General features: G+C 37.3%; 2 protein-coding genes across 39 annotated transcripts in view; both read left to right on the top strand.

Annotated features, from left to right (window-relative positions):
• The window catches only part of SYNCRIP (synaptotagmin binding cytoplasmic RNA interacting protein), a 35,988-nt gene extending 31,220 nt beyond the window's left edge, over positions 1–4,768 (top strand). For 3 of the 8 annotated variants that reach the window (XM_063666389.1, XM_054492884.2, XM_054492887.2), the window contains one exon: positions 181–4,768. In XM_063666389.1, coding sequence (XP_063522459.1) covers positions 181–222 — 42 coding nt within the window. In that variant the 3' untranslated portion in view covers positions 223–4,768. The other 5 variants (XM_063666388.1, XM_054492881.2, XM_054492886.2 and 2 more) reach the window with 2 other exon arrangements.
• A 13,773-nt stretch (positions 4,769–18,541) lies between these two features.
• On the top strand, positions 18,542–110,183 carry SNX14 (sorting nexin 14). 31 transcript variants are annotated; one of them, XM_054492858.2, is made up of 29 exons: positions 18,542–19,411; positions 38,521–38,641; positions 40,486–40,562; positions 40,644–40,722; positions 45,271–45,314; positions 47,431–47,518; positions 54,825–54,909; positions 62,928–63,084; positions 64,411–64,486; positions 65,241–65,285; positions 65,394–65,474; positions 65,565–65,679; positions 69,047–69,202; positions 69,498–69,622; positions 70,762–70,820; positions 74,316–74,342; positions 76,282–76,414; positions 79,393–79,594; positions 82,903–82,986; positions 84,795–84,895; positions 86,942–87,053; positions 95,084–95,124; positions 95,257–95,376; positions 100,831–100,954; positions 101,231–101,395; positions 101,571–101,666; positions 107,923–108,014; positions 108,690–108,746; positions 109,513–110,183. In XM_054492858.2, exons 1-29 carry the CDS (start codon positions 19,272–19,274, stop codon positions 109,585–109,587), a joined length of 2,877 nt encoding a protein of 958 aa, XP_054348833.2. In that variant the 5' UTR covers positions 18,542–19,271; the 3' UTR covers positions 109,588–110,183. The 31 variants fall into 31 exon arrangements, with proteins under 31 accessions (XP_054348833.2, XP_054348838.2, XP_054348840.2 ...); XM_054492863.2 differs by having other exon boundaries at positions 18,839–19,411; positions 109,973–110,183; XM_054492861.2 differs by having other exon boundaries at positions 19,046–19,411; positions 40,489–40,562; positions 109,973–110,183.
• The last annotated feature ends 8,836 nt before the right edge of the window (positions 110,184–119,019 follow it).

Genomic DNA, 119,019 nt, shown 5'->3' with positions numbered 1-119,019 from the left:
TCAAAGCAAGTAAAAAACAAGCAAAAAGAAGTTCATAGTTATTAAAGGCAACTTTTTTGGCTAGACAGTATATTTAGAATTACCATGTTAAGGCTTGTCTTTTTAATGTTATCATTATGTATGTACACATTATTAATTTAAGATGAATTATCTAACTGATTCCTTTTGTTACCTGGCTAGCAGGGAAAAGGGGTCGAGGCCGGTCCTGACCTGTTACAATGAAGACTGACTTGCTATGTGGGATTACACCAGAAGCTTGCAGTGGAGTAATGGTAAGGAAATCAAGCAACCTTAAATATCTCGGCTGTATAGGAGCATATTCTATTGCAGAAGACCTTCCTATGAAGATCATGGAATCAAATACGGGACATTGAACTAATACTTGGACTTTGATATGAATTTCTTTAACAATTTTCTCTGCAGTGCAAGTTATTAAACTAAAGCTACTCTATTTTCAAAATGTGTTCCAACAGAAATCCTTCATAACTCCTAGCATGGTATCTTAATAAAGAATAAAGTTCTTTTAAAAATCTGCTCTAAGTAGATTTTTCCCCTTTTTTAAATTAAGGATCCCAACAGTGGTATTTTGAAATATTCTCTTGAATTTGTGCATTTAAATTTTATTGCAGTGGTATAGATGAATGCCACTGATGGTATCCTTAAATTTTATTTCTGCTCACCAAGGTTAATCATGATTGTCTATATCTTTTTTATAGTGATCACTTTTGAATTGTGTTCAGATATGCAGTTTCAGGTGTAATCATCAGAGCTGGTTAGTCAGGCATTCCAGATAGTGGTTCTTTTCAGAACCTTTTTAAAAGGGTTGGTTAACTACCTCAGTAGCAGAGGATTGAACTATACCCTGTCTGTACTGTACATAGAAAATCTTTGTAGATAAAAGCAAGGCTTGTTAAATATGATATGAGGGTAAGATTTTAATATACCAAATGTAACATTCTTAGTTGCCTTTAGTTTCAGAGGCTTGTAAGACTTCCTCATGACCATCATAACAGGCCTTGCTTTTGTCGTATTTTGTGGCTGAAAAAGCAGCCTTGCTTCTTCAGATATTGTAGTTATTTGGATGTATAATAGTTTAGCAAGATGTTACTTTTGTAAGACATCAGATGTTCAAAAAAGTGCATCCGAACTTGTACTAAATACTGCAGTGTCCCTTTATAAAAAGTCAGACTAAAACTGACAATTGTACAGCGAAGCCTGACATTTGGATATTTTGAAGTTTTTTCATAAATCATAGAAATTAGTATATGGCTGTAGTTTAGCTTTTTAGGTAAAAGGTATGTTTCATTAGTGCATTTCTTACTGCTGATCACTGTAAACATGTGAATCAGCTTTCCATTTCTTATGCAGGTCATGATAACTTGTAGAGTAGAGTACAATCATTTGTGCTATGTTTTTAATTTTCTAAAGCACCTTGATGACAGTGAGTGTCCAGTGGTGAAGCATCCTCTATTGAACCACCCTCAAAAATTTTTTTGCCAAGTCCTAAGTTGATAGCTTAAAGTAAAAAGTGAAAATTATAGTTTCATTAGGACTTGGTGTAAAGAAATCCCCTCTCCCCTTCCCCAAAGGGATACTGCAGTTATATCACATACCCAATAGGCACCACGATGAAGATCAGAGCTTATACTTAATTAAGGTTTTATACACACCAGTTCCCCAGTAAATGCAAATTTAACAAGAAAATTAGACATGTCATATGTTCAAAATGCTCATGGCAAACAATCATTTTGCATTCCTGCAAATAAAATTGTTTTATACTGTAAGCTGGAGGCGAGTGTAACTTATTTTTGTAATAAAGTTTTTATTTTTTTTATGTGTCATTAATATAAATGTGTGTTAGTGTAGAAATCTTCTGGTTTAAAAACTTAGAATTGCACACATTTCAGTATGTTTATTTGTACTTACATAATTTTAGAATAGTGGTTGCCAATAGCCTGTATGTTTCACATTAATTGGTTTTTTGTTATCTAAATAAATCATTTTAGTATGTTGTATGTCAGTTACTGGGATAGCTGGGACATAGAGTGTAATTTAAAATTTGTCAATAAGTATTCATTGGAATATATGTAAATGTGCCTTGCCGGTTATTGAAACTTATCTACAAAATGAGTATGGGGTGACAAAAATTAGTTCCTGGTGCTTAATGAAACTTTCTGCCACTGATTTTATATATTACCCCGTGCTTTTTTAAAGTACATCTCTCTCAAAACTTAGTGTAAGTTTGAGGGCTACACAAAACATTTACATTTCATTCTAACATAATGAATATAATAGGTTGTGGAAAGTGGGTAAACTAAATGTAGCCTTCAGTAAAATTGAATCTCAGTGTAATCCTTGGTGCTGGCATTTCCCAGTTCCAAGGAGTTAAATGATCCCATCTAAGAGGTCATTGCCATGCCTATTGGCACTTTACTGTCATAGCATTTTTAAGGGACACTGTCAAGGTGTTTAAGTTCTCAGAATTACTTGTTGGGATTTTAGGACAGGTTTGTTTACTTAAAGTAAGAACTGCATTGTCAAAGTTGAAAGAGGAACACTTTTGTGAGTTCACAAATGTGTTCTTAAGAAAACATTAAAATATGGAGCTCTGGGTTTTCAAGACTATTTGGCATTCTTAGTTTGGGGACTTGGGAGGGAAACTGATAAAAAATTGTGAAGAATTGATGGTTATACTTAAAGAAGGGTAATGTAAACAGTGGTGATGAAATATATACACATCAAGTGAAATTACTTGACAGTGTTCATTTGAATGACTTTGAATTCAAGCCATTATAATTACTTTTAAAATTAAATATCATTTGCACTGTTCTGATAATGGGTGCAGTTTTTGAGCAATATAATCAGAGCTAAATATGCATGTAGTGATTAGTGATGTGAACAATTAACGTTCTGAGAAGAAATACTAACTGTGGTATTTTCAAACTTAAATTTCTGTAGTAAAATCAGTATCAAAGTCTTATCAGATCAAGGAAAAACAGGCAATGCATATAAACATACTTTTGAATGTTGTGTGGCCTATAAAGCAATAATGCAATTTATATGGAATGTCATGGGATATGAGAAATGGAAATGCAAAAATAACTAATCCTTTAGTAAAAATGTCAACATGTTAAAGGGGGAATGTTAACTAATGTAGGTTATTGCTATTTGTGATTTGTTTATGGGTTCTTGGCTTTGACAGCTTCAAAGAATGGACAGTGATAAGTTAAATTTTGTATATTGTCAAGGAAAGGGTCTTAAATCCGAGTCAAGTCCCTTCCTTGGGGTAAAAAATGTATTCTTAAAGCATTCTGATGTTAAAAAGAAAACCTAAGTTATCTAACCAAAACAGACGCAAGATTTTGTTTCTGCAGACTACTTGGCAATCAAAAGTGATCATAAATTTAGGTTATCAGTTTTCAGAAAGTTGCTTTGTGAGAAAATTTTGTTAGATATATTCTCCCAAGCATGCTTTTTGTGGAAGGTTTTCAGCCATTGCCACTGAATCAGATGTTAAAAATGAAGCGAAAATTGAGTGTGCAGACACAAAACTGTTGTACACTCATGATTGCAATTTTAGCTTAAGAAACTTTTCTACCAGTTACTGTGAATCTGACTTAAAATGTAAAGTTTCCTCATGATAAAATAGGAACAACATAGAAATGGATTGATGGGGTGATCTGAGTTATTGTATATAAAAGTTTTTAAAGAATAGAATGAACATCAAGCTAGATAGGCAAAAATTGACACATTCAGAACAGCTTTTTTGACTGCGAAGCCAAAAGTTGTCAGAAACATAGCAAAAGATCCCTTCTTATTACAGAGTATTTTACGTAGTCTCTATTTTAAGGGGAGAAATTAAATAGAAGGGCTTCATACATTTAGGAGAGGGTGCTAAAACTTCTCAAGTTCGTAAAACTTACAGGAATACCCACCATGATCATTTTCTCTCTAATTATGTATACCACAAAATTTTCATCTGGCCATAGGAATTTACTGGTGGGTGTAAAATTAATGACTAAAGAACTTAAGTGACAAATACATAAAAGAAACAGACTTGTGGGGATATTGTTTTAAGGTGTATTAATTACTCAGTGATCATACCACTCAATAGGGCATGCCACTACTTTTCTTAAGATGCTAATTATGAAGCAGTGCTCACAGGCATTTTTTAACTAGCAAATTAGTAGATGGACTTTTGGGGTCTGTCACTTTTTAAAAGTATTTAAGACTTAAATTCTATTAGCACCACAGTCTGCCTTCAGTAATACACCTAAAATATTTTTCAGGACCAGAAGCATTCAGTTTGAAAATTTTGCAGATGCAAACCAGTATTATTACTAACGCTCTGGGTCAAAGATTAGGTTTTTAATATTAACAGTAGTCTGGTAAATATTTAGAAGTCTGGCATTGAGAAACAAAAGCTTGTACCTGACTAGTATTTTTATTTAAAAAAATTAGTTCTGTTAGCTTATTTAAATTGTGTTTTATTTATCCATAGAATTTATATTTATTTCATTCCTTTCATCTCACTGAAAACTGTCTGCAGGCCCTTTGATTTGGATTAGATGTGTGAAGTACTGTCTTTTGCCAAAAACCTCAAATTACCTGTTCTTTTCAACGTAGTGGGTTTGTGCTTGTTTGGAGATCAGTTCAAAAACTATCTGTACTATCTGTACTGCCTCTGATGTTAAGATTTTATGTATAGCATAAGGAAGCTAGCTCTGACTATATTTTCCTAAGAATAAAGACCTATTTTTGTAGCATGTCTTAGGATCTCCAGGAGTCCAAGAATTATTGTGGGTGTCCTCCATTTCATCACTCTTCACTTAACAGCTTTTAAGTAGACACTTGGAATCTTTAGAGGTCTGTCGCCCTTTGATTATCCATACATTCGAAGTAACTAGCCAATGGTGAAAAATTCCTCAAGATATCCTCAGTTGCAATCACATTACTGGAAGATGAATAGAATAAATGTATTAGGCTGGTCTTAATTTTTGATGGAAACATTCTGTTGTCACGTACTTGCCATTGGATTTGATAAAGTTAGTAATTTGGAAAGAATCGGGGACTTGTCAATATATTTGTGGGTTTTAGCTTATACCCCTAGGATTTCTTGGTTGCGGGACAAGGAGTTTTGGCCACTTCCATCAGGACAAGACTTTTTAGGTCACTTAGTGCAGGGTTTAGTTTCTATTTTGGATTAACAACATTTATATTGATTATTGAAAACAAGCTTTCATCATTTCAGAACAGTCCTGGAAGTTTGACTTTGAGTGTGGGAGAAGTCCTAATAAACCATTTTGGAAATTAGTGTCTCCAAGTGTTATAGCTTCCTAAAATGGGTTTCTAACACTGGGATCAAAATAAGGTTATTTTAGGATAATATACTGTAAACTTAATTGACAGTCTGATTTTCTACTTTGTCTATAAAGTGGCTTACAACAAGTTCTAATCTAGAAAGGAGTTATAAAGGTTATCTGTAATGTTTATGAATTGTCATCTCTTGCCTTTTTTTAGGCTTTCAGCTGTATTCTGAAAAGGAGATTGTTGTGACAAACTCGTTTTGGAGAGAATTTTAGGAAACCTAAGGGATTTGGCGTTTTATATCATTTTTGATGTGCAGTTTTTGAGTTTTCAGGGCAGAAGGGCAAAAGTATTTGGTGTGGACAAGTTGTCACCACAGATTGAAGAATAAGACCAGGGCTTGCTGACAATAATAAATTTGTTAGAGTTTTGTAGGTTCCATATAGTAAGATTAGGTCTTGTAACTATAGAAACACTATGATACACAAGAAGAGTTCCAACATACATGTTATGGCTCATTAATGGTGTTAACTTTAAGTTGAAATTTGAATAACATGGAATTTGAGTACTGCATCATTTAAACACAAATTTGCTAAAGCTAGGTGCATCTGTATACTAAAACCCTTATGACATCATTTTTAAGAGAATATCTTTAATATGTCAGTATTTATGTTAATTGTTGCTTTAATTGGAAGACTCAGGAATTAGGCCTCCAGTTGGTTTAAGTTTAACACGTCATGAAAAATTAGAAAAGCATATGTACAAATTGTATTTCTCAGTTTTATTTAATATTTGGAATATACTTAGAGGAAAACCAGAAATAAACCATGTTAAAGGTCATCTATAAAAATGGCAGAATACACTTTTCATTTCCACTCTAGAGCCACATGTATACAGTGTAGTTTTGGCAAATTTCGTTCATACCTCTACCTCCTTTGCTTTTTTCCTTGAAATAGTAAAAATTCACATAAATTTGCAGAAATTAAGTTCCTAGGAGTTCTTCAACAGTACTAAAGACAGGTTCCGTTCCCTTTTGGTTTCCTGCCTAACTTCAGTACAGTTAAACATGGAATTAAAAGATGAACAGCCTTTATTGTAAAATTGTCATGTAACAGATCCTAGTTGATCTCTGGTTTCCTGGAGATTTACTTAGCATTTGGGAGAGGATCAACAAAGGGGCACAGCAAGCAGATACTGTAGTTAGTATTATTTTTCCCTTTTTTGCTTACTGTCTATTGATTAGTCTTTAAATTACTAGTACATTTTGTGGTAAATTTCTTTGATTTATTTTACCTCATTTTAGAATGGAAGCTCCTCGAAGGGCAGGGAAATCTGAGTAGGCAGGCATTTAAAAATATTTAAAATGTTGTTCAGTTGGGTGGAAGTTTAGTTTATTTGCCAAATTAGACTTGTGACATGAGAACTTGACAAAGGGAATCAAATATTTCGAACCACTTAATTTACAGCATGGAAAGCTTTTAAAAATGATCACAAAGTGCTAATGATTTAAGTAAATTAAGATGAAGATCCACATTTAAATCATCAACGTGACATTTTAAAAAATTATAAAATTGTCTTGAGGGAACAGTTGGCCTTGTGACTTGTAGATTTTTTTTATATGTTAAAATAACCGTATGTGTAAGTGACTGTTTTCCTTATTTGAAATTAAGAGGAAAAGGGTGCTCATAAATCATTTTTAGCAGTGAACTTAACAGAATCCAGTGCATCAGTTTTCCTTTATGCTGATGTGTAGTTTAATCTGTGCTGCTGAACAAGACAGTATCAATTTATAAGCCCCCTGTCTATGAATTCTTTATGAGGTGAGGAGGGGGTACTTCAAGATGGAACTGTTTTGCTAATGAGCGTCTGGTTGGTTTTGAGTCTAAAGTTTTTATGAGGTTCTTTTGCATAGCAATTTGAAGGTGAGGGAATAATGATACTTGAGAAAAAGCATGAAGCCTAGATAACTAAAAAAGGTGTTGAAAGCAGCTGTTTCCGAGGGTAGTGTATATTGCTTACTCTATCTTAAAATAACTTAGAGAAATGGTTACATACATATGAATAGCCTTATATTTACCTACCAATTGATAGGTAGCTGAAATTCAATAACCTGAATAGTGAGGCTCTGAATTTAAGGTATTATTTCACTATACTATATATACCTCCTAATATCAGTAGTGTGAGTAAAAGTGGTATTTATGTTTATGCTTAGTTGATGTTTTAACTTGATTTTTTAAAATCTAGAAGGACCTTTCCATGGAGTCCACTCCCAGATATCTCCTCTCTTTAGTTCTCTCTTAAAATTTATTTTATTTTTTTAAGAGATATGGTTGGCCGGGCATGGTGGCTCCTGCCTGTAATCCCAGCACTTTGGGAGGCCCAGGGAACAGATCACCTGAGGTCAGGAGTTTGAGACCAGCCTGGCGTCTGGCCAACATAGTGAAACCCTCTCTCTACTAAAAATAACAATAATAAAAAAGTCCGGAGAGTCAGGAGAATCGCTTGAACCTGGGAGGCGGAGGTTGCAGTGAGCCGAGATGGCGCCACTGCACTCCAGCCTGGGCAACAGAGTGAGACTCTGTCTCAAAAAAAAAAAAAAAGGTCTTGCTCTGTTATCCAGGCTGGAAATCTGTGGTGGCACTGTCATAGCTCACTGCAGCCTCGAACTCCTGGGCTCAAGCAGTCCTGCCTCAGCCTCCCAAAGTGCTAGGATTACAGGCATGAGCCACTGTGCCTGGTCTCTTGGTTACGTTTATTACTTGAAATACACTTAAGTCTCTACTTAAATGAATTGTAGCATCTCTGATTCTCATAAGATAAGGAAATAGTACACTGAGTAGTTTTCTTTTCCTTCATTTTCCACTTCCTGTTAGATATCCTTCCTTTCTTACTGTCAGGATTATAATACTTTACAACTGATTACCTTATACTTGCCTCTAGACTGAAGAGAGGCAAAACAACATATGTAATGTACTTGCCCATCCTTGTCCATCACAGCAGTTTATATATGCACAGTCTTGCTCACTCTTGAATGCTAAAAATTTTAAAAGTTACTAGTTTCTTATATGATGCATTGAAATATTAGTTCACATCAGTTTGCTCTTTGTGCTTCTGATTTCCTCGGACATTTGGTGATTCTTTATTCATATTTATCAAAGAAGGATATTAGGAAAACGTGTTGACTTGTCTACTGAGATGGCTTACTGCACGTTCTGTGTGTGTGAGAAAATGAGGACTAGTAGCCTTTATTTTTAGCTTTTGTGGGAGTAGTGAGGCAAGTAGGGTACCCTCTCCAGTGTCAGAAGAGTTTTCAATTGCAGGAGTTCTGACTGCTCTCAGGTTACTCACTTTGAGAGGGAGGTAGACCCTAAAAGCAATTTTACCACTGTCAAGTCTCAGCCCTTTCACTCCTACAAACTAGGAGGTCTTGCTTTTTCCTTCCCACTCATCCCTCCCATGGAAAGTGGCTCCTGTTGTTTGTAGCAAAATTAATATGAGCCTCATCATCTTTTGTATGAAGGAATATGAATTTATCTTTTGTATCTAAATTGTGCAACTTAGTATAAAAGGTGCTAGTTTTAAAATAGAACTGGTAGTAAAATACAGTAGCATGGTGCCACTTCCTGAATTAGGAGAAATCTTAATCTGTATGATCACTTCCATATCACTGCTCATTTAAAATATATTGTCTTGGAAAAGTGAGTAAGTCTTACTTGGAAAGAGAACAGGTACAAAGAGGACATTTTGTGACTAAGGATGCAAATTTAGTGACATTCTTAATTGGGAAAAGCATATTATTTTGGAAGACCTTTTTTTGTTTTGTTGTTTTTGAGACAGGGTCTCTGTTGCCCAGGAGGGCAGTGGTGCAATCATGGCTCACTGCAGCCTTAACCTCCCCGGCTCAAGCAATCCTTCCACTTCAGCCTCCTAATAGCTGGGACCATGGATGTGTGCCACCATGCCTGGCTAATTTTTATTTCTTTTGAGACGGAGTTTCGCTCGTTTCCTAGGCTGGAGTGCAATGGCGTGATCTCGGCTCACTGCAACCCCTGCCTCCTGGGTTCAAGTGATTCTCCCAACTCAGCCTCCTGAGGAGCTGGGATTACAGGCGCCCGCCAACCATGCCCAGCTAATTTTTGTATTTTTAGTAGAGATGGGGTTTCACCATGTTGGCCAAGCTGGTCAACTCCTGATCTCAGGTGATCCGCCTGCCTCTGCCTCCCAAAGTGCTGGGCTTATAGGTGTGAGCCACCATGCCCGGCCAATTTTTTTATTTTTTGGAGAGATGAGGTCTCCCTATGTTGCTGAGGCTGGTCTCAAACTGGGCTCAAGTGATCCTCCTGCCTTGCCTCCCAGTGTGTTGGGGTTACAGGTGTGAGCCACTGTACCTGGCCTGAAAGGCCTTTTTGGAAATAGGTTCAGAAAATGTTTTCACATTTAGTTTCTGAACATTTAAAACTAAACCATTGAGAATTTCTTTTTCCCCATTCTATTTTAACAGTTTGCCTTTCTGTCTTGTTATTTTCAGCAAGGCAAAATTTTTGGCAGGTAATGAAACTTCATTCCTTATTGTGGCAGGGATCTCAAACCTACTTTCCAGATTTGATGTTCTGGGGTTTGACGAAAATTCACGTTAATTTACTTCTGGAATATATTCTATACTTCTGTCAACTCTGGTGATTAGGGAGTCTGATTTTCTACATAAAGGCAAGTCAAACTTCTTGAGTCACTTTGGCTTCAAGCTATCAAAACAGTTCTTAATTAGGTTTTGTGATATTAAATATTGGCTGATACCAAGGAAGAAACTGACTTGAAAGGTTTCTGGTACCAACAATCTTGGCTAATTTTTTTTTTTTTTTTTTTTTTTTTTTGAGAAGGAGTCTTGCTCTGTCGACAGACTGGGGTGCAAATGGTGAGATCTCGGCTCATTGCAGCCTCTGCCTCCTGGGTTCAAGTGATTCTCATGCCTCAGCCTCCCAAGTAGCTGGACTACCGCTCAGCTAATTTTTGTATTTTTAGTAGAGATGGGGTTTCACCATGTTGGCCAGGCTGGTCTCAAACTCCTGACCTCCGGCCATCCGCCTGCCTCGGCCTTCCAAAGTGCTGGGATTACAAGCGTGAACCACTGTGCCCAGCCTAATTTTGGCTAATTTTTCAGTGGTAACAGTATCTGACTAGTCACACATACAAATGTACATACATTGATAGATATATACACACATAATAGGAAACTAAAGAGGGAAATAAATCTTTAATAGACCTAGATCTTTTAGTTAAAATTTATGGACATAAAATGCTCTTAATTTCTTACAGTCGGGTCATTTATTCATATGGCTTTCCCATTCTAACAAACCTGATCTGGCTTGTATATTTATTTTCCACATATACTTACAAAGGTATAGGTTGGTGAAGTAAAATGCTGTCTGTGCATTAATGTAGTTTTCTAATTTCAACGACTTAGGTAGTTTTTTCAGGAGTTCTGGATGAGACACTGAAAATCTGTTAGTCATTGGGCCATTTAATGGAAGCAGCTACGTATAAACATTTAACCTCTCTGAGCCTGAGTTTCCTTGTAAAAAGATATTTTTCCAGCTCTCAATTATATCCTATGAATACAGGATTTATAGGATCGTGTCTTTTTTTTTTTTTTGAAAATTCTGCCTAGAGGACTTTTGACGTTATTTCATTCATGCTTTTATGTGGAGATTTATTTTCACAAAAGAATAAATGTTGCATTAAAAAGTAGACAATTCACCCTGTAATACCTTACATATATGAACATTTGGTACATTATTTTTGTGATAGCTCTTTGAGGGAAAGACAGGGTAAATATGACTCTTGAAAGTTGAGGAAGCTAACACTGAAGCGTATATTTTCTTATATTCTGAGGAGGAAAACTATCAAGCTCTCAGTCCACAAAGCATTATTCCAAGTTATTCCCAAATTTCCCTAAATTACCATGTTAATGCATGAATTGGGAGTTAACCTGAACCATATAGATGTTAGCTTATACATGAATCTACTTTTGTGGGAGTAACTCCATTTTAAAAAGTTTTAGAATAGGTGTTCATTTATTCTAAGTTTCTTAGTTTTGAAATTCTAGTCAAAATTCTCAATGCTAATAGATGAATGAACCTGATAAGTAAATACAAAACAGTCTAACTGCTAAACCAACCTCCTAGATTTTATTTATGTTAATAATTGTTCTCTAACAATTACAGGGCCACCATATAGTCCAAAATAGCATCAGTGTTCTGATTACCAGTGACTCTCCCCAAGTAAACTGTCTTTAGGCTGAAAGTCCACATATTTAATTATCAGTAAAGCATTTTATTGCACCTTTTCTAGTGAGCTTGGTGGTTTTGGAATGATACCTCTTTTAAGTACAGTCTCTGTTGCACTCAGGCTGGAGTGCAGTGGCGCTATCTCGGCTCACTGCAACCTTCGCCTCCCGGTTTCAGGTGATTCTCCCACCTTAGTCTCCAAAGTAGCTGGGATTATAGCCACCATGCCTGGCTAATTTTTCGTATTTTAAATAGAAACTAGGTTTCACCATATTGGTCAGGCTGGTCTCAACTCCCGCCTCAGGTGATCACCTGCCCGCCTTGGCCTCCTAAAGTGCTGTGATTACAGGCATGAGCCACTGCGTCCGGCCTTCCCTCTCTTTTTAAGAGTTGTTCACAGGATACCAGTGTCCCCATATGAAAATTATATATTTTAAAGATGTAACCCTTAGGCATTTATTACATTAACCTTCTTTAAAAATCTTGGCACTTTGCCAGGTTATCTCATCTTCCATCCTTACCTGTTCTTATTTTCCTTTTTCCCTGTATACTTGCTTCCCTGATCACATCTACATTAGAGTCCCATATCACATCTGTGTGGACTCCTCTTTTAGTGTCAGGGCTTGCTTGATCTCTGTTACGTGCAGTTCTGCATTTCAGCTGTCTGCTGAACACATTCAAGTGCTCTTCTCCATCAGCAACTGTCTCATTAATTTCTCACTTCATATCCAGTCACATTTGATCATTTACTTGAAGAGGCCTGAAATGTCCTCTCTATCCAAGTACTACCAGTCCTCTAGGAAGTTCAGATCTGGCATAACTCCTTATAAATAAGTTAAACTACTAAGTGGCACATTTAATTTTGCTAGTTCTCTACATCTAGCTCCAGAGTCTACAACAGTATTGTCAAATAGAAATGAAATGCAAACCACATATGTAATTTTAAAGTTTTATAGTTTGGCCCCAGTTCATCTTTCTAGTTTAATTTTCCATTAATACTGTCTAAAGAAACTGCCTGCCTTGTGTTTCTTTGGCTCATCTCTCAGCTTCTGATGTCTGGAATTCTGCCCCATTTTCTTCAACCAAAATAGGTTAAAATCATTTTACTATAGGCACATTAGAACTACCAACATCATATCCCTGAGGAAAAAGTACAGTTTGGAGAACATTAAGATAAAAGTCTTGGCTTTGCCTTCTGGGGCAAATAAGGCTATTAGCTGATTTTTCTTTTCTTGGTTTTGTTTTTTTGAGACGGAGTCTGGCTCTGTCACCCAGACTGGAGTGCAATGGTGCAATCTCGGCTGACTGCAACCTCTACCTCCCGAGTTCAAGCGATTCTTCAGCCTCAGCCTCATGAGTAGCTGGGATTACAGGCACGTGCCACCACGCCCAGCTAATTTTTGTATTTTTTAGTAGAGACAGAGTTTTGCCATGTTGGCCAGGCTGGTCTCAAACTCCTCACTTCAAGTGATCCGCTCACCTCAGCCTTCCAAAGTGCTGTGAATACAGGCATGTGCCACTGTGTCCAGCCTTTATTGTGGTATAGGTTTGTGATACAAAAAATTTATCAGCCTCTGCTTAAAGGTAACTTCAGGAGCAAAAGTACACTTTTATTATTTTTTTTTGTCTTGCTCTGTTGCCCAGGCTGGGTTGAAGTGGCAGCATCTCGGCTCTCTGCAGCCTCGACCTCTGGGGCTCAAGGGATCCTCCCACCTCAGCCTGGGACCACAGGTGTTTGCCACTACACCCGGCTAATTTTTTTTGTTTTTTTGAGGCAGAGTCTTGCTCTGTCACCCAGGCTGAAGTGCAGTGGCATGATATCAGCTCACTGCAACCTCCACCTCCTGAGTTCAAGTGATTCTCCTGCCTCAGCCTCTCGAGTAGCTGGGAATATAGGCATGCACCACCATGCCTGGCTAATTTTTGTATTTTTAGGAAAGACGAGGTTTCACCATGTTGCCCAGGCTGGTCTGGAACTCCTGACCTCAAGTGATCTGCCTGTCTCTGCCTCCTAAAATGCTTAGATTACAGGCATGTGCCACTGTGCTTGGCCCCTAATTTTTGTTGTTGATTTTTTTCATGTAGAGAGGTTTCACCATGTTGCCTAGGCTGAAAGCCACAGTTTTAAAACATCTGATGTCACTTGAAAATCTGATATTTCTATGCTTTGCAATAGCAGGAACCTTCAGAATCGTTTAAATTATTACTGCTACCCTTACAATGTTTTTGGGAGTGTGCATCTGGTAATTACAATCTTCTTTCCTCCACCATGGTAAGTAATAGTTTCATATGTTGCTTTACATAGTAGAAACACGATGGAACTTGGCAGAGGCTGAAGAGTAAATAGATTTAAACCAATTTAAAAATAATTATGTTAACATTTGAAAACACAGTACTTGCAAGGGACTATCTAGATAGGGATATTTCTCCTAAGTGTCTTAACTCTGAAGCTACTTAAATGCCCCACAAAAATTGCTCTAGTTCTGCCATCAGTGTTTCTGTGAGCATTCCTAAAGCTTTCTTTTTAGCCACAAGAAATAACTGAAAGCTGATGTTTTTAACTATATATAAGCATTTTTTTGTTTTGTTTTTAACTAAAAATAGAAGTGATAGAACTGTTCTCTGAACATCTGGGGACAGCAGAGTTCTTAATCGTCTTGAGTACTTAAGGATATATCTTGAATTATTTCACAAAATTGACTATAGGACATAATGCTAAAAATTCAGACTGTTTTAGAATCTTGTGTTCATATGAGTTAAAGAAAAATTCAAATAGTAACTGTCTTTGACTATATAAGGAAAATTTTACAATAAAAATTTTCAAAATTATTATTCAAGATTTATATTTAGATATATTATGTTGAGTTTATTTTCTGGAATCAGCTTGCCAAAAGAGGAAAAGTTTATTTTTAGTGAAGGTAAAAACTGATTTTAATTATTTGGTAGCAACCCTTACTAGTAGAATAAGAGCTGAAGTACCAATATTAGTGATTTTCACAGTTCTGAAGGTTGCATGGTGGTTTTTAGGACAACAGTGAAGAGCTTTAATTTTTATGTTTTGGGAAATAGCTTGTGAGAGGTAAGGATTGCATAGTTTTTCCAAAATATTTTATGAAGTTAGTGAAGTCAGTTGAAATGTGTATTTAAACATTTGAAGGATATAGTTAACATTTTTTTTAATGAGAGGAAACCACTGTCTGTAGTTCAGAAATAAGATGGAGTGTTTTACTTATTTAAGGGGTAGTTTAAAAAGTAAACAAAAGCATTGGCCTACAAGAGAAAGGTGATGTTGGATTATAAGTGCTTTTTCTAATCGTTAATATTCATCAACAGGTGAGTATATTTTCAGTTTCCAAGCAGTTATTAATTTACATTTTCTCAAATTATAACTAGCTTCCTGCTTCTCCAAAAGTGAGGCTTAAGAGGATGGCTATTTCATCATAAATTAGAAAAACGACTACAAATATGAAATGGTTAATTTTTTGGTACTAAGATAATGAGACCATCCAGAATTTTATGATCAAAACATGTCTTTTACCCACGGAGTATCTGTAGTTGAGCCACTGGCTCTATAACATTGTTAGTTCTTTGTATCTTCCCAATGAAGGTTTTACCTCATGGCCATAAAAATAAAAGAGGGTTAAATGTGAAAATAACTGCATTTTGAACATCTCAGACCCTCCACTCGTAAAAATTACTTAATGTTCCTTTTCCTTGAATTACATATTTTCCATTGTAATAAGTTCTTGTTTTGAAAACCAAGGAAAGGAACATTTTTGGAAGAAAGCAGTTCAGTGGCCTCTTTAACAGGTGTTTTATCAAGAGGTTGATATGGAGGGATAGGTTGTGGGGGAGAAGAGGGTGTTATGAAATGTAAAATTAAGGCTGTAAAAATAACATTAGGAATGCCACAAAAGGTGAAATATAAACCATGATCATTTGAGACAAGGGAAAAACAGGGCTTTGAAAATGCCTGTCATGTGATAGGAGGCATCTGTAAGGGAGAGACTGAAATGGCTCCCGGGGTGTAGTATATCCATCCTCTTCCCGATATACCTGTGCCATACAAATAATGACCCTCAACACGTTAAAATGTGGTTTACATTCAGGGTCATCAGAGTTTAGGCCTAATTTCTGCAATTCAGGTATTCATCATTACCTTGCAAACTTACTTTACCAACATAAAAAGCATTTTGCTGGTGTGGTGGGGAGAATCAGGTTAAATTAAGTAGAAGCATTTTGGAAACTTTGCCTAGTACTTCATGAGTTTTGCAAATTATAAGTGAAAACAGAAAAGTCCTATTTGCTCACATTATTTCCCACAGGCCTTTCCAGATCTTTATAGCTAAAAATTTCCCTTTTGCCATTAACTGTCATTTAAAAAAAAAAAAGATTACAGTCTTTATGTATAAAACCGCTGCCCTTTATAACATTTTATGTGACTTGTTTGATTCACTAGATTGTAAGCCTTTGGAGGTCAGAAAAAAATGCATCTAAATTAATTGTATCTGCCACCACATCTAGCACAGTGCCTTACACTTATTTGCTATTCAATAAATATATTCATTAAAATAATGGACATATTACTGGATTGCAGTTTAATGTCTATGAGCTCTTTAAATGCATTATCAAAGTTTTAACTTTTTATAGTTTGTCAGTGTACACCTAGCATATATGTGACCTTTGTAGCATTTATAAAAAATTTACACATTTAATTGTACTGGCTCTCCACAGCTAGCAGAGTCTATAACAGTACTGTGTAGTAGAAATATAATGCAAGCTACATATGTAATTTTAAGGTTTCTAGCTACAGTAAAGTAAAAATTAGGCAGTTATTTCCAAAACATTTAATATGTAATTGCCTTAAAACTAATTTTAATTTACATTTAATACAGTTTTCATGGTTAAGTCTTTGAAATGTGATAGGTACTTTAAACATCACAACAAACCACATTTCAAGTGCTCAATGGCCACATGTGGCTACTGACTATTGTATTGGTGCAGATGTAGAAGTTTAGCGAAGGCAGCCAGCCTTTCTGGACCTTGGTTTTCCTAGAAATCAGGTATTTAATATGTCATTTTCATTTTAGGTTGTAATCCAAATAAAAGCTAATTGGTTTAGCTCATTATTGTCATGTTCATAAAGCCATAAAATTTGAAAAAATAATTTTGTGTTAAGCATTGTACAGAGATATTTAAGAGGTACTTTCCACCCATTTTTGCCCCCGCCCCCCACCTCAGTTTTGTGAAAATAGCTCTGTTTTAGAGTTGAGGTAGGAGTGAGATAGATGAAGTTAATCTTGCTAACATGTTGCTAGTAGGAGATAGAGCTAGTTTCAGAACCAGGGTTGATTGTGGATATTCCATATAACCTCTCAAAAGTTCAGAACTTAACAAGGTTGGGGAAAAAATTCCGAGCTCTGTGCGTGTAAAGGTGGATTCTAGACCATAGGCTAAAGACATTTAATGAAATAAAGGTTATTTCCTTAGATGAGGTCCGTAGTGACAGAAATTGAATTATGTTTCTTGCTTTAGGTGTGGAAATTCTCTGCCATAAACAATTTCCTTATGGCTGAAGTTTATTACATTTTTTTTCCTTTTCTAATCATAAGAGCAATTTGGAAATTTAAATTATCTATTGTCTAGTTAACTTATTCTAATTGCCTCTAAGAAATCAGATGGGAAAGAAGTCTTTTAATTGGATGTTGTAGTGATGTCTGATTTGAACAGAACTCAAAACATTTTGTCTTTAAAATATACTGGCTCTTGGTGAAAAGAGTAATTTCAAAATAAGGCTTTAAAAGGAAGCAAAAGTTTTAAACAAAATAAAAGGCAACATAATTTACCAGACAGGTTAATAACTTACATTATTTGTCATGGGATTAGTTTTTTAAAAAGTAATTTACAAAAGTGTAAAGCACTCAAGTCCATAGGAGGCACTTGATACATGTAGATCCACTCAACACCTATTTTAGTATAAACAGATAATTCAAAGACGCTTAAAAACTGCCAAAGTGAAATTAATAAATGTTTAAATATGTACCTAGAAACATTAAAAAGTGGTAAGCTTTCCAATGATGTTACACTGTAGTCTTTTAAATGGTTTAGTCACAAACAGAAAGGTATATTTGTGATGTTTAGACAATAATATCTAATCGTGAGGATCAGTGAAATTGTTTACTTTTATACACCACTGTGGAATTGGTACCACCATTCTACAAAGCAGTTTGACTGTATCAAGAATGTTTTTACCCTTTGACCCAGTAATTGTATTAAAGTTGATTCTAAATAATTAGAAATGTGCATAGGTTTATCATCAAGGATGGTAATATCAATGGACTTTAGTGGTTAGCAATAATGGAACAGGATGGTACATTATGATAAAGGATAATAATGCATCATTAAAAATGCATATTTTTGTAATACGGGAAAATACTCATGAAACTACATACACCATTAAAAAACATTTGTTTCCCCACTTTGAAGGATAAGATCCTAGGAAAGAGATGACAGGCGCAGGCTCTGTCTTTAGAACGTGTTCAAATCCCGGCTTTGTTAGTTTTATGATCCTAAGTTCCTTTCTGTCTCAGTAATTTGCCTGTATAATGATTGAAACTATAGTACTGTACCTACACCATGGGGTGAATGCATGAAGGTCAAATGAAAGTGCTTAGTGTCTGTACCGCGTAAGTAAATTTTAGCGATAATAGTCTTCCTGCATCTCTGATTGTAGCGGACAATACAGAAAAAAAAATTTGGAAATGTGATGAATTAGTAAAGGGAAAACCCCATGAGACTGTATAAAAGGGATTTTACCTAATCTGCCAACCTGCCTCTTCCAAGCACTTGGATTTTGGTTGGGCTCCCAGAGCCGGCGTGAATTGAGCTCTACCCTTGCCCATGAGCGCGCAAAACAGATTTTGTTGGTGGGGTGGCGGCCTGTTGAGTTGTAGTCTTTATTCTAGGGCTGTTTTACTCGCCACCCCCCCAGCTCCCAACACACCCCTTTTAAAATACCGACTCAAAGGCGTCCTCCTATCCCCCTCTCCCTTAGGCGTCACGCAAAGCTCGGACCTGCCCCCACCCGGAGCCGAGTGTACGGTGAGGCGCGGAGCGTTGCGGGGTCGGGAAAGCGCTACCACCCGCTCCATCCCTCTGCGGGTTCGTGTCACGAAGACTACAGTTCCCAGCAGGCTCCACGAGCTGCGGTTGCCCCTCAGGCAGCGCCCGGCGGCTACCGGGGTGCTGTAGTTTCTTCCGGGCTCCCTACAACCTTCTTCCCTCTCCTCCGCAATACAGGCAGTTACTGGGTGCTGGGGCTGTCCTTTGATTCCCGGAAATGGCCGGTCGCCAGTGTTGTCAGAGTTTCCACGGAAGACTGCGCGCTACTCCCGCCAGGAGGGCGGAGCGGCGAGACGCTAGAGGCTTTGAGCTGGGTGACGACTTCGGGCACGTTCTACGGCCGTTCCTCTTGTCGGCTGGGGACGCTGGCCGCGCACGCGCGGCGGGGGGCGTGGGGCTGGGCCCAGCCGGACGCGAGCGCAGCCTGCGGGGACTAACTGCCGGTAGGCGTCTGTGTGCGCCGCCAAGTCGGTGGGGCGGGGACGCGAGGTGTGGATGGGGGGTCGCCTTGACCTCTGTCTCAGCCAGTAGCGCAGTCTCGGCCTCGCAGTTACGGAGATGGTGCCCTGGGTGCGGACGATGGGGCAGAAGCTGAAGCAGCGGCTGCGACTGGACGTGGGACGCGAGATCTGCCGCCAGTACCCGCTGTTCTGCTTCCTGCTGCTCTGTCTCAGCGCCGCCTCCCTGCTTCTTAACAGGTAACGCCGCAGCGCGGAGCCTGGGCGGCGGCTTTTCTCCGAAGGTGCGGACGCCCGGCCCGTGCTGCTTAACCGTGTGGAGGCCGCGTAGCTGCGGGACTGGGGACCAGTGGGGAGAGCGAGCTCCGCAGAGGAGCGGCCTCCGAGAGCACGGCGGAGCGTCGGGGCCGGAAGCACAGGCCGGTGGGGTGGGGTTGATTGCCTCCTTTCTCGAGGCTTCGTCTCCTGAGCTACGTTTTTCTCATCCATTTCTCAAAACGAGTCCTTCATCTTCGTTGCTTTTCAAAAGTGAAATCCGTGTATCGGCTCAAATTGAAACTGTACAGAGGCAGTCAAGTCAGCTGACGGAGGAGTGTTCAAGGTCCAGTTCGTAGCCGCAATTTTAGGCAGAATCCGCACACCTCCAGCGCGTTCTTCCATCTCCCCACCCCCCACCCCCTCAGCTTGCAGCTGAAGCTTTTCCCGCAGTATTGTTGAATAAAACAGACGATCATAAAGATTTGTCGGACAGAAATCAGAAAGCAAAGTGGTACCCGTCCCAACATCCCTAGAATTTTTTTTTTTTTGAGACGGAGTCTCGCTCTGTCCCCCAGGCTGGAGTGCAGTGGTGCGGTCTCGGCTCACTGCAAGTTCCGCCTCCTGGGTTCACGCCATTATCCTGCCTCAGCCTCCCGAGTAGCTGGGGCTACAGGCGCCCGCCACCACGCTCGGCTAATTTTTTGTATTTTTTTTTTTTTTAGTAGAGACGGGGTTTCACCGTGTTAGCCAGGATGGTCTCGATTTTCTGACCTCGTGATCCGCCCGCTTCGGCCTCCCAAAGTGCTGGGATTACAGGTGTGAGCCACCGCGCCCAGCCACATCCCTAGAATATTCTTAAGAGGACTTGATGCCACCATCCCCAAAAAAACCTGAAATATTCCGAAAGGTTAAAGTTGGTAAATTCAATTGACATTTTGAAATCAGAAGATTCTGCCCCCGAAATAAACTTGTTTTGCTTCATTTTACTATTTCAAGAAATTGTTGCGATGCAATAGGTAGTAGAGGAGACTTTTCCATTAAAATTAACACCAGATTTGCTTTTGGTGGAAAGAAATCTGAGATAGTTGTCATTGACAGCATCCGCATGCTGTTTTCTCTGATGTTTTGAACAGGCAACCATTCTTAACTCTTTATTTTAAGGTAGTTGATTCCCAAGGATAGCAACAGGGAGGAATGCGCAAGGAATTTGGTAACTTCATTTTTCTCTGGCGTAACCATTATTTGTGACTATGTTGAAGTTAGATTTCTTCTCTAAAAGTGGCCTTGCTTTCTTGTTGATTCTTGGTTTAAATATTATTGAGCTTAAATAGTAGTTGATGTTTTACTGAGAAGTGTGCTTTGTGATGGTGAGATGTTTGAACTGTAGGAGTGTGGGAGAAGTGGGATCCTTAACAGAGGGAAAACTAATTATTATTTGCTTTCTGTCATCTGGAAGGTATTCCAAGCTAGACTAACAGGTTTAGTATGAAAGAAATGTAAGCTTCATATGATTTTTATTTTTATTATTTTTTTTGAGACGGAGTCTCACTCTCTTGCCCAGGCTGGAGTGCAGTGATGCGGTCTCGGCTCACTGTAACAGCCACCTCCCAGGTTCAAGTGATTCTCATGCCTCAGCCTCCAGAATAGCTGGGACTACAGGTGGGCACCACCATGCCTGGCTTTTTTTGTATTTTTAATAGAGACGGACGTTTCACCATGTTGGCCAGGCTGGTCTCGAACTCCTGATCTCAAGTGATCCACCTACCTCAGCCTCCCAAAGTGCTGGGATTACAGGCGTGAGCCGCCTCAGGCAGCCCATATTATTAACTTTTGTCCATGGATTCTTACCTACCTCTTTTGGGAACTGGGTCAGTTTAGGTTTCTAAGGTAGGAGAGCCATCTAGTAGGAGCAGGTTGAACTAGATTTCTGAGGTCATCTACTTATGGTCATAACATTTAGTGTTATGTGTTATTAAAAAGTCATAGGATGCCATCTGATTTGTATACCATCTAACCTGTACCCTGTATTCCTTTTATGCAGAGAAGTTAGGAAATACAGGTAAGTGTTACCTGAGTGGTTGGGTTTATGAGTGAAGCTGTTTTTGCATATGTTTTGGTGTTTTCCATTTGTTACTGCTGTAGTCAGCAAAAGTGATTTTAAACACTGTAGAACTGTCTTGAATAAAACAATGATTATGTATCCCTTTTCCAGGAAAAATCTTTTGGAAGGTGCCGGATGGTGTATGTAGCATGCTTTTCAGTGTATATATGTGATTAAAAAAAAAAAAAAAAAAAACTTATGTGTGTATTCATGTACACACACACACAACACAGATGATAAGAGTATCTCTGAAATGTTGTTATACAAGAAAACATGGGCCCTTCTGAGATGGGGTATACTAGGTACATCTATTCTGAAATAAAAAATAATTTTATATGAAGTTGATCCTTGAACAGTGCAGAGATTAGGGCCACTGACCCCTATGAGGTCAGAAATCGGAGTGGAATACCATGGGATCCATACAAAGTACCACTAATGATACTGGGAGTACTCCCAAGAAGCAGAGAAAAGTAATGACATTATAGAAAAAGTGAAATGCTTGGTAGGTACTATGGATTGAGGTTTGCAGCTGTGATTGCCTGCCATTTCAAGATAAATAAATAGAGTGTAAGGACCATTGTGAAAAAAGAAAAGGAAATTCATGAAGCTGTTGCTGCAGCTATGCCAGCAGGTGTGAAAACTTAGTACTTTTTGCAAAGTACCATTTCATGTTTTATTGAAAATTTAGCTTTTATGTGCGGGCAGAATTGCTATGAGAAAGACGTACATATAAACTAATGTATAAACTAATACTATTCAAAAACAAGTGAAGTCGTTGTATAACAGCTTAAAGCAAAAGGAAGGAGAAGGATCTAAAACTGGGTAATTTAATGCCAGCAAATGATAGTTTGATAATTTTAGGAAGAGGTCTGGCTTAAAAAATGTCAAGGGAACTGGAGAAAAATCCTCTGCTGACCAACAGGCAGCAGATGAGTTCCCAAACACCATTCAGAAAATCATTGAGGAGAAAGTATTAAATATATCTTCCTGAATGGGTGTTTTTTTGTAAAAGCAAGTTTATTAAGAAAGCAAAAGAATAAAAGAATGGCTACACTGTAGGCAGAGCAGCCCTGAACAGGCTTTTAATGCTGGTGAAAGTGACCTGTTTTGGAAAAAAATGTCACAAAGGACATTTATTAGTAAGGAAGAGAAATGAGCACCAGGATTTAAGGCAGGAAGGTATACGCAAATTCTTCTGTTTTATGGACATGCAGTTGGGTTCCTTGTCTATGAAGTGTCTAACCCCCGAGCTTTGAAGGAAAAAGATAAGTACCAGCTGCTAGTCTTGTGGTTGTATAAGGAGGCCTGGACAACAAGAATCGTTCTTTCTGGATTAATTTCATTGACGCTTTGTCCCTGAAGTCAGGAAGTACCTTGCCAGCAGGGATTGCCTTTAAAAATTCTTTTGATACTGGACTATGCCCCTGGCTACCCAGAACCCCATGAGTTCAACATCAAAGCCGTGGAAGTGGTCTACTTGTCCCCAGACATAATGTCTCTAATTTAGCCTCTAAATCCAGGGGGTCATAAAGACCTTTAAGGCATTACACGTGGTACTCTATGGAAAGGATTGTCAGTGCTGTGGAAGAGAACTCCAATAGAGAGAACATCATGAAAGTTTGGAAGGATTACACCATTGAAGATGCAGTCATTGTTACAGAAAAAGCCATAAAAGCCATCAGGCTTGAAACAATAAATTACTGGTGGAGAAACTACGCCCAGGTGTTGTGCGTGACCTCACAGGATTTACACCAGAGCCAATCAAGGAAATCATGAAAGAGATTGTGGATATGACAAAAAAGGTCTTTCAGCATAAGGATCTTACAGAAATTCAAGAGCCAGTAGACATCACACCAGAGGAATTAACAATATAACTTGATAAAGATGAGTGCTTTGGAACCAGTGCTAGACAGTGAGGAAGAAGACTTTGAAGAAACAGTGCCAGGGGCCAAATGCAGTGGCACATGCCTGTGACCCCAGCATTTTGGGAGGCCAAGGTGGATGGCTCACTTGAGCCCTGGAGTTCAAGCCTGGGTAACACGGTGAAACCCCGTCTCTACAAAAAATACAAAAAATGTAGCTGGATGTGGAGGTACACGTCTGTAGTCCCAGCTACATGGGTGGCAGAGGTGGGGAAGATCAGTTGAGCCTGGGATGCAGTGTGCGAGACCCTATCTCAAAAAAAAAAAAAAAAAAAAGTGGTGCCAGAACACAAATTGACAGTAGACAATATGGCAGAAGGTTTTCAATTATCAAGACTGCTTTTCACTTCTTTTATGACGTGGACCCTTCTTTGATACTGGCACTGAATCTAAAGCAAATGGTAGAAGAAAGATCAGTACTACATAAAAATGTTTTTAGAGAAATGAAACAGCAAAAAGTCTGGCAGAAATCATGATGTACTTCCATAAGGTCGAGTGTGCCTGCCACTTCTGCATCCCCTTCTACCTCTTTCACCCCTGCAATTCCTCCAACAGCAAGATCAACCCCTCCTCTTCAGCCTACCCAGTGTGAAGACAAGATGAAGACCTTTGTGATGATCCACTTCTACTTAATAGTAAATATGTTTTCTGTTCCTTATGATATTCTTAATAGCATATTGTTTTCTCTAGCTTACATCGTTGAAAGACTACGTATATAATACATATATAAAATAAGTACTAACCAACTATTACTGTGTTGGTAAGGCTTTTGGTCAACAGTAGACTATTAGGAGTTAAGTTTTGGGGGAGTAAAAAGTTGTATGTGGATTGTTGACTGCGGGGAGACCAATGTCTCTATATTGTCTTTATCTGACTTAGGAATTAAAATTATATTAGCCTATTTATTTATTTATTTATTTATTTATTTATTTATTTATTTATTTTGAGACGGAGTCTTGCTCTTTGCCCAGGCCAGACTGCAGTGGCGCTATCTTGGCTCACTGCAAGCTCCACCTCCCGGGTTCATGCCATTCTCCTGCCTCAGCCTCCCGAGTAGCTGGGACTGCAGGTGCCCACCACCACGCCCGGCTAATTTTTTTTTTGTATTTTTAGTAGAGATGGGGTTTCACTGTGTTAGCCAGGATGGTCTCGATCTCCTGACCTCGCGATCCACCCGCCTCGGCCTCCCAAAGTGCTAGGATTACAGGTGTGAGCCACCATGCCTGGCCTTATTTATTTTTTTGAGACAGTCTCAGTCCATCACCCAGGCTAGACAGTGGCATGATCTTGGCTCACTGCAACCTCTACCCCCTGGGCTCAAGCAGTCCTCCCACTTCAGCCTCCCAGTAGCTGGGACTATATATAGGCTGAGCTAATTTTTTAAGTTTTTTTGTGTACAGACGAGGTTTCACTATATTGCCCAGGCTGGTCTCAAACTCCTGACCTCAGGAGATCCCCTTGCCTCTGCCCCTCCCAAAGTGCTGGGATTACAGGAGTGAGCTGTCGTGCCTGGCCTAGCCCTTTAAATGAGCAGTTTCCACACCCACCCCACCCCCCGCTCCTCCCCCGCTGAAGCAGTTTGTATAAGGTATGTATCTGTTTCATGAAAGTTTGGTAAAACCATTTGGGTCAGGGGCCTTTTATTGGCAACCAGGATTCTAATTACTATTTTAATTTCTTTAATGATAATTGGTCTATTCAAATTCTCTAATTTTTCACTTACTAGTTGCTAGCATTTTTATCTTTTAAAAAATTTATTTAAGGCGGGGTGTGGTGGCTCATGCCTGTAATTCTAGCACTTTGGGAGGCCAAGGTGGGAGGATCACTTGAGCCCAGAAGTTCAAGACCAGCCTGGGCAACATGGCGAAACCCCGTCTCTCCAAACAAGTAGTTGGTCATGGTGGTGTGTGCCTGTAGTCCCAGCTACCCAGGAGGCTGAGGTGGGAGGATCACTTACTTGAGCCTAAGAGGTCGAGGCTGCAGTAAGCTCTGATCATGCTACTGCATTCCAGCCTGGGATGACAGAGCGAGACTCTGTCTCAAAAAAATTTTTGAAAAGTTATTTTATATGGGTTTTCCATGTATTAATATATAGTTGTTCATAGTCTTATTTTTTATTTCAGTATAGCTATGGTTACTTTTTTCATTCTGTGTTTTATATATTTGTATCCTTGATCTGTCTTGCTAGAGGTTTGTCTTTTTAATTAACTTTTGATATTGAAGATTTCCAAGCATACATAAGAGAGTGTAAAAAACTTGCAAGCACCCATTACTCAACTTTAACAACTATCCATATTTCGCCATATTTTTTTTTTTGCCTTATCTTTTTAAGAAATGTCTTGTAGAGTGGGTGAGGTGGCCCATGCCTGTAATTCTAGCTCTCTGGGAGGTGGAGGTGGGAGGATAACTTGAGGCCAGGAGTTGGAGATGAACCTGGGCAACATAGAAAAACTCTGTCTCTCTCTCTTTCTTTTTTTTGAGATGGAGTCTCACTTTGTCACCTAGGCTGGAGTGCAGTGGCATGATCTTGGCTCATTGCAATCTCCACTTCCTTGGTTCAAGGGATTCTTGTGCCTCAGCCTCCCAAGTAGCTGGGATTACAGGCATCCACCATCATGCCTGGCTAATTTTTGTGTTTTTAGTGGAGACCCCCAACATGGGGTTTTGCTGTGTTGGCCAGGCTGGTCTCAAACTCCTGACCTCAAGTGATCTGCCCACCTCGGCCTCCCAAAGTGCTGGAATTACGCACCTGGCCAGAAAGACCCTGTCTGTACCAAAAAAAGAAAAAAAATAGTGAGCCTATGGTCCTAGCTACTCGGGAGGCTGAGGTGGGAGGATTCCTGGAGCCAAGAGTTCAAGGCTACAGTGAAATATGATTGTGCCCCGACACTCCAGCCTGGGTGACAGAGCAAGACCCTGTCTCTATAAAAGATAGAAATAAAAAAAAATCACTTCTATACAAAACTATAATATTACAAAATTAACAATAATTGGTTAATATCATCTAATAACTACTCCATAATAAAATTTTCCCTATTGAGTAAAAATGTATAGTGCAATTGTTCTAATTGGTATCTAAACAAGTTCTCGTATTTGGTTGCTATGTCTCAAGCTTTTCTAAATGTCTTATAATCTAGAATAAGGGTTGACACATTTTTTTCTGTAAAGTGTTAGGTCGTAAATATTTTAGGCTTTGTATACCATGCTAGGTCTCTGTTGCTTATTCTTCTTTTTAAAAAACCCTTTAAAAATGTAAAACCTTTCTTAGTATGAGGGGCATACAAAAACAGGTATACTTTTGTCCACAGGCCATCATTTGTCAACTGCTGATCTGGAAGATCCCTCCTCACCATTTTTTTCTCCTTGCCATTGACTTGTTGAGGAAACTGGATCATTTGTTCACATTCTGGATTTTGTTGTGGTTTCCTTGTAGTGTCTTGTTTTTTAATCCTCACATTTGTGTTTTTGGTAGTCACGGTGTTTGATCTATAGGCTCAATTAGATTTAGTTGTTTTTTTTTTTTTTTTTTTCTGTTGGGGAGAGTGGTGCAAGAAGACTTTAGTGGTGCCATGTACATTCCATTGCATCACATCAGTGGATATGTAAGATGGGGTTGCTTCACTTTTAATGGATTCAGTTAATGTCCACCAATACTGTGTCCAACAAACTTACTCTTTGGTTTTACCATTTATTTATTTCCTGAATCAGTTACTGAATTATGGGTTACAACATGGTTATTCTCTAATTCTCTCATTTCTTCTGTATTTTTAAGTTTGATTCTTTTTTGTAGAATTGCTTTACTCTATCCATTAGGTCTATTTAGTTATTCTGATAGGTAGTTCAAATTGGAAAAGTAGGATAAATGCTTACTCTTTATCGATTTTTAGAGTAATAATTGGTACCCTAGTAACCTCCATTAGTATCCAGTTAGAAGTTTGGTTGTTTTATTAATTTTTCCAAAGAACTAGCTTATATTTTGTTAATTTGTCATTGTTGTCTATTTTGTTGATTTCTGCTCTTGACTATTTCCTTCCTTTTCATGTGTTTGGATTTATTGTTTTTCCCCCCAAGTTTCTGAATGCTTAGCTTATTGGTTTACAGTGTTTTTGTTGTTGTTGTTGTTTGTTTTTTTTTTAAATTATACTTTAAGTTCTGGGATACATGTGCAGAACATGCAGTTTTGTTACATAGGTATACATGTGCCATGGTGGTTTGCTGCACCCTCAATCCATCATCTACATTAGGTATTTCTCCTAATGCTATCCCTCCCCCAGTCCCCGCTCCCCAACAGGCCCTGGTTTGTGATATTCCCCTCCCCTGTGTCTATGTGTTCTCATTGTTCAACTCCCACTTAAGAGTGAGAACATGCAGTGTTTGGTTTTCTGTTCCTGTGTTAGTTTGCTGAAAATGATGGTTTCCAGCTTCATCCATGTTCATGAAAAGGACATGAACTCATCCTTTTTTATGGCTGCCTAGTATTTCATGGCGTATATGTGCCAATTTTCTTTATCCAGTCTGTCATTGATGGGAATTTGGGTTGGTTCCAAGTCTCTGGTATTGTGTATAGTGCTGCAATAAACAAATGTGTGCATGTGTCTTTATAGCAGAATGATTTATAATCCTTTGGGTATATACCCAGTAATGGGATGGCTGGGTCAAATGGTATTTCTGGTTCTAGATCCTTAAGGAATCACCACACTGTCTTCCACAATGGTTGAACTAATTTACACTCCCACCAACAGTGTAAAAGTGTTCCTGTTTCTCCACATCCTCTCCAGCACCTGTTGTTTCCTGACTTTTTAATGATCACCATTCTAACTGGCGTGAAATGGTATCTCATTGTGGTTTTGATTTGCATTTCTCTAATGACCCGTGATGATGAGCTTTTTTTCATATGTTTGTTGGCTGCATAAATGTCTTCTTTTGAGAAGTATCTGTTTATATCCTTCGCCCACTTTTTGATGGGGTTGTTTGTTTTTTTCTTGTAAATTTGTTTAATTTCCTTGTAGATTCTGGATATTAGCCCTTTCTCAGAAGGATAGATTGCAGAAATTTTCTCCCATGCTGTAGGTCGCCTGTTTCTCTGATGATAGTTTCTTTTGCTGTGCAGAAGCTCTTTAGTTTAACTAGATTCCATTTGTCAATTTTAGCTTTGTTGCCATTGCTTTTGGTGTTTTAGTCATGAAGTCTTTGCCCATGCCTATGTCCTAAATGGTATCGCCTAGGTTTTCTTCTCCGGTTTTTATGGTTTTAGGTCTTACGTTTAAGTGTTTAATCCATCTTTATTTGATTTTTGTATAAGGTGTAAGGAAGGGGTCCAGTTTCAGTTTTCTGCATATGGCTAGCCAGTTTTCCCAACACCATTTATTAAATAGGGAATCCTTTCCTCGTTGCTTGTTTTTATCAGGTTCGTCAAAGATCAGATGGTTGTAGATGTGTGGTGTTATTTCTGAGGCTTCTGTTCTGTTCCATTGGTCTATATATCTGTTTTGGTACCAGTACCATGCTGTTTTGGTTACTGTAGCCTTGTAGTATAGTTTGAAGTCAGGCAGTTTGATGCCTCCAACTGTGTTCTTTCAGCTTAGAATTGTCTGGCTATATAGGCTCTTTTTTGTTTCCATATGAAATTTAAAGTATTTTTTTTTCTAATTCTGTTAAGAAAGTCAATGGTAGCTTGATGGGGATAGGACTGAATCTATAAATTACTTTGGGCAGTATGGCCATTTTCACGATATTAATTCTTCCTATCCATGAGCATGGAATGTTTTTGCATTTGTTTGTGTCCTCTCGTATTTCCTTGAGCAGTGGTTTGTAGTTCTCCTTGAAGAGGTACTTCACATCCCTTGTAAATTGTATTCCTAGGTATTTTATTCTCTCTGTAGCAATTGTGAATGGGAGTTCACTCATGATTTGGCTGTTTGTCTATTATTCGTGTATAGTAGTGCTTGTGATTTTTGCACATTGATTTTGTATCCTGAGACTTTGCTGAAGTTGCTTATCAGCTTAAGTTGATTTTGGGCTGAGACGATGGGGTTTTCTAAGTATACAATCATGTCATCTGCAAACAGAGACAATTTGACTTCCTCTCTTCCTATTTGAATACCCTTTATTTCTTTCTTTTGCCTGATTGCCCTGGCCAGAACTTCCAATACTATGTTGAATAGGAGTGGTGAGAGAGGGGATCCTTGTGTTGTGCCAGTTTTCAAAGGGAATGCTTCCAGTTTTTGCCCATTCAGTATGATAATGGCTGTGGGTTTGTCATAAATAACTCTTATTATTTTGAGATAGATTCCATGAATACCTAGTTTATTGAGAGTTTTTAGCATGAAGGGGTATTGAATTTTATCGAAGGCCTTTTCTTGCATCTATTGAGATAATCATGTGGTTTTGGTGATTGGTTCTGTTTATGTGATGGATTATGTTTATTGATTTGTGTGTGTTGAACTAGCCTTGCATTCCAGGGATGAAACCAACTTGATCATGGTGGATGTGCTGGATTTGGTTTGCCAGTATTTTTTTGAGGATTTTCGCATCGATGTTCATCAGGGATATTTGCCTGAAATTTTCTTTTTTTGTTGTGTCTCTGCCAGGTTTTAGTGTCAGGATGATGCTGGACTCATAAAATGAGTTTGGGAGGAGTTCCTCTTTTTCTGTTGTTTGGAATAGTTTCAGAAGGAATGGTACCAGCTCCTCTTTGTACCTTTGGTAGAATTTGGCTGTGAATCCATCTGGTCCAGGGCTTTTTTTGGTTGATAGGCTATTAATTACTGCCTCAATTTCAGAACTTGTTATTGGCCTATTCAGGGATTCAGCTTCCTGGTTTAGTCTTGGGAGGATGTCCAGGAATTTATCCATTTCTTCTAGATTTTCTAGTTTATTTCAGTAGAGGTATTTATAGTATTCTCTGATAGTAGTTTGTGTTTTTGTGAGATCAGTGGTGATATCCCCTTTATCATTTTTTATTGTGTCTATTTGATTCTTCTCTCTCTTCTTTATTAGTCTGGCTAGTGGTCTATTTTGTTAATCTTTAAAAAAAAAAAAAACCAGCTCCTGGATCCATTGCTCTTTTTTTGAAGGTTTTTTTTGTGTGTGTCTCTATCTCCTTCAGTTATGGTTTTCAGTGTTCTTTATGTCTGATGAATATAGGGTTTTTCCTTTTTCTTTCAGATTGAAGAACTACCTTTAACATTTCTTGTAGAGTAGGTCTGGTGTTCATGAAATCCCTCAGCTTTTGTTTGCCTGGGAAAGTCCTTATTTCTCCTTCATGTTTGAAGGGTATTTTTGCTGGATATACTATTCTAGGGTGAAAGTTTTTTTCCTTCAGCACTTTAAATATGTCATGCGCTTTATGTCATATGTCTCTCTTGACCTGTAAGGTTTCCACTGAAAAATCTGGTGCCAGATGCATTGGAGCTCCATTGTATGTCATTTGTTTAGTTTTTCTTGGTGCTTTTAGGATCCTTTCTTTATCCTTGACCTTTGGGAGTTTAATTATTACATTTCTTCAGGTAGTCTTCCTTAGGTTAAATCTGCTTGGTGTTCCTAATCTTCTTGTACTTGAACATTGATACCTTTCTCTAGGTTTGGGATGTTCTCTGTTATTATCCCTTTGAATAAACATTCTACCCTGATCTGTCTCTCTGCCTCCTCTTTAAGGCCAGTAACTCTTAGATTTGCCCTTTCAAGGCTATTTTTTCAATCTTTTAGATGTGTTTTGTTATTTTGTTCTTTTGTCTTTTCTGTGTATTTTCAAATAGCCTGTCTTCAAGCTTAGTAATTCTTTCTACTACTTGATCACTTCTACTATTAAGAGACTCTCATGCAATCTTCTATATGTCAGTTGTGTTTTCGAACTCCAGAATTTCTGCTTAATTCTTCTAATTATTTCAATTTCTTTGTTAAATTTATCTGATAGGATTCTTTATTCCTTCTCTGTGTTATCTTGAATTTCTTTGAGTTTCCTTAATACAGCTATTTTGAATTCTCCATCTAAAAGGTCACATATCTTTGTTTCTCCAGGATTGGTCCCTCGTGCTTTATTTAGTTTGTTTGGTGGGCCATGTTTCCCCGCATGGTCTTGATGCTTGTGGATGTTTTTCAGTGTCTGGGTATTGAAGAGTTATTTATTGTAGTGATTGCATTCTGGGCTTGTTTGTATCCTGTCCTTGGGAAGCCTTTCCTGGTATTTGAAGGGATTTGGGTATCATCTACATTTTTGGTCAATGCAGCCATATTTGCATTAAGGGGTACTGCAAGCCTAGTAACGCTGTGGTTCATGCAGACTCACAGAGGTACCTCCTTGGTGGTCTTGGATAAGATCTGGAAGAGTACTCTGGATTACCAGGTAGAGTCTCCTGTTCTCTTCTCCCACTTTCCTCCAATCAAATGGAGTCTCTCTCTGTGCTGAGCTGCCTGGAGCTGGGGGAGGAGTGACACAAGTAACCCTTTGGCCACCAGGAGTAGGAGTGTGCTGAGTCAGACCTGAAGCCAGCACAGGCGCTGTGTCTCATCCAAGGCCCACTGTAACCACTATCTGGCTACTGACTATGTTAGGGCTCTATAATCAGCAGGTGGTGAAGCCAGCCAGGCTTGTGTCCTTCCCTTCAGGGTGGCAAGTTCCCCTGGATATGGGGAGGTTCCAGAGATGCCATCCAGGAGCCAGGACCAGGAATTGGAAACCTTAGAAATCTACCTGGTGTTTTATTCTACCGTGGCTGAGCTGGCACCTATACCACAATACAAAATCCTTACCACTCTTCCTTTTCCCCAGGCAAAAGAGTCTCTCCCCATGTCAACTACCACCATAAGCCCATGGGAGTGCTGCTAGACTCTATCAATCTAACTACTGCTGTCAATGTTTACTTAAGCCCAAGGCCTCCTTAGTCAGCTTGTGGTGAATGGTACCAGGCCTGCAACTCACCTTTCTGGGCAATGGACTCCCCTTTGGCCCAGGGTAGGTCTAGAAATGGCATCTAAGAGCCAAGGCCTGGAATTGGGGACCCCAAAAGCCCTCTTGGTCCTCTACCTCACTGGCCAAGCCAGTACCTGAGCTGCAAGATGACATCCCCTTTACCCTTTCTTCTGCTTTTTTGAAGCAGAAGAAGTCTCCTTTGTAGCCATCAGAGCAGTGAATGTGCTAGACACACCTGAGGCCGGCATATCTCAGTCTTACCCAAGACCTACTGTGTGACTACCTGGTTACTGCTGCTGTTTTATTCAGAGTCCAAAGTCTCTTTAGTCAGCAGACGATGAATCCTGCCAGGTTGGGTCCTTCCTTTAAAGGCAGTCAGTTTCCTTCTGGCCCAGGGTGTGTCTAGAAATGTCTGGGAGCTAGGGCCTGGAATGAGGGCCTCATTACTCTGCCCAGTTCCCTGTCTTCCTGTCTCTGAGATGATATCCAAGTTGAAAGACAGAGTTATCTTTACTTTCCCCTCTCCTCTCCTCAAGCAGTGGGAAAGGGTCTCTTTCGGACCTGCAAGCTGCACTGCCTGGGACTTGGAGAGGGGTTTCACAAGCCTTCCCTTAGCTGCCTTGGCTGATGTCTCACTAGTTTACATGCCCTCCAAGTCCACTGGCTTTGAGCCCCAGCACAGTAGTAGGACTTGCCTAGGCGTTACAGTCCTTGTGGCCTAGACTGCCTTTCAAGTTTACTTAAGACCTTTCAAGTTTATTTAAGAACTCAGAGCACTTGAACCTGTGGTGTCAAGGATTGCTGAAACTCAGGTTTGGACTATTGGGATAAGCGGTTGCCTTCTGGCCAGGACATGTGTAAATGACCCCTTTCTGGGCATCAGCTAAGTTCTTCCTGGTGTTGGCAGCACTGAGTTTCAGTGCAAATTCTCACAATCACTGTGTTGTCCTTCTTTCAAGCTGTGTGCTTTCCTTTGCCATGTGGCCATTTCTGGGGGCTGGAGAAGGGGTATTGGCAATTTCAGGGTTGCCTTTGCTACCCTCTTCCATGCCTCTTTCAGCAATATGAAGTTAAAATCATGTACTGTGATCAGTCACCTGGTTTTTGATTCTTATGAAGGTGTTTTTTTGTTTAGCTAGTTATTAAATTTGGTATTCCTGTAGGGAGGATGATGAGAGCCTTCTATTTGGCTATCTTGTTCTGCCTGTCTCTCTCCTTATGGTCCTTTTGTTTACTTTTTTTGCTTTTTGCTTGGCTGTCATTTCAGTTATCTCTGTAGTGAACAGGTATTTTTCTTGCCCATGCCCGGCACCTGGCTCTTGTCCTCTTTGGGGTTGGTCACTTGGGTGATGATGGCCAGGCCATCCGTAGGTATGTGGCATGCCAGCTGTTTACCTCTGAAATCTTTTTTTTTTTTTAGACGGAGTCCCATTCTGTCGCCCAGGCTGGAGTATAGTGGCTTGATTTCGGCTCACTGCAACTTCTGCCTGCCGGGTTCAAATGATTCTTCTGCCTCAGCCTCCTGAGTAGCTGGGATTACAGGCACACACCATCATGCCCGGCTAATTTTTTTGTACTTTTAGTAGAGACGTGGTTTCACCATGTTGGCCAGGCTGGTCTCGAACCCCTGAGCTCAGGTGATCCGCCCGCCTTGGTCTTCCAAAGTGCTAGGATTACAGGCGTGAGCCACTGCGCCTGGCTACCTCTGAAATCTTAAGAATCAAATATGTCACTTAATCACCAGTGTCAACTTCTTTCATTTAGTCAGTCACACTGTCCCTGCTTCTTGACATTTCAATCTCCTGACTCTGCTTTCTTTCTGTATGTTGTCCCTCTTCTGTTGTTAGTTACTTTCTGATGCAGTTTAGAGCCAGTCTAGCTTAAGACAGATAGCTTGGTCCATCAGTCACTTCATGCAGTCTATTTCTAGTATCCTTAACTCCATCCTTTCCATTCTACTCGCCTGTCAGAATCCAAATCTGGGATCAGTGATGCTGTTTGCTTTTTTTAGATTCATATTCTGAAAACTGAATGCTGCTGGAAAAGATCCCACAACTGAAAAGTTCATTGTCTTCAGCCTCAGTAATGTCCAGCAGTTCCCCAGGATACCCCCCTCTTCCCTTCTCTGTGGCAACTGTGTCAGAATTTCCCCAGTCTTCTAGAACCTTTGTTATTTACTCTCTGTCATGCTACCTTTGTCATTTACTCTCAGGATCTCCTGTTTTATATGAAAGCCATTATATGGCTTTCTTGTTACCAAATCTACAAATGTAACTGCATATTCATCCTTCTATGCATCCTGTGCGGTGTTGGGAAAGAGACATTTCTCTCATTTATAACTGTTCTTCCATTTAGATTCTGAATCCTAACAACTTCTACCTTCTGTAAGATAGTATTTACGCATTATTTCTTTTTTTCTACTTCTTTCCCTCTTGTCTCCTTTTCTCCTATATCGCCATTTAAATGTGATCAGGTTTTTAACCAAAAACCTTAACTTACTGTCCCCCTCCAGTTACTGTGTTAGCTCTTCTTTTATTTAGAAAGAGAATTATCTACATTTACCAATCCCACTTCCTCACCTCCATCTCACTCCTCAATCCGTTGTAGCCCTTTGCCATTCTAAAATTGTTTTTGCCTAGTTAATCAGTGCCTCTTTTATTGTAAAAACTAATGGACACCTCTCAATTTTTATTTTACAAACATTTGGTCATGTTGTCCACTTCATTTCTGTAGTTTTTTTTTTTTTCTGTTTGTTTGTTTGTTTTTGACCTTGCCAGTTTTTATGACTTGACCCTTGGTTTTCTTTCCAACTCTTCTAATTACTTGATTCCTTTATAGATTTCTTTTCCTCTGCCTAGTTCTTAAATATCTTATGCTCATTTCTTTTTTAACTCTGTAGATTCTCCCTGGGTCATGTCATTTATTCCTATGGCTTCAGTGATATTTATGTTGATAATTTCTAAACCTTTATCCTTAACCCATATTCTCTCCAGAGATTGAGACTACCCAATATTTAGGTGCTTGTGGAACATTTCTGTGTAGCATGTTTTAAAATACCTGACACTTAACATGCCCAAAGAGAACTGATTTTTTATTTTTCTTTTCTGCTTTTATTTATTTATTTATTTATTTAGACGGAGTCTTGCTCTGTCACCCAGCCGGAGTGCAGTGGCCCAATCTCGGCTTACTGCAGCCTCCACCTCCCAGGTTCAAGCGATTCTCCTGCCTCACCTTCCCTAGTAGCTGGGATTACAGGCATGCGCCACCATGCCCAGCTAATTTTTATTTTTAGTAGAGATGGGGTTTCACCATGTTGGCCAGGCTGGTCTCAAACTCCTGACCTCAAGTGATCTGCCTGCCTTGGCCTCCCAGAGTGTTAGGATTACAGGTATGAGCTACTGTACCTGGCTCCTTCTGCTCACATCTAATCAATTACTTAATCCTCTTAATTTTTCCTCCCAGTGTCTCACAAAATAATTCACTTTTTAAGATCTCTAAGTCTCTTCCCTAGTTTAGGCCATCACTGGCTCGTAGATTACTGCAACAGTTTTCTAACTAGGCTGTGTGTTTCCAGTCTAGGGCATTCTCCATATTTCATCCAGAATGGTCTTCCTATTATTTAATCTAATGATATCCTTCTGAAAACTCTTGAAAATTCTTTAAAATCTTCTTAAATCTCTTCATTGTCTCATAGGTATTACTCAGGACTCTTGATAGTAGATAACAGAAACTCAGCTCACACTAGGCTTAACAAAGGGCAAGCCTTGGAAGGTTTTGTAAGTGCAGAAATAACTGGAGTGTAGCTGGGCCCCAGAAACACATGGAAGCAGGATTTGGAATACTGCCAATACTTTCTTCCCCTTCCTTTTTCTCCTCCTCTCTGAATTCTGGCATCATTCTCTTGTCACTCCTCTTTCCTTTAAGTGACAAAGCATAGGCTGTCAGTTTTATTACAGCTTCACATTTCTACTATCATGAGATGAACGAGACTGGTTGGACCCCAGTTCATGCAGTTTACTCTGTCAGTTCATGCAATTTACTGTGTTTCAAATGCCTGTTACTCACTAGGTTGTCTCAGATGGTGTCCGTCCCTGAACCAGTCAGCTGTAGGTAGGGAAGAAGATGCTATGATTGGCTTATTTTGTTGTTGTTGTCGTTTTGCCTATTCTTAATCCAGTCTTGAGTGAGGGAGATAGACTCTTAAGGAGATAAAAACTCTTATTCCCATTTGAACTTCATGAATAGAGTGTAAAGAAAGAACACTTTGCAGAAGGGATTGTAGTCTCTACTGAGTCTACAAATTATTAGATCCCTACAGTGCATTTTCTTGTAAGATAATACGGGCAGTCCCTGCTTTGTCTGGTAGTGAGGGTCTGTAAAAATGATTGTGCAAGCAGAAACTGTGCAAAATGGTTTCAGTCAATGGGAAAATTATGACTGAGTTTTAAAAAATTTTGTCAAGACATTGAAAACTCTCATTGTCAGTTATAATAGTATAGGGAAATAAAAATAGTAAAGTGAGTAGTACACTGTAATTTTAAACATTAGAAACATTGAGAATTAAAGTGTTTTCTTTCTTTGTGAAAATATATTAAGAGTAACTTAAACAGTGTTTGTCCTCTTCTCATCCGATAACATGGGATATGGAGCGAATATCTTTTTCATGCATAGGTGAATTACCATACTCCTAAGTTTGGATCAACTTTCAGTGTTTTATCCAATGTTGTGAAATCTCCAAAAGTTCCTTTGCTGGTGTCACTTCTTCTGGGACATTTTCATCCTTGTGCCAGAACCACTCTTCTCATTGATGTCAATAAGTTCACTACCTTTCTCTGGCTGCATAGAATCTGTTGAACAGCAGCATTGTCATCATTCCCACAGTCAGCTATTTCTTCTGTAACTTCATTTACATTTGATTTGAATTTTACTTCTTGCATTATCACTGTTCATTTCTTTGTTTCTCTTTAATATTTGTGGGCCAAAGGCCATGTTTGTAAAATGTGTTGCAGATTTATTATTGGGAGACAAGGAGGTAACACAACTCCATGGTTTCCTGTCTGTGCATGCACTGAAGAACAACAATGTGCAGTGAGTGACCAGTCACTGACAGAACTGATGTGATTGGTCCCTGATCATGATGCACATCTGTTATTTATATAGTGATTTGTGGACTGATGAGTTAGCAGAGTTTGTACTTTATACAATTACTCACAGTTAATAAATAATACTGTGGTCATTGGCATTTGAACTGTGTTGTGGGAGATTGGTGTTATTTAGCACAATCATGGTATCTGAAATTTTTGCAAAGCAGAACTGTGCAATGTGAGGACTACCTGTATTAAGACACACATTGCCCATTATATGACACTATATTATTTGGCTTCTGCTTTTGCTTTTAGATTCATCTTAAGGCCTTCTTCCTTGGAAGTATGCTCACACAGACCTAAGCCCATGTGTTTCTCTCAAGCATGAATTCTCGTGCCTCTTCTCCAGTCTCCCATACCTCTATCCTATCCTCTTCTGTTTATTTGTTCCTACTTACCCTTTAAGTTTTTCTGTAGACATTGCTTTCTCTGATAAAACTTTTCTGTTGTTTTCAAATTTGGGTTAATCAGCCTGTGGTATTCCCATATCACACAGACTTTCTGTCGTAATATCACATGTGTGATCACATAGTATTGTGCTTATTTTTACCTACGCATCACCATGACTAGACAGTGTTTTCCATGCAGGTAGAGACTATGCAGTGCAGTTCCTTGCTGTATTCCCAGGGCCTACCTCTGTCTATAACAAAATAGGTACTTAGTAAAATTTTTTTTATGTAGTGAAAAATAATCAGAATTTTGTTGGGATATGAATACTACAATATCATCAGAAGGTATTCTGGAAGAATGTAGTATAGACTAGTTAAACATAGGTACCAATTATGAAATATTGATCATTTATGCTTCCTTATCCTTTAAATGAAATATGTATTTGATAGCATACATCTTATGATTCTTGTGTTTAATACATTACAAAAAATTAATCATAATTGGAAAAATTGCTTCAATCTGATATTGTAGGTGCTTAATGAATGCTTGTTAAATCAGTGAAGCAGTAACTTAGAATTAGGCATTTTATTTGGTTCTAATAATTATTTTCATTTATTTTTAAGGTATATTCATATTTTAATGATCTTCTGGTCATTTGTTGCTGGAGTTGTCACATTCTACTGCTCACTAGGACCCGATTCTCTCTTACCAAATATATTCTTCACAATAAAATACAAACCCAAGGTAAAATTATGTGTTCTTATTGTTAAGAATCAATGTGTATGAGCCTAAGCTGTTTATTATTTGAAAGCCTGCTAAAGCAGTGTATTTTTTTAATTTACAAAATTTGTTTTCTTTCAATTTCTTCTTTTTTTTTTTTTTTTTGGTACTGTGCTAAAAGCAGTGATTTAAAAAAATCCATCTAATTTTATTTAATAATGGAAGTCTATTAGAAAATTTTCAAAATAAGATTTGTATCTGTGTATGCTTTTAAGGTATACAATTCTCTTAGAGGAGCTATAAAAAGAAAATATGGTACAAAAGTTTCAGAAAGTTGGAATCCACAATTTTAGGGTGTCCTCTATTAACCATGAGGACAATAAATTAAATCAGAGGTTCCCAAAACTGGTTGTACAGTAGATCTCCTGGGGGATTAAAAAATACAGATTCCTGGGGTGTACTACCAGATTTTGATTGAATAGTTCTGGGTTAGAGCCTTGTAATCAGTACTTGTTAGAAGCTTTCCAGCTGATTCTGAGGCACAGACTCAGGAAATTCTGGGTTAAGTGATCTAATCCTATTAAATTCTTAAATGTTTGTGTGCTTCGTAGAAACAGAGATATAATTAGGCAGTTTGTATAACCAAAGTAATTTATTTCTGAAATTTAATGAAGGGTGGTAATGTGGTGAATCTATCTCTGTAAAGCAAGATTCTGGTCTGTAGATTAGGGTTTAGTGGGATATCTTTTCCTTTTCCTTTTTTTTTTGACATGGAGTCTTGCTCTGTCACCCAGGCTGGAGTGCGGTGGCGCCATTTTGGTTCACTGCAACCTCTGCCTCCCAGGTTCAAGTGATTCTTCTGCCTCAGCCTTCCATGTAACTGGGATTACAGGCACACGCCACCAAGCCCAGCTAATTTTTGTATTTTTAGTAGAGACGGGGTTTCGCCGTGTTGGCCAGGCTGGTCTCGAACTCCTGACCTCAGGTGATCTACTTGCCTCGGCCTACCAAAGTGTTAGGATTACAGGCATGAGTCATTGCGCCTGGCCTAGTGGGATATCTTTAAGTCTTAATAATTCTTTAAGTTGATGTAGTATCTTGTCTCGGGTTTGTTGGTATTTCTACTCAGAGGAAACACAACTGAAAGTGGTGCCCCATATTTGATCAGGAACTGTAGTAGTTACCTCGTACCTTTGTCATTGAATTCAAGATTTTGGAGAAAGAGAAAATAGTTTTTTCTTATTGTGCCTTTGCAGTAGAGTGTCATTTTCTTTTTTCTTCCTTTTTTTGAGACAGGCTAGAGTTGCACAGGCTAGAGTGCAGTGGCAGGATCACGGCTTACTGCAGCCTCAAACTCCTGAGCTCAGGTGATCCTCCCACCTCAGCCTCCTGGGTAGCTGGGACTATAGGCATGTGTCACCACACCTGTCTAATTTTTGAATTTTTTTTGTAGAGATAGGGTTTTACCATGTTTCCCAGGCTGGCCTCAAACTCCTGGGCTCAAGCCATCCACCCACCTCGGTCTCCCAGGGTGCTAGGATTATAGGTGTGAGCCACTGTGCCTGGCCAAGTTATCACTTTCAAATATAGACTGAATTTTTTTTAAGTGATCATAACAATTGATTTTAACTTTAAGCTTAGAAATTTGGCTTAGGTATTATAAGGCATTTCATCTGGTATTTTTTTCTCTGATGGTTTAGTTTAGCCAGTGTTATGTATTACAAAGAAAGGTTTCACTGTTAAAGTAGACAAAAAATGTTCTTTGAGTTTATACATTGATTTTAAAAACTTCTGAAAAGTTGATTCTTTTAAATAAAGATGATATGTAAAGATGGATCTCCCCACCACCTCTCATTTTCCTTTTTTAGCAGTTAGGACTTCAGGAATTATTTCCTCAAGGTCATAGCTGTGCTGTTTGTGGTAAAGTGAAATGTAAACGACATAGGTAAGTTAAATTTTTTTTATTTGTTGATCCTTCTAATTACATTTGGATTTCAAGTGATTTAGTTGTATAATTTTTCTTTAGGCCTTCTTTGCTACTTGAAAACTACCAGCCATGGCTAGACCTGAAAATTTCTTCCAAGGTTGATGCATCTCTCTCAGAGGTAACTGATTCAATTAATATTATTAACAGAGAATGTTAAATGCCTGTGGAAAAATTTTCCAGAATTTTTTATCAAAAAATTTAATTATGGAGCATCTTAATACATGTCACTTAAATCAGTTATGAGTTAGGCAGTTGGTTATTGCAGACTAAACAACTTGAGTAGTAAGCTAGAAATGTTTTTGAATCTCATGTTTAATTTAGACATTTTCAGCTAAGGAAAGCACTGGTTTACCTGAAACAGTCATAAAGATGAAAACAGTCATCTTTATGATAGCGCAGCAGAAATATCATTTTGTAATTCCAAAAGGAACCCTGGACTGCAAGAGCAAATCGATATATATCTTACTGAATTATGACCCCAGTTTTGACACTAACTGAAGAGTAGAGTAGGGAATGGGATATTTTTCAGTATTTCTGCATAATACAGGAATGGAAAGCATGTTCTCTTATCTTTGTTACAGTCAGATTTTATATGTATCTTTTTGGTAACATGTTTTAGTTGTTTTAAAGACTTGTCTTCTCAGTGGATTTGACAAAACACTCAAGTCCTTGAAGGCAAGGAATGGAGTCTCATTTGTTCCTAGCACCAAGTATCAGGTCACGTGTATTGTTGGTAGCTGATCAAAGTGTATTAAATCAAATTGGATGCTACTTAGTTGAAGAATAGCATCTGAATCCCGCTTAATTGTTCATTATCCCATTTTGTATCCTGCATAAAAACCCATTAAAATTTGGCATTTTTTTCTTTGCTTCTCTAAGGCCTTTTTTTTTTTTTGAGATGGAGTCTTGCTCTGCCACCCAGGCCGGAGTGCAGTGGCACGATCTCACCTCACTGCAACCTCTGCCTCCCGGGTTCAAGTGATTCTCCTGCCTCAGCCTCCCGAGTAGCTGGGACTACAGGCATGCACCACCACGCCTGGCTAATTTTTTTTCTTTTGTCTTTTTAGTAGAGACGGGGTTTCATGTGTTAGCCAGGATGTGGTCTCGATCTCCTGACCTTGTGATCCACCCACGTCGGCCTCCCAAAGTGCTGGATTTACAGGCGTGAGCCACTGTGCCGGGCCTCTAAGGCCTTTTTCATCTTCAAGATACTCTGATTTAAGACTTCTGTCTAATATGGTAGCTCCTAGCCACGTGTTAAGTATTAATAAACACTTGAAATGTGCTAGTCCAGGTTGACATGTGTTCTGTCTATAAAATAGTGGATTTTGAAGATTTCGTAAGAAGACTTAGTAAGAAAAGACTCAGAAAAAAGGAATGTAAAGTTTCTTTTTTTTTTGAGACGGAATCTCGCTCTGTCAACCAGGCTGGGGTGCAGTGGCATAATCTTGCGTCACTGCAACCTCCGCCTCTCGAGTTAAAACGATTCTCTTGCCTCAGCCTCCCAAGTAGCTGGGACTACAAGCACACACCACCACGCCCAGCTAATTTTTGTATTTTTAGTAGAGACAGGGTTTCACCATATTGGCCAGGCTGGTCTCGAACTCCTGACCTTGTGATCCACCTGCCTCGACCTCCCAAAGTGTTGGTAGTATGGGAGTCAGCCACTGCGCCTGGACAAGTATCTCATTTTTTATATTGATTACATGTTGAAATGATAATATTTTGGATGTGTTGGGTTAAATAAAATATAAAATTAATTTCACCTGTTTCTTTTTACGTTGTAAAAAATGTAGCTACTAGAAAATTTAAAATTAATGGGTGATTTACGTTATATTTCTGTTGGAGAGTGCGAAGTTGAGGTCTGTTGAAGAAAACTTCTAACAAGAGTATTATTTGTGTCTTTGACATGTCATTCATTCATAAAAATGAAAGAACTTGTATAAAACCCTTGGTCCAGTACCTGGCACATACTGGTGCTCAGTAAATATTAGCTGTCACATTTAAAAACATATTTTGATATCTTATAGGTAGGAACTGGGCTAGGCCGTAGTGATTAAAAGTGAAGATATGGTCCCTTTCTACCAGGAACTTTAGTCTAGAAGTGGAGGCAGGCATATAAACAGGTAATCACAATATAATTTAATGCAGGCAATAATGGAAAAAAATTAAGGTATATAGAATTAGTATAGAGGAGAAGTTCATAACTATTGAGAGGGCAATCAGATCGGAGAACTAGAGGTTTGCCAGACTAATAGTGTGTGAAAGGGTATTTCAGGATTTGAGTAGAGCTTTCAAAAGGAAAGAGAGGCTTGAAACAAGGTGGGATGTTCAGCAAACTGGAGAGTAAAATGTGAGGGAGGATGTGGGCAATGAGGAAACAATATTCTAGTAGCTAATATTTAATGATTTACTTACTGTATGTTAGGCATTGTGCTAAGCTCATTCTTTATTTCATGTTATCTACATATAACCTATGAAGTGGGTACTAGTATTGATAATTTTACCAAAGGTAAATGAAATTTAGAATTTTAATAATTTTCTCAAGTTTCATATTTGGTTGATTATAGAACTCAATAAAAAACTCAGGTCTGGTTAAGTTCTTAATCAGGATTTTATATGGTCCTTTAGAAATGAGACCTATCAAATGACTTTAAGGGCTATGCTGATGGAGCTTAGATTAATTGATTCTGGAAGTCAGTGATTTTCTTGAATTTTCAGATGTGACTTATAGGGTATACTGGGAGTGAAAAGGAAGTGATGTAGCTGCTGCATGCCAGCAGGTCCCCTTCAAAATCAGTGCAATTTATACCTTTCTTATTTTCATATATTCAGGTTTGATATATTGAGGATTTCATGCAAGAGGATGATGTGGTCAAATGTATGTTTTAGGTTACTTTGGCAACTCTATTTAGGATGGAGGGGAGTGAGCTTGGAGGCAGGGAGTTGAGAGGCCATTGATGCAATATAAGGGGTAAGAAAATGAGTACCAGCCGGGCGTGTTGGCTCACGCCTGTAATCCCAGCACTTTGGGAGGCCAAGGTGGGCAGATCACCTAAGGTCGGGAGTTCGAGACCAGCCTGACCAACATGGAGAAACCCCATCTCTAGTAAAAATGCAAAATTAGCCAGTCGTGGTGGCACATGCCTATAATCCCAGCTACTCGGGAGGCTGAGGCAGAATTGCTTGAACCCTGGAGGCGGAGGTTGAGGTGAGCCAAGATTGTGCTGTTGCACTCCAGCCTGGGCAACAAGAGCGAAACTCCACTTCAAAAAAAAAAAAAAAGAAAAGCACTACTTAGGATATAAAATCAGTAGGACTTGGTGATTGGCTGGATGTGGGAAATGAAGAACAAATGTTTAACGATAACTCGTTCTAGTCTGTTCTCTCTGTCCTATTCATTGTTATCCCTGTTTATATGTATTTTCATTTCCCAACACATATAAACAATGCTTAGTTTTTGTACTAAAACATCTAAATTATTGTTCCCTTAATATTTAAACTAGAGAATTCACAACCTTTGTTATTGCTGCCAGAGAAAATATATGATCTAATTTTGGAAGCATTAGATTAGATATGTCGTTTTGTTCCCTCCCTACTGCATTTGTAAGTTACTGCCCAATGTTGCAACTCCTTGTAAAAATTATGACATACTGCCACACCCAAATCCAAGAAATGGAAGATTTAACACCCAGGGTTTGTTTTATTTTGTTTTGTTACTTTTTCACTTAAATAACTTATGTACTGATTTGAGTGTACAGGTAAAATTTTCGCAAAGCGAACATATCTGTGTAACCAGCATTCAGATCAGGAAACAAAACATTACCAGCATCCCAGAACTCCCCTTTGTGTTCCCCTCTAGCCACTATACTCCCTTCAGAGGTAACCACTAACACCTAATTTTGACCCCTTACATAAATCTTAGCTGCTTATTTCTTCACTGTATTCTGAAAATAATGACTTATAAAGTTAGGAATGGAAAGGACTAACTTGCTCTGTTTCTTCTTTCCATAGCACGTTTTTGGTTCAGTTAAGCTTCAGAGTCAGAAACAATTTATTTAACTTTTTGTTTGATTATGGGAATATTTAGAAATATGTGTATGTCATTCTAATAATAACTTCTCCTATTTGTGGAATTTTTATGATTTTCCAAGTGTTTTCTCATATGTTTTCTTTGATCCTCATTCACATAAGGTTGAAATACACATTTTGTCATGTGAAAGTATTATATTACTGTCATTATTTGTTTTTTGTTTTTTTGAGACAGAGTCTCACTCTGTCGCCCAGGCTGGTGTGCAGTGGCAACATCTTGGCTCACTATAACCTCTGCCTCTCAGGCTCAAGCGATACTCCTGCCTCAGCCCCCCCAAATAGCTGGGACTACAGGTACATGCCACTACACCCAGCTTATTGTTGTGTTTTTTGTAGATAAAGGGTTTCATCATGTTACCCAGGCTGGTCTCAAACTCGTGAGCTCAAGCCATCCACCTGCCTTGACCTCCCAAAGTGCTGGGATTACAGGTGTGAGCCACTGCTCCCGGCCTACTGTCACTATTTGTGATAATAAAATTGTTTCTTGGTAGTGTTACATATTACCAAATAGTACCATTTATTTTCCAAAAACTAATTAATTTTATTTTTCTTTAAAAAATAATTGTTTATGCAGGTTCTTGAATTAGTGTTGGAAAACTTTGTTTATCCGTGGTACAGGTAGGTTCTTTCTGTAAGATCTTTTTTCTTTGATACAGTGAATACTATTAAGTTAAGCATGCTAATGACATGTTTTTCACGTAGACCAGGATTTCTCAACTTTGTCATTGTTGACCCTTTAGCCAAAATAATTATTTGTTGTGGGGGCAGTACTGTGCGTTACATGATAATTAGCACCCCTGACCTCTCCCATTAGATACTAGTAGCAGACATCTCTGCCACCAGTTGAGACCAATAAAAATGTCTTCAGAGGTTGCCAGATATGACCTGGAAGGCATAATGGGCCCTAGTTAAGAACCACTGATGTAGGCATCAGTCAATTAATAATTTGGTGATAGTAAAGAGGAAGAAAACTTAGGCTGTGTTTTGAAAGAAAAGTAACTTGTAGAATTCCTTATCACTCCTAAATGTAGTAATTTAATAATTTTGTATACAGGTTTCACATTTGAAAGAATTCTACCTTTTGGAGGGGAATCTGTATTCACATATTTCATTAAATTGAAAGATAGCTTCAGTCCTTTTCCTGGAGAATTAATGGTTTTTTTTCCCCAAGTACCTTTGTTTTTGGTGTATGCCATGTATGTACAAGAGCCTTGTGCTTTTGAAGATACAGAAAATACTTTAGATTTGACAGAAATCTATTTTGAAATTAGATCCAACTTATATCATTTAATAAATACATATTTTCTTAAATAAGCGTCATGTGTTTAATATATATTTGAACACTTGCACCTCCATGACTTATACATATGGTGTTTAATGACATCTACCCTGATTTTATATTGATTCAGTATATTTTGAATTTTCTTTTCTTTCTTTCTTTTTTTTTTTTTTCTTTGAGGTGGAGTCGTGCTCTGTTGCCTCGGCTGGAGTGCAGTGGCGCGACCTCAGCTCACTGCAACCTCCACCTCCCAGGTTCAAGCAATCCTCCCACCTCAGCCTCCCAAGAAGCTGGGATTACAGGTGTGCACCACTATGCTTGGCTAATTTTTGTATTTTTAGTAGAGATGGGGTTTCCCCATGTTGGTCAGGCTGGTCTCAAACTCCCGACTTCAAGTGATCCACCCACCTCGGCCTCCCAAAGTGTTGGGATTATAGGTGTGAGCCACCATGCCTGGCCGAATTTCTAATTAAAAAAAAAAAAATGCTACTGGTTGAATTCACCCAGAGTGTTTAAGACAAATTTAATATCGTTTCTATGCCATATTTTCCTGGAGAGCTGTGTAAATTTACATTTGATTCTGCCTTAAATATCTGGCATTTGCCATTTAATTAAAGCTCATGGTGAGGCCTTTTGTAAAATGAATTCTTTTGTGAAGACTCCCTTATCTTTTCCCATCTCTCATTACGACACTTTCGACATAAAATCTAGTTGTATTTCTAAGTGTGAAAGTATATTTTCTTCTCAGTTGTAGCTATTGATGCTGTAATATCCCCTTCTTTAGGGTTAACAGTGGGAAGCATGGTTGATAGAATTATCTTTCCTATTCTGCCAAGGAAGTTAACAATACCGTCTTTGAGTTCAAGATATCATCCTTCTTTCTTTTCTTGCCTTTAATTAGGGAAGTGTTCTAATTCTAGGGCCCTCCAAACATCAGGAAAATGAAAGTAACTCCTCAGTTGAAGGTTGTCAGAATTTCTGTATTACAAAATGTCTGAGTTTCAATTCATTCAATTTCTTTTTCAAATAGAGCACACCTTTTTTTGTTTTAACTTTTAGAATTTATTTTATAAGTATTTTAAATTATTTAAAAATTTTGTATTAATTCTGTTGCTTCTCCAAAATTATTCATTGTTTTATTTCTTTGAACTTTCTTTGATGTTGCTTAGAACATGATCTCAGTATTATAAAAATAAGACTATGTAGTCATGTATGTCTGCAAGGAAATATGTGTTACAATTTAGTTAATAGTGATTATGTCTTGATGCTAGAATTATGGTAGATGTTTGTTTTATTTTTTGTACATGTCTTTTGTTCTGCAATGAAATGTATTCTTTGTAAATGAAAAAAGAAAAGTAGCTTAAGTAAACAGAAAAGGAAAATTTTCCCTTGGATTGTAGAAGGTGAAACTGTATTTCTCTGAACTTCTGAATATTTGTTTTCTCCTTATTGAAGGGATGTGACAGATGATGAATCCTTTGTTGATGAACTGAGAATAACATTACGGTTTTTTGCTTCTGTCCTAATAAGAAGGATTCACAAGGTATATATTTTTAATGAGAAATTTGGGAATTTGGGGCTTTATCATTTAATGAAAGATTTAAAACAATTTTTTGTGAGTAGATGGAAAGTGTACATATTTGTGGGGTACATGAGATACTTTGATACAGGCATGTAGTAAGTAATAATCACATCATGGAAAATGGGGTATGTATCCCTCAAGCATTTATCATTTATGTTACAAACAGTCCAATTATACTCTTTTAGTTACTTTTAAATGTACAATTAAATTTTTGATTACACTCACCCTGCTCTATCAAATATTAGGTCTTATTCTTTCTAAGTGTATCTTTTAGGAGATTATTTTAAACATTATTTACTTATTTATTTTTTTTTTTTAGACAGAGTTTTGCTCTGTTGCCCAGGCTGGAGTGCAGTGGCATGATCTCGGCTCACTGCAACCTCCGCCTCCCAGGTTCAAGTGATTCTCCTGCCTCAGCCTCTCGAGTAGCTGGGACTACAGGAGCATGCCACCATGCCCGGCTAATTTTTTGTATTTTTAGTAGAGACAGGGTTTCACCATGTTAGCCAGGATGGTCTCGATCTCCTGACATTGTGATCCGCCCACCTCGGCCTCCCAAAGTGCTAGGATTACAGGTGTGAGCCACCGCACCCGGCCTTAAACCTTATTTTTACTTTCTCCTATACCGTGTGTATTTGTTTTGTCTTCATTTTTTTAGGTTAAAAAGTTAGTGAATAATTTTTGATCTGTTGATCAGTTTTGCTTTCTTTCATTTTAATGCTTAGTTATCTTGGTTTGTAGAAATTAGAAATGAAAAGACAGCTATAGAAAAAAGTCACGTTCTGGCCATCAGAGAAATGCAAATCAAAACCACAATGAGGTACCATCTCACACCAGTTAGAATGGCAGTCATTTTGTCAGGCAACAACAGGTGCTGGAGAGGATATGGAGAAATAGAAACACTTTTACACTGTTGGTGGGACTGTAAACTAGTTCAACCATTGTGGAAGACAGTGGCGATTCCTCAAGGATCTAGAACTAGAAATACCATTTCACACAGCCATCCCATTACTGGGCATATACCCAAAGGATTATAAATCATGCTGCTATAAAGACACATGCACACGTATGTTTATTGCGGCACTATTCACAATAGCAAAGACTTGGAACCAACCCAAATGTCCATCAATGATAGACTGGATTAAGAAAATGTGGCACATATACACCATGGAATACTATGCAGCCATAAAAAAGGATGAGTTCATGTCATTTGTAGGGACATGGATGAAGCTGGAAACCATCATTCTCAGCAAACTATCGCAAGAACAGATAACCAAACACCGCATGTTCTCACTCATAGGTGGGAATTGAAGAATGAGAACATTTGGACACAGGGTGGGGAACATCACACACTGGGACCTGTCATGGGGTGGGGGGAGTGGGGAGGGATAGTATTAGGAGATATACCTAATGTAAATGACGAGTTAATGAGTGCAGCACACCAACATGGCACATGTATACATATGTAACAAACCTGCACGTTGTGCACATGTACCCTAGAACTTAAAGTATAATAATAATTAAAAAAAAAAAGAAAAAAGTCATGTTCCGGTTAGATGGATTTATTGAGTAAACGGCAATGATTATGATCTACTTTAAAAAATATTTTTCTCAGCCAGGCGCGGTGGCTCATGCCTGTAATCCCGGCACTTTGAGAGGCCTAGGTGGGCGGACCACTTGAGGTCAGGAGTTCAAGACCAGCCTGGCCAACATGGTGAAACTCCGTCTCTACTAAAAACACAAAAAATTAGCCAGGCATGGGGGCGGGCATCTGTAATACCAGCTACTCAGGAGGCCGAGGCAGGAGAATTGCTTTAACCTGGGAGGTGGAGGTTGTAGTGAGCTGAGATTGTGCCATTGCATTCCAGCCTGGGCAACAAGAGCGAAACTCTATCTCAAAAAAGCAAAAAAACAAATATTTTCCTCGAGCTATATTTTGTGCATATTTGGATCATTGCCTATATATATTTGTAGTATATTGTCTGTAGACACACACACTTTTCTACTGCTTTGTCAGTTCAGTATTGACATATTGAACATATTGAGAATGTATTAATATATAATATCTCTGCCACTAGTAATAAAATAAAGATTAATCTTGTTAAATTACTCTATACCTATTTGAGAAATGAACAATATAGTCAACTGCTAGAGAAAAGATATGCAAAAAATGTACAGTAGTTCACAAAAGATACAAAATGACCAATGAACACTTGAAAGTATGTTGTCTCACAGCAAATAAATATGTTTTTAATGAGATATTATTCTTTTACTTATCAGACTGGGAAAGGTAAAAAAAGAGTGTTAATATCTAGTAATGGTTATGTATAGAAAACAAGTTCAAATTCAAATTGGTATAATTCTCACATCTGAGGGCAGTTTGGTAATCTTTATCAAGAGTTAAAAAAATCTATACTCCAGGCCGTGCGCTGTGGCTCATGCCTGTAATCCGAGGTGGCTGAGATGGGCGGATCACTGGAGGTCGGGAGTTTGAGATTAGCCTGGCCAACATGGTGAAACCTCATCTCTACTAAAAATACAAAGAAATTAGCCTGGCGTAATCGTGCGCACCTGTAATCCCAGCTACTTGAGAGGCTGAGGCAGGAGAATCGCTTGAACCTGGGCGGCGGAAATTGCAGTGAGCCAAGATCGCGCCACTGCACTTCAAGTGCTTGGGCAACAGAGTGAGACTCTATCTCAAAAAAAAAAAAAAAAAAAAAACAAAAAAAAAACCCAAAAAGTATGTTCAAAGATTTATTGCAGTATAATTTATAAAAAGTAAAACTGAAAAGAAAAATTGATGTCTACTAAGATTGTTAGTTGAGTAAATATAATACATCCTAATTATAGAATTCTACACGGCCATGAACAATCATTTTGTAGAATAATACTTATTTTCAAGGGAAAATATTTATCTTAAATAGTCAAGTAAAGGGGATGCTTATATGCTACTGGTGGGAATGCAAATGAGTTCAGCCACTGTGGAAAGCAGTTTGGAGATTTCTAAAAGAACTTAGAACAGAATTCAAAGGAATATAAATTGTAGACATGGAATAAACCTAGACACCCAGCAGTAGTGGACTGGATAAAGAAAATGTGGTACATGTACTCCATGTAATACCACACAGCCATAAAAAAGAATGAAATCATGTTCTTTGCAGCAACATGGATGTAGCTGGTCCTAAGTGAATTAACACAGGAACATAAAATCAAATATTGCATGTTCTCATTTATAAGTAGGAGCTAAACATTGGGTACACATGGACATAAAGAAGGAAGCAATAGACATGGTGACGTACTTGAGGGTGGAGAGTGGGAGGAGGATTAGGATCAAAAAACTACTTATGGGTACTGTGCTCATTACTTGGGTGATGAAATAATTTGTACACCAAACCCCCATGACATGCAATTTACTCATGTAATGAGCCTGCACATGTACTTCTGAACCTAACATAAAAGTTAGAAAGAAAAAGGAAAAAAAAAAAGAAAAACAGTCAAGTGAACAGGCTGGAAACTAATATGTGTGGTATTTTTCCACTTTGAAAACAAAGTTCATATATTAAAGCTTGTTAATACATATATTAAGGACATATACCTCCTTATCACTGTTAACTCTTAGTGTGGTGGTGGGCTGATGCTGATTTTTTTTTCCATGCACTTCTTTATATTTGTCTTTTTCTATTGCATGTAGCTTTTGTCACTTTTGAAAATAGTTGATAAACAGTCATCACATTGTTTAACAGACAGTCTAGGGTAATTGACTCATAATATTTAAGTGGAATGAAAGAGTAAGAAATATCAATTGGTTGATGACAAACCATTTAAATTATACTTTGGAATAAGTAAAAATTGATTTATCAAAGTTAATTTTGATTGCCATATTACGATTACGATTAGCTAATAAACGTTAGTTAATTGAACAATTCTTCTATGTTAAACTTTTCTTTTTTTTTTTTTTTTTTTTTTTTTTTGAGACAGGGTTTCACTTTATTGCCCAGACTGGAGTGCAGTGGTGTGATCTCAGCTCACTACAACCTCTGCCTTCCAGCCTCAAGCGATTCTCCTACCTCAGCCTCCCAAGTAGCTGGGATTACAGGCTTATAGGCATGTGCCACTACTGCCTCAACTAATTTTTTTTGTATTTTTAGTAGAGACGGGGTTTCACCATGTTGGCCAGGCTGGTCTCGAACTCCTGACCTCAAATGATTCACCTGCTTCAGCTTCCCAAAGTGCTGGGATTACAGATGTGAGCCACCGTGCCAGCCTTTTTTTTTTTTTTTTTTTTTTAAAAGATGGAGTCTCGCTGTGTCACCCAGGCTGGAGTGCAGTGGTGCCATCTTGGCTCACTGCAATCTCCACCTCCCAGGTTCAAGCGATTCTCCTGCCTCAGCCTCTGGAGTAGCTAGGATTACAGGTGCCCGCCACCATGCCTGGCTAATTTTTGTATTTTTAGTAGAGACAGAGTTTCACTATGTTGGCCAGCCTGGTCTCGAACTCCTGACTTCAAGTGATTCACCCGCCTCGGTCTCCCAAAGTGCTGGGATTACAGGTGTGAGCCACTGTGCCAGGCCTATGTTAGGCTTTGGACTAGCTTAGTGGATTCTAAATTAATAGCACCTCATACTTGGAGTGTTTTATAGCTATATATGTATTTTGTTAATAGTTTTATTGAGATATAATTTACATACCATGTAATTCACCCATTTGAAGTATATGATTTGATGGTTTTTAGCATATTCAGTTGTACAACCATCCCCATAGTCAATTTTAGAACATTTTCATCACCCAGAAAGAGACCTTGTACCCTCTAGCCATAAACATCATCTCTTCTCTCCCTTCATCCATAGCCAACCACAAATCTACTTTGTATATCTATGGATTTGGATGTCTATTCTGAACATTTCATATACATGGAATCATACAATATGTAGCCCTTTGTGACTGGCTTCTTTTACTCAGCATAATGTTCTCAAGGTTTATCCATGTTATGTTGTAGCATGTATCAATATTTCATTCTTTTTATGGCTAATATTCCATTGCGTGAATGTACTACATTTTGTTTATCCATTCATCAGTTGATGGATATTTGTATTGTTTCTACCTTTTGTCTGTTATGTACCTGTTAGCATTTGTATACAAGTTTTTTTTTGTCGGATATATATTTTCACTTATCTTGGATATGTACATAGGAGTACAATTGCTGGATCAAATGGTAACTCTATGTCTAACACTTTGAGTAACTGCCAGACTATTTTCCAAAGTGGCTCCACCATTTACATTCCCATCAGCAGTGTATGAGGATCTCAATTTCTCCACATCCTTGCCAGAACTATTTATAATCTCACTCTTTTATTCTAACCATCCTAGTATATGTGACATGATATTCCATGGTGGCTTTGAATTGCATATCCCTGATGCCAATAATGTTGAGAACTTTTATGCTTATTTGCCATTTGTCTGCCTTCTTTGAAGAAATGTCCGTTCAAATTCCTTACCTGCATTTTAACTGGGTTATTTTTTTATTACTGAGTTGTAAAAGTTACTTATGTGGATACACGTCCTTTATCAGATAAATGATTCGCAAAATATTTTCTTCAATTTTCTGAATTATACTATGGCTCCTATTTTATCTGCATCACTATCCTGGAAGATAAATGGGTCATTATTATATTCGTTTTATAGAAAGGTATTAACTTTGTCAAAGTGTTAGCAAATGTTAATGGGCAGAAGATTAGGCCTTGGTCATCTTATTCCTTCTACAATGTTCTGTTCATGATTCCGTTGCCTGCATAATGTAAATTGGAAGTTTGGGAATAATGAAAACAAAGAATCATTTAGGGTCTACAATTTTTTAAAAATCAAAGTTTAGTGACAAACCCATTATTTTACCATTTTAATTCTGACCTGAATTCCCTAAAGTGGAACTTAGAAATAAAAATCTTACTGAGTATTCTCAGAAGACAAGATTTTACAAAATGTTTGAAAACTATAACATCTTGTTTATTTGATAAATATGAGAGTAATTTATAAGCGAGTACCAAGTGGCCAAGGGCAAATGAAGAGTGATGTTATTTTCAATGAGGTATAATACTAGCAAAAATATCCCCTCTTGCTGAACGTGTTTGATCTGGGTTTTATCAGCAAATCATTAAAATTTGGGGGTTTATGATCCATCATACCTACTAGATTTATCACCCTGGGATTTTGTTCCCTTAATACAGAATTTAAAAAGAATTGAAAAATTAACACTGTTGTGATGGAATTTTCTCATGCCTTTGATAAAGGAAATAAATAATGTATTAAGTTTTATAGTGGAAGACAGGCCTGTTGAAGTCTAATAAATGTGCTTTTTGTTGATTTATTTATAATTTATTTTTAGGTTTTTTTTTTTTTCCTGTTTTCTGTGTGTGCATATAAGCCCTCAGCCCTCCCTCACTAACCTACCATGATCACTGCAGCTTCTAGCCTTTAGGTTGAAAAATCTTGGTGGGGAATGATGAAACTTAATTTTATTCTAAAATAGGGTGTTTCCATATATCTTGAAACCAGGATTCATGCTGGGCATGGTGGCTAATGCCTTTAATCCCAGCACTTGGGGAGGCTGTTGGGAGGCTATGGGTGGATTACTTGAGTCCAGGTGTTGGAGACCAGCCTGGGCAACATGGCGAAACCCCGTCTCTACTAAAAGCTACAAAAAAATTAGCTGGGCATGGTGGCATGCGCCTGTATTCCCAGCTACCCGGGAGGCTGAGGTGGGAGAATCACCTGAGCCCGGGAGACTGAGACTGCAGTGAGATGGTGCCGCTGCTCTCCAGCCTGGGCAGCCGCTGTGAGACCCTGTCTCAAAAAACAACAAAAACCCAAAAAACAAACCAGGATTTATCTTGTAAGCTGAATGAAGAAGTTCGTTTTCAACTAATTTCTTACTAATCACAAATGTACAGCATCAAAGGGATAATAAGTTACTGGAGTTTTCCTTGAATGCATTTAATACAAAGAACACATAAAGAAGCTAGGAGTAAAAATACTATTTTGTGGGAAAGATTTAGTATTTAAGGTATACATATTAAGATTAATTTTCAGTACTTTGGGTAAAAAAATTATCTAATGTTACAGTTAGTATGATGCAGGAATATAAAGTGTTATTTTTGAAAGATTCTGAATACTTCTAATTTTTAAGATATATTCCAATATCATAATTATAGTATACCTGCCATTGTAACTTAGTGATAATTATTTTAAAAGTTTTAATGTTGAATTTTTCTAGGTGGATATTCCATCTATTATAACCAAGAAACTATTAAAAGCAGCAATGAAGCATATAGAAGTGATAGTTAAAGCCAGACAGAAAGGTAATACAGTTTTCTACTATAGTTTGAGTAATTTTGATTTTATACACCAGTTTTCACCCGAAATATCTAAATATGAGTACTGATTAATTAACTTATATATTCACGGTTGATGTGAGAGTATTCTCTTAAACTGAAATCTCTTTCAGTAGTTTGTTAATAATGTGTGAAAACTTGAGAGCCTTTAAAAATTAAAATAAAAATTAACTTTACTGCTGACACCTCTTAATCAGTTTTGAATGATAATCTATTTCTCTGAAGTATCTTTCATTCACTCTTTCTCCTTAATGGTTTCAGTGGTTTTGACCTATTGTAGCCCATCCTTTATATTGCTACAAGGTTACTTTTATGATATGACAAGTCTCATGTTGTCTTTCTACTAAAAAAAACAAATTTAGTGACTGTCATAGCATCTAAACTGTGTATTTAAATCCTTTTCTATCTAGTCAGATATTAGATCTAGTCTTGTCTTTTACTATATTATGCTTTGGCCAGGATGACCTGCTTGCTGCTTCTCATGTATGTTCTGTCCTTTTTACTGTCATGATTTGCACATAGCATATGTTCATTAAATGTTTTCCCTTCTTTCCTTTCCTCCTTTCCTTCTTACCATATCCTGCAGGATCTTTTCTGAGTGAATGAGTGGAATCCTCATTTGAGACTTTGCATGCTCTAAGATCAAGGTCAAAAATGTTTCTTTTTAACAAAACTACTTCTATGCACTGTACTTAGTTCGTGAAACTGAGATTTTCCTTGTATTTGCATTTGGTATTCTTTTTTGTCAGTGGTTTCTGAAGTATGTTCTGCAGAATACCACTCTACATACATGACCATATGACCAGAAGAGGTTTCACGGTCATATTTTTTGTTTATTGTATTCCCCTTGTAGAAATTCCCATAGGTAGGAGTACACCAAAAGCTTTGGGTAGTCCTACAGCAGTGAAATAGCTTTAACTTTAACCTAGCATGTTCCAAATTCATTTGAGCATGGAACTATTTTTTCCTCCCACATAGTATCAATTATTTTAATCAAAAAACATTTTGGGAAATTATGCTATAGGTAGATTTGAAGTTAAATGAAATTATTAGTTTATTTGCCCTTTGATATGAATAGTTCCTCAGATATGAGAATTATTTTAAATTATGTATTTAAAAATTATTCTGTGTTCATCTTATAACAAGTAAAAATAATTTTACTTTAAACATAGTTTGAAAAAAGGATGAGGTTGGGCATGGTGGCTCATGCCTGTAATCCCAGCACTTTGGGAGGCTGAGGTGGGCAGCTCACTTGAGGTCAGGAGTTCGAGACCAGCCTGGCCAACATGGTGAAACCCATGTCTACTAAAAATACAAAAATTAGCCAGGTGTGGTGGTGCTACTCAGGAGGCTGAGGCTGGAGAATGACTTGAACCCAGGAGGCGGAGGTTGTGGTGGGCCAGAAATCGTGCCACTGCACTCCAGCCTGGGTGATAGAGCAAGACTCCATCTCAAAAAAAAAAAAAAAAAAAAGATGAATGTGAAAGAGTTTGAGTACGCATAACTTTCTTTTTAAATTAAAATTTTTTTTTTTCTTTCAGAGATGAGGTCTCACTATGTTGCTCAGGCTGGTCTCAACATCTTGGGCGCAAGCAGTCTGCCTACCTCGGCCTCCCAAAGTGCTGAGATTACAGGTGTGAGCCACTGTGCCTGGCCAAGTACACATAACTTAATTGTTGTGTTGTAAAGGCTACTTTACTGTCAGAAGAACGTATAGGAGAAGTATTTTTCTTTAAATCAGTAGATTTTATGTTTTAGAGCAATTTTGTATTCACAGAAGAATTATTGAGCAGAAAGTACAGTGAGTTCTCTTATACTCTCACCTTTTCCTAGTATTAACATCTTACATTACTTGATACATTTGTTATAATCAATGTACCAATATTGATACATCATTATTAACTAATGTCTGTAGTTTAGATTTTTGTTTTTTTTTTTGAGACGCAGTTTCGCTCTAGTTGCCCAGTCTGGAGACCAATGGCACAATCTCAGCTCACTGCAACCTCCACTTCCCGGGTTCAAGTGAGTCTCCTGCCTCAGCTTCCCGACTAGCTGGGATTACAGGCATGCACCACCACGCTTGGCTATTTTGTATTTTTAGTAGAGATGAGGTTTCACCATGTTGACCAGGCTGGTCTCGAATTCCTGACCTCAGCTGATCCACCCGCCTTGGCCTCCCAAAATGCTGAGATTATAGGCATGAGCCACCACGCCTGGCCTTATTAGGTTTTACTCTTTACATAGTGCATTCTGTGGATTTTGACAAATGTATAATCATGTATTCATCATTACAGTAGCATACTGAATAGTTTCACTGCCCTAAAAATCCAATCCCCCGTGCTTTCTCTGTTCATCCTTCTTTCCTCTGAGAATCCCTGGCAACCACTGATCTTTTTATTGTCTCTACAGTTTTGGCGTTTCCAGAATGTTATATAGTTGGAATCATACAATATGTTTCAGATGGATTTCTTTCACTTAGCAATATACATTTAACCTCTATCTTTTCATGGCTTGATAACCCATTTCTTTTTACTACTCAATTATATTCCATTGTACGGATATACCGCACTTTGTTTATCCATTCACCAGTTGAAGGACATCTTGATCCAATTTTTGGCAATTATAAATAATGCTGTTATAAGCATTTGTAGGTTTTTGTGTGGGGGAAGTATTTTTAATACAGTTTTAATTTTGTTCTAAAGACAAAGACAAGAAGCCTCTCAGACTTTGAACAAATGGAATCATCTTTTAACTTTCAGTAGAATTGATGAGTTCAGTAAAATCCCCAAATTGCTTTGTCTCTATGAGAGTGACGTTGTATATATATCACATTGGTAATCCCAGCACTTCGGAAGGCTGAAGCTGGAGGATCACTTGAGCCCAGGAGTTTGACACAAGCCTGGGCAACATAGTGAGACCCTGTCTCTACAAAAAAATAAAAAAATTAGCCGAGTGTGGTGGCATGTGCCTGTAAGTCCTAGCTACTTGGGAAGCTGAAGCAGGAGGATTTCTAGAGCCCAGGAGTTTGAGACTGCAGTGAGCTATAATCACCCAATTACACTCCAGCCTGGGCAACAGAGCAAGACCCTGTCTGAAAAAAAGAAGAAAGAAAAAAGGAGAGTGATACATATATAAACTAATTTGACTAAAATTTATCATTGAATTTTTGTGGGAGGGGTTGCTAATTTGCTACTATTCATGTAAAAAATTATCCGCAATTATAAAGTCACCCTAAAATGCTAGATTGCATTCATTAATAACATTGTAATCATCATAATTAATGAAGTCCATAGAAGTAAAGGCTCAGAGAATTAGGAGGGCTCTTATTTTATCCCAAGATCCCAGTGTTCTAAATATTATGATAGTAAATTAGACTTATAAAAAAAGTTTTCACATTTTTTATTTTTCATTTCTTTTAATGTATAAATTTGTTTTCTAAGTTCTTTGGCTCTACATGTGAGCATAATTCAGGAAGTAAAGTTTCATTTCTTCATCCATAGTTGTCTTTACTGTCTTGGCATTCTCTGCTTAATCTTCTTGAGAATAGGCATTATATAGAAGTTGTCTATGTAAGTACTTCCATGGCTCTTAGAAATGTTGAATATATATATGTGTGTATATATATACACACATATATGTGTATATATATACACACATATATGTGTATATGAAATATATGAATGTGTGTGTATATATACACATATATGTGTATATGAAATATATGTGTGTGTATATATACACATATGTGTATATGAAATATATGAATGTGTGTGTATATACACATATATGTGTATATGAAATATATGAATGTGTGTATATATATACACATATATGTGTATATGAAATATATGAATATATGTGTATATTCAACATTTATATACATATGTATAGCTATGTGTATGTGTGTGTATATATATATATATAACTTAAATTGGATAATGATTGTGTGGGACCTTACTCCAGACTTTCAACCTGAAGATATCTCTTTATCATGGATTTTGTGGACCTTTCCTTTTGTGGTCTGAAAACTGCCAACTGATTAGGCATTAAATATACTGGTGATCAGTGGAGATTAACCCATGCTCTGTATTCCAGCACTCTGTTTTGCTTATATTCCCAGTTAAGGTGTTTTCCCCCATTTTAAAATATTTTGCCTGATTCCTTTAATTTCTTATAACCTAGGATTATAAAAATCCCTTATGTCTGACAGGTGCTGAGTAGATTCCAATCTGGTGATTTAATTTATATATTATGTGTGAATGCTTAATCACACCAAATATTGTAATTACTTATCTATATTACATTATGACTTTTCAGTGTTAATAACTGTTTACTGATACAGATTCTTTTTTTGGAGACGGAGTCTTGCTCTGTCGCCCAGGCTGGAGTGCAGTGGCACGATTTCAGCTCACTGTAAGCTCCGCCTCCCGGGTTCACGCCATTCTCCTGCCTCAGCCTCCTGAGTAGCTGGGACTACAGGCGCCTGCCGTGACGCCCGGCTAATTTTTTTTGTATTTTTAGTAGAGACGGGGTTTCACCGTGTTAGCCAGGATGGTCTTGATCTCCTGACCTCATGATCCGCCCGCCTTGGCCTCCTAAAGTGCTGGGATTACAGGCGTGAGCCACGGGCGCCTGGCCTGATACAGATTCTAAGGCTCAAAGCGATTGTTTCATTTGTTCAAAATCTTATCAATAAAGAAGCAGAGCTGGGACTTAGCACAGCTTACTGTGCTAAGATACCATGCAGAGATTTCTGACTTTTATGCTCATGATACAAATTTCTAAAAGACCCAAGCCCCAAATTCTAATGAAAAAAAGCTTGGCAAATAATTTAAAATGCGTTTTTTATAAAAACTATGTCCTTTGCTAATCCTGCTTTAGACCCACAAATGTAGATAGCCTTGATTTACCTTCGTAGTACTGTTGCAAAACTGAACTCGGGTCTGCTTGCCCAGTGTGCAGAAAAAAAGCAAGCACTGACACTGGGATTTTCAGCAAGGGAACGTGAGGCATTTATTGCTAACAAGGAGAACAGGCAGCTAATGCTTACGACCTGAATTCCCCAGTGGCATACAAGCAAGGGTTTTTAGACTTGGGGTAAATTTCAAGAAAGCAAAAGTTACATGTAAAATTGTAAGTCTGTACATGAAGTTATACATGGGTTGACTCAGAAAGCGAGGATATCTTGAAGTGAGGGCTTACAAGTGACAGGTGGATTCAGAGAGTCTTTGGTTTGCATTGGTTAAGAAAGCAAGGCTTTGTCTAAAAACCTGAGGTTAGCAGAAAGGAATGTTAAGGCTTGGCCTGTGGGTGTAACTCTCTCCAGGCTCCTCAGGAAGAAATTTAGAACAAAGAACAGTGGTTAGAGTTCAGTCCTCAATTCCTCCTTGTCTGAGGTCTACATGACAGTGGTTGGCATTTTCTATCTAGTGGGGGTCCAGGTTTCTGAAAAATAATTCAAAGATATATGTTATAATTTTATCTTTAGTTTCTGTAGGGAACCAAACATCTTGTGACTCTGGCTTACTTGGGGGCCATTGTTTATGTTATTATTTTCTTGTTTAGCAGGTTATTCACTCACTTTCCTAATTGCTGGTTGTAGGGTTAGCTTAGGTGCCTGCAATTTCCCTTGGGACTCAAAAGTTTTTTATTTTCATGCTGGGGGTCCTGGCAGGCCCCTAAGAGGGATTGCCGCTCCATCTCAGTACTCACACTGTTGCAGTGCATATAATGCCTTTTTTGTGTGTATGAATATGCTTGCATTCTATTTCAATAAAAACAGAAGGAAATAGTTCTAAAATAAATGCTGTTGAATTAGGGTTAAGATTCCCAACACAGACTCCATGATTTGAAAACTCTGCACAGAGTGCAGAAAGGGAAAAGCATCACTTACTTGCCTTTCCACTTAGTCTTTTGAGGTCTATAAAAAGGAGACAATACTATTAATTTTACATTTGAAAATACTAGTTATTGCCAGGTCTAAAAAAAAACTTTGCTAACATAACTTTTGTCATCAGTATTTATTAAGAAATCTATCCTTTCATGGGTTTCTACTTTAAATAGTTTTATATTTCCTACGTCCTCTGCACGGGGCAGAAGATCCAGAGCTTAACCAATGAAGCCAGATTCTATTGTGAACACAAGTTCTCTGAAAAGGAATTTGAGAGTAAAGAGACTTTGTTTCAGGGAACAGTTTGCAAACCAGGAAAACATAGCCTTCAGTGTGAAACAAGGCTGCATTCCAGAGAACAAAGAGAGAGTTCTGGTTTTATAGCAAAAGTTCCTTCCCAGGTTCTCAATCAGGCCTCTTTATGCAGATGAAGGATTAAAATCTGATTGGTCAGTGCAGCTGAGTTCTAATTGGTTGATACAGCTGAATCCTGATTGGCTGGGACAGGTGAGCTTACATTGGTTGGTTCAGGTGAGCCCTGATTGATTGGTTTCCAGGCCCCAAACCAGGAATCTGACAGATGTTTCTTTGAAATGGCTTCTAGCCGGAGGGAGTTTCCAGCCACAGTTCATCTTGGCTCCCAACAGCAGGAACTGGTTTTGCTTGATTGTAGAAAGGGAGGTCGTATGAAAAAGTTTCATAGCATCTTTCTGAGAACACAGAGTATATAACTGCTTCCTCACGAGCTATGGTAGCCTGGATCTATTTTAGATTTCAGTTTCTCAGCTAGGGGGAGTCCATTTTGTCTGAGGGCTGAGGGCATATTTTGATAGTGTAAGTGCTTTAAAAGGTTACTTGGATGTGAAAACAGATGCAGTGAAAGAATTTTGAGGCCAGGCGCAGTGGCTCATGCCTGTAATCCCAGCACTTTGGGAGGCCGAGGTGGGTGGATCACATGAAGTCAGGAGTTCCAGACCAGCCTGGCCAACGTGGTGAAACCCCGTCTCTACAAAAAATATAAAAATTAGCTGGACGTGATGGCGGGTGCCTGTAATCCCAGCTACTCGGGAGGCTGAGGCAGAATTGCTTGAACCTGGGAAGTGGAGGTTGCAGTGAACCGAGATCATGTCATTGCACTCCAGCCTGGGGGATAAGAGCGAAACTCTGCCTTAAAAAAAAAAAAAAAAGAATTTTGAGGCCTATAATCCCGGCAATTTGGGAGGCCGAAGTGAGCAGATTGCTTCCGTTCAGAAGTTTGAGACCAGCCTGGGCAACATGACAAAACCCCATCTCCACAAAAAATACAAAAATTAGCTGGGCACAGGAGTACCCGCCTGTGGGCCCAGCTACTCTGGAGGCTCAAGTGGGAGGATCACTTGAGGCAAGGAGGTCCAGGCTACAGTGAGCCGAGATCACACCAGTGCATACCTCCAGCCTGGGTGACGGAGCGAGACCTTGTCTCAAAATAATAATGATAATAATTTTGAGTAGGATAGCTTTTGCTTTTGGAGAGGAGAAGGAAGATACAGGATTTGGCAACAAAAGCCTTAGGTGTGCTAGAAGTTGTAAAAGTTGTTTTCTCTAATTTTTTCCACTTAATCATTTGCTATTATTTTATATAACTTGTAGAGACGTAAGTTTAAATTCTTGTTTGCAAAGGGTCCATTTATCAACTTATTGCAAAATAAGCAGGCTTCTAATAAAGAATGCACGTTGAAAAGAGGCTAGGAAAGGAATGACTTGGTTACATATTTTTTTGGGACACATTTCCATTCACTGCAACCTTGCAACCTCCGCCTCCTGGGTTCAAGCAATTCTCCTGCCTCAGCCTCTTGAGTAGCTGGGACTACAGTCGTGTGTACCCATGCCTGGCTAATTTTACATTTTTTGTAGAGACGGGATTGTGCCATGTTGGCCAGGCTGGTCTCGAACTCCTGGCCTCAAGCGATTTGCCTGCCTCGGCCTCCCAAAGTGCTGGGATTACAGGCATGAGCCACCACACACCCAGCCCATGCTCTTCTATTTGTTAGTGGAAATGACCGAAATTATTTAATGTCACTTAACTTGTTTCAATATTTGTCTTTAATCTCTATAGTAAAAAACACAGAGTTTTTACAGCAAGCTGCTTTAGAAGAATATGGTCCAGAGCTTCATGTTGCTTTGAGAAGTCGAAGAGATGAATTGCACTATTTAAGGAAACTTACTGAACTGCTTTTTCCTTATATTTTGCCTCCTAAAGCAACAGACTGCAGGTATAAAAAGACTAGACAACATAATAGTATTTGCATAACATACCATATGTATATTGCTTTTTTTGGTTATGATAGGCGTACACTAAAATTTGAGGTTAGCCTATGAATAGCTTTTCATTTGAAAAAATTTATTAAATTATTAATATATAATTTATTAATTATCGTCTTAAAATGTCAATTTAAGTGCTGTTTGTGGTGTGTTGTGTAGCTTAGAATTTTTCTTTAAAACCGATCTTGGACATAAAATATAAATATGAATAAAATTAATTTTTTTATACCATTTTATTTCATTGGTGTTCCCCTTTAAAGACATGCACATTATAACTATAATAGGCAGAAACATTTGAACAAACTATATAGATGAGTTTATGTTTCAAGGTATCCAGCTGGGAAAAAGAATTGGAGGTCATCTAGTCTGTTCTCCCTTTTTCTGGCTGGAGCATGTTTAGATTATTCCATAAATTACCTTGTTACTCTTACCCTAATAACCCTTAGAGGAGTAACCATGGCTTATTTTTAGTGATATTTAAAGTGATGTACTTTCAATACTACTTTTTGTTTAAAATTTTTATGTGATTCTTAAAAGTATTTTAATATTTTGATTACATGATTTTTATACTAGTTTATAATAGTAAATATGATTATAAGGTAATTATATTAAACATTAATTTAAATATTAAACATTTAAGTATTCTTAGATAGAAAGTATTTTCTTTTTTTTTTTTTAATTTTTTTTGAGACGGAGTCTTGCTCTGTTGCCCAGGCTGGAGTTCAGTGGTGTGATCTCGGCTCACTGCAACCTCCGCCTCCCGGATTCAAGCGATTCTCCTGCATCAGCCTCCCCATTAGCTGGGATTACAGGCATGCACCATCATGCCCAGCTAATTTTTGTATTTTTAGTAGAGACGGGGTTTCATCATGTTGGCCAGGCTGGTCTCGAACTCTTGACCTTGTGATCCCCCTGCCTCGGCCACCCAAAGCTCTGGGATTACAGGCGTGAGCCACCCCACCTGGCCGAAAGAGAGTATTTCCTAATGTCCCCCAAGTTCCTCCTGTTAAGGGAATACTTTTTCTTCTCTTAAGTAATATTCTGTTTTAGCCAAGTAAGAACTCTAACTCTTTGCTGTTCAACGTGTGGTCTGCAAACCAGTAGCATGAACATTGGTTGAGAGTTTGTTAGAAATGCAGAATTTTAGGTCCTAACCAAGACCTACTGAATTATAGTCTCCATTTTAACGAGATCCTTAGGTAATTCATATGCACCTGAAAGTTAAGAACTAATATAAATCACTAAATATAAACAATTATTATTATTTCTTTTTCCAGATCTCTGACCTTACTTATAAGAGAGATTCTGTCTGGCTCTGTGTTCCTTCCATCTTTGGATTTCCTAGCTGATCCAGTAAGACTTAAAATTTTTTTTTAAATTGTTACAAATTACACTTAATATAACATTTAGTATCTTAAACATTTTTATGTATATAGTCAGTGATATTGAAAACATTCATATTGTTGTGCAACCATCCCCATTCCCCATCTCCAGAACTCTTCATCTTATGAAAGTGAAACTCTACATCTGTTAACAATAACTCCTCATTCCTTCCTCCCTCCAGCCCCCCTGGCAACCACCATTCTGCTTTCTGTCTCCATGAATTTGACTACTCTGGGTACCACATATAAGTGGAATCATAAGTATTAGTCTTTTTGTGACTGGCTTATTTCACTTAGCATAATGTCTTCAAGGTTCATCCATGTTGTAGCATGTGTCAGAATTTCCTTCCTTTTCAAGGCTGAGTAATATTTCATTGTATGTGTATGACATATTTTGCTTATCTGTTCATCCATTGATGGACACTTCGGATGCTTCTACCTTTGTTTGATCCAGTAAGATTTTGAAGAAACAAGAATGATTTAGAAATATTTTAAATGCCAAAGTCAGAATAGCTTTTATTTGCCCATTTTCACAAAGGTTAAGAACCTCTTTTGTAGATGTAAAAAAACTCCTGCTGTAATACATATGTGCAGATTTTTTTGCCACTGCTCCATTTATTTTTTCATTTTTCTAGAAACTTACATAATATGATACAAGTTATGAGAATTCTGGGGAGAATACAGTAGTGGAATTATTTTGACTTATGTTTATTATTTTCCACTAGGATACTGTGAATCATTTGCTTATCATCTTCATAGATGACAGTCCAGTGAGTATTGAATATATTAGAAAACACTTCAGATTGCATTGAATTTTGATTTTGTATGTCAAATCAAGTGGGAATTTTACTGAGTTAATAATTCTCTTTCTTTCAAAGCCCGAAAAAGCAACTGAACCGGCTTCTCCTTTGGTTCCATTCTTGCAGAAATTTGCAGAACCTAGAAATAAAAAGCCATCTGTAAGAATTTTCAGCAGTAACACCTTTTTGATATAAACAATTTTAGAACTCATTTATATAGCTTAAACTTAATCTTTCTCTTATATCAAGGTGCTGAAGTTAGAATTGAAGCAAATCAGAGAGCAACAAGATCTTTTATTTCGTTTTATGAACTTTCTGAAACAAGAAGGAGCAGTGCACGTGTTGCAGTTTTGTTTGACTGTGGGTGAGGCTTACTTGTGTATTTTACGAAAGTAATTTTTAAACCTTTTAATGTATTTGAATATTTTAAATCAGATCTGATGTTGTGGTACCCATCTATCATTGTACTAAATTTCATGTACTCGATTTCCTTTTTTTTTTTTTTTTTTTTGTTTGAGATGGAGTTTCACTCTCGTTGCCCAGGCTGGAGTGCAGTGGTGTGATCTCGGCTCACTGCAACCTCCGCCTCCCGGGTTCAAGCGATTCTCCTGCCTCAGTCTCCCGAGTAGCTGGGATTACAGGCATGTGCCACCACCCCAGCTAATTTTGTATTTTTAGTAGAGACGGGGTTTCTCCATGTTGGTCAGGCTGGTCTTGAATTCCCGACCTCAGGTGATCCACCCACCTCGGCCTCCCAAAGTGCTGGGGTTACAGGCGTGAGCCACCGCGCCCGGCCATATACTCGGTTTTCTAAGAGCATCTGTGAGTTTCTCTCAAGTGCTCACTCCTTTCCAGATTGGGAAATAATCTGTCACCAACTTCATTCAAATCCTAGTAGCAGAAAAAAAAAGCTACTAAAAGTACAGTATAATGAAAATATATTAAAGACCCAAACTGTAGCCCATGTCAATATCACTTTTCACAGTTTTTGTAAAGGATTGTTTTGATTAAATTATCAAATATAAGAATGCCTCATTTTGATTACAAGCTCTCTAGCATTATAGATTATTGGATTTACAAGAAACTTTACAGACTATGAAAATATTATTTTTAATGCATTTAATTTCTTTTTAAAATATAACTTTAAAAAATGAGGTATAATTTATATAGTGAAACACATAGAATTTAAATGTATGTATAGTTTGATCAGTTTTGCACATGTGTACATCCATGTAACCTGCATCTTTATCAAGATCTAGAACATTTATTTCCATCAGCCCAGAAAATTCCGTTAGGATCCTTCCCAAGAGATCCACTCTTTCCCCAACTCCTGCCAAAGCAATCGCTGGTCTCATTTCTCTCAGCACAGATTAGTTTTGCCTGTATAATTTTTTTATATAAATCGAATCACATAATATGTACTCCTTTGTGCCTAGCTTCCTTCACTCGGGATAATGCTTTTTAAAGTTCATCTATGTTTTTGTCTAAATAAGTAGTTTGGGCAAGGCGTGGTGCCTCATGCCTATAATCCCAGCAGTTCGGGAGGCTGAGGCAGGTGGATCACTTGAGGTCAGGAGTTCGAGACCAACCTGGGCAACATAGTGAAACCCTGTCTCGACAAAAATACAAAAATTAGCTGGGCATGTTGGCTCATGCCTGTAATCGCAGCTACTCAGGGGGCTGAGTCAGGAGAATTGTTTGAACTTGAGAGGTGGAGGTTGCAGTGAGCCGAGATCATGCCACTGCACTCCAGCCTGGGTGACAGAGTGAGACTCTGTCTCAAAAATAAATAAATAAATATGTAGTTTGTTCTTTGCTGAGTGGTATTCCATTGTATGAATACATATATCTTTTAAACTTTATTACTAGGTGCAGACACATTTAAGATTGTTATATCTTCTTAATGAACTTATCCTTTTATCATTATAAAATGCTCCTCTTTTATCTTTGGTAATTTTCAGTCTTGAAGTCTACTTTGTCTGATGTTAATATAGCCACATCATCTTTCTTTATATTTGAGTGTTCATTTGTATATCTTTTTCTGTCTGATTGAAATGTTTAATGTATTTCTAGTAAGCAGCATGTAGTTGCTCTCGCTTTAAAAAAAAAACTAATTTAGTAATCTTTGCTTTTTAATTGGTATCTGTAGTACATTTACACTTGATATATTTATTATGTGTTTATTGTTAGGCCTTACATCTTGGTGTTTGTTTTACATTAGTCCTGTATATTCTTTGCCTTTCTTTTTCTCCTTTGCTGCCTTTCTTGAGGTTGAGTATTTTTTAGTATTTTATTTTTCCTATTTTTTTGAGTGTGTTCTGTTACTTTTTTGATTGATCAGAGATTTTTTTTCATTTATCATAGTCCTAATTTAAAAATATTTTACTGCTTCAGGAGCAATGTAAGAACCTCAGTGTACCTCAGAGCATCCTCTCCTGCCTATTGTGCTCCTGTTGTTACATATTTTAATTCTGCATAGGCCATAAACCCACAGTACATGATTTCTTCACTAGTCATCAGGCTTCTACACATGTGTGGAATGCACACACACATTCGTTTTTAAAGGTTCTTACAATTATTGGCATATTTACTGTCCTGGTGCTCTTCATTTCTTTCTGCAGAACCAGGTTTCTAATATTGTTTCTTTCTGCTGAAAGAAATCATTTTCACAGTTCTTAAAATACAAATATGCTGGAGATAAATTTTCTTAGCTTTTGTGTGTCTGAAAAGATGGCATGATCATGGCTCACGAAATACAACCTCAACTTCCTGAGCTCAATCATCCTTTTGCCTCAGCCTCTGAAGTAGCTGGGACTACAGGTGAACACCACCATGCCTGGCTAATTTCTTTGTAGAGACTGAGTCTCACTATGTTGCCTAGGCTGGTCTTGAACTCCTGGGCTCAAGCGATCCTCCTGCCTCAGCCTCCCAAAGTGCTGGGATTACAGGCATGAGCCACCACACCTGACCTTTAATTAATTTTGAAAATTCCTGGCTGTCTTTTCAAATATTCTGCCCCATTTAATCTTCTTTAACAACTCCAGTTATATGCATGTTAACTCATACAGGAATGACAATTATATTCTATTGCCTCACAAATCTTATATCCTGTATTCCAGCTTTTTTTTTTTTAACTCCCTTTTTTCCCCTTTATGTTTCAGTTTGAATGATTAAGAAGTAAAAGGTAAACTCTTTATTAACACATCTTGAAATAAAAAGAAAAAGCAATTGGTATTTTGGCTATCATAATACTACCATCTTTTATTTTGGAATAAACATTCATTTGTTCAAACTCAGTTCTGCCACTAGCTTGCAGCGTTCATGATAGAGAGAAATATTGTTTAAAAACATTGATTGGGACTAAAAAAAGTCTTCATTTTTATTTTTATTTAGTAAATCAGATTTCAAAATAATAAAAGACTTGGTATAATAAATTCAATATTCTTTAAGGAAACTATTAGAAGTGTGTTTAGTGTTTTGAATTTTAGCAAAATTTGTATTGGTTTTTATGTATTTACATATTTTCTATTAGTGTATAAAAACTGGTTGATTGCATTTCTCTTTTATTGAGTAGTTATCTTATTCTCAAATATTTTTTAAAAACTTAGATGAATTAGATTGCTTCTAATTGCTGCTCTTAGTATTGGCTACAATTAGAATGGGACTATGAAGTTTTTATGAATAGTTTTATATTAAAATTATTTCTTCTTATTCATTCCCTCATTTGTTAGAGGAATTTAATGATAGAATTTTACGACCAGAATTATCAAATGATGAAATGCTGTCTCTTCATGAAGAGTTGCAGAAGATTTATAAAACATACTGTTTGGATGAAAGTATTGACAAAATTAGATTTGATCCCTTCATCGTAGAAGAGATTCAAAGAAGTAAGTCAAAGACGATAAGAATGACTTATTTAGCACTCGTACAGTTTTCCCATTTATTTTCTGTTTATTATTGCAGTGGCTATCTGCAGTACATGGGCAGCTATTCTGTTTTACTAATGAGATGGAAGCTTTAAAGAAAAAACTTATTTGTACTTTATGTATTTGTCAGAACTAGAGCTTGGTTGGTCTAATTTCTCAATCTAGTGTGTTTCAGTGGAGTTTCAGTAAAATGTTTTAGAACTGTATATATTTATGCTATTTATAAATAATTTCTACAATAGAATTTTTTTAATAGTTGCTGAAGGCCCATACATAGATGTTGTGAAACTTCAAACTATGAGATGTCTTTTTGAAGCATATGAACATGTTCTTTCCCTTTTGGAGAATGTATTTACTCCTATGTTCTGCCATAGTGATGAGGTAAGTCAAAATATTAACCTTGTTTGAGGATTTTTATACATAATTTAATAGTAGCTTTGATATCATTAGATGAGTGATTCAAATAACAAAATAAATAGAAAAATAAAACAAGATTGCTGGGCACAGTTGCTCACGCCTATAATCCCAGCACTTTGGAAGGCCGAGATGGGTGAATCACTTGAGTTCAGGCATTCAAGACCAACCTGGTCAACATGGTGAAACTCCATCTCTACTAAAAATAGAAAAAATTAGCTGGGTGTGGTGGCACATGCCTGTAATCTCAGTTACTCAGGAGGCTGAGGCAGGAGAATAGCTTGAACCCAGAAGGCCAAGGTTGCAGTGAGCTGAGATCACACCACTGCACTCAAGCCTGGGCGATAGAGCAAGACTCCGTCTCAGTAGAAAACAGAACAAAAAAACCAAGATTAAGAAAGTGAATATTCTTTTTCGCTATGTAATCAAGTGAAGATTAAAAAATAATTGCAAAGGCCGGGCACGGTGGCTCAGGCCTGTAATCCCAGCACTTTGGGAGGCCGAGGCGGGCGGATCACAAGTTCAGGAGATCGAGACTGTCCCGGCTAACACATTGAAACCCCCTCTCTACTAAAAATACAAAAAACTAGCTGAGCGTGGTGGCGGGCGCCTGTAGTCCCAGCTACTCGGGAGACTGAGGCAGGAGAATGGCATCAACCCAGGAGGCGGAGCTTGCAGTGAGCCAATATAGCACCACTGCACTCCAGCCTGGGCAACAAAGCGAGACTCTGTCTCAAAATAAATAAATAAATGAATAAATAAAATAATAATTGCAGAAACAATTATCAATACCAAAACCTGTTTATATTTATGTAAGTAGATAGATTGGGACCAAATAGTTCTGCCCAGTTTGCCATATGCCGGAGTGGCTTTGTAGTACTGCAGTGATGCAGAAATCTCACTGTATACACATTATTTACAAACCTGTGGAAATCATCTGCATTTGCAATATTTTCATCCTTACCCTAGTTGACCATGTCTGTATTCACTTGATTGAGATAGCTTTTTTTTTTTTTTCCAAAACTGGAAAGTAGTAAACTAAGGTAACATGTTTTAATGTTAATTGTAAGTGTAATAAATGATAATTATTATTTGTTATTTTAAAGTATTTCAGACAACTTTTAAGAGGTGCAGAATCACCAACACGCAATTCAAAATTGAACAGGTAGGTTGTATGTTTTGTTTTTGAACTTGCTGATGCCAGTCATTGTATGACAGCATCATTGTCTTTATTAGCTATTTTTCTGAATGAATATGTGGTTCCGTTGTTATATGAGTAGACAAGGCACTTTACTAGTGAATTGTACAACTGTATTCTATATGGTGATCTGAAAATGCCTGAAATTCTTTTAGAAAAATTTAACAAGATACATAATGTGGCCTTGTTAATCTCATAATGAATATATATTAGTTTTGATTACCAGCTTTATTGGAGACTAGGGACTGAATGCATAAGTGGCATCCACAGATAACTCAGAATTAAACGTTTTAGAGAAAACTTTTTTTTAAGAGTGCTTACTGGGTACAAAAGTGGAGGGATGTTTATTTCTTTCTTTTTTTGGCTCTGGAAGTCTAAGTGTACAGTTAAATGACCTAAAGAAAGGTAATAGAAGAGAAAAGCTTTATCCATTTATAAACTGGATAATTAATGTTCTGATTTGTGTTTGCAAGGTTACATGTACAAAATTGATACAGACATCAAATCTGTAAATCTATTCTGTAGATTTATAGATTTGCTCTCAACACCTTCCAATAATAAAATCTAGACATAAAATATATGAATAAATATATGTTTTAAGTCACTTAATAGCAAATCAACAAAGCTATTCTGAATTTCCAATGAAAGAATGTTAATGGCCGGGCACGGTGGCTCATGCCTGTAATCCCAGCACTTTGTGAGGCCGAGACGGGTGGATCACTTGAGGTCAGGAGTTTGAGACCAGTCTGGCCAATGTGGTGAAACCCCATCTCTACTAAAAATACAAAAATTAGCTGGGCATGGTGGCACATGCCTGTAATTCCAGCTACTTGGGAGGCGAAGCAGAAGAATTGTTCGAGCCCAGGAGGTGGAGGTTGCAATGAGCCAAAATCGTGCTACTGCACTCCAGCCTGGGTGACAGAGCCAGACTGTCTCAAAAAAAAAAAAAAAAGTTAAGAAACTCTTTTAACTTATTATATATAAGGTAAATGAATCATTTCATTTACCTTTCATTTTCATTTCTGATCATTTCATTTATCTAATATGTGTACAAAATTTGACACAAACGTCTCGACACCTTCCAGTTTGAGCAAGTATCTAATAAACATATAAATAAATTGGATATGTACTACAAAGAGAAAAGTAGATAAGTCAAGAAATGGGGCAGTGTTTTAGATAGTTAGTACAAGGAAAAATAAACATATAAATAAATTGGATATGTACTACAAAGAGAAAAGTAGATAAGTCAAGAAATGGGGCAGTGTTTTAGATAGTTAGTACAAGGAAAAATAAACATATAAATAAATTGGATATGTACTACAAAGAGAAAAGTAGATAAGTCAAGAAATGGGGCAGTGTTTTAGATAGTTAGTACAAGGAAAAATAAACATATAAATAAATTGGATATGTACTACAAAGAGAAAAGTAGATAAGTCAAGAAATGGGGCAGTGTTTTAGATAGTACAAGGAAAAATAAACATATAAATAAATTGGATATGTACTACAAAGAGAAAAGCAGATAAGTCAAGAAATGGGGCAGTGTTTTAGATAGTTAGTACAAGGAAAAATGTGAAAACCTTAGCCACCATGAGAATATATTGTATTTCTTGACATAACCAAGTGTTATGGGAATAGATGTTTTTTTTTGAATGTTGAATATTAATTCTGATTTAATGCCTCAGTAGAAGTAGTATACATGTAATAACTTTTCTGAAAGGTAGAAATACCTTTAGGATTATTTGCAAAAATACCACTTTTTAACTTTTTCCTAAAAATTTATATGTTACAGCCGTGAAACTTAGACTTTATTTAACAAAAATCATATTCATGCTATTTAAAATAGCATTCTTTGCCCAGGCCACATGCCTTTTCTCGCATTTGAATTATTTTCCAAGGAATTTCCTCAAATGTACTGGCATACTTGAGAAGCAGGTAGAATTTATCCTTGTTTATAGACGTGTTTGGAGTTTCATACCAGGATATGGAGCTAATGACATGCCCTTTTCTAGGACCATTTAAGGGGAAGTGGTTCTGTGACCTTAAAAGCCTGCTTTGGTAGATGGCCGGGTGTGGTGGTTCACGCCTGTAATCCCAACAATTTGGGAGGCCGAGGCAGGCAGATCACCTCAGGTCAGGAGTTCAACACCAGCCTGGCCAACATGGTGAAACCCCGTCTCTGCTAAAAATACAAAAATTAGTCGAGTGCGGTGGAACAGACCTGTGATCCCAGCTACTTGGGAGGCTGAGGCAGGAGAATCACTTGAACCCAGGAGGCAGAGGTTACAGTGAGCTGAGATTGCACCACTGCACTCCAGCCTGGGCAACTAAGACTCCGCCTCAATTAAAATAAAATAAAATAAATAAAATAAAATAATATAAAAAAAATAAAAATAAGCTTGCTTCGTGGTTAAATCTAAGTCAAGGTCATAACTTCAGAGATGGAAAGCTTTCTTGGCTACTTTTAGAACACTTGATTATTTTCAGCATATTAAAGTACTAATTTTGTTCGCTTTAAAATATTAAAAAGACAGGTTATATGGGTTCTTTTCATTCTGGATACTGATTATGACTTTTTAAAGTATGTTTTTCTTTATGGTGATCTGATTTTAATAGTTAACTATCAGTCTTGTCAGGACTCTGCTTCTGTGATACTTAATGATTTATTTACCTATATATAATAAGTTAAAAGAGTTTCTTAACATTCTTTCATTGGAAATTTAGGATAGCTTTGTTAATCTGCTATTACATGACTTAAATTACATAAAATATGTATTCATATATTTTATGTCTACATTTTATATTTTCAAAGTAAAATTCTAATGCATATTATTTATCATGTTCTCTGTTTCATTGTACACTTTAAGTACAACTTTTGTTTTTTAATATTTAGAGATCTTTTGTTAACTGTGCTTCTTAGCTTAAAACATATTTTTTTACTCAAGCTAAAAACATGTGAAGCATAAATGATTCTGTCTAACATGAACACAAATTTAATGTTGGAAAATATGGGTTTGTTTTTTGTGCCAGGTTTTTGGTGGCTCAGTCTCTGCATACTTTCCACTGCATGAAAGAAGTGGTATGCCTAAGGACAAAGAAAAGACAGAATTATTTCTGGATATTTAATTTCTAAGAACCTTTTTTATATTATGTAGAAAAAAGTCAGTTATTTCCTGATATATTTAATTTTTTTCCATGTCACCCAAGAGAAAACATATTTAATTTTTAAGAACCGTTTTTAGTAATGTAGACTTCATCCAAACACAAAAGACAGCTATGTGCGTTTATCTTACCTTTATCACCTTATTCATGAGGATTTCTTCCCTTTGCAAAAATGAATGTTATACACCTGTGTAACTTCTGAAGCTTTTAAATTTTGTTTTGTGTTCTAAAATGAAGTTTATATAATATCTGGGCTTTCTTTCTTTCCTCTCCTTATATAATTTCACATACCTGTTATTGCAGAGGTAGCCTAAGTTTGGATGATTTTCGGTAAGTCTTGAGCATGTGATTCTTTTCAGTATTAAATGTTTTTAGAAAGTACATTGTGAACAACCTAATACAAATAAAAAGGAAAAAAATGGAACACTGTGGTATTAACTACCATTATATCCTAGTTATTTAGGATAATCTTTTGAAATGAATACCTACTTTTATTCTAGATATCTCCTTTTTGAAATAGCATGATATGTCATCATAAAATAAAAATGTCCTGATGCTTTAAAGATATTTTCATTATTTAATTTGTCAGTATCTTGTATTTTAAGGCTGTTGACTCATTTTTGTTCTTGTTGATTTTGCTAAATTAATTTTAGAATTATGTTTAAAGAATTTTTTTTTTAAATAAGTATGATGTTTCTGTATTTCTGGGCATAATCACAAGTGAGAGTTTTTAAATTTCATATTTCAACAACCCCCATTGTTTTGTAGTATCCATGTTGTAGAGACTAGAATAAACTATCTAGAGTCTAGAGATTTTAAAAATATTTTGTTAACATTTTTATGTCTTGGGAAATTTTTTTTAAAAATCAAGGACAATTATGTCTACAATTCTGGATTAAAAATAAAACCTAATTGTATGTTTGTTTAGATAAAATAATCTAGTTTAAGTACCCCTTTTACTGCTTACTACTTATTATTAGTGTTTTTCCAGAAGTTTGATTTACTTCTTGGATGTGTGTTAGGACACATTACTACATATTGGTGTATTTGAAACTTGATTAATTTTCTTTCTGTAATTGTATTATTTCAGTAGATAACTTAATTTTCCTCATAGGAGTAATAGCTATACACTTGAGCATTCAAAACAAACTTTCTCAGATTTTAAAGTAGTCATTTTTATTTGGATATCTGTTGTAAGAGCAGTATTACATAGTGAATGTGACTTTATTTTATTTTGTATATATTTTCTTTATGGAGCCTCACTCTGTCGCCCAGGCTGGAGTGCAGTGGCGCGATCTTGGCTCACTGCAACCTCTGCCTTGCGGGTCCAAGTGATTCTTCTGCGTCAGCCTTCCTAGTAGCTAGGATTACAGGTGCCTGCCACCTCGCCTGGCTAATTTTTGTATTTTTAGTACAGACGCAGTTTTGCCATGTTGGCCAGGCTGGTCTCGAACTCCTGACCTCAGGTGATCTGCCTGCCTTGGCCTCCCAAAGTGCTGGGATTACAAGTGTGAGCCACTGTGCCTGGCCTTGAGCATGACTTTTCAATTGGATAAAAGTTACGGTTTTAATTGCTGAAACATTGGGTAGTAGGCTAACGGACATTTTTGCTACTTTTAGCTTATTTGTTTTGTTGCTTTTCAGCTATTTCTGCTTTCAGAAATTCAACTTACAAAAATGGCAAAACCAACATTTAATATTTATGGCAGAGCAGACTGCTTCCTCGGGCTACATTTGCTTTTATCCCTATGCTCATTGCTAACCATTCCCTTTGGCACTGTTCTTTTTCTTAAAGTTCCATCTGAAAATGAAGTACTGAGAAAGTAATAGTTTAATGTTTTTTTTCTGTTGCATAATTTTAGTCCAGTTACTCTAAAGGGATGTTTTTGGTTTTGAACAGATCTTAAGCATTTTTTTTATCTATTTCAAAATATTGCAATAAGAACTATATTCCACTAGGGGGCTCTCATCTTTTAACAATTCTAATCCTGTTAATATTTTGAAGTTAATACTAGGTAAATTTTGAGTGTTTATAAATAAATATTGTCCCATTTTTTCATCCACCAAATTTAAACTTTAAATACTGTGTCATTTTTGACTTCTGAGATGTTGATATTTAATCCGTGTATGAAAACTCCAAAAGTTGTTAGCTATACCTTTAGTTTATCATTTTCAAAACTGTTTTTCTTTTTTTTAATAATGGTTTTCAATAAACTAGACTGTTGTGATAATTTGCTATGTACTTGATACATTTTTGTTTAATATTCAGGAACACACAGAAAAGGGGAGAATCATTTGGAATCAGCAGAATAGGTAGCAAAATTAAAGGAGTATTCAAAAGTACCACAATGGAGGGAGCTATGTTGCCTAATTATGGTGTAGCTGAAGGTGAAGATGATTTTGTAAGTAAAATGTATCAATTTGATTTATTTATAACTTCAGACTTACTATAACATAAAAATTAGATATACTTATTATTTTCCTTTTTTTGGAGAATCTGTATTCTGTTTAATACTTTACCTTTATCTTCTTACTTCAGACTTCCTTTGTATTTCTCATTCTTTCATTAGTTGTGATAGTTTCATGACGTGAATCTAATTTTTAAAATTCCTGAGAACTGTGTTATTGCTTATTAAGGCAGAATGGTTTCTGTTAAGCTGAGATACTTCTAATAGTTTACTGTCTTTTGGTTAAGCTTCAAATTCTGATGTTACCTTTTTCCCACCATGTGCTCCAGGTATACAGAGTTGCTAATAGATGCTCTAACTCCTTGCTTACTTAAACTACGGTCTGTTGACAAGCAGCATTGGCATTACCTGGGAGCTTGTATAAATACAGACTCTCAGACACTATCCTAGACTTACTGAATCAATTTGCATTTTAACAAGATTTCCAGTTGACTTATATAAACATTTTACTTACCATCCTATTTTATTTCTCTGTATCTTTGTCCTGCTTGAAATGCCCTTCATTTGTGTATTGACCTAGAAAATTCATATGCATCCTTCAAAATGCAACTGTTCCCCATAAACCTTTACCCAAATCCCCAAGTTGAACTGAACATTTCCTCCTTTTGTGTCACTATTATATCGTATGTTAAAGCTTATACCGTAATGTATTTCAAGTTATATGTTATGATTGTCTTTCCTATCACATAGCCCCATAAAGGCAAGTATTGTCTCATTTGTACTTTTTATTTTTATTGAATAGAGATCTTAGATTCTCATTTTGCCTTTTAATGACCCTGGGCACTGGGGATGAAAAGATGATTAAGACGTAGACCTTGGCTTTAAGAAATTCACTAACTTGGGTATAAAAAGTGTGGTTAGTACTGATTGGATTGATGGTGACCAAGGAGGAGGAAAGGTGGGGAGACAGAAGTAAACCCTTTTCTTTACCCCTTCCTTTTGACCTTTGTCCCATTGCCTTGATGTAAGGGTCACTGATTCTTCATAATAATTTAAATGGAATAAAATCTTATTTAAACCTTTTTTTATTCAAATAAAGCAGTTTTTTTATGCCTTTATTTTTTCCCTGTAAGTGTGGGTAGTATTTTTTTTTTTTTTTTTTTTTTTTTTGAGACGGAGTCTTGCTCTGTCACCCAGGCTGGAGTGCAATGGCACGATCTCAGCTGACTGCAACCTCCGCCTCCCGGGCTCCTGCCTCAGCCTCCTGAGTAGCTGGAATTACAGGCGCCCGCCACCACGCCCAGCTAATTTTTGTATTTTTTTTGGTAAGGATGGGGTTTCACCAGGTTGGCCAGGCTGGTCTTGAACTCCTGACCTCATGATCCACCCACCTGTAGTCCCAAAGTGTTGAGACTACAGGCGTGAACCACTGCACCCAGCCTTGGTGTGGGTAGTATTTTTATGCTGGGTGTGGTGGCTCATATTTGTAATCTCAGTACTTTGGGAAGCTGAGGCAGGAGGATTGCTTGAGCCAAGGAGTTCAAGACCAGCCTGGGCAACATGGTGAGACCCTGTCTTTACAAAAATTAAAAAATTAGCTGGGTGTGATGGTGTGCAACTGTAGTCGTAGCTACTTTGGAGAATCACTTGAGTTCAGGAGGTCAAGGCTGCAGTGAGCCATATTTGTGTCACTGTACTCCAGCCTGGGTAACAGAATAAAAGCCCGTCTCAAAAAAAAAAAAAAAAAAAAGTGTGGATAGAAGAAAGTAGATCAGAGAAAGTCTTTTTCAAAATAATGTTTTTTTTCTAATTTTAAGCATATTCTCAGTTTTTTAATAATATAGAACAGTGGAAAAAATTTAAATGCCATGTACGTGCATAATCTACCACCCAGTAACCACTTCTATTAATAGTTTGGTGATTTTCTTTAAAAAAAAAAACCTTTCCCTTTTCACCCATGTAGACTACATTTTATATATAGTTTTGCTATCTTTTCTCTATTCGATATTATAACAAAAGTATTTAACTGTGTTATTATGAACTTTTAAAACATAATCTTTTGTGGAAGAAGATGTATTTTTTATTTTTGCCTTCCCAATTGCTTGATACACAAGCTGTACTTTAGCTTCAGGAATAGGAGGCTATCTTTAAAAAGCTGAGAGAGTTTGCTTTGTTTTGTAGTGACCCAAGGAAGAAGGAAATTCTTGATTGGGATTAAAGATAGTAGTAACAGAAAGTTGGAGAAGCAGGCAAACTGATGTTTAATACTATCAAGGGAAAACTCAGGGACAGTGAGGTGCTAACGCAGACTAAGATGATGCCATTTAGGATTTAGAAGACACTGTGCTAGTTCTAAGCTGTGGGACCTTAGGGAATCCTCTTTGTCTTGTTTAGGAAGTTGAGGGAAAAGAGAAGTTTCCAGTTTCACTGCCGGGTGATCCTAAATTGGTTTGTGATCCTAAGATGGACATTTAGGATGTCTCATTTGAGACTTAGGAGACATTATCTCAAACTCCTGACCTCAGGTGATCCACCCATCTTGGCCTCCCAAAGTGCTGGGATTACAGGTGAAAGCCAACACGCCCAGCCTGACACTATCTTTCAGAACCCTTGTTGTGATCATTTGGCAGCAGTGCCTACTTGCTCTGTGTTTCCCAGGCTAGTCTCAAACTCCTGGGCCCAAGCAATCCTCCCACCTCAGCCTCTGAAAGTGTTGAGATTATAGGTGCTGTCCCCGGCCTATTATATTTTCATATACAGATGATGTAAGAAAACTTGGAGTTGATGCTAGTAACTTGTTAGTTTTTAACTTTTTACCTTTACTTTTTCAGTAGAAAATTTAATATCACCTAGCTTTCAGGGTCTTAAAAATTATCAGTTGATATGGGCATATTACTTTATACTTGTATCTCATATGCTATAGTTCTAAAGGTATTGGGAATATTAAATTCATCCTGGTAATTTTTTTCCAGATTGAAGAAGGTATTGTTGTAATGGAAGATGATTCTCCAGTGGAGGCTGTGAGCACACCTAATACTCCCCGAAACCTTGCTGCATGGAAAATTAGCATTCCATATGTAGACTTTTTTGAGGATCCCTCCTCTGAAAGGAAGGAGAAAAAAGAAAGAATTCCTGTGTTTTGTATTGATGTTGAAAGAAATGATAGAAGAGCAGGTAGGAAGCTTTCTGAGCACCTTTCTTAAAAGATGCCCATGAATGAGTCTGTTGTTATCAGGTATGATAAACATTTTGCCACTTCTAACTAACAAATATGGCTGCATATCCAAAAGAGAAGTGTCCAGAACAGAAAATTGAAAGAAAGCTTAGGATGTCCTACGTTATCTTCATAGCAGTAACTAATTAACTAATTCAATCAACACTTATCAAGTGATGCCTGCTAGACACCTGACAATCCATGAGGCATTCAATGTAATGTTCTTTTAATGGTTTTGTTGCCATCATTAGCCATTGTACTTAATTATCGTTAATCCATATAGCACTATATCAGGTATTCTAGTTTAATTAAGACAGCATTTTCTCTCACTCATTTTATGGGCTAATTAGAATTGATGAAAATATGGCCAGGCATGGTGGCTCACGCCTGTAATCGCAGTACTTTGGGAGGCCAAGGCAGGTGGATTACCTGAGGTCAGGAGTTTGAGACCCACCTGGCCCACATCGCGAAACCCTATATCTACTAAAAATACAAAAATTAGCCATGCGTGGTGGTGCGTGCCTGTAGTCCAGGCTACTCTGGAGGCTGAGGCATGAAGATCGCTTCAACCTGGGAGGCGGAGGTTGCAGTGAGTCGAGATTGTGTGACTGCACTCCAGCCTGGGAGAAAGAGTGAAACCCTGTCTCCAAAAAAAAAAAACTGATGAAAATATGGTTAAAACTTTACAAGTCTTCTTCATGTTTTGCCATATTTTTTCTTTCGGTTATTTCAGGTATAGACTGTAATAGAGACCAGGGTTAACAGCATCTGTAGCAGGATAAACAGTCACCACTTTAAAGTCCTACTTGTAACTTGATAAAAAGAAATCGAATTAAAAAATAAAATAGTCACCACTTTGCACTTTTTCCAAGAAGTGGGGCAGTGAGTGTAACGAAAAGCACCACATTTTGAGAATGATGAGCAGAAAATAAAGTTGAGCTCAGGAAGAGGGAGTTTTGAGGAAAGAAGGAAAAAAAGTGGCAGTGTTGGAAAGTGGTTTTGAGAGGGATAACTAAGTAGTAGTGTGAAGATCAGTGCTAATTATTCTTACTTATTTTTCAAAAAGTATTAGGTTTTCTGATTTTCCTCAGAAGTTGATACTGTTTCAAGAACATGAGACATAGGAATTGGGAGGGAAGAATGCCCAGAGTAGCTAGTTATAATTTTTCCTATCATAACTAAATATCAGGCAGCATCTTATTCTGTCCAGGTCTTAGATCATACTGCCTGATTTTGCTGGAGTTGCTGTTCAGTCTTAGTAGTTGCTGTTCTTTCAGCATTCTGACAGGTGGACAGCTAAACCATTGTCAATAATAGAGTCAGATTTCCATTTCAAACTTAGTTTTGTTTGGAATATACTTTTGTTTTTGCTTTAGGACAACTATTTTTAATTTTTATGCTTTATCTTAAAAGGTTAATCATTTAACATAAATTATAATAATTCATGGCTCAGTAATTCAAAAATAAAAACCAAAAAATCTTAAAATTTTTATTTTATTTTTTAATTTAATTTTTTTTTTCTTTTTGAGAGAGGGTCTTGCTTTGTTGCCCAAGCTGTTGTGCAGTGGCATGACTGTGGCTCACTACAGCCTCAACTTCCCGGGTTCAAGCGATCCTCCCACCTCAGCCTCCTGAGTAGCTGAGACTATAGGTGCATGTCACCACGCCCAGCTAATTTTAAAATTTTTTTGTAGAGAAAGAGTCTCACTATGTTGCTGAGGCTGGTCTCAAACTCCTGGGCTCAAAGCATTCTTCCTGCTTTGGCCTCCCAGAGTACTGGGATTACAGGTGTGAGCCACTGTGCTGGGCCAAAAGCTTGTATTTTAAAGATAATTTTTGTCAACAGTGCTGCAGACTTCTACTGTCAATGTAATGTGCTCTTAGAAACCATGATCTATGAGGGAGAAAAAAGTATATCATTTAGTATATTGATTTTATAGGGTAACAAAATAACAATTTCAGCATTAAAAACCTAGCCTAAATATACTATGGATCTTTTAAGACCAGTGTTGAAGAAGAAAACTACGATTTGCTTTATATGTTGTGATCAGGTTGGTGTTTTCTAAATAGAAGTGTTGTTTTGGATGATTGTGGTATTGGTTCGCTTGATCTACTGCATTCTCAAATCTATGGTAGACTGATGTTAGATGTTAACAATAACAGTTAACATTTATGAGGTATTTACTCTGTGCTATGCACTGTACAGAAGTGCTTTATGTGGATTATTTTATGTGATAGACACAATTATTGTTATTCTACATCTAAGCACTGTAAGGTACAGTGGTGGTATTTGTTCAAGTCCACATGGTAAATGGGGGCAGGGTTAACTGGGATTAGAATAGGCAGTCTGATTCCAGACTTACTCTTTAAACCATTACTGTGTGCTGCCCAATTTAGTAGCCACTAGCTGCATGTGGTAATTAAAATCAAATTAAATTGTATTAAAATTTCAGTTCTTTAGTTGCATTAGCTGCCTCTCAAGTACTCAGCGGCAACAGGTGGCTAGTAGCTACTATATTAATGCAGATCCATGGAGCATCTTTGTAACTGCAGAAAGTTCTATTGGATAGTACTGCTCTATACTATATTAAATTAGGACAATATGGTAAATATTTGAGAAACCCCAAATCAATAAAAAAACTCTTATGAAATACATCATTTTGGTGATATTTTTAAAATAATCATAATTGCATGATATTTTAAAGTTTCTGTCAGCTCTGATTCTGTTATAGAAAAAGTATATTTGAGATAACTTCATAAATAGATGAAATTTATCAGTCACTTCTAGGTAACTAAAATATGGGATAAAATGTGTTAATAATGTTATGCCAAAAATAACAAATTACGACTGTGGAATAATGTCCAGCTTTCTATTGTTTTTTTTTTTTTTTTTTTTTTGAGACAGAGTCTCGCTCTGTTGCCCAGGCTGGAGTGCAATGGCGCAATCTCGGCTCACTGCAACCTCTGCCTCTTGGGTTCAAGGGATTCTCCTGCCTCAGCCTCCTGAGTAGCTGGGACTACAGACACCCGCCACCACACCTGGCTATTTTTTGTATTTTTAGTAGAAGCGGGGTTTCACCATGTTGGCAAGACTGGCCTCGAACTCCTGACCTCAAATGATCCACCCACCTTGGCGTCCCAAAGTGCTGGGATTATAGGCATGAGCCACCGTGTCTAGCCAGCTCTGTATTCTTAATGTTTTAAATATGGTGTTCTTTTAGGGTTTTGAAATTATTTGTTACTCAGTGTGTGTGTACTCAATTTACAGTTGGACACGAGCCTGAACATTGGTCTGTCTATAGAAGATATCTTGAATTCTATGTACTTGAATCAAAACTAACAGAATTTCATGGTATGTTATTCTTTTTGGATAAAACATTACATTTCAGCATTAGCATTCTTTAAAACTATGACACCAGATTAATTTTTTTATTTTAAGTAATTGAAATACAAGAAATACAACATTGATGCTTGTGTACACTTTTATTGATAACGGAAATGTACTGTTTATCTTCTTATTTTTATTTGTATATTTAAAGTTTTTGCAATGTACATTTATGCTTTTTTTAATAAAATCAAAATTTAAAAATAGCTATTTTAAAACTATATTTTAGAAAGGGTTCTCTATTTACTCTTTTTTGTTCTTCCTGTCTCATCAATGTATTTATTTTGGTTAATATCAGGGATATAGTTATAAAGAATTTCCAGCTTTTTTTTTTTTGTATTTAGCTTGGTGAATTTTATTTGTGTGTTCTAAATCTTTTTATTTTAGAAAAGCTCTATAGAGTGTCCCCTGATCCAAATTCAGGTTGGTTTTTATTGAGAAGGGTAAGGAACGTTCCTTTCCCTGCTGTAAGAGCAAAGCCTGTGATAAGGATGATTATTATAGGACGATAAAGAATACAAGGTCCCACTCCATATTTTTGCCTAGATTTTGAGTTTGTACTTGTGTTCAAATGGTTTTATCTTTCTCTTTACCAATCTGGTGCAGTACCATCCTCATTCTTTCTCTGAAAACTACTTTTTTTGTTTAAGGCTGAGAGAAGACAATTTATCTCCATACTTTTCTTTTTTGATGCTAAAATTTCTAAAGCCAGCCCTATCTGAGAAAGCACATTCATGCTTCCTTCCTTCCTTCCTTTCCTTGTTTCCTTCCCTTGTTTCCTTCCTTCATTTCCTTGTTTCCTTCCTTCCTTTCTTCCTTTGTTTCCTTGTTTCCTTCCTTCCTTCGTTTCCTTGTTTCCTTCCTTCCTTCATTTCCTTGTTTCCCTCTTGTTGCTCAGGCTGGAGTGCAGTGGCACGATCTTGGCTCACCACAACCTCTGCCTCCTGGGTTCAAGTGATTCTCCTGCCTCAGACTCCCGAGTAGCTGGAATTACAGGCATGTGCCACCACACCCAGCTAATTTTGTATTTTTAGTAGAGATAGGGGTTTCACCATGTTGGTGGCCTTTTTTTTTTTTTTTTTTTTTTTTTTGAGATGAGTCTCGCTCTGTCACCCAGACTGGAGTGCAGCAGTACGCTCTCAACTCACAGCAACCTCCGCCTCCCAGGTTCCAGCGATTCTCCTGCCTCAGCCTCCTAAGTAGCTGGGATTACAGGCATTTACCACCACGCCTGGCTAATTTTTTTGTATTTTTAGTAGAGATGGGATTTTATCACGTTGGTCTTGAACTTCTGACCTCAAGTGATCTGCTCGCTGTGGCCTCAAAGTGCTGGGATTACAGGTGTGAACCACTGCACCCAGCCTACATTGTGATTTTAAGCCATTTATATAGCATTGACAAAATGCTATCTTTTTTCCCTGTGAGAAATTAGTTATTTCTTTAGTAAGGTTTTGTCTAATAGAATCTTACCAATTTCAAAAAAATCTCATAATAATTTTTTGAAGCTGTTTTACTAGGATAGAAAGCTAAAAAATCTATGTCTAACAGTGATTGTTACAAGAGTAATATTTTGTTTATGAGTAGACTCAAGTTCTTTGGTCTGGACTTCTGACTTGAAGCTCTCTGGTTTTGTGAAGATTTTCAAAGAGTAATGTCACATCTATACAAGGCAGTATTGCTAATCTGAATGTGCCATAGTAAATTTTAAAACCTAATTTAAGGTTTTAAAAATAGTAGCAGAACACAGTAATAACTATAATATATACTAATTTCAGGTACATTTCCTGATGCCCAGCTTCCTTCTAAGAGGATCATTGGTCCCAAAAATTATGAATTCTTAAAGTCAAAGAGGGAAGAGTTCCAAGAATATCTACAGGTATAGCATCAACTGTATTAATTCCAAATGTTGCTAATCATAGCATTCTCTAATTTGTCTCTTTTTCTCTTGTACATATGTTGTTTGGTTTATAAATACCTGTCCATGTGGATTTTAATTTAAAAAACATTTTTCCTTGTGAATTTTAGAATGAATTTTTGTCAAAAGTATATTACTTACCCCCCTCTCCAAATTGAATGAAATGCAAGATATTTTCTTAGGGGAAGAAAAATCTTTACTTAGTTTTAGGCTAGTTAAAACTTTGTATAGGACATTAAAAAAAGGAACTTGGTGTAAAAGATTAGATGCATTTGAAGAATACTGGCTAGTATTCTTAGAATATTTGTTACTGTTTGTTCTATTTTCTGTTTGATTTTTGTGTTTAGCTTTTTCTGAACTTTGGAGTCTTCTCTCCTGTGTTATTCCTCAGTCCCTTTTCTTTTGGGTTCATAGATATTTTTCCAATTTCCTGGGATCACCTCTACTATTTGCTACGTGGAGTTGAATTCCATTTTTCTCAGTGTGTGCATGTTACATTATGTTAAAATGTATGGGCACATTATTTAAATACATGGTACAGTCATCATAAAAGTTACTTGAGACATCAGGCTCTCCAAGATTAATAAACATCTTTCTTTATCAAGTGCTTACAAGGGAGAATACTTTCAATTTGTTAAAAAAATACTTTATTTGGGCATGGAATTTTATATTTTAAAAAAATTTTTGATTCAGTTAAATTTGGATGCTTCCTAGCCAAAAAGAAAAACTTTTAAATTAAAAATACTCAGCAGTGTAAAGGATTATTTACACTTTATTTCCTATCTCTGAACTGTTGAATGCTTTCAACTCCAAGTTGAAAAATATGTATATATATATAGGTATCTTCTATATAAATTTTTGGTGATGTGAAAATTGAAATATGAAATAATAATTAACTACTGCAAGGATGTTTGGATAAAACACAAAGCTATGTTTTTGTTGATACTATTAACTCATTATTTGAACCAGCTAATTATTTCTACAAACTAGAGTACTTCACTCTGGAAGAAATATTTTCTCGTAATATGGATTTAAATTAGAGATAGCCGTACTGGTTTTTTTAATGTAGGTTACTGCTTATAAAGTTTTGTAACTGTTTCATAGTTAGGAAACTATTAGATAAGACTGGGTTAATTTTGGCTTTTAAAAGTCTTTTTTTTTTTTTGGAGATAGAGTTTTGCTCTTGTCATCCAGGCTGGAGCGCAATGGCGCGATCTCGGCTCACTGCAACTTCCACCTCCGGAGTTCAACCGATTCTCCAGCCTCGGCCTCCCAAGTAGCTGGGATTACAGGCACCCACCACCACTCCTGGCTAATTTTTGTATTTTTAGTACAGACGGAGTTTTGCCATGTTGGCTAGGCTGGTCTCGAACTCCTGACCTCAGGTGATCCACCTGTGTCAGCTTCCCAAAGTGCTGGGATTACAGGCATGAGCCACTGCGCCAAGCCCATGTTATCTTATTAGAAAATAGTGTTGCAGGAAGAACAGACAACAGATTTTTCAAGTTATTTCACATTTGCACATCTAGTTTTCTGCAAAACCCTTTATGCCGACTTTTAAAAATTTATCAGGACAGCTGTATCATGCTATCATTTTTTTCTATGGTTGAGAAACTGGGAAATAATAGTAGCTAATGTTTAGTTTTACTTCCCGTGTGTCAGATACTGTGCTAAATGCTTTATATAACAATACTATAAAGTAGGTAGTGTCATTATTCTCATTTTATAAGTTAGGAAACTGACTCTTGGGCAATTTAGGAACTTTTCTAGTGTCACTAAGCTAACATGTGGAAGAGCCAGAATTCGAACCCATTCATATCTGACTATAAAGGCCAAGGTCTTACCTACTATCCTGTATTCTTCCCTCTAAAAATGCAGTTGCTTTGTTATTATTTTAAATATAAAGTAGCTTTTGGGGATTTAAAATTTAAAAAAATTAAAATACAGTTTTGATTACTCCTCTAGATTTCTAAACTGTGTTTTCCCTTTTTTTTTTGTTCATTCAAGAAACTTCTGCAGCATCCAGAACTGAGTAATAGTCAACTTCTGGCAGACTTTCTTTCCCCTAATGGTGGGGAAACACAATTTCTTGATAAGATACTACCAGATGTAAATCTTGGTAAGTCAATTTAAAGAATCATTATAAGATAATAAGCTGAAAAGAATTAGCATTTTCAGATTAATTTAGAAAAATATATAGTATAGCCTATGGTAAACTCCAAGGGCCCTTATTTCTGCATTTAGAGATAAATTGTCAGATGCTGACCTTAATCTGTCCATTTTGAGTTCTGATTATTTAAGCAGTCACTTCTAGCCATTTGTCATCACAGAAAATTACATTAGTCAATGTACTTATAAATTTATTTTCTTAGATTTAAATATAAGAAAAGTAGAGATGGTATTCAGTGTTTTCATCATACAGTATATGAATAGCTGTGGTATTTGAAATTTCTCATTAAATATCTCAAAAAGACTAGATCTGTTAACATTTAACTTAGTTTAAGACAGTTGCATTTTTCCACATCTTTAAGTTATATCATGCCCTTCCTCATTTTATATTATAAAGCATTATAAATATTCCTTAAAACCTAATTTTTGGGTCACTTATAGTAGTAATTTAGTTAAGTAAACTTTGTATAAACTAACTTTTAATTAACTTGATTAATCTGTCATTCTGAGCAAATTTCATTTCATGGTACTTCTGTACATGAATTTTATTTAAGGTTTAATTGTTGGCTATAAAACTGGCATGGAATATACACATGAGATTGTGGAAATATTTCTGCTTTGAATATCATTGTTGTTAATTTGTTTTGAATTTTTCATTAGTAACTTAGAAAAATAATTTAGTTTCTTGATCTTTAATTTCAAAGTAACTTTGTAATTAGTAAAACCATTTTGCAGTTAGTAGATTGCCTTATTTCTACTAGTACTATTGTAAAGGAAATTAAGATGTGTCAGAAAGCTTATATTTGCTCTATTTTTTAAAAATATTAATTTTTATTATGACAGATATAGAATCTGTAGTCAAAGCACAGTCTGCTGGGATACTGAAGACATTATTATATTTTTATTATTAGAGATTGAAGTTAGTATTTCCTGAAGATCATGTTTCAGAAAGTGTTTTTGTGTTGTAATACTTGAGCACTTAATTTCAGCTGTCGCTTTTGGATGAATTATTTATTATAGTTTGTCTAAATAGCAACAAGTTCAGCAGAAATCCAGATAGATCATTTTGTCTAACCACTAATATAGTACGTACATTATAAGTACATGTATAAAAAATAGAAATATAACAAAGGATTCAATTAAATAAATGGTAGTCTGAAATTTTCCAAAGAATCATCACATAAACCCCTGGCATGCCTCCATTCTGTTTTAAAAACTGTTCCTTAATTACTGTTCCACCTGCTGGTTATCAGTGACTGGATTTTTTTTTTTTTTCTGTGATGGAGTCTTGCTCTGTCACCCAGGCTGGAGTGCAGTGGTGTGATTTTGGCTCACTGCAGCCTCCACCTCTCAGGTTCAAGCAATTCTCCTGCCTCAGCCTCCCAAGTAGCTGGGATTACAGGTGCCCACCACGACACCCAACTAATTTTTTGTAGTTTTAGTAGAGACGGGGTTTCGCCACATTGGCCAGGCTGTTCTCGAGCTCCTGACCTCAGGTGATCCATCTGCCTTGGCCTCCCAAAGTGCTGAGATTACAGGCGTGAGTGAGCACCAGGCCTGGCCAGTGATCTCATTGTTAACAGAGACCTCTTCTCACTCCTCAGTCTTCTTGACCTCCTCTGCAGCATTCTTTCCTTTAGAAATTCTTTGCCTTTGGCATTCATTATTGCATATTATTCTCTTAACTGTTTCAGTCCTATCACTACATTTCCATCCTACACAATCCTCCTTTATCTCTATACACATAAATATAGGTGTTTTCTAAGCTCTGTCCTCAATTTTCCTCTTGCCAGTCTCCACAGAACCTATTATTTTAATTTTTACCTATATGTAAATGTTTCTTTTTTTTTCTTTCTTTCTTTCTTTTTTGAGACGGAGTCTTGGTCTGTTGCTGTCACCCAGGCTGGAGTGCAGTGGCGCCATCTTGGCTCACTGCAACCTCCGCCTCCCGGGTTCAAGCAATTCTCCTGCCTCAGCTTCTCTAGTAGCTGGGACTACAGGTGCACACCAACTAGCCCAGCTAGTTTTTGTATTTTTAGTAGAGATGGGTTTCACCATGTTGGCCAGGATGGTCTCGATCTCTTGACCTCGTGATCTGCCTGCCTAAATGTAGTCTGACCTTCAGTTGTACCTTTCTAATATCCAGTTGGACGTCACCATCTGATCTATCATCTTTTCAGAACCAACGTGTAATTCTGTTAATGATACTACAGTCATTTCAGTCATGCTTGAAATTTTACCATTACCTCTTGGATTTTCTCTCCCATGCTCTCACTACACATCTTTTTTTTTTTGGAGATGGAGTCTCTCTGTCACCCAGGCTGGAGTGTGGTGGCGTGATTTCAGCTCACTGCAACTTCTGCCTCTTGGGCTCAGGCGTTCCTCCCACCTCAGCCTCCTGAGAACTACAGGTGTGCACCACCACACCCAGATAATTTTTGTATTTTTAGTAGAGATGGGGTTTCACCATGTTGCTCATGCTGGTCTTGAACTTCTAAGTTCAAGTGATCCATCTGCCTCAGCCTCCCAAAGTGCTGGGATTACAGGTGTGAGTCACCATGCCCTGCCTTACACATCTTTTTAGTTCCCAGATTCTGTAAGTTTTTCCTCTTTGGTGTCTAACTCATGTCTTCCTCTTCATTCCCTTTACTCTTTCATTAGTTCAGTTTTCATTACCTCTTATTTGAACTGTACTAAGTTTCCTATCTAGTCTCCTGGATTCCCATCCTCCTCCTGCTCTTTATCAGTTTATCTTACATAACACAGCCACATTAATCTTCCTAAAGGACACGTTTGACCATATCTAAAATCCTTTGGTTTTTCTGTCTTTGTTAACTGAGGAAATCTTCATTGTTTAATATGGAACCCTCTGAAAATCACTGTGTGCTTTGATACCAATATATCTTACCAGTATTATTTCTTACTACTTCCTTTCATACTTTAGCAAAATTGAATCCCCTATATTCTTTTGCTCCAGTGCCTTTGTTTATACTCTTCTACTTCAAATGCTCTTCCTTATTACCCATCTTTGAAGATCCAGCTGAAAGAAAGGGATGGCTGGTTCTTCTTAGAGAAACAGGGAAGCCTTTCTTAGGAAGGTATCATTTGTCTAATCTTGAAAGATTAATAGAAATCAGCAGGAGATAAGGAGATCATTCCAGTTGGAGGGACTGGCATGTACAAGAGGCATGAAAGAGGGAATCAGCTGGTAATGTTTGGAGTATCTTGAAGGTAGAGTACATGCAAGAGAGTGAGACTAGAAAGATAAGTTATGGCCAAATGTGTCATGATAAGGAATTTGGACTTGATCATCTAAGCAGGGGGAAAGAGACACTGATAGATTTTAAACAATGAAACCTAATCAGATTTAGGTTTCAGAAATCCAACTCTGGCAGCAGTTTAAAGGATGATACTAAAGGTACTTAGAATCAGTATCTGGGAATACACCTAGTAGAGTATGTGTATGCATGACCATTATAGAGAAAATTGTAAACTTTTATTGAGAGATATTAAGGAAGACCCAAGAAAATAGAAATCGTATTCATTGTTTAGAAACCGCAATATTGTAAAGATGTAAATTTATCCCCAAGTTGATTTCTAGCTATAATACAGTCCCAATCCAAATCAACAGGTTGTATATGTGTGTATACCTTGAAACTGAATCTGTAATTTATATAAACATGCATAGGACCAAGTAGGTAACACACTTTAGAAGAACAAGGTTGGAGAGCTCTATCATATGTCTTGACTTATAACACTAAATCAGTAGACCCATGGAACAGAACAGAGATCCCCAAACCGATCTATATGTCTGTGGACACTTGATTTGTGAGCATGGCTCTGCAGAATGGGGAAGAAGTCAGCTTTTCAAGAAATGCTACTGGGACATTGGGTATACATTTGAACTCTTACGAAGTAGCCACATTTAAGTAGACTAGAGTCCTATATAGAAACCTGTAAAGGTATTAGAAGATAGCAGAGATAAATCCATATACTTATAGTCAACTAAATTTGACAGAGGTGTCAAGAACCTACATGGGGGAATGGATACCCTTTTCAATAAATAGTACTGGGAAAACTGGATATCCATATGCAGAAGAATGAAACTAGACCACTATCAATCACATAATAAAAAAGTCAAACTCAAAGTGGATTAAAGACTTAAATGTAAGACCCCAAATTATAAAACTACTAGAAGAAAATGTGGGGAGGATGCTTCTCGACTTTAGGCAAAGATCTTATGGCTAAGACTTCAAAAGCATAGGCAACAAAACAAAAATAGACAAATGGGGCTAGATTAAACTATTAGGTTGGTGCAAAAGTAATTGCGGCTTTTGCCTTTTTTTTTTTTCTTTTAAACAGCAAAAATCTCACTTTTGCACCAACCTAATAAAAGGCTTCTACACAGCAAAGGAAACAAGCAGCAGAGTGAAGAGACAACCAGTAGAATGGGAGGAGATATTTATGGATATTTTACCTGTATGTTTTGCAACTATTTAACCTGTACAATGGGAGAAAATATCTGCAAATATTGCAAATTCAGTTAGAAGACAATACAGTAGAAAAATGGACAGAAGAAAAATAATTTCACCAACCTGGGCAACGTAAGTGAGACTCTGTCTCTACAAAAAAAAACAACAAAAAATTAGCTGGATATGGTGGTGTGCATGTGTAATCCTGGCTGTTCCAGAAGCTGAGGCGGGAGGATCACTTGAGCCCAGAAAGTTCGAGGTTACAGTGAGCTATGAGCACACCACTGCGCTCCAGCCTGAGTGACAGAGTGAGACCCTTTCTCTAAAAACAAAAGAAAAAACACTTCACAAAAGAGGAAATCAGATGGTCAATAAATATATGGAAAGGTGCCTAATTTCATTAATAGGGAAACTCAAATTAGAATCATGTTTGGGAAACACCGCATTCACCAAAGTTTTTAAAGTCTGATTATACTAAGTGCTAAGTATCGGTGCAGATGTAAAGCAACACGAACTCTTACACACTGTTACTAGGACTATAAATTGAAGAACTACTTGGAAAAATTGTTTGGTATAAAAACTGAAGGACCCAGCAGTTCCTCTCTCAGATATATACTTTGGAGAATCTATCCATGTTTAAGAACGTTCATAGTAGAATTCTTTGTATAGCCCAAACTAGAAACAGCACAAATGTTCATCAGCAATTGAATGGACAGATAAACTGTGGTAAAGTCATAACGTTGAAAACCCATATCATGAGGCTACTAGCAACAATGTGGATGAACTTTTAAAAATGTTGAATGAAAGAAACAAAACATGAAAGAATATATACAGTCTGATTCTTTTTACATAAACATCAAAACAGACCAAACTAATATAAGCTGGAAAAGTTTGAATAAAATTGTTAAAAAATCGTTGGGCGTGGTGGCTCACACCTGTAGTCCCAGCACTTTGGGAGGCTGAGGCAGATGGATCACTTGAACTTAGAAGTTCAAGACCAGCGTGAGCAACATGGTGAAACCCTGTCTCTACTAAAAACACAAAATTAGCTGGGCATGGTGGTGGGCGCCTGTAGTCCCAGCTACTCAAGAGGCTGAAGCAGGAGAATTGCTTGAACCTGGGAAGTGGAGGTTACAGTAAGCCGAGATCACACCACTGCACTCCAGCCTGGGCAACAGAGCAAAACTCCATCTAAAAAAAAAAAAAAAAAGTTAAAAAATAATATAGCATTGACTAGGTGCAGTGGCTCACACCTGTAATCCCAACATTTTAGGAGGCTGAGGTGGGTGGATCACTTGAGGTCAGGAGTTCAAGATCAGCCTGGCCAACATGGTGAATCCTTGCCTCTACTAAAATTACAAAAATTAGCTGGGCGTGGTGGTGTGCACCTATAATCCCAGCTACTTGGGTGGCCTAGGCAGGAGAATTGCTTCAAACTGGCAAGTGGAGGGAGCCAAGATCATGCCACTGCACTCCAGCCTGGGCGACAGAGTGAGACTACATCTCTACTGCTACTATTACTACTACTACTACTACTACTACTACTGTATAAAAGCAATATTTCTAAATATATTTTATTTTTTATTCATTTGTATTCATTATGGTTTTTAGAGACAGAGTCTCACACTGTTGCCCAGGCTGGAGTGCAGTGGCACAATCATAGGTTTTTTTTTTTTTTTTTTTTTTTGAGACGGAGTCTTGCTCTGTCACCCAGCTGGAGTTCAGTGGCACGATGTCAGTTCACTGCAACCTCCATCTCCCAGGTTCAAGCGATTCTCCTGCCTTGGCCTCCTGAGTAGCTGGGATAACAGGCGTGCACCACCACGCCCGGCTAATTTTTGTATTTTTAGTAGAGACGGGGTTTCACCATGTTGGTCAGGCTGGTCTCAAACTCCTGACCTCATGATCCGCCTGCCTCAGCCTCCCAAAGTGCTGGGATTACAGGCATGAGCCACTGCGCCCAGCCGGCACAATCATAGTTTACTGCAGCCTCAAATCCTGGGCTCAAGTGATCCTTCCTGCCTCAGCCTCCCAAAGTAGCTAAGACTACAGGTACACACCAGCACACCTGGCTAATTTTTAAATATCTGTAGAGATGGGATCTCGCTGTGTTGCTGGTCTTGAACTCTTCTCCTCAATTGATCCTCCCACCTTAGCTTCCCAAATTGCTGGGCTTACAGGCGTGAAGCCACCCTGCCTAGCCTCTAAATATATTTTATATGATGTAATCTGAAGTAATGTATGTGGAACTAAATCAGTGAGTTAAATAATGCAAGTGGACATTTGGCTTCTGTCTATACACACACCCACACCCAAATCAATACATTTATTTGAGTCAAAATATTTAGTGTGTGTGTATCTTTTTATTGGGGGAAAAAAGTGAGGACAAAATATTTGGTTATATATGGCGTTTAGGAGATTGGGTATTCCTGGTTACTGACTAGGTTTGATTGAAGAAGAAATGATCAAGGATGATCCAAGTTTCTGTTTAAATAACGGGATGAATGCGTTACTTGTTGGAATAGGGGATACATTAAGAGCAGTTTTGAACTTACTGAGTTTATAGAATCCAGTTGAAGTTTTATAAAGCGGGAGAGTCCAGGAGACAGGCAGGGATTAGAGATTTGAATTTTATTTGAAATCAGATTGAGCAAATAATTTGGCTCAGTAAGAACACATAGAAGACAGAAAAGCATAGGATGAAACCATATAATTTAAGGAACTTGGGAACATTCTAAGGAGGGGGTGTTATGAGAACGAGAAATACCAGAAATAGCCAAGTGGGAAGGTTGGGTGGTTTGCCTGTCACAAAACAGTATTTTTATTCGTTATTATTAATGTCCCCTTCTATTGCCATAAATCTACTTTTTTTCTGATTCGTTCAGAAAGCAGTTTAAGTTGTACTTATCAATTTTGATTCATTTTTAAGTCATTTCTAAATGCTGGAGAACTAATCTCAAGATGTTTGATGTTTTACAATAAGGGAAACTGGAGATCAAGAAGTAATTTTGGCAAACATAGGATTTAGAATAGAAATTCTTAATCTAAAATTCAGAATATAAACTACTGAAATAGTTTTAAATATTGAGGCAGGTCTTAAAACTTTTTTTTGACTGGCCTTTGCATATCTTTAGATACCATTATATATTCACTGTTACTGAAAATCCTTTGAAAATATTTCTTATGGAAATTTTCACAAAAGTAGACAAAATTATGTAATAAACTTCTTACTCAACTTTGTTATCAACCCTTGGCTTGTTCCATCCCTTCTCCCACCACTTACCTCACTGGATTTTTTTAAAGTAAATCCCAAATATTGTATCTATAAATATTTCAGAATACCATATTTATTGAAAATTTCCATGGAGTGTGAAATGGTCAATCATAAATACTTTTTACAGTTTTAACTTGGCTATTTCGTATTTAAAATTACCTGGTTAAGTATTCATGTGAGCAATTATGAAGAGTTTTATGCCTTCCTAAAATGATGTTTTACTTTTAATTGCAGGGAAAATTATAAAATCTGTTCCTGGAAAACTAATGAAAGAGGTGAATAACTGATTTATGTGTGTTCTGTAACATGATAATCATAAACATATTTAAATATTGATAAATTTTGCTGGATTATGTACTAAAAATTACCTTTATTTTTTATTTTCTTACAATAATCTATCACCACAGAAAGGTCAGCATTTGGAACCTTTTATCATGAATTTCATTAATTCTTGTGAATCTCCAAAGCCTAAACCAAGTAGACCAGAACTGACCATTCTCAGCCCTACTTCAGAAAACAACAAGAAGGTACTGCACATTGCATTAAAGAAATATTAAGTTTTAAGTTTCCCTACTTGAGATGACTTTTTCATTGTCGAGAGAATGAATACTTTGTTAATGAAATGGATTGAGCTATACATTTCCTTTATGTGGAAATCAGTTGAACAGTATACAGAGGGTATTGTGTGTAATTACTTGGTTCTTTGCTTTAATGTGGTAAATGTTTCTCTGGATACTATATTTGCAAACTTATGCCACTTCTGTATTTGGGGATTTTTAAAAGTGGTTTTCTTAGGTTACATGTCACCAACTTTCAATAATAAGAAATTAATTGCTATACTGTGTTTATGTTTATTGGATGGCATTACCTAATTTTCATGGCTTGTAAACTATTTTATCCAGTCATTAAACAAACATTTTATTACATGCCTACGATTGAGTGCTAGGCACTGGGAATATAAGGATAAATTCCTTGTCCTCAAGAAGCTGTTTAGTGCCAAGGTGTAGTGCCCAGCATGGGGAGCTATGGGAGCTCAGAGGACCTCTATCTTTATTTTTGTTAATACTCTGAATAGTATCTTTAATATTATTAATATTTTCATTTTATAACTTTATTGTATATATAGATAGAAAATTTTTATTTAGTCATCTTGCTAGACTTAACATTAGTTTTAGTAATATCTGGTAATTCTTTTATATTGACACAGTTGTCCCAAATGATTGCAGTTTTGTTTTATTCCTGACTAGGACTGCTATATACAAAGGAAATTGTTTAATTGTTTCACCATCGAATAGTATAGTGTAGCTCTTTTTGCATTAATAGATAACCTTTATAAGATTAAGGAAGTTGCCAGGTGTGGTGGCTCACACCTGTAATCCCAGCACTTCGGGAGGCCAAGGTGGATGGATCACTTGAGGTCAGGAGTTCGAGACCAGCCTGGCCACCTTGGTGAAACCCTGCCTCTACTGAAAATACAAAAATTAGCCAGGTGTGGTGGTGGGTGCCTGTAATCCTAGCTACTCGGGAGGCCGAGGCAGGAGAGTCGCTTGAACCTGGGAGGTGGAAGTTGCAGTGAGCCAAGATCGCGCCACTGCACTTCAGCCTGGGGGACAGGGCAAGACTCTGTCTCCAAAAAAAAAAAAAAAAAAGATTAAGGAAGTTTACATTCATGTTTATGGGTAGAAATAGCCTATAATTTTTCTTTCTTATTCTGTCCTTGTTAGGTTTTGGTATCAGTTTTATTAGCATTTTTTATTTTTGGTAGACTTTTTATAAATATTTGATAGAGTTGGTAAAATCATCTAGGCCTCCAGTTTTCTTTGTAGGAAGACTTTTTATAACCAATTTAATTTCTTTAACAATTATAAAATTCTCCAGGTTTATTACTTCATGAGTCAGTTTCAATAGGTTATATTTTTTGACAAATTTTGTACTTTATCTAAGTTTGTGAGGTTATTGGTGTGAAGTTGTCAATAATTTTGTCTTTTCATTGTTCCTGATGTCTGTAGCTATGTCTGTTTACTCTTGACATTGTTTACGTCTTCTTTTTCTTTTTTTTTTTTAATTTGATCAATCTTGAAAAGATTCTGCTATTTTATCTTTTGGCTTTGTTGAGTTTTTCTGTCAGACTTTTAAAATTCCCTTTATTTCTGTTATTTTGAAAAATTCTTTGTATTTCTTTGGGCTTTTGTTTGTATTATAGTTTTAACTTCCTGTGGTGGAACTAATGCTTAACTTAGTCTTTCTTTTCTAATATAAGCATTAAAATGTATACATTTTTCTTTAAATCTGTTTTAACACTGGCTTGTAAATTTCAATATGTGGTATTTTTGTTATTCAGTTCAGAATTTTTTATTATTATTCCCTCTTTGACCTCTGGGTTATTTATAATTTTTTTTTTAAGTTTACAAACATTCTTGAATTTTCAGATTGTTCCTTTATTGTTGTTATTGATCCTAGTTTAATTACATTGTGGTCAAAGAATACATTCCATGTGATGTAAGTTTTCCATTTCCAAGAACAGCTACCTCATTGCTTTCTGACTTGACTAACAGCTTGTCATTTTTTTCCAAGTTTTACTGCAGACTCCTGCCATTTTTCCAGCCTCCACCTACCTCTAGCTTCCAAAGCTAATACCATGTATTTTAGGTTTATGTTATGGCAACACCCTACTTTTAGGTACAAATCACTTAAACATTGTTGTGTTACAAACCACTCCAAAAGTGAATGGTTTCAAACGACTCTCTTATTTGCTCATGATTCTGTGGGTCAGCAATTTGGACTTGGCTTAGCTGCATTGTACTTCTAGTCTCACTTGGGCTGCAGTCTTAGAGCTTCTTGAATTGGAATATGGCCAAAGGTGGCCTCATTCACATGTCTGACTGTGTATGTTTCTGGTTGGCTGGGCCATGTGTCTTCAGCAAGCAATTCTGGGCTCTCATGGTACCAGCATTCTAAGAGGGCTTAGCCCAACACACAACTTTCCAGGACTCTGTTGAACATTTTGCCTTACATTTGTCCCAAAGCAAGTCATGTAGCCAAGCCCAGAGTTGATTTGGGAGGGGACTGTACAAGAGTGTGGCTGTAGAGAAGCATGATCACTGGGGGCTGTTACTTTAACAGTCTACTTCAGTTTACCAGTTTTGAAAAATTCTCAGCTATTGTTCTTTAGATATTGCCTTCTCTCTATTCCCTCTCTTATCTCCTTCTGGAATACAGATTTAATTATCATTCTGTTTTCCATATCTCTTAAGCCTTCCTCCATATTTTCTGTCTTCATTTTTGCTACTTTTTGGTGGTATATGTTTACTTTTTCTGATCTGTCTTCCAGCTCTGCCTCTTCAGTGTTGTCTGATCTTCTGTATAAACATAACTAAACTTAAAAAAAATTGTTACTGTGTTTTTTATTTTTAGAATTTGTTTGATATTCCCTCCAGGTCTACTATCATTTTAAATAATGGTTTACTATTAGCTGCAGATGTTTTCCAGCAAAACAGATTTATTGCATTATAAAACCCTCGTTGGTACTTAAGATTCTTGAATAGTAAATGCACACACAGGTCGGGAAGAACAGGAGAAGATAACCTATCTAGTGCTCTGAAGAATATAGTGGCTGAAAACTTGGCTTACGTTATTTTGTTTGTGATTTGTCAGTATTAATGCACATTTTGCTTTCCTTGATCCTTATGTTTATCTTTATTGAACATGAAAATTCCATTAAACATCATTATAAAATAAAAATGTTAAAATATTCAAGAGGAGAAATTGAGATATAGGCCCTAACTCCTCTCCTCTGCTCAGGCATCTTAAGTGTCTCTTAGAGTAAGTCTTCAGCCCTCCTCAGTAATAGCTCTGTCTCCTAAGAAACAGACATAGTGTAGTTCATCAATCAGTCTTAGTAATATTTGTCTTCTCCCTCAGGATTATTGAGATTGATATTCAAAACTGCTTGAAAAGATGTGAGAGATTCTTATGAAATTCTTTTCTTGGTGGCCTTCACTATATATGCATACTTTTGTGAATGATGAAATATGAAAGGCCTAATGGGTATGATTTCAGAGGATTAACCAGGCTAAACATAGGGAAAGAAGAATTATACTGGTGTGTGAATTTTAGTACATAGGGAATGTGTTTGCAAAATAATTTATGAAAGTTTGGTCAAACTGGATATTTACTTTCCTGGTGACTAATAAATGGGCCCAACCTTTTGGGAAATAAATGGATACTGTGTAACAAAATAAATCAGATGTTTATGCTCTTTGACCTCCTGACCTGAATGCTAGGAATTTGTCAGGGAGAAAAATAAGAGAAGAGCTTATAACATGTAAAGGTGTTTATTAAAATATTGTTTACATAAGTGAAAAATTGGAAACAACATGAAATTCTAACATTGTAGGAATGATTATTTTAAGGAACATCTATTCAAGGAGTGTTTTGCAGCAGATGAAATTGTGCTTATGAAAACTGTAAAGCAACATAAAGATATTTGATACGGTGCTAAATGAAAAAGTAGGATGTGATGTTTTTTGAACCTCATTGATTTGTGGCTATGTGTATAGAGACTACAAGTTAATATACAAAAGTTTAATAGTAACGCTGTTAGGTGGTTGAGTTTTAATTTAAAAGTTTAAATGCTCCTTTGCTCTGTGTCACTTTATTTAGCCTTAGTGGTTATTGTCACTAAGATGTAATAAACTGTGTATCTCTTTATTATTCCAACTTTTATTTTAGATTTCTGTTTAAAAATAATGCAAACCGTGCTGAAAATACAGAGGGAAAACAAAATTGAGTTGTTTTTCCCCTGTTTTCCAGACTTACTATATAGTATCACTGTTTTTTAGTGAAAAAAAAAAATTACACTGAAAATTTAAAAGAGTAGAGGGAATAGTATATCAGAAGGGAGAGCCCTTTTCCTATTTTTTGGGTTGGGGAAAAATGTTTTAAGTTTATGCATCTGCGTTAATAATATCTGACATAAGAGCCAATAGAATATATGGTCTTTGTTCTCAGGATACTTTTCTAGGAGGCTTTTAAAAAATTCATCTTCAGATAAAATTGAATACACTTTCCTCCACAGTCTCCTTACTTCTCTTCCCTCTCCCCTCTCCTCTTTCTCCCTTTTCACAGAGTCTCACTCTGTCACCCAGGCTGGAGTGCAGTGGTGCAATCTCTGGCTCACTGCAACCATTAATTCGTAATATCTTGTTTTAGTTCCCCCCCGCCCCCACACTGATTAGGCCTTTGTGGGCCTTGAATATTGTCCAAATAAATTTCACCTAAAGCTGGATTTTTACCTCTACTTATAGTGATTTATAATCTTTAAATCATGTTAGTGTTTTTTTTTTTTTGACAGTCTTGCTCTGTCACCCAGGCTGGAGTGCAGTGGCACGATTTCGGCTTACTGTTACCTCTGCCTCCCAGGTTCAAACTATTCCCCTGCCTTAGCCTCCCAAGTATCTGGGACTACAGGCGCACATCACTACACCTGGCTAATTTTTTTGTATTTTTAGTAGAGATGAGGTTTCACCATGTTGGACAAGCCAATTTCAAACTTGCGACCTCAGGTGATCTGCCTGCCTCCGTCTTCCAAAGTGCTGAGATTACAGGCATGAGCCACTGCACCTGGCCTAAATCATGTTAGTTTTAAAGTTAGCTATCAATAATATATTTGTACATCTTTTTATGTTACTTTGCTTTTGTGGTATATAAAAACAAAGGGGTCTTTAATGGATAATGAATTATCTACTGTAACTAAAATGAATATTTTAGTTTTTATGTAATATTTTTGGGGAACATGTATTTTTTATTGCAATTTGGGGCATAAATGGAGAATTTTAGAAGCATATATTAACCTATCTAATATTCTGTTTTGATTGGAAAAAGTTTAAATGCCTTTGCTGTGTGACACTTAATCCTTATTGATTATCGTCAGCAGATGTAATAAACTATGTATCTCTTTATTATTCCAACTTTTATTTTAGCTTTTCAATGATCTGTTTAAAAATAATGCAAACCGTGCTGAAAATACAGAGAGAAAGCAAAATCAGAATTATTTTATGGAGGTGATGACTGTAGAAGGAGTCTATGATTACCTGATGTATGTAGGTAAGATCTAAGTGGTTTATTTTAAGACTTGTTTTTCATTCATCTTACTTCTTCTGTGATGCAAATAATGATCTTGAGTATTGCCCCATCATAACTGTTTTTTTAATTGAAGATACCTTTTATAATAATTCAATACAATTGGCCTTGATCATATTAAAGTTGCTAGTGTTTACAAATAAAATATTGACCATGGTCATTTGTGTTTTCTACATTGGCAAATTTCAAAAATACCAATTCATCTGGAACAATGAGGTATCCCATTTGATCCTTTCTCAGGACGGGTCGTTTTCCAGGTTCCTGACTGGCTTCATCATCTCTTAATGGGAACTCGAATCCTCTTTAAAAACACCCTGGAAATGTATACTGATTACTATCTTCAGTGTAAACTAAAACAGCTATTTCAGGAGCACCGTTTGGTCTCACTCATAACACTTCTCAGAGGTTTGTATTTTCTAATGTGTTTGTTTCATATTTTGTGTACTCTATGATTTTAACTGAATCTAAAAGAGGAAGAAATCTTGTTTTGCTTTGGTTTATTAGTATTTCTACTATGAGGAAATCCTTTGTGTATAAATAGATGAAAATTCCAGAAATATTTCTTTTTACTCTTTTTTAGATGCTATATTCTGTGAAAACACTGAACCTCGCTCTCTCCAAGATAAGCAAAAAGGAGCAAAACAGACATTTGAAGAAATGATGAATTACATTCCAGGTGTAATATTTAAGAAATAACTTAATTTCATATAGATTAGCAGTCCGTTGAGGTCACAATGTATAGTAATTATTGAAGCTAATTTTTACTGTGAGTTTTCATTTTACAAATAGTTGCAAAGATCAGTTAAAATTAACACAGTAATTAAATAATTCTTTCAGATGTTAGCACTAAGACTAAGATATTAGGACTTTAAGGCAAGGCTGTTTCTACTCACATAATAGCCAGATTCATTCAAAAATAACTTATAGTCAGACTGGTCAAAGTGACGTGGGACAATTGAAGGCCTGTGTCAACGACACCATAAGAATAGCTCACTAGTGTGTGTGATAAAAGATCAGAATTCATTCATTCCAAATTTATTGAGCACCTTCCATATTCCAGGCACTATGCAAAATGCAAGGCATATAAAAAATGGACTTGAGTAGGTCAGTCTAGCAGGAAGACAGGCATATAGACAAAACATACATGTGATAATAGAGGCATTTTCAAGTTACAGAGATATCACAGAGGAGGAGGATGGTCACCTCTTCTGTAAAGTTGGTAGGTTTGGGCCACTAAGGAAATGAGTGGTAGTAACCTCTTACTGTGATGGGAAATAACAAGGAAGAAATGTCAAGGGGTCAAAGCAGATGATTCTTAGTTTAGAACATTTTGAATGAGAAGTGCCTATAAATTACTCAGGAGGAAGTGTCTGTTAAACACTTAGACATCGAGGTTCAAAAGAGGGATGGAGAAAAGGTGGTATAGGATAGATTAGTAGAGAAATGGGAGCCATGTGTGAGTAGATACTCACACATATCTCACACATAGGGAGTAGATACTCACACATAGGGAGAAAGTATGGAGTAAGAAGAGAAAAGGGTGACTTCCAGTTTCTGGTCTGGCACATAAGAACCTGGCCATCATCACTCCATCCTGGTAACAGGCAAAAAGCTGAATGAACTAAAAAAACTAAACAACTCTTAGATTCACCAGAGAGTGAGGTCATACGGCAAGCCACTGCCCCCCAGGTTGGAGAGAATCATAGCTAGCTGCAGCAGAAACCCGTGAACCCAGAACCCCTGGAGAAGCCAGTGCTGAGCTAGGGAAACCTGAACTATAACTGACAAATTGCTACAGCCTTTTAAATCCTTTTTAAGAGATTAAAAACTCCAGGGGAACCAAGTCATGGGGTTACCCATCCACATTTTTTTTTTTGAGATGGGGCCCCACTGTGTCGCCAAGGCTGGAGTGAAGTGGCACAATCTCGGCTCACTGCAACCTCTGCCTCCTGGGTTCAAGCAATTCTCCTGTCTCACCCTCCTGAGTGGCTGGGACTACAATCCTGCACCACCACGCCTGGCTAATTTTTGTATTTTTAGTAGAGATGGGGTTTCACCTTGTTGATCAGGCTGGTCTCGAACTCCTGACCTCAGGTAATCCACCCACCTCGGCCTTCAAAAGTGCTGGGGTTACAGGCGTGAGCCACCGTGCCCAGCCCATCCACACTTTGTGAGTTTTACCTCCAGGGCCTTGACCAAGATCCCACAGTGAATATTGGAGAAAAATCTCCATGTGCTTCTGGCAGGGGGGCCAGAAGGGAACCATTTTGAAATACATCAGTCAGGGCATTCTGTTCTTGACAAGGCCCTACCCTCAGTAGAAACTATTTAACCAGAGCCTGACTGACCTGATGGAAGGGAAAGAACCAACTCTAGCCAGCCCTGGCCTTCCACATGGAAGAAGGGAAATACCCAACTCCAATCCACTCTAGCCATCTTGTCCTATGCAAGGGGGTCAGGGGGGCGTGAGAAGCATGTGTGAAGTTCACAGTTCAGTGGTACAAGCTCACTAAAAGATTGAGACCCCCTCCTAGGACTATAGAACCCTTCCTCTCCCTCCATATTTTATCACCACATTACTAAAGGCCTGTTTGCAGCACTTCCTCTTAACTTGTGCGTCATGTCCAGCTATCAAGAAAAAAATTACAAGACATATTAAAGGCAAGAAAAAACACTTTGACGAGAAAGAGCAAGTATCAGAACCAGAGTCAGATATGGCAGGGATGTTAGAATTATACACCAAGTGGGATTTATCCCAGGTATTCAAGGCTGGTTCAGCATTCATTGAAAAGTCAATTAAGGTAGTCCATCATCACATCAGCAGGCTAAAGAAGAAAAATCATGATCATAACAGTAGATGCAGAAAAAGCATTTGACGAAATCTAACACCCACTTATGATCTCAGCAAACTAGGAAGAGAGGGGAACATCCTCAACTTGATAAAGAATATCTACAAAAACACCTATAGCTGACATCACACTTGATGAAAAACTTAAAAGCTATCCCACTAAGATGAGGAACAAGGCATGCTCTCACTACTGCTTTCAACATTGTACTGGAAGTCCTAGTTAGTGCAGTAAGACAAGAAAAGGAAATAAAGAGCATACTGATTGGGAAGAAAGAAATAAAACTGTCTTTGTTCACAGATGACATGATTGTAGAATATCCAAAAATTGACAAAAACGCTCCTGGAAATAATAAGCAATTTTAGCAGGGTTGTAGGATATAAGGTTAATACACAAAATTCAGTTACTTTTCTTGTATATCATCAGTGAGCAAGTGGTATTTGAAATTAAAAAAAATACCGTTTGCATTAGCACCCCCAAAAGTGGAATACTTGGGTAGTAATCTAACAAAACATGCACAAGATTTATATAAGAAAAATTGTAAAACTTTAATTAAAGAAATCAAAGAACTAAATGAGAGAGATTTTATGTTTGTGGATAGGAATACTCTGTTTCCAAGATGTCCGTTCTTCTGAACTTCATCTATAGATTCAATGCAGTCCCAATCCAAATCCCAGTAAGTTGTTTTGTGGGTATTGACAAACATTTTGAAGTTTATATGGAGAGGCAAAAAGACCCAGAATAGCCAACTCAATATTGATTGAGAACAACAAAGTCACAGGATTGACACTACTTTTCTTCAAGGCATACTATGAAGCTACAGTAATCAAGAAAGTGTGATATTAGCAAAAGAACAGACAAATGGATGGATGGAACTGAATAGAGAGCCCAAATATAGACCCACATAAATAATGTTAACTGATCTTTGACAAAGTTGCAAAGGCAATACAATGAAGAAAAGATAGTCTTTTCAACAGATAGTGCTGGAACAACTGGACATCCACATGCAAAAAAAAAAAAAAAAAAAAAATCTAAACGCAGACCTTACACTCTTCACAAAAACTAAACTCAAAATCAATTATAGACTGGGCACGGTGGCTCACACCTGTAATCCCAGCACTTTGGGAGGCTGAGGTGTGCGGATCACCTGAGGTCAGGAGTTCGAGACCAGCCTGGCCAAGATGGTGAAACCCCATCTCTACTAAAACTACAAAAATTAGCCAGGCATGGTGGCAGGCACCTGTAATCCCATCCACTTGGGAAGCTGAGGCAGGAGAATTGCTTGAACTTGGGAGGCAGAGGTTGTAGTGAGCTGAGATAGCACCATTGCACTCCAGCCTGGGTGACAGCATAACTCCATCTCAAAAACAAAAAAGAAATCAATTTTAGACCTAACTGTAGAAAGCAAAACTGTAAAACTTAGAGGATAACATGGGAGAAAATGTAGATGACCTTCTGTTTGGCGATGACTTCTTAGTTGCAACACCAAAGGCATGAACAATGGAAGAAATAATTGATAATCTTTACTTCATTAAAATTAAAAATTTTGCTTTGTGAAAGACACTATAAAGAATGAAAAGAGAAACCACAGACTGGGAGAAAATATTTGCAAGACATATCAGATAAAGGACTGTTACCAAAAACATACAAAGAAATCCTGAAACTCAACAATAAGAACACAAACAACCTGATTTTAAAATTGGCCAAATATCTTGACACCTCTCCAAAGAAGATTACACATAAGCATGTGAAAAGATGTTCTACATCATATGTCATCAAGGAAATGCACATTTAAAACAATGAGATACCATCACACACCTGTTAGAATGGCCCAGATCCAGAACACCAACACCACCATTTGCTGATGAACATGTGGAATTCTCATTCGTTGCTGGTGGGCATGCAAAATGGTACAGCCACTTTGGAAGACAGGTGAGCAGTTTCTTACAAAACTAAGCACACTCTTACCATGAGATCTGGCAATTATGTTTCTTGGTATTTACCCAAAGCAATTGAAAACATGTCCACCCAGCAACCTGCACATGAATGTTTATAGCAACTTCAGAATTGCCAAAACTCGGAAGCAACCAAGGTGTTCTTTATTTAGGTGAGTGGATAAATCAACTCATACTTCTAGACAATGGGATATTATTCAGTGCTATAAAGAAATGAGCTGTCACATCATGAAAAGTCATGGAGGAGCTTGAAATTCATCTTACTAAGAGAAAGAAGCCAATCTGAAAATACTGCATACTGTATATTTTCAACTATCTGATGTTTTGGAAAAGGCAAAACTAAGAAGACAGTGGATTGGAGGGGAGGGCGGGATGAATAGGCAGAGAAGAGAGGAGGATTTTTTGGGGCAATGAAACTACTCTATAATGATGGTTACATATCATCCCTATTTGTCCAAACCCACAGAATGTACAACACCAAGAACGAACTCCAGTGTAAATTATGGACTCTGGGTAATAATGATGTACCAATGTGTGTTCATCAGTTGTAACAAATGTACACTCTTGTTGGGGATGTTGATAGTGGGGGAGACGAGACAAGGGAACATATGCGAAATCTCTTCCTTCTCAGTTTCATTGTGAACACAAAACTACTTTAAAAAATAAAGTCTATTTTAAAAAGAGAAGAGGTCTTAGGACAGAACCTTAGATAATTCTTAATATTGAGGAACTAGCTTTAGAATAGTTCTGCTGTTCCTTGTGAAAATAATAACTTAAATATCTGCTCTGAATATAAAACTGAACATAAGCTGTTTTTGAGTAAATTTTCTGTAGGCAAATGATGAAATAATTTTTTTTACCTGTTTTCTGATATAATGACCCTTAGCATTCATACTTTTCAACAGTCTCAGCTTTGATACTCAGAAACAACATGGAGAGCCAGAGAATATAGTAATTTGTTATTTTGCTGAGGCACAAATTGAAACCACATTCATTTTAAGACTCCCGTTTGGGAGAGTAACTTAGCTCTTGAGTAAGCTTACCATTCCTTTCTGCTATCCTCTGCTCCTCATCTCTTAGTGACACCTGAAGGATCTGAAAGAATTACGTATATTTGTTCATTAGTTTCATGCATATTAATTGGGAAATTCCATGTAGTATTGGTGAGTTTGAGGATTAACAAAGATTTGTATTGGACCACATATCTTGAAAATACCAAGGATGTACTATGCCTATTGTAAATTAAATTTGGCCTTGTCTCCTAGCATTAGAATTTTTTTATGACTAACACTAGGAGTTTAGTTATGATAGGGGAAAAAGGATAAATATTTGAGTACCTTGTTTATATAAGAATAACTTCTTTTTTGTCTGCTTGGGGAAGCATTCAGTGGAGATCTTAATAAGGATTTACTTTTCTTGGTAACAGAATTGATATCAGTGGTACATGACATCTACGCAGCCAGACACAAATCTGAACTCGTTGGACCCTAAATAAGTGTTTAGATATTTGTTATATTTCCCAAAATGATTGGTTTGTAAGATGGTTAATAGTAACTTATGCAAAAGTCCAGAAATTAGGTGTTCTTATTCACTGAGAAAAGTCTGCCTTAAAAATTAAACTTTTTTTTTCTGATATTAAGAGCACTATGAAAATATATAGAATAAAAAGTAGAAGCTATCTTCTGCCCACTGTATAGAAGTCGACTTATCCTACATTGGGTGTTAATCCTTACATTTTTCCATGCATTTCTATACATGTATGTACAGATGTGCAAACATCATTTTAGGGTTTAATTTGTTTTGTTTTCCCTTAGTGGGGTAATACAATAAGTATTATTTTCCAACTAGCAGATTTTTTTTTTTTTTTTTTACTGCAGCATTTCTCAGAGTTTGCGTTATGGCTTGTCCATTGTGAATCTCCAAAAGTGGGATACATGATACTGCATTCGTCAACTTGACCATAGAAACCTCTTGTCCAGGAGCCTTTTATAGAAACACTGGTTTGGGGAGTACTGATTTGCAGTTTTTGTCTAATATCTGGGAAACAGGGTGGTGATTTTGCTTTATGATCCGGTTAATGGTGAGTCACTTTATAATATAAAATTATTTCACATTTGGCCTTTTTGTTTAGATCTGTTAGTCAAGTGTATTGGTGAAGAAACGAAGTATGAAAGCATCAGACTTCTGTTTGATGGCTTACAACAACCAGTACTCAACAAGCAGGTAAAGCTCATTAAAGCTGGTAAACTCACGTTGGCTAAGTTTGGTGAATGACGTAGTAAGGTGTCTGGTAACTCATTAGTTGTATAAATGACACTATACTAAACCAAGGCAATACAATTTTAAACATTCAGATAGAAAAAAAGTTTTATTTGAGTTACTTTTTGTTTCAGTTTTTTCTAAATAAGATGAATTATTTTGATTTAAAATTAATATATAGTAATTGTAGAAAATTTGAAATAGAAAATTGATTAAATACAGTAAAAAATTAAAAATGGATAATTCCATTATTCAAGTCACATAGAATAACCAGTTAACATTTTTATGTTTATGGTTTATGTAAACTATATATAAGCTTTATATATTCTGTTGAGATCTCAATACAGTTGTGATTTTGTGTTCTTGTTTTTCTAAAAATTAAAATATTTAACATAAAAATGAATTAATGAGGCATAATGAAGTGTCCTCATGCAAACACATGTGTACTTATTACCTATTTTGAGAATAGAACATTATTGATACTACTGAGGCTACTTTTGTGCTTGTTTTATATTATCAGTCCCATTCCCTGCCTTCCCACTTAGAGGTAACCACAATCTTTAATTTTGTGTTTATCATTTTTATGGTTTTTATGTTTAGTGCCTTAACATTTATTATTATTATTTTTTGGTGCTTTAGCTGACTTATGTTTTATTGGACATTGTGATACAGGAACTGTTTCCAGAGCTCAATAAGGTAACTGAAAAGCAGTAATTTTATTCATTATTTTCTTAATGGTATGCTGACATTTATTTTAATTAGGGACAAATGTAAGAAAACCCTTGTCTCTGTTCTCTGTGGTTCTTTAAAAAATTAACCTCAGCAAATTGCCTTTTTTATTTTCTTTATTAAACATGCCCAAACAATTCTGGGGGACAGCTATTGAATAGCTTCTGCTTTGACTTCATCCCTTTTTAATTACAAGCAGATAGGGGCCCTATATAGTCTTTCCAGGGGAAGAAGTGAGTGTAAGTCCTAGCACTAGCATAGGCCAAGCTCAGTGTTATCATCTGCACCATTGTATGCTGTGTAATTCAGAAACTAGAGTATTTTTGAAGCAAGTTTTATATAAACCCAAGCACAAAATGAACTAAAATTAGAGCATGGTCATATTATTATTATGTTGAATCTTGAGGATTTTGAGTTTTGAGCAAAGGTTTAAGTCATTATTTTCTGTCTTATTTTTTGACTAATCCTTTTGGTTGGATGAAACAACTATTGTTCAGTGCTGTGGTATTGCAATGAAGTGTGACTTTAGTAGAGTAGAGGAAACCAGATTTGGGCTATTTACTTATTATAAACTTTCAAGTTGACTGGGCACGGTGGGTCACACCTGTAATCCCAGCACTTTGGGAGGCCGAGGCGGGGGGATCATGAGGTCAGGGGATCAAGACTATCCTAGCTAACATGGTGAAACCCCGTCTCTACTAAAAATAAAAAAATTATCTGGGCGTGGTGGCAGGTGCCTGTAATCCCACCTACTTGGGAGGCTGACACAGGAGAATCGCTTGAACCTGGGAGGCGGAGGTTGCAGTGAGCCGAGATCGCGCCATTAGACTCCAGCCTGGGTGACAGAGTGAGACTCCATCTCAAAAAAAAAAAAACTTTGAAGTTATTGTGATATTAAGTCCATATTAAAACAGGGTGGCAGTTACAGACTTTGTATCTTTAATTTTCATGGGAATCAACAATAGGAAACCTTTAGCTCTGTTTGAGACTTCATAAGGTCTGTCATTAAATGTTGCCTTTTTTCTCATATCTAGAACATAGATATTACTTGCTCCATATGCCAGCCAATTTATTTTGGTTTACAATATATATATGTCTTAGGTTAGAATTTTAATACACTAGAGCTGTTAGGCAATTTACAAATGAACCTGTGTCTTCTTGTCTTCTATTAAATGGATTTATTTTTACTTTAGGTACAAAAGGAAGTTACCTCTGTGACATCTTGGATGTAAACACTTGGATTTGGTATAGAATAACCCATTGAAATTTCTGCTGTGCTAGGGTGGTAGAAATTTACTTTTTTGGGTATATTCTTATACATATTATGTACATCGCTGTCTGAAATTTTAATTATTTTTTGTTTTTAATAAAGACTAACACAAACTTAATAATGATTAAAAGTGATTGAGTCTCATAGTCTTTCATTTGCTAGCTGTGATCCAAATTTTATTAGAACATACATCACTTGTTATTGCCACTTTTAAAAGAGAAAATTCATAATGATGTTATGGCAAACAGATAAGACTGATAAACTTCGTATTGTATAGCTTTGAAAATAATTATGCCTAGTATGGAGAAACAGGAATAAGATCTGATTTTCTTATTTAGAGTTAATATATTTTAGTAGATTGGTTTTCCTTTTTTTTATTTTGTACATAGTTAACTGTGTATCTATAAATAAAACATCCTATATGAGTTTTTAATAATAAACAAGGGATTTCTCCTTACTCTTTCTGGGTGTCTGACAGGTTGTAGCCCTGTTCAGTTTGAAAACTGAATACTTACAGATACTCGTGATTGTGTGGTTGCCTCTAAGTTTCACTGAATTGTCTGTAACTATCAATATATTCCCAAAGCTCATATAAACAATTTAGGCAAGTAGATTTTTGGTTTATGTTGTCTGTTATCTCTTCAAAAGAAAAATGTAGAATTACTTATACTTCTTGAAAGTTAACTTAAAAGATTATTTTTAAAGAATCAGTGTTTCAAAATTTTTGCAATTCCTTACCATGTCGTGCAGTTATCCTTGAAACAAGTTTGTCAAGATTGAGCATTTTGCATTAGGTTATTGGCTGTAGTGTTTATTCAGAGTATTTATTGAGCTTCATCCATGTATTAGACACTAAGCTGGGTAATGTGAGAACACTGAATATAATTTATAAAACTAACAAATTTAATTATACCATTCATTAATTTTTCTCAAGATTTCAAAAAATGATTGTTAGGTGTTACAAATTTTTTAAAAGGTTTTCTTAGCAGTTCTATTATATTTTTAAATACTTGAAAGTTCTAGGATATGTATGAGTTTCCGTGAATCAGTGATTTAATACCAAGCCCTAATAAACAGTTACTGATTTCTCAGGGGCAGGTGGGAAATTGATCAAACTATTCACATTTAAATCCATAGCATTTTGAATATTATTATTTAAAATGTTATAGGTAAACTGGAAAAATAAAATATTTTACAGCCTTTTTTATGTCATCCTTACCTATTCTTCTTTAAATTGTGATATTCTCTTTATTAAGATAAGAAAAAATTTGTGTGTGTATCATGTCTACTCGAGTTGCCATAACAAAACACTAGACAATGGGTGGCTTACACCACAGAAATGTGCTTCTCACAGTTACGGAGGCTGGGAAGTCTAAGATCAAGGTGCCAGCAAATTAGGTTCCATACTGGGCCTGTTCTCGGCTTGTAGGTGGCTGGCTTCTCGATATGTGCTCACATGACCTCTTGTGCACATGTGGAGAGGTAAAAATAAATCTCATTCTTTCTTCCTCTTCTTAAAAGGCCACCAATCCTGTTGAATTACGGTCTGACTCTTCGGACTTCATTTAACCTAAATTACCTCCTAAAGGCTCTATCTTCAAATATAGTCATATTGGGATTTATGGTTTCAGCATATGAATTTTAGGAGGATATAGTTCATAACAATAGGTGAGCTCTATTTAAAGAAGATGTTATGTATAAAAGACTGAATGAAGAAACAAATGAGTCTGTACATATAAAATTAATAAATCACATTGTGAAAGGGGAAAGGAACTAAAATACAATCCCTATTTAATTTGCCAGGCATTTTATATATATCATCACAGCAACTCTGAGGTGGTGTTTCTTCTGTTTTATAGGTGAGGATATGGGGGCTTGAAAGAGTGGTAAAATTAGAAATTGAACTTAATATCTCTAGTCTGCATGTTCTTGTCAGTGTTGCACCATGAAAGGAGCTTGTTTTCAGATGTAGTCACTCTCTGGATCCCTTTAAAAAGTATGCTTCCTGATTTATTTAAAAAATTTACTTTGCACATTCCTTTCTATTCATTTTTGTGTGTGTCCTCTAGTGTGAACTTCATGAAGAACACATTTTTAAATGTGTTTACATAAACAGAGCTGTCAGTTTTTCTGGTTAGGGGAGATACAATGCAGTTAAATATATGCGAAAACACTTTGAAATTTATAAAGAATATTGTAAGATTGTGTTAAAAGTATTAAATTTTTTTCTTCAACTTTTAAGTTCCAGGGTACATGTGCAGGATGTGTGGATTTGTTACATAGATAAACGTGTGCCATGGTGGTGTGTGGCACAGATCAACCCATCACCTATGTATTAAGCCCAGCATCCATTAGCTATTCTTCCTGATGCTCTCCCTTCCCCTGCCACCTCCTGGCCCCCCACCACAGGCCCCAGTGTGTGTTTTCCCCGCCATGTGTCCATGTGTTTTCCTTGTTCAGCTCCCACTTGTGAGAACATGCAGTATTTGGTTTTTTCTTCCTGTGTTAGTTTGCTGAGGGTAATAGTTGCATATTAGAAGATTCTGTGAAATGATTGAAAGCATTTAAATTAACCATTTATTGACTTCCTAAAAAATGTTATAGTTTTACAATAGAAGTATAAACAGAAGTCTAATTTGCCCACTGTTGTTCTTAGCAGACTGTATAATGACATATATACCAGCTATAATTTCGGATACAATCAACATGAGAGTAAAAAATGACTGACTGAAGAAATAAATGAGTATGTCTTCTTAGTCCACTGTACAATAGTACTCCTTTGTTTTTCCTGATGCTCTCCCTCCCCCTGCAGTTTTGCTTTCCAAGGTTTCGGTTACCCAAGGTCAACCAAGGTCTGAAAATAGGTGAGTACGGTATAAGATATTTTGAAAGACCACACTCACATAACTTTTGTTACAGTATGTCATTGTAATCATTCTATTTTGTTAATCTCTTACTGTGCCTAATTTTACATGAAATTTTATAGGTACGTATGTATAGGAAAAAACAGTATAGTCATGCGCTTCATAATGATGTTTTAGTCAATGATGGATTGCATATATGACAGTGGCCCCATAAGATTGTAATGGAGCTGAAAAATTCCTGTCATTTGGTGATGTAGCCAACTTAATGTCGTAGCACAACATTTGTGGTGATGCTAGTGCAAACTAAACCTACTGTATTTCCAGTCACATAAAATTGATAATAAATCACTATGTTACTGGCTTATATATTTACTGTACTTTTTAGTATTACTTTAGGGTGTACTCCTTCTGCTTATAAAAAAAGAGTTGACTATAAAACAGCTCCAGATAGGTTTTTCAGGAGGAATTCCAGAAGAAAGCATTGTTATCTTAAGAGAGGACAGCCCCATGCACGTTACTGCCCCTGAATACCTTCAGTGGCATAAGATGTGGAGGTGGAAGACAGTAATATTGATGATCCTGTCCCTTTGCAGGCTTACGCTAGTGTGTATGTGTCTTAGTTTTTTGTTTTTTAAACTTTTATGAGAAGGGGTCTCACTTTGTTATCCAGGTTGGAGTGCAGAGGCGTGATTGCAGCTCACTGCAGCCTCAAACTCCTGGGCTGAAGGGATCTTCCTGCCTCAACCTCCCAAGTAGGCAGATTCCCAGGTGTGAGGCTGAGGTGGGAGGATCCCTTGAACCCAGGAGTTTGAGACCAGCCTGGGAAACACAGTGACACCCTTTCTCTGCAAAAAAAGAGGAAAATTAACTGGACCTGGTGGCACATTGCTGTAGTCCCAGCTACTCATGAGGCTGAGGTGAGAGGATTACTTGAGCCTGGGAGGTCGAGGCTTCAGTGAGCACTGATTGTGCCATTGCACTCTACCTTGGGCAACAGAGTGAGACCCTCTCTCTAAAGAAATTAATTAAATAAAAATAAATTTAAAAATAGAAAAAAAGCTTATAGTATAAAATATAGTAAAAGAAAATACTTTTGTACAGCTGTACAATATGTTTGTGTTTCAGGCTGGGTATTATTACAAAAGTGTCAAAAAGTTAATGCTACCCTCACTCATTTGCATGTTGTGGGCTTTCCTGAATAGGATGGGGATGGGTAGAATTTTAAGCAGTGATCAGATAATCAAGGGACCAGCAGCCTGCATTATCAGTGCTGTAGTTCTAGAGAACAGCAGTTACTGAAGTTACATTACTAGTTTGTTCATTATCACTTTTATTCTCCAGTAGTAGATGGGATCTCTTTCACAAAGAGATAGTTTTACCTAGAGATAGATTTTTCTTTTTTTTTTTTTTTTTCTTTTGTTTTGAGACAGTCTCACTCTGTTGCCCAGGCTGGAGTGCAGTGGCATGATCTCGGCTCACTGCAACCTCCGCCTCCTGGGTTCAAGCGATTCTCCTGCCTCAGCCCTCTGAGTAGCTGGGACTACAGGCGCCCGCTACCACCCATGGGTAATTTTTGTATTTCTAGTAGAGACAGGGATTCACCATGTTGGTCAGGCTGGTCTCGAACTCCTGACCTTGTGATCCACCCATCTTGGCCTCCCAAAGTGCTGGGATTAGAGACATGAGCCACCCTGCCTGGCCTCAGAGATAGATTTTCATTGAGGAATAAGGCAAGGCTAGATGAAGAAGACTTAAGCAGATTAATGATACATCTATGTTGTAAATGAGCAGGAATGATGCTATTTGTATTAGTGTGACACAAAATTTGTGATCACATAATCACAGTTTCACAATGTGATGAGTTATTGAAATTTTCAGGAGTACTGTTTGTATTAATGCTAATAATATAAAGTCTGTGCATTGTGATTTTACCAGTAAAATAAAACATATGTTTGTCCTGCAAATGTATAGCCTTCCTTACTTCATCTGTGGAGTTTAGAGCTGAACAAAGAGTCAACATCCAATTAAGAACATCAAGCCCAGTTAAAAATTTGATTAGCCGTATTTATTTATTGCTATAAAATAATACTTTGAAATATTTTAGAGGCTGATTTCATTACTCACATGCTTACAGATTATTTAATGATTTGTCTTACTGAAAAAAAGGTTATTTTGTTTACTTCTCTGGCATTTTTGACTTTCATGAAAGTCTGGATATCTCACAAGTGAATATACGTTACTGGAGGGGGAAGGTTAAAGTGTAGTTTTTAAGAAAGACTTAGAAGGTAATTTTTTTTTTGTTTTTAACGTTATTTTTTTACACGTTTTTATACATGAATTCATATTCATTTTCATAGGGGCCATTTCTGGGTAATTTATAAAGAAAAGGGGTTTAGTTGGCTCACGGTTATGCAGACGGTACAGGAAGTATGGTGGTGGCATCTGCTTTGCTTCTGGGGAGGTCTCAAGAAACTTATAATCATGACTGAAGGCAAAGGGGGAGCAGACACATCACATGGCCAGAGCAGGAGCAAGAGAGAGAGAGAGCAGGGAGTTGCCACACACTTTGAAATGACCAGTTTTTATGAGAACTTACTGTCACTAGAACAGTACCAAGGGGATGCTACTAAACCATTTATGAGAAATCTACCTCCATAATCTAGTGACCTCCTACTAGGCCCCACCTCCAATGCTCAGGATTATAATTCAACATGAGATTTGGGTGGGGACACATATCCACACTATCAGAAACCAAAAGGCTGGAGTTCATTCCTCAGTCACCCTTCTATCTTTATAAATTTGGACTTGAACCAGGCTCAGCAATTTAGATGTTCCCGTCTCTATGTAGGCAACAAACCAAGGCACAAGAATAGTCTAATGTCCTAGGTTTTAGCTGTGGTGAATGTGAACCCAGCAGCTCTCCAGCCTTAGTCGGGGACCTGCAGCAACAGGGCTGTGTACTAAGACTGTTCTTGTGGTGGGATTTTAGCCATGCCTCACTTACCTTGCTGTCCATTTTCTAGGATAGCTTTCCAAGTTGCTTGATTTGGGGAGCAAGCTAATACCCTTCTGATAATGTCTCTGTTTACAGAATATATTTTTTTCCAACCAAGTATCCTAATGAATAATGAGCCTAGTATAATTTTCACTGTTGTAACTAATATGCCAGCCATCCTTGTCATGGATTAGAGTTAATTATTTTTAGATTCTAGCTAGCTTATTTGTTAACAATGTCTTTCATGAAGCATTTAGGTTCTTAGAGGCCTCAGAGGCACTACTCACTAGAAATTTGAGATCCTCCCAATTTATTATAAAACTCCAAAGCTCTTTCTTTGATTGCATTGGATAACAAAACTGGTTCCTTTTGCTGTATAGGAGCTAAAGGAGCTTAAAATGTCTTCAATTTTATCAGCAAAAAACAAAAAAAAAAAAACAACACCATGAATTATAACCTCTCATTTACAAAGTATATAGGACACAGAGCTGTAGGTTGCCCCAGGGCTGCTGCAGCTGATTATGGAGTTGTAGTGAGGACTGGTAATCAGTTGAATTGTGTCCTCCAAAAAGATCTTGAAGTCCTGTGGGGGGGGACTTCCATCCTAACCCCCCAGTAACTAAGAATGTGACCTTATCTGGAAAGAGGTTTTTGCACATAATTAAGATGAAGTCATTATAGAGCGGGCACTAATCCTGTATTATTGATGGCCTTATAAAAGGGAGATTTGGACACAAATATAATCATGTAAAAAAAGAAAAGGATGTAAAGACATGGAGAGAATACCATATATAAGACAAGGATGCCTTAGGCTAGAGGCTACCTGGTGCTAGGAAAGAGGCATGGAACAGATTCTCTCTCACTGCCCTCAGAAGAAACCAACACTGCGAGCTTGACCGCAGACTTCTAGCCTCCAGAACTGTTAGATGATACATTTCTGTCATTTATGCCAACTAGTTTGTGGTACTTTGTTGTGGTGGCCCCAGGAAACGAATACAGGAAACTTTACCTAATCTTGGCAAGCAGTTACGGCTTCTTGCCAAACCAAACATCCATGGGACTACATACAGAGGTAGCAACTTCTTCTGAAGGACACCTATTAGCAGCCTAAACTTTCCTCTAAGAAACCCAGCCTACTCTTGTGTCAGACTGCTGAAGGCAGCTACTTACATGGTCTGAATGTTTATTTTCCCCCAAACTCTGTATGTTGAAACCTGATCATCAATGTGATGATGTTGGAGTTTGGGCCTTTGGGTGGTGATTGAGTCATGAGGGCACTGAATGGGATTAGTGCTTCCTATAAATGAGGCCCCAGAGTTGCCTGGCCTCTTCCATCTTCTGATGACACAGTCAGTTGGTGCCATCTATGAATCAGGAGGCAGGCCCTCACCAGACACCAAATCTACTAGTGCCTTGCTTTTGGATTCCCCAGCCTCCACAACTGTGAGAAATAAAATTTCTGTTATTTATAAGCTAACCATTCTATTGTATTTTGCTATAGCAGCCTGATATCGTTTGGCTGTATCCCCACCCAAATCTCATCTTGAATTTGCTCCCATAATCCACATGTGTCTTGGGAGGGATCTGGTGGGAGGTAATTGAATCATGGGGGTGGGTTTTCCCATGCTGTTCTTGTGATAGTGAAAGTCTCATGAGACCTGATGGTTAAGTAAAGGGCAGTTCCCCTGCACATGCTCTCTTCTCTGCTTTTATGTAAGATGTGCCTTTGCCCCTTCTTCACCTCCTGCCATGATAGGCCTTCTCAGCCACATGGAACTGTGAGTCCATTAAACCTCTTTTTCTTTATAAATTACCCAGTCTTGGGTATGTCTTCATTAGCACCGTGAGAATGGACTAATACAGTAAATTGGTACCAGTAGAGTGGGTTACTGCTATTAAGATACCTGAAAATGTGGAAGTGACTTTGGAACTGGGTAACAGGCAGAGGTTGGAACAGTCTGGAGGGCTCAGAAGAGGACAGGAAGATGTGGGAAAGTTTGGAGCTTTCTAGAGACTTGTTGAATGGTTTTGACCAAAAAGTCCAGGCTGAGGAGGTCTCAGATGGAGATGAGGAACTTACTGGGAACTGGAGCAAAGGTGATTCTAGCTATGCTTTAGCAAAGAGACTGGTGGCATTTTGCCCCTGCCCTAAAGATCTGTGGAACTTTGAACTTGAGAGAGATGATTTAGGTTATCTGGCAAAAGAAATTTCTAGATGGTAAAGCATTCAAGAAGCAGCAGAACATAAAAGTTTGGAAGATTTGTGCTCACTTCAGTGGCACATATACAAAAAAAAAAAAAAATTGAAAGATTTGTAGCCTGACGATGCAATAGAAAAGAAAAATCCATTTTTGTGGGGGGGAGAAATTCAGGCCTGCTACTGAAATGCGCATAGGTAAGGAGGAGCCAAATGATGATCATCAAGACCATGGGGAAAATGTCTCCAGGGCATGTCAGAGACCTTCATGGCAGCCCCTCCCATCACAGGCCCAGAGGCCTAGAAGGGAAAAATAGCTCCCTGGGCCAGGTCCAGGGACCCCCTGCTGTGTCCAGCCTAGGGACTTGGTGCCCTGCATCCCAGCTGCTTTAGCTCCAACTGTGGCTAAAGTGGGCCAAGGTGCAGCTCGGGCCATGCCTTCAGAGGGTTCAAACCCCAAGCCTTGGCAGCGTCCATGTGGTGGTGAGCCTGCAGGTGCACAGAAATCAAGAATCGAGATTTGGGAACCACCTCCTAGATTTCAGAGGATGTATGGAAATGCCTGGATGTCCAGGCAGAAGTTTACTGTGGTGGCAGGGCCCTCATGGAGAGCCTCTGCTAGGGCAGTGTTGAATGGAAATGTGGGGTTGGGCCCCACACACACAGTTCCCACTGGGGCACTGCCTAATGGAGCTGTGAGAAGGCCCACTGGGGCACTGCCTAATGAAGCCATGAGAAAAGGAGCTGTGAGAAGGGGGCTGTGAGAATGGTAGATTCACCAACAGCTTGTACCATGTGCCTGGAAAAGCCACAGGCAGTCAACGCCAGCTCATGAAAGCAACCAGGAGGCCGGGGGGTGGGGTGGGGGCATCTATACCCTGAAAAGCCACAGGGATGTAGCTGCTCAAGACTGT

The sequence above is a fragment of the Pongo pygmaeus genome, chromosome 5 (genome assembly GCF_028885625.2).
Source record: "Pongo pygmaeus isolate AG05252 chromosome 5, NHGRI_mPonPyg2-v2.0_pri, whole genome shotgun sequence".
Classification (NCBI taxonomy): domain Eukaryota; kingdom Metazoa; phylum Chordata; class Mammalia; order Primates; family Hominidae; genus Pongo; species Pongo pygmaeus.
Note: the sequence above shows the minus strand (reverse complement) of the source record. Positions and strands in the feature narration are given on the sequence as shown.

What these genes read in the sequence shown, in the direction of transcription:
- SNX14 (XM_054492858.2), top strand. Translation starts at nt 19,272, where the DNA reads ATGGTGCCCTGGGTGCGGACGATGGGGCAGAAGCTGAAGCAGCGGCTG. An exon ending in GCAGTTTTGTTTGACTGTGG is followed by an intron (nt 65,680 to 69,046) that starts GTGAGGCTTACT and finishes CTCATTTGTTAG; the next exon opens with AGGAATTTAATGATAGAATT. An exon ending in CTTCAGAAAACAACAAGAAG is followed by an intron (nt 95,377 to 100,830) that starts GTACTGCACATT and finishes CTTTTATTTTAG; the next exon opens with CTTTTCAATGATCTGTTTAA.